This window comes from Schistocerca cancellata, chromosome 5, assembly GCF_023864275.1.
Source record: "Schistocerca cancellata isolate TAMUIC-IGC-003103 chromosome 5, iqSchCanc2.1, whole genome shotgun sequence".
Lineage (NCBI taxonomy): Eukaryota > Metazoa > Arthropoda > Insecta > Orthoptera > Acrididae > Schistocerca > Schistocerca cancellata.
This window is the reverse complement of record NC_064630.1, coordinates 346,104,793-346,248,971: the sequence shown is the minus strand read 5'-3', so window position 1 is coordinate 346,248,971 and position 144,179 is coordinate 346,104,793. Positions and strand designations below refer to the sequence as shown.

Genomic DNA, 144,179 nt, shown 5'->3' with positions numbered 1-144,179 from the left:
TGTAACAGCATGCGTTCTCAGAAATGATAAGTTCACAAAGGTACATGTATCACATTGGAACAACCGAAATAAAATGTTCAAACGTACCTACGTTCTGCATTTTAATTTAAAAAACCTACCTGTAACCAGCTGTTCGTCTAAAATTGTGAGCCATATGTTTGTGTCTATTACAGCGCTATCTATCAGAAAGCGAAAAAAGTGGTCCAACAAAAACATTTCTTTACGTACTACACGTATATGTAATAAAAAATGGGAGTTCCTATTTAAAGAAACGCAGTTGATATCCGTGTGACCTATGGCAGCGCCATCTAGCGGGCCAACCATAGCCCGCTTCAAGGTAGACAAGTTTCGATCTTTGTAGTGCTTTCGTTTGACGTTTATTTCGCGAGACACGCAAGTCGCCTAATGTAGCGTCCGAGTTAGGCCGAAGATCACCGAAGTGTTTCGTCTGTCTTTTTGTTTAGCAGTTGTTTATTATTCTGCTGGTTACTAATACCTGTGAAACTTTCTTCGCTCGTGGACTGGATGTTGTGTTATCCTTACCATCATTTCATCTTCATCACCGACACGCCAAGTTTCCAATGTGCCGGGAAAACACTTTACAGTCAGTGTGTATCACCGATCCTGAGTACATCTGTGAACAAATTCAAAAACTGTGGTCTGCTCTTTGAATACTGGAGTGATGCTTTATGAGAATTACCAAGAAACTTAGAAACTTAGGCAAAGAAACAAATGTGCCAAGGAACAGTGTGGAGTGGAAGAAATAATACGACTGCAGTGAAAATGAAATTTAAATTCGGGGGACATGTAGACAGAATAAATCAGTTTTTTGTTGGATTGCAAGAGAAGAGGATCTCATGGAAGATGGGTAGATGAACTACTAAAATGTGCAAGAACAGCTTGGATGCGTATAGTTGAAATTCAGATGTAATGAAAAGTCTAGAGGACGCTTTTATTCAGTTGTAATTATCAAGGGACTGATAAACAACGTCAGTGCATTTTAAAGAAATCTTGTTGCACATCGTTTTGCGGTTACCTTATTTGTTATAATCACTCTGGCCTCTTTTCCTCAATCGTCTTATCTTTTCTTGGCCACTTGTTGTCCCTCCTTGTATGTTACTTTCTTCTGCATTCACTGATGTGTGTGGAGGCGTCTCCCTCTCTCTCTCTCTCTCTCTCTCTCTCTCTCTCTCTCTCTCTGTGTGTGTGTGTGTGTGTGTGTGTGTGTGTGTGTTTGTGTTTGTGGGAGACAGAGAGAGAGAGAGAGAGAGAAAGAGCAGGGGGGGGGGCAGCGGCGGGGAAGGCAGGGAGAAAGGAATGGAGAATGGGAGAGTAATGTAGGATTGGAATTAGCCATTGAACAAGCTTGCAAGTGTCTCTCGTCAAATGTGCACATATAGTTATCCAAACGGACTGGTCTAGTGCTATCGTTGTACGTTTCGTATTTGACAACACCATACTCCTGACAACGCATGCAGAATGTTCATTACATCCATGGCATTTGAAATCAGCTGTATGCTGTAGGTATAACAAATGTATTTTTGATGCGATGACTTTCCTTCGGGTGAAAAAACTACTCTACCCAGCTCTCTCGTGAAACAAATGATTACACCATCTTCCTCCAACTATATAATGCAGGTACTTTTCTCCCCGTTTTGCTTTATGGAGGGAGAAGCTCCGACTACAAAAGACGATCGTTTGCTCTCGCCCATGTGGCTGCCACCAATAGCTTCTAGTTCGACAGTTACAGCAGGTAGGTAGGACCAAGCGGATCTGCTTTTGTGTGCTCTGTCAGACGAAAAGGGTGCTCCGAGCCAGCAGGCCTGAGAGTGCAGCTTGTCAGTCTTTCTTTTGTGACCCATAATCTTAGAGAATAACAACAACCCTATTGTCACTGACGGCTCTTCCGAGAAGGACGTCTCTTTCTTTTAGTTCGAAAACTCGGAGTGACTGAAATAGAGGCCTGTCAGCTTACGACAAGTCGGAGGTCAGCCACAGAGATGAGGGCTGTGTGTGGACGCGTAGTGTTTCACAGAGCAGTTGATTCGCTTCTAACGGATCTAGTGCAGTCAGACACGGAGATGCGTAGGAGCAGACTCGCAGAAGGAAACTGTTCCACATTCTTGGCGATTCTCATTGCCTCTATCTAGTGACTGCCACTATTCACCAATTCATTGGCTGTTCTCACTATATTCACCTATTTCACCAGTAATCCGCATGTTTTGCCGGCCGGAGTGGCCGTGCGGTTCTAGGCGCTACAGTCTGGAACCGGGCGACCGCTACGGTCGCAGGTTCGAATCCTGCCTCGGGCATGGACGTGTGTGATGTCCTTAGGTTAGTTAGGTTTAATTAGTTCTAAGTTCTAGGCGACTGATGACCTCAGAAGTTAAGTCGCATAGTGCTCAGAGCCATTTTGAATCCGCATGTTTAAAACTGATATTTATGGGAATACTGAACCAGTACGACAGATTTTCCCCCTCTTCCCCACACTCTTCACTGTCATAGAGGCAACCTGTCACTACAGATATGAAGGGCTATACTTAGCCACACTCTGTGATCCGCTTTCACAATTAACAGTCTTAGGTAGGCAGCCGCGAACATTAGAATTTTGCAGGAGACTATTACGCAGTTACAGCCGCAGGATTGGGACTTGCATGACTTATTTTTGTCTCCTCAAATCCGCACTCTCAGCCCTTACATCTCTTGAGTATTCGAAATGTTATTTATGCCATTCTGTCCTGCCTCACACCATAATTTGAAAAATAATTTCGACCAAGATTACTAACCGGTGTGGTAACATCTCTTTCAATCCACTATAAATTTGATTACACAAGTCTGCGAAAATATTTTTATTACTTTTGTTTGATAATTTTTTTCAGCATTAATTCATGTCTAATCTCAGTTTCTTTAGTTATATCACACACAATTTTGTCAGATGTGACTTCGTAACAAACTACAAAATTAGGAGAACAAATATAATTCGAATCAAGAGTGCTGTAACTAATTTTTCTACATGAACAAATATTTTATTTAAGTATAGACATGACATTACTTCTGTACAACACAGGAATTGTGAGTTCACCTTGTTATTTCCGTTTTCTGTCCTCCTTAAAACATTTTCTACTCCTTTTTTCTGTGAATGACCTGTACCATGTTTTGGTGAAGACACCAGCTGTAGTCTCCCATCACATCAATAGTCCACTGGCCACGTATTGTGTTTCCATCACTTTGATCTCTTGACTGAAGTGCGCACCGTCTTCCTAACTGAGATCAAATAAATTTTCAGCTATAAATTCAAGCTACGCCAAAATATAAGTTCTTAGATTAATAAATCAGTTTAACTTAATGGATTTTTCCAGCAGGTTGGCTACAGTAAAATCAGGATGTGGTTCCTTTTTGTTACTAAACAGTTTCGTGACAACCTCGTTGAATCATAAACAAATAGTTTTTGTTCAGAGTTGTAATCAAACGTTTCTCCATAATTTCCTTCAGTTTAGTTTCTATTAGATGTGGCAACTTGTGGCAGAGATACCTGAAGCATTCTCCATCATTGGATGAAACTTGTAACGATAGCAGCAGGTTTGGTACGTTGTGTGCCGTCATGTCTATGGCGAAGCCGATAAAAACGGGAAATGTACAGCCATTCACTGTTTCCCTGTCAGCCGGGAAGTTGCACCCACCTGCTAATCTTCGGTCTCTGGACCATGGGAGATCACCTGTTATATGAGTTTCATCGCCAAAATTGATGATGTGAATTACAGACAACAGAGGAGAAGCTGCAGATCAGCAACAGCCAGTAATTGCCAATACGTCTGAATAATATATTTATATAACCAGTTATGCTGCTATGAATATTATTTTTATTTGAACTCGCTATACAGCCATTATCACGTTATCTGTGACTGATATTTTTACAGATTTTAATACTTTTGTCGTATTGTATGTAAGTTACTTATAACTAATATGATTGTACATTCGTTTTCAAGGCATGATTTCAAAGCAATATAGTTCTTTCAGTTGCTGTCTATTTGTTACTGATTATATTTTGCATTAATATAGCAATAATGATCAGTTTTGTAGCGTGTTCTGACATTTCCTTTAGTAGTGCTCAGAAATAAATCTTAATCTGTGGTTGACATTTAGTGACAGCAGCTGGAACGGATTTTGTTATTTCTGTTGCTGTTTCTTTATTGATTCTATTCTTGTGTTGTTAATGTAGCAGCAATCAGGTGTGTGTTAAGTTATGACATTGCATTAAAAATGGTCGGAAATAAACTTAATTTGCAGTTGAAATTTCGTGAAAGCAATTATGTCAGATGATCAGCGATATTGTATCCTATCAGCGATAATATTGAGTTACACTGAATGGATATCTGTAATGTTCTGTTATTTAAGTTTTGTGTGTGGCTATATTATGGTTTATCCTGGATCTTGATGGATAATTTCAATAAAGTTTTCCATAAAGCGTTTATATCTTAGGTTAGTTTGTTGGTTGAGAATTAGATATGGTTATTTTCTTGTGTGTAAATATATCTTAATTTCTTCCAATACATTCATTACCAGTCCGCTGGTGTTATGTGTAAAATATCTACAGCATTTTCCAACCGGTCTGTCAACTACAAACTAAGATTTATATCTGACCAGTACTAAAAAAAAAGTCAGGATATACTAAAATACTGACTATTATTGCGACATTAACATAAAATACAATCAGCAAGAAAAAGACAGCAACGTAAACAACGATACTATATGGAACTCAAGACTTGAAAACGTATGTAAAATCATATTCTTCGTAAGTAACGTATAGATAATACAAGAGATGTACCAAAAATAACAAAATGTTTTACTACAGCCGAAATAGGTCTATACCTCAAATAAAAGTAATACTCATAGCAGCGTAAGTGGTTATATAACTATATTACTTACTTGAAGGACATCTATTACGCAGTAGACACAGACGAGTACAATTGTTAACGTTCAATAATGTTCTTGTCTGGGGAGTTTGGTGGCCAGCGGAAGTGGTTAAACCCAGAAGACTGATCCTGGAGTCACTCTGCAGCAGTTCTGGACGTGTGGGGTGTCGCTTTGTTCTGCTGCAACTGCCCAAGTCCGTCGGAATGCACAATTGACATGAATGGATGCAGGTGATCACACAGGATGCTTACGTTTGTGGCACTTGTCACGGTCGTATCTAATGGTTCAGGGGCCCCGTATCACTCCAACTGCACACGCCCCAAACCATAACAGAGCCTGCACCAGCTTGAACAATCCCCTGATGACATGAAGGGTCCATGGATTCATGAGGTTGTCTCCATACCCGTACACATCCATCCGCTCGATAAAATTTGAAACGAGACTCGTCCGACCAGGCAACATGTTCCCAGCCATCAACAGTCCAATGCCGCTGTTGACGGGCTCCGGAGGGGCGTAAGGCTTTGTGTCGTGCAGTCATCAATGTTACACGAGAGGTCCTTCGGCTCCGAAAGCCCACATCGACGATGTTTCGTGGAATGGTTCGCACGCTGACACTTGTTGATGGCCCAGCATTGAAATCTGCAGCACTTTGCGGAAGGGTTGCGCTACTGTCAAGTTGAACGATTCTCTTCAGTAGTCGTTGGTCCCGTTCTTGCAGGATCTTTTTCCGGCCGCAGCGATGTCGGAGATTCGATGTTTCAACGAATTCCAGATATTCACGGTACACTAGTGAAATAATCGTAGGGGAAAATCCCCACTTCATCGCTACATCGTGCGCCGATTATAGCACCACGTTCAAACTCCCTTAAATGTTGCTAACCCGCCATTGTAATGACAGTGACCGATCTAACAACTGCGCTAGACAATTATTGTCATATATAGTAGTTGCCGACCGCAGTGCCGTATTCTGTATGTTTACATATCTCTGTATTTGTACAGGCATTGCCTATATTGTTTCTCTGGCGCTTCAGTGTAAAAATGGTTCAAATGGCTCTGAGCACTATGGGACTCAACTGCTGTGGTCATAAGTCCCCTAGAACTGAAAACTACTTAAACCTAACTAACCTAAGGACAGCACACAACACCCAGCCAGCTTCAGTGTAGATAATACATCAGGACACAATGGAAACTAAACAAGAATACATCCAGACCCCAGAGGAAGCGAGAATTGCTGAACCAAAATGAATCAAGACGAGGGAAAATGTCAGCCTCTAGTTCTGAAATACATCAAACAAACTTTTGCATCATCCCGGTTTCCAGAACTGAAGATAGACGTTGACTATGGATATTGTATCACAGAGACAGTCCCTTTGACTGTTCAGAGGCCGACCAGAGTGGCCGAGCGGTTCTAGGTGCTTCAGTCTGGAACCGCGCGACCGCTGCGGTCGCAGGTTGGAATCCTGCGTCGGGCATGGATGTGTGTGATGTTCTTGGGTTAGTTAGGTTTACGCAATTCTAAGTTCTAGGGGACTGATGACCTCAGAAGTTAAGTCCCATAGTGTTTAGAGTCATTTTTTTTACTGTTCAGAGATGTCACTAAACCCGCCCAAAGATGTAAACAACACTGTATGAGCAGCGCCTATTAGATGGAATGGGTCCGACTGCCAGTCAGTTCCAGTCATTCCACCAGGAAGGAGGTACATGGCTCGTGTTGTCTGTAGCTCAACCATGCCTAGACGGTTCGATCATGCACGCTTTGTTACTTTGTGCCAGGAAGGGCTCTGAACAAGGGAAGTGTCCAGGCGTCTCGGATTGAACCAAAGCGATGTTGTTCGGACATGGAGGAGACACAGAGAGACAGTAACTGCGATGACATGCCTCGCTCAGGTCGCCCAAGAGCTACTACTGCTGTGGATGACCGCTTCCTACGGATTATGGCTCGGAGGAACCCTGACAGCAACGCCACCAAGTTGAATAATGCCTTTCGTGCAGCTGCAGGACGTCGTGTTACGATTCAAACTGTGGGCAATAGGCTGCATGATGCGCAACTTTACTCCCGACGTCCATGGCGAGGTGCATCTTTGCATCCACGACTTCATGCAGCGCGGTACAGATGCGCCCAGCAACATGCCAAATACACCGCTCAGGATTGGCATCACGTTCTCTTCACCGACGAGTGTTGCATCTGCCTACAAACAGACAATCGTCGGAGACGTGCTTGGAGGCAACCCTGCCAGGCTGAACGCCTTAGGCACACTGCCCAGCGAGTGCAGCAAGGTGAAGGTTCCCTGCTGTTTTGGGGTGGCATTATGTGGGGCCGACGTACGCCGCTGGTGGTCATGGAAGGCACCGTAACGGCTGTACGATACGTGAATGCCATCCTCCGACCGATAGTGCAACCATATCGGCAGCATATTGGCGAGGCATTCGTTTTCATTGACGACAATTCGATCTCTCATCGTGCACAACTTGTGAATGATTTCCTTCAGTCGGCCGGGGTGGCCGTGCGGTTCTAGGCGCTACAGTCTGGAACCGCGCGACCGCTACGGTCGCAGGTTCGAATCCTGCATCGGGCATGGATGTGTGTGATGCCCTTGGGTTAGTTAAGTTTAAGTAGTTCTAAGTTCTAGGGGACTGATGACCTCAGAGGTAAAGTCCCATAGTGCTCAGAGGCATTTCAACCATTTGAGCAATTTCCTTCAGGATAACAACATCGCTCGACTAGAGTGGCCAGCATGTTCTCCAGACATGAACTCTGTCGAACATGCCTGAGATAGATTGAAAAGGGCTCTTTATGGACAACGTGATCCACCAACTACTCTGAGGGATCCATCAATCGCCATTGAAGAGTGGTACAATCTGAACCAACAGAGCCTTGATGAACTTGAGGATAGTATGCCATGACGAATACAGGCATGCGTCAATGCAAGGGGACGTGCTACTGGGTATTAGAGATACCGGTGTGTACAGCTATCTGGACCACCACCTCTGAGGGTCTCGCGGTATGGTGTTACAACATGCAATCTGTGGTTCTCATGAGCAATAAAAAGGGCGAAAATGATGTTTATGGTCGGCCGGAGTGGCCGAGCGGTTCTAGGCGCTGCAGTCAGGAACCGCACGACCACTACGGTCGCAGGTTCGAATCCTGCCTCGGGCATGGATGTGTGTGATGTCCTTAGGTTAGTTAGGTTTAATTAGTTCTAAGTTCTAAGGGACTGATGATCTTAGAAGTTAAGTCCCATAGTGCTTAGAGCCATTTGAACCATTTTTGATGTGTATGTTTATCTCTATTCCAATTTTCTGTACAGATTTCGGAACTTTTTTGATGTGTGTACAATCACGAAGCTAGGGGCAGTAAAACAAAGCTTACAGCATCACTACCGGTGGTGTCACCACGCCGAATGCTTGAGTGTCAAGCGGCGTGATAGTATGGTAGCAACCAATGTAGCTGCTGCGAGCATAGAAACAGGAAACCTGCTAACTAGATTGCACTGCCTTCTCGCAAGGCTGCTCCCAAAGGCAGTGGAAGACAACAATAGTGTATCAAAATGTCGATAAATTCGGCACTACTACAATCCGCGATGTGACCATGTCCAGGATCTGCAACCGAACTGGGCCCGGAGAGTGTCTGTCCATGCTTCTGTAGACTTGGCCGCCACACCGTAGTGTGCGTCCACGGACAGCGAAAAGGTTTCCGTAGCCAGCAAACCTGAAAGACCTGTCACGGGGCAAATTATCCAGACGAGTAAGGAATTAGTGTCCCTCCATGACGGCATAGCTGTAGCTTGAATTCGAACGTAACGGCCCCCAACTTTATGGATTTTCGCTGTCTTGCGTACTTTCTACATTAATAAAATGTTGAATGTGAAAATTGTTTCGCCCCCGGCAACTGATGGCCTTCCATGCTGGCAAGCTATCGGTGCTGCCTGGTGGCCGAAAAAGAATTTATTTTATCTTATTACATAAAATGATTGGTTTAGCCTAATGATTTTATAATTAATTAGCAATCAGTTCTACGGTTACTGTCAATGAACTAGGAATTCTGTAAGCAGCTCGAATCTGTGATTGAAATTACGACACTAATTCTAGTCGGCTCTCTTTCTTTGTGCCGGGGCCTAGACTGGTTGGCGATGTGGCTTTCCAACATGAGTTGTATGCCTTGGAAATGTCTCCGTGTTACAGGCTTTCATTAGATCTAACTTAAACTGTGAGGTGATAATAGCATTTTTTTCTTTAGATCCACGATTTTGTAGAGTTAACTGTAGTTCTCTTTCAAAGATTTCTTAGCAGGCCAGTTTATTCTGAACCGCTGTTGATCCCTTGCCCTACTGTTAGATTCATATAAGAAACACAATAAAATGAATCACAAAAAAGTTTTTTTCGATATCTAGTACTTTGGTGGCCTGTCTTTTTGTTGAGCATATTACGATTTGTGTATTCATTTATTATTTTCATCATTGAAGTCGGATGAAAGTTTGACACCGGTCACTGTAACTGCCACAATTGGCCATCAGAACTGGGAAAGCAAATTAAAAAAAAAAAGCACTTTAGGTTGTCAGCACTGTGCAAATTCTGTATACATGCGTTTTATCCAGTTGGGCAGAGCAGTATTTGGAATTCAACCTAAAGTTGCTTCAGTTGGTATGGAAAGATATTGTTGTTGTTATTGCCTTGTTATTCCATTTGGGTAGCGTTCACAAAGTAAAGTAGCTGTATAACCCTTTTTTTCTCTAGTTCTGATGGTAGCCTATGGTGACCACCAAAGAAATACTATATAACATTTACGTCTTTGCGCAATAAAAGTATTAAATGTGTTAACGAAAGTGGCAGTGACTGTCTCCCGACAAGATGGCATCTTTTACAAAAATATTAGGATTTAACAAAAAAAAAGAGCCAAAAGAACACACCGAGGTGACACAAGTCATGGGTGAGCGATAGGCATATGAAGTCCAAATGGCGGCGTATCGCGTGCACAAAGTATAAAAGGGCAGCGTATTGGCGGATTTTCATTTGTATTCAGACGATTCATTTGAATAAGTTTCCGCCGTATTATGACTGCACGACGGGGATTAACACATTTTGAATGCGGAATGGTAGTTGGAGCTAGACGCAGGGGCCATACCATTTCGGAAATCATTAGGGAATTTAATATGCCGAGATCCACAATGTTAAGAGTGAGCCAAGAATAAAACATTTCAGTCATTACCTCACCATGGACAACGCAGTGGCCGACGGCCTCCACTTAACGACCGAGAGCAGCAGCATGTGCGTTGCCAGTGCTAACAGGTAAGCAACACCGCGTGAAATCACAGTGGAATTCAATGTGAGACGTACGACGAACGTACCCGTAACGATAGTGCGGCGAAATTTGACGTTAATGGGCTACGGCAGCAGACAACCAACGCGGGTGCCTTTGCTAACAGCTCGACATCGCCTGCAGCTCTTCTCCTGATCTCGTGACTATATTGGTTGGACTCTAGACGACTGTAAAACCGTGGTCTCGTCAGATGAGTCCCGATTCAGTTCGTAAAAGCTGATGTTAGGGTTTGAGTATGGCGCAGACCCCACGAAGTCTTGGACCCAAGTTGTCAGGAAGCTACTGTGCAAGCTGTTGGTGGTACCATCATGGCGTGGGCCGTGTTTGCTTGGATCATTGACTGGAAATTGTTACGTTCGGCTGCTTGGAGACCGTTTGCAGCCATTCATGGACTTTATGTTCCAAACAAACGATGGAATTGTTATGGATGGCCGGCCGGAGTCGCCGTGCGTTTCTAGGCGCTACAGTCTGGAGCCGAGCGACCGCTTCGGTCGCAGGTTCGAATCCTGCCTCGGGCATGGATGTGTGTGATGTCCTTGAGTTAGTTAGGTTTAATTAATTCTAAGTTCTAGGCGACTGATGACCACAGCAGTTAAGTCGCATAGTGCTCCGAGCCATTTGTTATGGATGACAAGGCGCTATGTCACTGGGCCACAATTATTCCTTCGAAGAACGAACTGGACAATTCCAGCAAATGATTTCGCCACCCAGACCGCCCAATATGAATCACGTCGATCATTTATGGAACATAATCGAGATGCAAGTTCGTGCACCAAATCCTACACCGGCAACAGTTTCACTATTATGGACGGCTACAAAGGCAGGAGGGCTCAGTATTTCTCCAGTGACTTCCAAGGACTTGTTGAGTCCATGACAAGGTCAGTTGCTTCACTTCGCCGTGCAGTAGGATGTTTGCCACAACATTAGGAGATATCCCATGACTTTAATCACGGGATAACTCTTTCTTTTTCCCTCTAGTCCCGCTGATAACCTTTGATGATCTACAACAAAACACTGTACAACTTTCATGTGTTTCCACAATAAAAGTGTAAAATGTACTGACAAAACAGCCTGTCAGTATCTCCAGGGAAGACGTCATATTTTACGAAAATATTAGGATTTAACAAACAAACAAAAATAAACACAATACACTACCCTCTTTTAATTGCCAGCTGCCAGGGATGTTTTCGGAAACGCAGAATACACGCTGAATGAAAGGTAAGGTCTCAATAATGCAATGTAAGCAGGTGCAGGAAAAGAGGTCCCACTTGATAGTTAGAGCGAAAGTGGAACTGTCGCTTGTAGACCTATACATTCCAAGATTATCTGCAGACCTCAATTGTTCAACCGACAACAGGTGTGAGCTTATGGAACCTTACATATATATCCACTTATACATCTGGAACATCCTTGTGACATCACAAAGGACAGAGATAAAATTTAACGGGAAAGGCAACTGCTTTTCTCGCTGCTGATGGATTAGAATAAATCGTTTAGCTAACAACATTGTCCCGCCAGAAACTTTCCTGAATTCTGTTTCTTATATACCTAAGATACAGATAAGGTTCTCAAAGAACCTTGGAGGACTGAATGAAGTAACACATTTTGAGAAATTGTCTTCCTTATCAGCAGCTTAATTTCTGAATAACACCTCTTCGTATTAACCTGTTGATGAAGAGCAGTCTTCGTGAGAAGCTGTAAGTTAGCTTGGGCGTACTCAGTAAATAGCAAAGGATCCCACTGCTTTGTCTGGAGACTCAAGCCGTAACGCAGGATCAAACAGCTAAGTTTATCTGCAAGTCAAACGGCCCTCTTATACATTACAAGACGATGAATTGAAGCTAAACGTGTTTTGTTTCCTTGTTCTAAATGATGATGTATGGGAAGAAATGTCACTTCTCCAAGAAATCGTACCAGGCTTAGCCGGTTTAACGCTGCGGGGGGCGTGTAGCTCTGATGATCTGTAAGAGTCCTATTAAGCAATTCACTGAAACACACACAGTGATCTGTGTATTCTTAACCTGTTCTAGCCAAGATGGAACAAGAAGATCACCACTGCTCCGGGTTTTACAATCGCTCGAATTACTAAAAAATGGAAATGATGGTTGCCTGCCGATGCAGACGCTGACTTATACAGACAAGAAATTTATTATTTCCGCACCTAATGACGTCTATGCCGACGTGACGTTAGACCAGATCTTCCTTTCTTCCTTCAGAAATTGGTTACAATTATTGCAACTCACTTTAGAAAGTAAAATGTGTCTTAACATAAAGCTATATAGATCCGCTGGATGGAACAACTTTCGTGTCACTCTCCATAGAACCGTAATCAGAAAGTAAAACGTCGCCACGTTCACATCGGGAAAGCCTAAGAAAGCCTGACGTGGAGCTCAGTGGTGGCGGCTGGAAACCTGACACTGCGGCATTCGACAGGCCACTGGCGAACCATAAGGGTTTAATCATTAAAAGATGCATACGAACTCTGCAGATACGAACTGTTTTCTTCCTATTGCTTTGATGCTGCCCCCACGAATTCCTCTCCTGTGCCAATCTTTTCATTCCATTCAACGCCTACAATTATTTGTTGGATGTATTCCAGTCTCTGTGTTCCCCTAGAGATTTTCTCATCTACAGCTCCCCAAAGCACCATGGCGGTTATTCTTTGACGTCTTAAGACATATCTTATAATTCTATCCCTTCTCTCGTCACTATTTTTCACACATTTCTCTCCTCACCGAACCTGCAGGAACTTTTCATTTGTAATCAGTCAACCTAATTTTCAACATTCTTCTATAGCTCCATATCTTTAATGCCTCGATTTTTTTCCGGAAAACCATACAATGCTGTGCTCCTGACGTACACTTTCAAAGTAACTGGACACCTATTAGTGGACACAAGTATTAATGTATCCATCATTCGCCTTTAGGGGCGGCTCAAACTCTGCTGGGGACACATTCAGTAAGGTGCCTAAATGTCTGTGGAGGGCCAAAATCAGAGAAGGTATAGCTGGAGCGACTTTAGGCTCGTTCTGCGCACCTGCTATGACGTCATCCTCCGACGTGAGTGAGCGTTCAGAAGTTTTCTCAGCGCTATGCGGTGAATATCTTAGCCACTACGAGTGTTGAACGTGGTAGTGACAGTTATTCGGTGAAATTTTATTCAGTTTTTTTTTTTTTTTTTTTTTTTTTTTTTTTTTGCGGTTTGTCATGACTGATAGCGTTGGTAACCGAGAAATTTTCTATAAACAAATGAGAGACTTAATTTTCAGGCTACACTCTTTGTTCAAACTTGAAGCCGAAAACTGTGGACCTGTCACAGATGTTCCCAGAACTCAGGAACTCATAAGAGAAGCAAGTAGCTTCAGCCGGAAACTGCTCAGCGGATTGCCAGTGAAGGTAATTTATCTATTTAGAGAAGTGGAAGCCCAGTTTTTAGATCCCAAAGGGAAACGTCACAGTTGTGAGAGGCCTGTAACGAATTTAAACGATTTTGAGAAAGATGTTCTAAGGCGAGTTGTGGTAAATATATATAAGACAGGCGAATTTCCTACTATATATATATAATATTGGAAAACATTGGGTTTAAACACGTAAATGCAAATGACGGACAAAAGTTGCTAACGGAACGTTGTGATATCTCTGCTTCAAGGGTATTGTTTTCAAGAAGTATACTTGAAATAAGGAAATCTGGCGATCAGAATACTTTGTACTTGGACGAAATACGGACAAAGCATAATCATTCGAGGAAAGCATGTTGGAAACTGAGAGATGGTTTGGGTGGTTTTAAGGTATCAATTGGTAAAGGGGGGGGGGGGGGGCGGGGACGAATAATTGTGCTTCACGCTGATTCTGCTTCCGGATTCATTCCAGAAATCAAATAAGTGTTCCGGTCAAAAAAGAGTAATTCAGTTGATAATCTTCTGAAGTGAACTCAGAGGCACTTTTATTACATTTTAGGAAAGAGTTTCTTCCTTACTTGCCTGCAAACTCAGCGACTTCTTTGGGCAATGCGAGTTATCACACGGTTGTTGTTGACAAGGCTCCCACAACAAGTCCAAAAAAAAAGAAACAATGTCATGCTTTGGCTTCTAAGCAATCAGATACCGCACAATGTCAGTCAAACTCGAGCTGAATTGTTAAACCTCGTAGGGCTTCGTAAGTCTCGTGTAAAATAGTATGAAATCGATTATACTGCACAGAAACATGGACATACAGGTTTGCGTTTACCACCATATCATTGCCAGCACGATCCGATAGAACTCATATGGGCACAAGTGAAAAGGTGTGTCGCAGAACGAAACACAACATTGGAAATTGCTGACACAATGAGGCTTTTTCACGAAGCAGTTAACAACGTAACTCCTTCCGCGTAGGCTGAATGTGTTCGGCACGCAGAACGGCTACAGGAGGAGGAGATGGAGAGGGAATTTTTAACTGATAATCTGCTTGATCCCATCGTCATCACTCTAAGATCAGATAAGTCAGACGCTGACACGGTCTGCAGTTATGTGGGTGACGACGGTCGCAGTGAGTGAAAACAACCAAAGGTGAGCCACACACACTATGTTCATGTTCTCTTTTCTTTTCATATAACTTCCCTTCCGAAGCTGCAGTTTTACCAATAACATTGAGATGGTTCAAATGGCTCTGAGCACTATGGGACTTAACATCTATGGTCATCAGTCCCCTAGAACTTAGAACTACTTAAACCTAACTAACCTAAGGACACCACACAACACCCAGCCATCACGAGGCAGAGAAAATCCCTGTCCCCGCCGGGAATCGAAACCGGGAACCCGGGCGTGGGAAGCGAGAACGCTACCGCACGACCACGAGATGCGGGCAACATTGAGATGTATTCTGTCTTTTGCTACTATAATAAATGTCTTGTTTATACCAGACGTGTTTTGCATTATTTTGAAGCATCTTCAGTGGACAGTATTTTGGCGTATACACTGCTATCTGATTATCTCTCGTAGTTTCGTGCATCGCTGCTATCTTAAGATCATATTCACCGTTTATCTCGAATGTTCTACATTTTAGGAAATAATTGCTGTTTGTATAAGAAATACTCAAATAAGTCCGTTTTTTGGCACGTTGCACTTCACAGACACTCAATAGATTTTAGCCTTCATGTTTTTAGGAGTCCAGAACTTACTTTCTATACTTTGTCAACTTTGTTTTAACCGAGGTGCATTGCAAAGAAAGGGATTTCGTCTAGTATAAATAAAACGTTTATCACAGACGTAAAAGATGGAAAATTTTCCAATATTATATATAAATATTTGTGCTATTAAAATTCAGAATGTTATATACCATGTAATTTGTGGTAGACTGCGTCCATGTTGGAAGTAGGTAAGCACTCTACATGGCAGCCATTTTTCCGTGTGTTTTAAGCAAATAATTATCTGTAAACTCTAATACTGGCATTGGACAGAAGCATCCGTACTTCTGTATAAACAGATGCTCGGGACAATGCATCGGAACTTGTGTCTGACGACGTTGCATATCTTATTCCTTTCGATCCTGCTACCTCACAGTGGTAGTCATGTGGTAGTGGGAGCTTTACTTTCTGTCAAATCGCAACAAATTGAATAAAAGTTCACCGGATAACTTTCTCCGCTGCCCACACACAAGCTTACGAACTGTGTGGCGTCTACATCTCTGTGCGCGTACCGCAGCTGTTCGTTGCAGCAGACAGCGCTGAAAATCCCGTCTGCCTCTACACTGCGCGGACCTGCGCGGCTCGCCATAGTTCATGGATTCAACTATACTAGTATTGTTGGACGCTGCGCTCTGGAGCGCAGGCGACATTCTGATTCAGCCCAAAGGCGTTGCAAAGACCAAGCCAGACCATTCTCAGGAACGCTGTTCTCCACAAACCGTTGAGCCACGGATGCTGTTTTATGACAGGATGCATTGTTACGCTGATAAAAACACTCCTCGCCTCCGCAATGTTCCTAGTCTGCACACAGCACACAATGCTGTTTAATGTGTTCCTATCCTTCCGCATTTAGCGTTTTCGCAAGCTCAACTAGGGGACCACAGCCTAAACACGAAAAGTGCCGTAACAAGACCTCGTCAGTACTTCATTGTTCGCACTGCACATGATAACAGGCAGTCAGCAACCCAAACCCTTCCTTCAGTTTGTCACTGGATATAGTGCGAGTATTTACTCCAAATAACTCGTTTCGAGTCACCCACTACTCAGTGCGCCGGTCTTTGCATTTTTCTCAAGCGCCGCTTACCATTGACTACAGAAGTGCGTGGCTTATGAGGGGACGATCGACCATTGAACCACTCGGTGTTTTTACTCCCTGCCCACAGATATTGTGCTAGACTGCTGACAGCAGCCGGCCGAAGTGGCCGCGCGGTTCTGGCGCTGCAGTCTGGAACCGCGAGACCGCTATGGTCGCAGGTTCGAATCCTGCCTCGGGCATGGATGTGTGTGATGTCCTTAGGTTAGTTAGGTTCAACTAGTTCTAAGTTCTAGGGGACTAATGACCTCAGCAGTTGACTCCCATAGTGCTCAGAGCCATTTGAACCATTTTTGCTGACAGCACTTCGCAAATCGCGAGTGATTCCTCCCGCTGAAATCACGCGAATTTTTTAAACAGCCCTCGGAGATCCCTTGCCTGTCAGTAAATGAGGTCTGCGTGGCCAAAGTTTAGCAGCGCTTATCCTTTTGCGTTTCCACTTCAGACCACATCATCGACAGTCAGGATGGGCAGCTTCAGACAGATAGAAATGCCCCTGCTGGACAGCACTAACCCACGTTCGAAATAACTGACCTCTCCTGACCGACCCATCACGTATTTCCCTCCTTGTAATACACTGGCGGGTACACCTCTCGCGATATCTGGTGCGCAGTTACGCATTAGTTAAAGGTGTCCGGATACTTTTGATCAGATAGTGTACATTCTCGGTAGTTTCTTCCTCAGATTAATGGCGGTGTTTGATGCTAGCAGATTCATTTTGACCAGAAATGCCATCTTTGCCATGTTATCAGCTTTTTATGGCATTCTTTCTTTGTCCGTCTTGTCTGATGTTGTTTCCAAGTTAGCGTAATTTTTTCGTTTCGTCTACTTCGTGTGTGTGTGAAATCTTATTGGACTTAACCGCTAAGGTCATCAGTCCCTAAGCTTACATACTACTTAACCTAAATTATCCTAAGGACAGACACACACAGCCATGCCCAGGGAGGACTCGAACCTCCGCCGGGACCAGCCGCACAGCCCATGACTGCAGCGTCTGAGACCGCTTGGCTAATCCCGCGCGGCTCGTCTACTTCGTGCTCGCCAGTTTTGACTCTCGCTAACTGCATTTCTGATTTCCCACATTACCGTTAAAAAACACCACTGAGTGAGCCACATTATCACTGACCCAGTTTCAGAGGAGTAGCTCTCAGACTTAACAAACATTCTGGTGGTCCGACAGTTTCGCTTACTGTCGTACATCGTTAAGTGCGATGTCATGTAAACAAACGATTTATCAAATGGCTCTGAGCACTATGGGACTTAACATCTGAGGTCATCAGTCCCCTAGAACTTAGAACTACTTAAACCTAACTAACCTAAGGACATCAATGGTTCAAATGGCTCTGAGCACTATGGGACTCAACTGCTATGGTCATAAGTCCCCTAGAACTTAGAACTACTTAAACCTAACTAACCTAACGACATCACACACATCCATGCCCGAGGCAGGATTCGAACCTGCGACCGTAGCGTTCGCGCGGTTCCAGACTAAAAACGATTTATCAGGCGAGCTTTGTTAACCATCTGAAGCAAAATAATGGTTGAAATGGCTCTAAGCACTATGGTACTTAACATCTGTGGTCATCAGTCCCCTAGACTTAGAACTACTTAAACCTAACTAACCTAAGGACATCACACACGTCCATGGCCGAGACAGGATTCGAACCTGCGACCGTAGAAGCAGCGCGGTTCCAGACTGAAGCGCCTAGAACCGCTCGGTCACAGCGGCCGGCGTAAAATAATGCTCGCCGGCAATATTGTGGAGTAATTTCGTAATAATTCACAGCAGACCACAGCGGAATAGAACATGTGAATAAAGCTAATACACCACTTCGAAAAATTTGGGAATTTCTGGTAAGTTCTAGGGAACCAAACTGCTGAGGTCATCGGTCCCTAGGCTTACACATTACTTTATGTAACCTTAACTTACACTAAGGACAACACACACCCATGCCCAAGGGAGGACTCGAACCTCCGACGGGGGGAGCCGCGCGAAACGTGGCAAGGCCACTAAGACCGCGCGGTTACCCCGCGTGGCTACCACTTCGACTACAACTAAAGTATTCTTCAACGAAAATTTTGCCGCATTTTGGACTGCTAGCAATTTTTGCTTTGTGTGATAACTAGTGGGCTGCCACGGTTTCTCCACGAGTAGCATTAAATATCCACTGCTAGATGACCTGTCTGGCGTAGTGGTAAATTTGTTTACTGGTCGCTGCGTACAGTTACGATTTCAATTCAGATAACGTTAAGTAACTGGGTATCATCACATTCAAATAACTGAAATGATTTAAGCAGTGTACACCAGGAAAATTCTCAGAAGGCACGAATGGCACCTGTTCCACATTTAACTGGCGTATGGAGGGACATCTCGTTATATGACGGGACCTGCGAGTCACTGCACCGCCCCTGCATGGCGCGGTTAGCACGGCCGGAGGGATGATCGGCGACAGCTACTGCCATTTGTCATATGGCCGACTCCAGCGCCAGTCCGGGGCGAGCTACATTCTCTGCGTCACCTTTTACTGCATTTATTCTCGTGGTCGTGCGGTAGCGTTCTCGCTTCCCACGCCCGGGTTCCCGGGTTCGATTCCCGGCGGGGTCAGGGATTTTCTCTGCCTCGTGATGGCTGGGTGTTGTGTGCTGTCCTTAGGTTAGTTAGCTTTAAGTAGTTCTAAGTTCTAGGGGACTGATGACCATAGATGTTAAGTCCCATAGTGCTCAGAGCCAGTCATTACTGCATTTACCTTCACACGATTTAGACATTAACTCTGTAGCAAAAATCCTGTTCTTATCAGCTTAATATCTGAGATGACCAGCACCACAGGTCGTTTAGGAAGGCGGTTATACCTCACGCTTGCCTCCATGTAGTTGTAGTTGGCGCTGCAGGCCAGAAACCTTCCTCATAAATTATTCTATTTGTGAAAACTACATCAAAATCCCTACACTAGTTCGCAAGAGTAGGCTTCAGATACAGACAGAAAAACGCATCAGGGCATATTAATTTATGCTATACTCTTACACATATTCCTGAATCACACTGAAAACCAAATGTTGAATGAAGCTGTAGAGCCAAAACAATGCAAGGTTAGATCCTGGTACCGTTATAAGGAAGACATCATTTGTTTGGTAGATGAAACAAACATAAAAATAGTGTACTCTAAACCAAAACTGAACACTGAGACAGCAACAGACATGAAACTTAATTTCCTGGATATCATCATATTAAGGACACCCACAGTCAAAAGTGCAAACATTCACAACCAAAGTTTCAGATACATGCACAGACTTAATAGAACAGCTCTCGACAAATTGAGCTCTAAACGAGGACTAAATACGATACGCTAGATGCCCAGAGAGAATCGGTACAACAAACAAACAATAAATCAACTAAATAACAAAATAAAAAATCAAGCATCCATGGATAAATTACTAGCGACAATAAAGGACCATGACCACCAATACATGACAAACACAGAGGCCAGGAACATCCTACAAACAACACAGCACGGTACATACTAACACACAGCAACAATAACGTTCAGAGGGTTATAGAACATTGTTAAGAAACAAAAACTACAAATGTCACTCCGCACAAACAATACAGTTCAGAAAATTCTAAATACTAAGAACATCTCCATACACAAATTTTCCAAAAAACTGGAATGCATCAGTTAATCTGCAGTTCAAGGAAATCTGTCTACATTGGCCAAACAAGCAGAAATTTTAAAACTGGATATCCTTAGCACCTCAGACCCCTAAAAAGTAACAGTACACACTCCACTTTTGTAGATATTCCACATAATGAAACGACCCAAACAACATCGGGACTGATCTCAGCCGGTCGGGGTGGCCGAGCGATTCTAGGCGCTACAGCTTGGAACCGCGCGACCGCTACGGTCGCAGGTTGGAATCCTGCCTCGGGCATGGATGTGTGTGATGTCCTTACGTTAGTTAGGTTTAATTCGTTCTAAGTTCTAGGGGACTGATGACCTCAGATGTTAAGTCCCATAGTGCTCAGAGCCATTTGAACCATTTGATTTGACTGATCTCAAGACGCTCAGAGAAAATGATAGTCTCTATTAAAATGTCACAGCAGTGGAGAGCTAGCACATACAAAAAAAGTTGTGATACAAAAACAGTTTGCATTTCTCAGTTAATTATAAAAAGACACCCTCCTATATAAAATATGCTATTTAGGCATCCTCGAAAATTGAAAAACATCTGCTTCTCAGTCTCCGCCCCCCCCCCTTTCTTCTAGCTTTCTCTCTCTCTCTCTCTCTCACACACACACACACACATACACACACACACACACACACACACACACACACTCATCTCCCAACAGACACACCACAATAGTGTTCGTCAAAATTACAGAAAAAGTTTGCGCCACACTCGTCAGAAACAAAATGATCAACAAATGATTGGCGACAATAACATCGCGCCTCTATGAGTATGGTGACATTAATGGTTGCTCAAATTCCGTTTTGTCTAAGAAATGTACGAAAACAGCTGAGAGTCAAACATAAAAAGGATGTGGGAAATAATGTATACATTCGCAAAAGGAAAAGGAAACCCACCAGCGATGCACATTTGGACAAAAAACGTAAGTACAATGACATACGCAAGAAAAATAAATAAATTTCCTTACGACTACTTTGTAGACTCAAAAACTATAAAAAAGACATAAGAAGAACCCAGTTTCAAAAGTTATTGTCATTTCAGTTGAGCAATAGAAACAAATTAAATAAATGCACATAGTACAGTTTTTAGACCCAAAACAGAGAAAACCATTAACTTTGGAGGATGTTTCACAGAGATGACTCGTAACCCACAGCAGAAACACATAGGTTCGATATACGTCAGAGTAAATAGAAAAAGAAATTCGTTGTGGTTTTCATGAGGCTGAGTTTTTCTGGCATTTGCTTTAAGTTACATGTGCTGTAAGTAATACCATTTCTAGCCTTGGGGGCACATGGGGCTCAAGCCCATGGCCCCCAGACTGATGGCGGCCCCGAAATTCCGAAACTCAGATTCTTTCTCCTAAGCAGTTGCTTTATTAATGTGAATTCTTGGGATTGAAGAACATTCAGTTATAATTTGTTCAGAGTTTACAAGTATTTTTCACACTTTCAAGAAGTTAACATCAAAATTTTAACGGTCCCAATCACCAAAAAAAAAAAAAAAAAAGTAAAAATAAATAAGAGCCCATGACCCTTAGACCTACTGGAGGACTCGCTAGTTTTTAAAATTTCGTTTCTTCTGTAACCATTAAATTATGTGGGGTATTTTCTTATGTAAATAAGGTTATCCATCAATCCGTACCACTTTTCAGTGACTAGATCGCCATTCTCCCGATGGTTTTTGAGTACTATGAGAACACACATGTTTTTTATAAGCTTGACCGTAGCACCTGGCTTAACGGACATAGTTCGTTCCTGAATCTTTACTCGTTCCTCGAATCACTCGTTAAGCGAAAAAAATTTTTCCTGTGGAATCCACGTAAAATGGGATGATGTGTTACATATCGAAAGTAATATTCAAACAGATTTGTAGTAAGGTCCACTACCTGTACTGTACTTTTTGTTTAGAATAAAGTAACTCCATTTTCGTATACGGTATTCATGATGAGATACTGCAAAGCAATAAGTCGAAGAAAGAAGAAACGATCAACATCGTTGCAGAGACTTTGCAACATCGCTGTTAAGGCCGGTACGCTGCTAACGGAGACAACAATCGTAGGGTGAGGCGCGTTGTTACCAGTCTACCTGAATTCTGCATTGTTGGAGTTCCTATCTTAAAAGTGTTAGATCGTTATCTGAGGCGCTTGTGAAGCGCCGTTTGATTGTACGCGATTCGCTTCGTCTACTTGGCTTTTTATGAGAAAGTGGCTCAAAGTGTGTGTATCCGTTAGTTTTGTAATCTCTTTCAATAATTTCGAAAAGAACATACTTGAGTGGTTCAGAAAAAAGGAAAAAAACCTGCAGTTGGGAAAGGAATTATCAGCCTACCTAATCTAACTTCATTTTCTACAGCTGAAGAAACTAACAGGCAGAATGATTGATCTACATTATGGAAATGGAAATGCCATTTGGCTACGGCCTCCCGTTGGGTAGACCGTTCTCCTGGTGCAAGCCTTTCAAGTTGACGCCACTTCGGCGACTTGCGTGGCGGTGGGGATGAAATGATGATGATGATAAGGATCACACAACGCCCAGTCCCTGTTCGGAGAAAATCTCCGACGCAGCCAGGAAAAGAACCCGGGCCGTTAGGTATGACATTCCGTCCCGCTGGCCACCCAGCTACCAGGGGCGGACATCTGCCTCATTATCTCAAGATATCTCTAAATCTCAAAGCTTAGAAATGGAGCCCATGTTTGACTTACAGGGTTAAATTTGTATTTTGAGTTCATCAGTTCTAGTTATAAATAGAGTCTCTAACGAAAGTAGATAAAACAGAAGAAACTTTCCCCAATGTAGAAGTTGCTACCAAAATATTTCTTTGGCTAATGGTAATCAATTTCAGTGGAAAGCGTTCATTTTCACAACTAAAGATGAAAGGGTACAGTACCGCCCGACAATGAAAATAGGTACTACATTCTTCGTTACTCTTGTCAGGACAACATATTTTTTTTAATAAAACTCAGTTACAATTAATACAACGAAGCCGGATACCAGTGTAGGAAAGAATGACAATTTATGTATTTAATTGATCACATGTGAACTCCCACAAAATAAATCCCCATAACCAATTTGGTGAGATTTGTGAAATGAATGAATGTATGGTCGTCTGCTAACCGCAGATAGTGAATGTGCAATATATGATCATCTTTGAGACGGTCCTTTGGTCACCTTTGGTGGAACGAAAGAGATGAAATTTACCTGAGCTTTGGGCGCCTGAAATGTGGCTGACCAATAAGGTAGCAAGGTGCTCCCCCACCTTGATGGAGGTGCGAGCTGACCTGAAGAATGGCCATGTTTCAGCACTCTGCCACTGGATCTTGTGTTGGTAAGACCTGTCTTAGGTGTGCTCCGTAAAGACAAAAGAGTGGAGACATGGTATGCATGTGAAATACTTAAGAGTACTTTGAATAATAATTTCTTTATATCAGGAACTTTTGTGGGGAGAATTAAATGTCAGGCAGGTAATATTAAAGGGATCGTAGTAATCTTCGGAAGTGACCAACGGTCACAATGAAACCACGTGTTGCAATAAGTTGACATACTATCGAGTGCATAAGTTAAGCTGAATTACTGGCGTGTGTGCTATAAGTTGGAAATATTTAAGAAATGGCGTGTGCAGGACTTGAAATTACAGAGACGAGTACTTCCACATGGTGAGTACTGTGTGAGTCTCAATCTGTGTGTGAGACAAAGGATAAAGAGAAGTACTCGTCCATGGTATCAGTTGAGGACTCGCGTGTGTGACGAAAATGTTCTTAATATTACTTTGCGTGTTATGTTTCCGTGTGACGCTTGATTCAAACTATAATACTCTGAGAGTGAAGCAAGGTGAGTCAGCCGTCTATCCAGCAACGCCACTTGGCTTGCAATGCACAGGAAGACGTGCGTATATCCTCCAGAGTTCATAGTAAGAAAGAAAAGCTATGAAGTGGGGCAGTGTCGTGTGAAACTGGGATGAATTCTAATTGAAGTGGGAAAGCTGAAATGATGTGATTATAACGTTGTGACTATTCCTTGTGTTGTATTCCATGTTGCCAGTGTGGTGTATTTCATGTAATTTAAGTATGTGTGTTTTGCATGGGAGAGTAGCAAGATAGGTTCAGAGGTTGTGGGTTATGCATGTTCCTTTTGTACCGCTCGGTGTGGAGGAAATTTTCGTGATGATGGGTGTGAGAGTCGAAGTGTAAGACATAGCAAAAGATCCACTATCCCATCCAGAAAGTGCACAGTAGTGTTAGATAATTACGAGACCATAAGATAGAGAATCACCTATGTAAGGCCATGCCCACTGGGCGGAGTTTCTCATGTGTAATTGTTTTGGAAAAATGTAATGGTGTGTTTAGGTTATAGAATTCAAAAAATGGCTCTGAGTACTATGGGACTTAACATCTATGGTCATCAGTCCCCTAGAACTTAGAACTACTTAAACCTAACTAACCTAAGGACATCACACACATCCATCCCCGAGGCAGGATTCGAACCTGCGACCGGGTTATAGAATTTATCGGAATAAAAAAGATAGTGAAAAGAAAAAGGTTGGTGGCTCTTTCCTTCGAATAGTATGTTGTCATGATATCCATAATTTATAATGTGTGCGCCATTTATATTCAGTGCGATGGCCACGTGTTGTTCAAAGCCGTTGGGTAAGAAAGAAAATGTGGTATTGCCAGTGCGTAGTGAACAGTCAGAGTTGTGTAAATTACTAACAGTCAGATGTGCGTTATCCGTTGCGATTCAAACAGGAGAATAATTTGTAACTTGATTGTGAGTACTAGAGCTCATTTTACTTGATAAATAAGAATGAATCCACTCGCTTGGCAGACCACTCATCATGCAGGCCTGACTGCTTGATGTCACAGTATGAGCAAGGCATGTGGGTGCCTCTCAAAGAGAATAAAAAAGTAAATACTAATGATTATGTTACAGAAATTACACCGAACGAGGTAGCGCAGTGGTTAGCACACTGGACTCGCATTCGGGAGGACTACGGTTCAATCTGGCGTCCGGCCACCCTGATTTAAGTTTTCCGTGATATCCCTAAATCGCTCCAGGCAAATGCCAGGATGGTTCCTTTGAAAGGGCACGGCCGACTTCCTTCCCTGTCCTTCCCTAATCCGACGAGACCGATGACCTCGCTGTTTAGTCTCTTCCCCCAAACAACCCAACCCAACAGAAATTACCTTTAATTTGTCAGAGATGTATACAGAAAGTGGCATCATTCCACATTTGGACTTTGAGGATGTAATAGGAGATTTTGCACTCCGGAAATGCGGAGAGAAAGTATTAACATCAACGTAAGTCCGATTTGCAAAACAGTAATTACTTTATTATGATTCGCGTAATGCGAATCTGCTGATACAATCTAGACTTCTTTTTTGTTGCAGGGCTCTGTTCTCTTTGTCCAAAACAAAAAAAAAACTTCTAATGTGTGTGAAATCTTATGGGACTTAACTGTTAAGGTCATCAGTCCCTAAGGTTACACACTACTTAACCTAAATTAACCCAAGGTCAAACACACGCACCCATGCCCGAGGGAGGACTCGAACCTCCACCGGGATCAGCCGCACAGTCCATGACTGCAGCGCCCGAGACCGCTCGGCTAATCCCGCGCGGCGTGCTCTTTGTGTCTGTCATGTTCATGGCAAGTGACATCATTCAAAATTTGGACGTTGAGGACACAACTGATGAATTTGCACTTCGGTTATGTCTAGAGAAACCATTAATTTGAATCAGTAAAATCTTCCGGGCTAAGTTGCCGTGGTCGATCTGTAGAACTTCTTCTTCCTGACGTTTCGTTCTCAACTACGGAGAACATCTTCCGAGGTGAGTCGACGACTGGCTGTTAGGAGCTGGGGCACGCCGCTTATATAGAGATCGTAGGGGGCGCCACCACACGTCACGTGGCGTCGATGTGTAGCTGCCGTGAAAGCCTACATGGAATGATTCATTAATTTGAATGTAAGTCAAGTCTGTGGAAACATTCTCATGCTTGCATTCAATTCAGTTTTTTTTTAAAAAAGGAGGGGCCCCAAACCTTGTGTGGATAAAGGCGGCCCTGGCTGTAAGTGAACTAGTAAGTGCGCTTCCTTCCTGTTGATGGGTGTCAGTGGGGTGCGGCTCGTTTGGCTGACCAGCCGGTGGCGGCTGTCGGCGCGGGTTAGGCCACGGGCCAGACACGGCGAGCTACTTAGAGGAGCGCCCCCGCCTTTGGTTCCAGCAGGCAGCTGTCGCCGTGACGGCGCGGCCATTGTCCGCCACACGCCTCCGCGCCTCGTCGGGAACAAAGAGCGGGGCACGCCACTGCGCACCGTTAAAACAATCGCCTGACACCGCGACGTGTCAAACAGAGCTCTGTGTTGTGAAACCCGGGACAACGGCGCCGCGCGGCCAGCAAAGCGCTGGCAGGCGGCGGCCGTCGAGGAGCAGGGAGGCGCGAGGAAACGAGAGACACCTGCATTCAGCCGCAGGTCTCCACCGAAGTCACCGTGAGAGCCCACATTACCTCAGCGTGACACCTACAGCGTAGGACGAACTAATGTGAACGCCCTGGTGTAGCAGCACATTTCTGGAGCTTTTTTTCTGATTTCTGCGCCCTCGCACGGGCACTGAAAGCGAACGTGGACGTTAAGCTAGTCTTCTTCTGTCACGTCGCAACAGGATTGAAAGGCAGATAAGTCGTATCACATTTCTCCTCCGTACAAGGGAACATAGTTAACGAGATGCAAAATCGCTTTTTACTACACAAGCGCGCTTATGAGAAGGCCATATTGGCTTAAGTTGCCTGCAATTGAATCCTGTATTTTATAGCTTTTGGATTATAATTTGTATGCATTGAGGATATCTCTAAAACGCATCATTTTCTGTACGATTTTCTATCATAAAATGACAGGAAACATTATACTGTCCTTTTTTTAAAGATGTTTAGTGTATTTCGTGTTATATCTTGCGTGCTGTTATGGTATGTTGATTCAGAGAATTCTTCAGTGTGCTAATGAAGAGTTATCAAAACCGCATAGTTTTTGTACTACTTACTGTAATTAAATGTCAGTTAATTACATATCAGTGGTTAAAACCTTCAAAACGGAATAATATCAGAGACATCTGTCAGATGTACTATAGTAGTTGGAAGTGCAGACTGTGAACTGGAAGTTTGTTGGTTCACATCCTGTCAACATTTTTTTGTTTGCTTTCATGTTTTATAGGGTTCTGGGGCTTTCTTATCAACTGCGTAGCAGTATGACCTAGATTCTATCATATTCGATCTTATGTATAAATAAGAGGTCTCCAGTGATATGTGTCATTTTCTGTATGCCTGGCAATTTTTGTGCAGTGGCCTTCTAAAGCCCCATAGACAGTTATTAATAAAATTTAATATTGGTTTTTCCTGAAGATATGCACTGAACAGCCAAAGAAAATGGTACACCTGACTAATATCGTGCAGGGCCCGCCGCGAGCACGGAGAAGTACCGCAGCACTACGTGGCATGGGCTCGACTAACGTCTGAAGTAGTGCTGGAGGGAGTTGACACCATGAATCCTACAGGGTTATCCATAAATCCGTAAGAGTACGAGGGGGGTAGAGTTCTCTTCTGAACAGCACGTTGCAAGATATGCTCAATATAGTTCATGTCTGGTGAGTCTGGTGGACCGCGGAAGTGTTCAAACTCAGAAGCGCGTTCCTGGAGCCACTTTGTAGCTATTCTAAACGTCTTTGGTGCCGCATGGTCCTGCTGGAATTGCCGAAGTCTGTCGGAATGCAAAATGAACACGAATGGATGCAGCTGATCAGACAGGATGCATATGTACGTGTCATCTAACAGAGTCGTATCTAGACGTATCAGGGGTCCCATATCACTCCAACTGCACACACCCCGCACCATTACAGAGCCTCCCTCAGCTTGAACAGTCCCCTGCTGACAAGCAGGGTGCATGGATTCATGAGGTTTTCTCCATACCCGTACACGTCCATTCGCTCGATACAGTTTGAAACAAGACTCGTCCAACCAGGCAAGATGTTTCCAGTCATCAACAGTCCAATGTCGTTGTTGTGGTGGTGGTGGTTAGTGTTTAACGTCCCGTCGACAACGAGGTCATTAGAGACGGAATGTCGTTGTTGACGGGCCCAGACGAGGCGTAAAGCTTTGTGTGGTGCATTCATGAAGAGTACACGAGTGGCTCTTCGGTTGCGAATGGCCATATCGATGATGTTTCGTCGATTGATTCGCACGCCGACACTTGTTGCTGGCCCAGCATTGAAAACTTCAGCAATTTACCGAAAGGTTGAGTGATTCTCTTCAGTCATCGTTGGTCACATTCTTGCAGGTTTTTTTCCGGCCGGTGCGATGTCGGAGATTTGATGTTTTACCGAATTTATGATATTCACGGTACATTCGTGAAATGGTCGTACAGCAAAAATCCCACTTAAATCCTGATAACCAGCCATTGTAGCAGCAGTAACCGATCTGTCAACTGTGCCACACGCTTGTTGTCGTATACAGGCGTTGCCGAACGCAGCGCCGTATTCTGCCTGTTTACATATCTCTGTATTTGGATACGCATGCCTATGCCAGCTTCTTTGGCACCTCAGTGCGCAGCACCATCATCTGCCCAGTAGTACTGTATGGTTCAGAAATCTGGACGATTACCAAGAAAGAAAGAGAAAAATTGAATGTTTTCGAAAGAAAACTGATGAGAAGAATCTGGGGACCTGTGTTGGATTATGGTATATGGAGAGTCCAAATGAACACTGAAATTTATCAGCTAATGAAGCAGGCCACTTTCGACCAGAAATTAAAAAATAGGAGACTGCAATGGGCTGGGCATATGGCTAGAACGGAAACCAACAGAATTCCTGAAAAGGCGTTTGAAGGCACTCTCCAAGACTAATGGGCTGGCCTCGCACAAGGTGAAAAGATGAGATAGAGAAGGACGTCGCGGCATTAGGAATCCCTGCAGGGTGCAGAGGGACAGCGAGACATAAAAGAGGATGGAAGCAGATAGTTGATGCAGTACGTGGTCTACAGGGCCTATGATGGCTGAAAAGAAGAAGAAGACTGATCTCTGCGGTATATCCTTGTAAAATTAAGTATTGATCCACTACCACGAAAAAGGGGTTCGAATATTCAAATGTATGCGAATAAAAGGCAAGTAAAGTAAGGAGCCAATTCTTAACAGAACTATATAATTTATGCATTTCATGTCTATTTATATTGTATAGGAGGCATCATAGTCCTCATGGACTCATGGAAAAACTGAACGCAACGCGTACACAGCAGTGAAACATTTACAAGACAAGTATCAACAGGAAATAAAGGAACTAACAATAAAAAAGACATGAATATACATTTATATTAGGAATGTGAAATCACAGAAACATATACACAGATTTCACGCTCGTTTAGTTAGCGTGGTAGAGACACAACAAGACGAAAAAGAAAAAAAAAATGCTCTGGGGAAAAGGCTTGAAACACTGCACCAACAGCGAGCTAAACAAGAAATACATAGAAAATCTCATAGTAGAAGCTGAAGACATTCTCACACCCGAAGAACGATAAAAAACTGCGTAACAGTCATAGGACTGTCAAGAGAATTAGTAAAAAAGAAATAAAGGGTACAGTAAAACGAATCCTGCTTCGGGCATGGATGTGTGTGATGTCCTTAGGGTGGTTAGGTTTAAGTAGTTCTAAGTTCTAGGGGACTGAAGACCATAGCTGTTAAGTCCCATATTGCTCAGAGCCATTTGAACCATTTTTTTGAACCATTTTTTGCTTGTGTCGGTGTCGTCAACGTTAGCAGTCGCAAGGCGTGCTCTCAACAAGAAAAGAATAACACTCACTAGGTAAGGGGAAATATTGTCGACAGTGGTGTGACATAGCAAATCACACCACTTACACATTATTGGTTATCCGGAACATTGGGAGCTGAACGCCTTTTTTCTGGCAGGGAACTGTGCAACAGTGTCCAACCGCTACCGGTAACCTAGGTTTCGCGCGAAATAGTCGCGAGCGGTCGAGTCGCACAAAAAACGGTTCACTAGCCTGATGGGATATGAGTTTAAAAGTTTTCTTCCCATTTGTAGGGCAAAAACCAGTGTTTATTCAGTTTATTCGTGGAGGATTCACGTGGTTACAAACGAAAACAGTGGACAAAACAGCACCATCATTTCTAGTTCGTAGCATCTGTTAGCGTAACATTAAATGAACATTTGTAGAGGCCACAGTGGAGAATTACAGCGCGAAAGACTAATTTGGGTAAATAACACATCAATGGCAAACTTCAGTGTGAAATCAATATCTTTGATATTGATAGAAGCTGAAGAGAACTAAAGTTTTTGTCACCGCCTGGATCTGAATCCAGGAAGTTTTGTATTACGAAGATGATATGGTGATGTAATGGCTAACACGATTATCTTATAAGGGGGAGACCTGTGTTCAAGTCCCATCCAGAGCACAAACTTTAATTCCTTTTTTCCAGTTTATATCATTATTGTACATAATATTAAACTGTTAATACGAACGCGGTTAGGAGGTAAGAAAAGTAAAAATGAAGGCAGAACCATTTATCCAGCTTCTATCGTTTTCGAAGATAATATTTTAACTGTTAATACGTGCACGGTTAGGACACCATAATCGAAGTAAAAATCATATGCACTGTGTACCTTTGACAGCAACAATTTTCCGCTTAAATTTGAGCAGCTCTTATAATCGTAACGTAAAGAGACACGTTTTGCGTTTGAGACAACACGGTCAGATTTTGCAACGAAGGCTATTCTCTCTTTAACCATCTCTCAAGCAAGTCCCACAGTCACAAACTGAACTACAGTATTTCATTGAGGCATAGGCAGAACATATAGAGGGAGAGAGGTTACGAGAATTGCAGCAGCGTATTAAGGACCATGGTGTATGGCTGAACGCTTACCACCTGCTGTGTGACAAACTACACTGATGGAAAAAATATCTCAATACCAAGAGCGAGTTGTGCAAACGAAAGTTGGTCAGCGTGTTCCTGTATCTGAAAGATGATGTCTATTCATATTTCACGAAAGTCGGATAAGAGTGGCACTAGTAGCGCCACTATGAGGGTGCAAATGAAGGGCTTATTTCAATAGTAGTACAAGTCCATTACCTCCACTTTTCTGTCTGTAATGCTTCTGAAATTAATGGTCGAAACAAACAGAAAGAAAGGTTCATCTCTAGCAGGAAGAGATATGCTTGAACATTTCTGGTGCCTCAACTGCAGATTTTTCAGCGCTCATTCAACTTCAGGGCTCTGCATCTGAGAATGAACATAAATCGATTTTTTACCACTATTGAAATAAGCCCTTCAATTAAGGTTTGCTTTATGAAACGTCCCCTTTGTAAAATCAGTGAATTACTGTGCTGATAAACCCCTTACGTTACCTGATTTTCAAACAGCTGACCAAAAGTGAATGTACTCAGATATTTCTCTCTTTACTAATTCTGATCATCACGGAACTGAAACACAATATTTTTAGCGCAACGCAGTCTGACTTTCAATAATCCCTACAAAAGAATGGCCCTGACTAACAGTGACCTACACCTTTCATGAAACACTTACCTCACAAAAATCTTCATTACTGGAACTACTGCAATACAGCGAGCGCCAATACTGCCAGCTAAAAAAAAAGATTCTAACTACTGAAGTCACTAACTACTGATAGGCACAGTTAGCAAATGAAAGATTTTGATAAAGAACAAACAATGTATTTACCTTAATAGTGTTCAAAAGTCGTTATATATATATATATATATATATATATATATATATATATATATATATATATATATATATATATATATCAGTTCGTGACATCCAGTCTTACAAATTTACTGTCTCTAATGTACACACGTCCCGATTATCCGCTCTCAAAACTCCGCCATCTCTCTCCCCACATCCACCACTGCTGGCGGCTCACCTCCAACTGCGCAATGCTACGCGCTGTTAACAGCCAAGTGCCCAACACTACAATAGCAAATTCCAACAATGCAAACCAGCCACAGACTGCACACAGCACAGGCAGTGATTTTCATACAGAGCGCTACGTGGCGTTACCAATATAAAAACCTAAACAGCCTACTTACAGACTCTGCATCTCAGAATGAACATAAATGGACTTGTACCACTACTGAAATAAGCCCTTCAATTAAGGTATGCTTTAAGTACACTCTGTGAAGGTCGTGAGTGTTAGTTACTTTTGAAATTGGAAGTGGTGGGTTGACGTTAGTGAGGACATGTCCTTGAGGCGACTAAGAAGCTATTATCAACGCCTCACTAAGCTTGGACGAAATCGCGTAATATGGCCATGCGAAGCGATATTGCAGAAAGACTTGACAGGAATTTAGCCACTGTACATGATTGCTGGCGGTGGTGCTCACATAAATGTGCGGTCGCAAGAAGACCCGGCTCCGCACGGCCACATAGCACTGCAGAGAGGGAAGACCATCGTGTTTGGCGTATGGCTCTGGCATGACGTATTGCATATTCAGCAACAATCGGAGCAGCATTTTTCACCACAGTGACACAGCAAACTGTTACAAATCGGTTACTTCAAGGATAGCTCCGAGCAAACGCCTTTAAGCGTGCGTTCCGTTGACCCCAAATCACTGCCACTTGTGACTTCAGTGGTGTCAAGCGAGAGCTCATTGGAGGGCTGTGTGGAAGTCTGTTGTATTTTCTGATGGAAGCTAGTTCTCCTCGCTGCAAGTGATCATGTTCGTTAGTTAGCAGGGGAGTAGTCGAGGGACTGCAATCAACCTGTCTGCGTGCTAGACAGAATGGGCCTACACGTGGTGTCATCGTCTGGCTTGCGACTTCGTATGACAGCTGGATCACTCTCGTAGTGTCGTAAGGTATGTACCGGTACCTAAATTTATATATATACATGTTATATAAGTGGAATCCAAGCCCACTTTTATAGTGTTTTCTATCCTCCTATCTAGTTAGATAAATGTCTTCCCGAAATTTCATTACTTTACATTAATTATTTTGTGGTGTTACCGACTTTCTTCCGTAGGTGTATTTACATGTGCGTTGGTGTAATCAATCAAGGTAACGGCTTCGATTAACAATCAGTTCCTAACTTTTCTTTCCGCAACGTATTTCTTTTGTGTACCAAAAATACGAGAATGATTATTTTGGAAGTCCAGTCATCGCGTAGTCACAGATTCGTGTCTCACTGTTTACCAGTTACTTTCATTAGTTTGTTGTAAGTACTGTGTAAAGGACTGAGAACATAACTTTGCTGACAAGAAAGAGCAACACACATTTTTTTAATCTGAACTGTGCTGGCTTCACTCAGTTCGTAGATTATGCTTCGCAATATTTTTGTTTCTGTTCTTCTGGTTTGACAACCTATGTTATGTTTTGTCACTAGTAGAAAATTCGTATATATAAACTTCGACTGAGTGAAGAAAGTCTTTCTGTCAGTTTCAGTTTAAGCCACCCTATGCTTAATTTCAAAATTAGGCTAACGTGTTGCCTGACTCTGTACCTTCTGAAGTCCCATTAGCTCTTTGTAACATCTGCATCCGTATCCATCTCAATCGGTAATGTCGGAAATGTCTGTTTAAAAAATACTCAACGAGTGTTGTCTTTGAGCGTCAGTTTCTTACGCAGCGCGTTTCCATGATCGACGTACGTCACGAGCCCGACAGAAAGACTCGTTTTATATCGCTGCCCGAAACCATAAATGATGAACGTATTGAAAGACTTGACTGAAGGTACATTTCCGTGTCGTGCTTCTGACAGCTCTGTAATTGTGTTCCCTTCCAGGTTTATCCCTTTTTCATTACTTCTTTTTTTTATTATTTGTGCGAAGTGTGATGGACGTTCGAATTACAGCACGAAGTGACACGTTCATTACAAACTCTACAAAATCTGATATAAGAATTTTACCCCAAACAAACGTTTTGATTGGCAGAAACGTAATTATATTGACACAGCAATCTAAAAAATAACGGACTCCCGGTGGGGAACCTTATCTCAGCGTGCCCGTAACTGAAGAGAACACAATGGAAGGGTGACTTTTGTGACTGATAAGCATTGCTGTCAACAGTCTGACCTCCGCTACCCCCGCCCACCCTAAACACTACGCCACCGCCTGTGTTTGTCCATGCCGGCAGGTTAGTCAGACAAGGAACTAATCAAGCGCTGACGGATAATTCGATTAACGTGCAAGCCCTTCGTAAATGTCACCAACTTAATTACAGTCTACGATTTCGATAAGTAAACTTGATGAACACCTGCGATTTAGCAATAAATTCTGGGAAGCTACGTCTTTCCCATCACGAGTCCGTTTAAAACAGATATATATGCGAAGATCTATATGGTGACAACCAAATATATATATATCGTAGCTGATGGATACTCTCACACTGCTTCTACAGCATAGCATTAGCAATGAATAATCTTTGCTGTTAATTATTCTTTGTTTTTCCTATCTAAGCTTGCTGTGGTCATTCTGGAAATATGGATAAAAAATACGTCTCTACGTTTTGGTGTTTTATTTATTACAAACACTATTCGCCTAAAAAAAGTGGCGTACAATTTACTTAGGATGTTTTTGCCTCTTGTTTACATATTTTGGACACCATTGCTTTTTGCTACGTCGTTAGCAGAGGTTAAGATAGGAAAAACTTGGTTCCTCGTTCACTCTTGGCAAGTTTTCAGCTTTTTCGAACCCAACGTTAGCTTCATTTCTGCTTCACCTCTATTGTGAATCTTAACAATTGAGATGGTGCTTTAGTTTCACGTCTTCCGCAGTCAGAGCGTTTATGTTTATTTGTTTTCTGTGTTGGCTGTGAGTGTTTCCAACCTATGAACGCTCTTTTTCGTAGATAGTGAATGAGTGAATGAGTTTGTGTGTGTGTGTGTGAGAGAGAGAGAAAGAGAGAGAGAGAAGACAGAAAGACACACACACACACACACACACACACACACACACACACACAGAGAGAGAGAGAGAGAGAGAGAGAGAGAGAGATGTGAGTAGGAAGAGGAAGGGGAGAGCAGTGATTGTAGGAAAAGCGACTGGGAGGAGATGATACTGGTGAATGAGAACTGAAGGCGCGGGAGTGAAAGGATGATATATGTAGAGGTGAGGTCATATGTCTGTACGTATGTATTTGATATCATACTATGCAGTGTAATAATTTAAAAAGTATATGGCTTGTCAGGTTGGTTTGATCATTCATGAGTTTTTTGTTGCAGCAGGTGTAAGTGTTGAGAAAAAGTTGAATGATTTTTTTCCTGTACTTCAATTCTCTTACATGCAGTTTGTATCGTGTCAAATGTTCGAATTTGACCTATATGCTTCTATCACATTCTTACATTTAGTTACTGTGCACATGATTTCTGACATAGATATCATCTTATGTTACTCTTGGAAGGTATTTTTGAATTGAATTTTTGATTCGGTGAGCTATTTTTATGCCTTATCTTCTGAAAATATTAATGTTTGCCAATGGTATTTCAGGTATGTCTCGTCAAGTAAATCTGGCCACTGTACGCGTTGTCTTGTGCTGGAAGTTGTGTGTTAAAGCACGCTCATCTTTAGAAGACAGCTACCTAGACACTTAGGTAGAGAAGGAAAAGACTATTTATGTCAAACATCTCGGCGACAACGGTCGTATTTGAGACAGATAACAAGCATCGAGTGAATGAGGTTGGGAAGAAATTCGACGATAAATATATGAAAAGAATAATTTCACCATCTACCTCCAGCAAAGGAAGGAAACCATGGAAACCATGGTTTGAGGTCTGCTGTTTCCTAATGCTCGCCCATACGCTTAACCATAGTGCCACTTTGTTCGATAGATCCGAAATAACATAGCAAATTTACAAAAAGAGTTGTTTTTACTTGAAACGTTCTCTGGAATGTCTACCTTATTGTAGTGTCCATCCCAAATTCGCCAAAGCTTTGTTAGCGAGTTACAAGGCAATTTGTGAAAAAGTGTCTCCGAAAATAGTTCACAACGGGAAAAAAAATTTAGACATCGCGACCATTGTGGCAGCATGTTCTTTCAACGACGATCTAACAGACATTACGGAATTTACGAACGTGCTCCAACTTGAGATCTGACCAGTCTATTTCAACTTCTACACAAAAGCGGATGAAAAGCTTATCCAGCGAGCAGAGCAGTGGATGTCAGAAGCTGCCAAAGAGACCCGCAGGACAACCATGCCCACAAAGAGAGGTATGTTTAACTTAATTATTTTGTAATTTTGTAACACAATACTTTAAATGCGTTTTTATCAGAACTGTATGTTTCAAATCTAGCGGGAAACGTGATTTGAGAACGGCACACACGATTGTAATTGGAATTTTAAGGCGGCATTTAAAACTGAAATTTCTATCAGCATATGTAGCCCTTCTGCGGTATTTTCTTTCCAGTGATTTTTCACAAATAGCATAATCAGCCAGTGATGGGTCTTATCGCCTTTCTCTGCACAGTACTTAGATGTATTTACTTTTTGGTCAAATGCAAGTACCTGCACCAAACATCGCTCCTTCGCAGGTATTTCTTCATTCCGATACAGTTCCCTGAGGTTGCAAGGTTCCCATAGACAACAGCGTCGCCTGTAAAATGCGCCTTGAAGATGCCAACGTCATTTTACTTGGTCCTTTTCACAATTACATTGTAAACAGTAACGTCCCTATACCGCTAGCACCCCCGAAACCTAACTCTATATCTGTCGATTTCGTTCAATGGGAACAACGTTGAATTGTATCTGCTTGAACGGGGACCAGTGAATTTCTTCACATGCTTCGACAATATACGTAAATAAAAATAGTAATATATGGAAATAAGCACCACTGTGAATAAATGTAAGCGAATTATGATCCAGATTTTTAAGAGATATACTCTCTGTACAAAAGTATATCCCCCTCTTTGGAAGACATATAACATTATCTCTGTTTACTACATCTAAAAAAATCTTTGCAACTGTTTGTTTACGTAATTTTGTTATTCTTTATATATACAGCGAACAGAAATTTATGTGCGACTCTTAATATGTGTGAGATTCTGCACAGATGGACTATAATGAAACTATAAGTTCTCCCAAATTTCGCCACTCACTATGTACAAAAATTATATAGTCAACTTACAATTTCGCTGTTTTATATATTGCAGCAAAGTCGACGCAACAACCCAGAACCTCCCACACGAAAAACATTACGATAAAATGTAATAGTACACAGAGAAAAACGCACTTCATAATTGGAATCAAGCCTGGAACGTATGGTGTAAAGTAAAAATTAAATGAAAATCGTGACTGGCAGCAGAAAAGTTATTTATAAACAAATCCATCATTTTCACAGACACGAGCTTTCACAAATCATTTGTAATCGATCAAATACCAAAATTGTTTACATCAACAAAGAGCGGATAGTTACTAATGCATGAATTAAAACACCTTATGAATTATATACAAATATTTTCTGTGTTATGATGCGACGGCGAACTGCGTTTTGCCGGAGAATGTAATATAAGGATATGGAGAAAAACTTTGACAAAATCTCCATTTACTGCAATGGATATCATTTTTCTTTAAATGTGGATAAATGCAAGATAGTTCTCTTAACATGGAGAAAGAGAGCAACAGAAATTCATAACAGGACAGTTCGCTAATATCTGAAGCATGCCATATCGTTTGGTGGAGAGCTCTGCGTAACTGGTCGCGTTAAAATGTATTGTCTTACAAAATCTCAAGCCAATCGTAAACAAACTTAGTCGATTTACGACTGCATTCGCTTCACCATTTCTTGGAGGTTGCAGTTACTCACGTCTACCATGCTGGGTATCAGGTAATGATCACATTTATCATGAGCCATTGCACATTCACTGCTGCATAAAGACTGCTGTACACTTTTCCGTGCATTGTGATATCCGTATCTGAATACAGTAATAGAAGGTCGACTCAGATGTAAACTATTCTAGTGCAGCGACAATGAATACCGTCTTTGGGATCTGCCAGTGGACTGCTGAACTGTCATATACTTTTTGAAGTTTCTGGCTCTTGTTACCACTATATTATCTCATTGAATAATGTCACTATTTCCTCTATTTAAGGACAATTGATCACCGAAAACATAAACGTAGCGGAACATTAGAAATTCAGTTACGAATGTTATGCATGAATTAACAGAAATTTCTGACCGGTGCACTTTTACGAGTGAATATAAAAAAATACTCCCATTCTACCAAAGTGTCCCACAACAGTGGAGGTTTCATCTTCTTTTCCTGCCTTTCACAATTTAGGCCTATCGACTTGATCTTGCCTCAATTCAATGGCCATTTGTGCATCTTTTTAACATTATTGTTTTCCATTACTGTTGCTTTTTGGTCTCGGAATTTTGTGGTACATCCTACAAACCATTTCATACACTCACTCTTTAAATTAGCCCGAATAGTTAAACTTTGAAAAGCATTATTAATAAAACAGTACAATTATCTTATTCTCTGAAAGATTTATAAAGCAAATACATTCCTAATCAATACAGGAGCATGTTTACTTCACTTTTATTGAAATCAAAAGAGATTATATTACGCGCTCATCCTGTGACTGTGTTTCTGCGCTACATAAATTAAGCACAAGCTGCAAATAGTGAAGCAGTGGATATTAGAAGAAAGTGCTCAATATCAGTCCCCCCACTTTGTTTTTGATTTTTCTAAAATAGAACATTTACTTTATAATGTTACGCATCATTTTCATTTCGAGTTAGAAAATAATGACTTATGAAAAAATAATTTGCAAAAACCTTACATTTAGCGAGTTTGAAAAACAGTCGCCAAAATTGGACCCCTTCTAAAAGTAAGCAGAATAACACCAAACAAAACTGATAAGAAGGACTAAAAGAAAACATATTCCAGCTTTAAAGTAGGCACAACATAACATCTCCCAGAAGGTTATAGAATATTTCCTTAGCTGAACCTAAGAGCTTTGCTGTAGAACATTCATGTAGACTCTATTTCTGGCAGTTTGTATTTGTAACGTTTCATAAAAAGACTAACCCTCTTTTCTACAGCAATTTCGTGTCTGAAAGAGTGTTCAATGTCATTTCACTCTACCAGCCGTACGGCCATTTTTCACAAGTCATTACGAGTAAGCCTCAAGAAAGACGCTTCCAGAGCAAGAGCTAGTTTTCTCTTCTCGAAGATCTTTACCCAAAATTATAGGCCTGCCCATTTTGTTTTTGCTGCTTCCTTTGCGTACCGTACTTCATTTTAGTCAACGTCATAGGTGTTTTGGAACATGAACTATGTACTGGCCTTCTTCCAATCCATCATCTTTTTCTGAACTGCATCAACAGCTGTAGTCATTTTAGGAGGCTTCCACTTTCTCTGGTTAGCCTTCCCCATTATCTTATTACAAACTGCAATGAAGTTCCAGGAGAATAAGAATATCAAGTAATACAATCAGACTTTAAACATAAAAATAAGTGGTCCGGTTTCAATAACTGAAGGAGGTCTAGTTCACGCAATAGCAATCTAAATTTTGCTAACCAAATTTTTAAATTAACGTATAAATGAAACCGTTTGATTATAAACATTAACCTTAAATCTTGCTATTCAAAAACTGCCTTGCCGTAGCGGTAACATCAGTTCCCGTTGGATCACCGAAGTGAAGCGCCGTCGGGGTGGGGTAGCATTTGGATGGGTAATCATCCGGGTCTGCTGAACGCTGTTGCCAATCGGGGTGCATTCAGCCCTTTAAGGCCCATTGAAGAGCTACGTGACTGAGAAGTAGCGGCCCCTGTCACTAGGACTGACAATCGGCTGGAGAGCGATGTGCTGACCACATGCATCGGCTGAGGATGACACGACCCTATTCGGACGGAGATAAATTATTTCGATGCCTGCTTCTTCAAGTACTGTCTGCCAGGTATTTAGCTGTTCTTCCAGTTTGTGCTTATTTTCTTCCCAAATCAACACATTATCAGCATATGATTGGTTTCATGTCATCTCCTGTCAACCCTTGGCGAACTTTTCGTATGATGTTGCCTATGACTATACTAAAAAGCGCTGGTGAGAGCACATTTCCTTGCTGAACACCACTGTCCATTATAAACCGTTCCAACTTTTTGCTCAGTTGGATCTGTACATACCGTCATATATCTCTTCCCTTCTAACAGTGTCATTGGCCTTTTTACATCTATGAATGCAGCTATGATTCTTTTCCAAATTCGCAATTTTCTTGTACAATGTGTCTGGCTGTAAGTATGGCATCTATAGTAGATGTTACAGGTCGAACAAGCCCAACCTCTCCTTCACGTCTTGCGAAATGGGCAGTAGTTTGAAGCAGGGGATTGCCTGCAGGGGTGAAGTACAGTGGGCAGACTGGTAAGGTAGCTGTGGAAACCCTACAGGAACTTTGAACAGCGACAGCCAACGGCGCTCTGTTGAAGCTAAAATAGGCCCAGCAAGCGAGTAATGCGTAACCTATTCACTTTCAACAATCATCGCAATGATTATGTATAAATAAGGTCATATTCAGGTAGGGTAGGGTAGCAATGCCGCTCCTAGATCTGAATCTGTGATCGGAATTTACAAGTAAAACAGTTTTCATATTGTGAGCGAGGAATTCAGTTAAATACAGTTTCAGTATTCAACCAACACTAAACAGATAACTTCCATTATTAATGGGTAATGGTTGACGTATCTTATTAACTGTCGTAAGAAAACCGTTTGCTGTTTTGGATACTGACGATATTTATTTTACCACATTAACAGTAACGAGTACATGTATTTGGTAAAGAGACTGCGGAATGATCCTTGATTAAACATCATGTATGCTATAAATTCCCATTATAGTTTTTTTACTTGCTGTAATTTTGTGAAACTAGGGCTTTGAGGGAACGTTGAGCCATAGTATATAATAATATCTTCCTTCACTTTGTTTCTTTACTTGACATTCGTCTTTTCACTGGCACCTTGTTCTTTTATATAATCTGGTCTGCAGGTCCAATGGCGATACTACATGCGGTTCCGCAGGTAGAAAGCAGGAGATAATAAACACGATGGGGATCACCGTAAACTGCCGAAATTGACCCAAACTGCGGGACACAGTGCTTTACCTTTTACAGTTCTCTGTCTCAATTGCCAGTCATAAAACCATTTGAAGGCATTACAGTTGTCACCGAAGAACATTGCAGTTGGCATTTAACAAAGGCGATAGTCTACAATACAGATGAGGCAACGTGTAAAGAGTAAGAGCCGTGTAGTGGAATTAGATCAGTACTTCTCCCACACTTTACTGGATATTCTGCGACATATATTGTATGGTGGTCATGTTATATTGATTTTTCTATGTTATCGATGAACACATCAGAGAGAGAGCAAGTTGTGTTACTATTAAACGACCTTTGGTTTTGTCATGGCACAGTCTTTGCCTCTCAGCATTCTTAGCTGAAGTGCGGCAGGTAATGAACGTATTCTGTAGTGCTGTGTTGGCTTGTTACTGTATCTGTTATATGAAGAAAGATTTATTGTAAAGGAGAGCAAGGATGAATAAGATGTATTTGAATATTTATGTAGAAATAGAAATGTAGCTTAGCCGCTGCCTGTTCGCTATTGAGCTTTCGACAAGTAGGCAACTACGTTGCAAAGAGGCGAGGTAAGTGGAAATTTTGATTAAGGCCAGATAATTGCTTTACTTCCATTGCGCATTTAATATAAAGACACGTTGCATCGAGGTCAGTTACAGTTCAGTTCAAATTAGGTTCTGTTTAGTCAAAGGTTAGCATACGAATGTAAGTTGGATGACAGTTTCTGAGTACATAGGTTCAGTAATACGTAGATCTTACAGAGTGGGTGGTAAAGTTGGGCTAAATTTCATATAGAAGCAAATATGGTGGGGAAGACGCAATATGCGTATAGTTCTATGAAGTATCTGAATAAAATTTGAACCTGAGGTTTACATGTTTATAAAAGTCAGTGCATTCTATGTTAAGCGTAGAATACCTCAAAGAAAAAAATATATAGCCTGTTACATTTGGTTATGTGACAGAAGTTACAGAATACTTTTCTTTCACACATTGCACAATGAAATTTCTTAATCAGTTTATTTCCACTGCTAGACTGAAATAGAGAACCTATTTATCGTATCGTCTCCCGAATAGAACTGTAAAGTCTAGGAAAAAAAAACACTTCTTGATTTAACTGCAACGCAAGGTCCTCAACACGCCGAAAGCTTGCTGTTACGTATGGGTATCAGAAACTTTTTTATGTAGTAGCAACATATATGTGCCATATCTAAAATTACATCGGGTATTTTTTTCGTTTTCCTTTTTAGATGTAAAGATGCGTTTGAAATCGGTGAAATCGCGAAATCTTACTGTCCGGCGAAGGAAAATAAAATTGCTGATGGAGTACTCTCATATACAGATTATTGTTTTTGTGGTCTACTGAATGACCAAGTAGCGAAATTTGCTGAGTATACATTGCGGTGGCAAAAGTCATGGGAAACCTCCTAATATCGTATCGGGCCACCTTTTGCCTGGCGGTGGCAAGGACTCAACAAGTTATTAGAAGTCCCCTGTAGATATACTGATCAATGGTAGCATAATTGTGAAAGCGTTGCCGGTGCAGGATTTTGTGCACGAACTGACCTATCGATTATGTTCCATAAATGTTCGATGGGATTCTTGTAGGGCGATAATCATTCACTGGAATTGTCTAGAGTGCTTTTCAAATCAGTCCACGAACGGCTGGAAGTGGTCTCCAAGTAGCCGAACATAACCATTTCCATTCAATGATCAGTTTATTCGGAAGAGAGGCCCCCGTCCGTTCCACACAAACACAGCCCAAACCATTACGGAGCCACCACCAGCTTGCACAGTGCCTTGTTGGCAACTTGTTTTCATGGCTTCGTGGAATATGCGTGACACTCGAACGGTATCAACAGCTCTTACCAACTGAAATCGAGATTCCTCTGACCCGATCATGGTTTTGCAGTTCTCTAGGGTCCAAAGCGATATGGTCACGACTCCAGGAGGCGTGGTCGTACAGTCAGCAAAGGCACTCTCATCGGTCGTCTGGTACGCCAAATTTCGCCGCACTGTCCTAAGAGATACTGAAACGTCCCCTTAGAACAATTATACAAGACTGTGCTTAAACTGACACACAATATTTTTTTAGCGCAACGCAATCTGACTTTCAAAAATCCCTACAAAAGAATGGCCCTGACTAACATTTACCTATACGTTTCACGAATCACTTACCCAACAAAAATCTTGGTTACTCGAACTACTGCAATACAGCGAGCGCCACTACTGCCAGCTAAATAAAAGATTCAAAGTACTGAAGGCACTAACTACTGATAGGCATAGTTAGCAAATGAAAGATTTTGATAGAGAACAAACAATGTATTTACCTCAATAGTGTTCAAAGTCATAATAGTGTTCAAAAGTCATAATATATATAGCAGTTTATGACATCCAGTCTTACAAATTTCAAAACTCCGCCATTTCTCTCCCCACATCCATCACTGCTGGCGGCTCACCTCCAACTGCCCAACGCTATGCGCTGTTAACATCCAGCTGTCCAACACTACAATGGCAGACAACAATGCAAGCTCGCCACAGACGGCACACAGCACAGCCAGTGATTTTCATATAGAGCGCTATGTGGCGTTACCAACAAAAAAACCTATACAGTTTACTTACATAGCCCCCATGCTCCCCACAAAATATTTTACAATTTTTTTTTTTTGAAAAAAGAACAATAGTGTTCAAAAGTCATAATGTATATAGCAGTTCATGACATCCAGTCTTACAAATTTCAAAACTCCGCCATCTCTCTCCCCACATCCACCACTGCTGGCGGCTCACCTCCAACTGCCCAACGCTATGCGCTGTTAACATCCAGCTGCCCAACACTACAATGGCAGACAACAATGCAAACTAGCCACAGACTGCACACAGCACAGCCAGTGATTTTTATACAGAGCGCTATGTTGCGTTACCAATAAAAAAACCTATACAGTCTACTTACAATACGTTAGTCCTAAATCCCTCATTGATTTCTGCGTTTATTTCACGCAGTATTGCTTGTTTGTTAGCACTTACAACTCTAAGGAAACGCCGCTGCTTTCTGTCGTTAAGGGAAGGCCTTCGGCCGCTGCGTTGTTCGGGGTGAAAGGTAATACATGAAATTTGGTATTCTCAGCACACTCTTGACACTGTAGGTCTCGGAATATTGAATTCCATAACCATTTTCGAAGTGGAATGTTCCTTGCGCCTAGCTCAAACTACCATTCCGCGCTTAAAATCTCTCAATTCCCGTCGGGCGGCCATAACCACGTCGGAAATCTTTTCACACTAATAACCAGAGTGCAAATGACAGCTTCGCCAATGCATTACCATTTTATGCCTTTTTCACGCTATAGTATAGCTATCTGTGCATATCGCTGTTCCATGACCTTCTCACCTCAGTGTAATTTACGACATAGGAGCATTACATTGTAGTTTGCAGATGAGTTAGTGGATTAATGTAACTGTTTAATCAACTTTCGAGACGGACTTGATTGATCCAAGAAATCTTAATCAACGCTTATCAGAAAGGCTGGACGAGAATTTGGAGCACGCTGCTATGCTCATGGTTCTCATGTTTGAAGCAGTAGACTGCTTCAGTTTGGGTCGGTGTAGCCGCTGAATTAACAGAAAGTGTAGCTGGCAAAATTGCAGCCAATGGAGAATGAACTGGCACATTGTAACTGCACTTCTTGTGTTACGTATTATATTGCTGCCATTTTTGAGATGTGTTTATTCGAGTACATTTCAGCAGTCCTCCCATTAGCATCTAGTCAAGGACTTCAAATCAGTGGCTACTGATCGTAATGCAGTTCTACAACATCAATAAAATACGGGAACCTCTCAATCACGTTCGTGAAAAAAAAGAAAAAAACTACCTGGCCGTCTTTACATGCATAGCTGTCTGCTAAGCGACACCCACATCGCGGCACTAGACGCCATTCAACAGTATTTTGGCACTGACTCCCTCAAAGTCACTCACTACTGTGTCTTCAGTTGGCGTTAAACAATCGATGTCTGAGAGCACAATAAATTTTCGCATACAGGCCACAGCTATACATTTTTGGATGCGTTGTATTTCAGATTTTAGAGTAAGGATCACGTTTTAACCTCAGCATCATGTAGGGGTGTATTCTAGCAGTCTTCAACTCACTCAGCGCCGTTTGTTGGCTTGTGGTACACTCCAAAATTTCGCCTGTTAAGCCCTTGGACAATTGGTTCAATAAATGAAGCAGCGGTTCCATCTTACCAGATTACCTGTTCCAGTTTTTCTCTTTCATTCTTGAGAAACTGACAGACTTCCTAGGCTCAAACATCAAGTTTTTAGGTGCGTAGAGGTGTTGTGAATGGATACGAAACTATTGCTTTGCGAGTGAAGTTTGTTGCTGCCCTACAGTCATGTGATAGCTTGTAGAGTCTGAATGGGAAATTCAGCCTCCATATCAGAGAGTGTTTCCTTCGTCGTACACCCGACGCTTAACAAGCCCCTCCGACAGACAGATCACCTTCAACAGTGTGACTTGCTCTCACTGCAGGGAAGTTTGGAGCTTGACTTATGACTTTGACGCATAGTCTGTTTATCTGAAACTTTATACCAGCACCTTTCCTCCCCTGGCCGGCTACATATTGGTTATGAAAATTTCATCCACCAATGGGATTCCACCGGGCTTAGGCATTTAAGTACAAAGCTGGGTTTGTTCCACTACAGTACTATCAATTTCATTTTCTCCGAATGAATGACATTTTTGCTGATGTTTTCCTGACTTCTGGAAAACAGTATAAACCGTGGATGTAGTATTTCCGCCCTGTCGCGTTATTCCAGCATTAGATGACTGACGCATTTTAAATGGCCAGTGAGGTAGCAAATCGGAGTCCATCTGACATATAAGTGACGGTAGGAACTCGACACCTACAACAGAGATCCTATACAACTTAAGTTGAAAATTCATTAAGTTTCCCCCAAAACAGAAGGAAGCAAAGCTGAAATTTTACTCTCCAGTCATGACTATGTCATTGGAAACGGAGCACTAAATTGGAATGGCCAAGAATGGAGGAAGGAAATGCGCCTGGACATTTTGAAGGATTCATCCCTGGAAAATCTAAATTAGGATAGCTGAAGGAGAATATTAATGTCTCTTTTGACTAACATAAATTTATATTAGTAATTACTGAGCCAGGTCAATAATGTGTCGAGAGTTCTACGATATGAGCAGCAATTAATGAACATCCAACAAGTCTCTAACTGGATGTGTGTATGAGGTACATATCATTACGTGTACAGCCATTCAGAATTATCTCCTGTGTCCTACTAATACATATTCCACGGCAGTGGCCACTAAGACATTTCTACTGCTGACAACACTATGTTACCCGTGTAACGGTCTGTGCACAACCAACTGCAAACACTTTACGGGCTTAAGTTTTCGGAAAACTGTCAGACCCAAAAGTTCAGAGTAAGTTGCATTTTCGATTATGACGTTTCAACAACGGTATTACATCAGCGTTTATAGTAAAAAGTCTTTGCAAAGCATTTAAAACTTCTGTTATCAGTGAATTAGTGCTTATCGGATTTCCGTGTATTCTGTCGTCGTGCGAGCGTTCTGGCTATCTCTTCACTGTTTCTAGTACAACTGTAGATTTTCAAAAAGAATGGAGACACTTAACACGTCAGAAGGCACAAGGGTTTACGAAATCGTGGTGACAGATGAGAAGTACCTGTCTAAGTTTTTCGATATCAGTGGTTGATTTAATGATACACTATGTGATCAAAAGTATCCGGGCACCTGGCTGAAAATATCTCACAAGTTCGTGCCGCCCTCCATCGGTAATGCTCGAATTCAATATGGTGTTGGCCCACCCTTAGCCTTGATGACAGCTTCCACTCTCGCAGGCATACGTTCAGTCAGTTACTGGAAAGTTTCTTGGGGAATGGCAACCCATTCTTCACGGAGTGCTGCGCTGAGGAGAGATATCGATGTCGGTCGGTGAGGCCTGGCACGAAGTCTGCGTTCCAAAACATCGAAAGGTGTACTGTAGGATTCAGGCCAGGACTCTGGGCAGGCCAGTCCATTACAGGGATATTATTGTCGTGTATCCACTCCACCACAGGCCGTGCATTATGAACAGGTGCTCGATCGTGTTAAGAGATGCAGTCGCCATCCCCGAGTTGCTCTTCAACAGTGGGTAGCAAGAAGGTGCTTAAAACATCAAAGTAGACCTGTGCTGCGACAGTGCCACGCAAAACATCAACGGTTGCAAGCCCCCTCTATGAAAAATACGACCATACCATAACACCACCGTTTCCGAATTAATTTTACTGTTGGCACTACACACGCAGGCAGATGACGTTCACTGGGTATTCGCCATACCAACAACCTGCCAGCGGATCGCCACATTGTGTACCGTGATTCGTCACTTTACACAACGTTTTTGCACTGTTCTATCGTCCAATGTTTAGGCTCCTTACACCAAGCGAGGCGTCGTTTGGCATTTACCGGCTAGATGTGCGGCTTATGAGCAGCCGTTCGACCATGAAACCCAAGTTTTCTCACCTCCCGCCTAACTGCCATAGAACTTGCAGTGTATCCTGATGCAGTTTGGAATTCCTGTGTGATGGTTTGGATAGATGTCTGCCTATTACACATTACGACTCTCGTCAACTGTCGGCGGTCTCTGTCAGCCAACAGACGAGGTCGGCCTGTACGCTTTTCTACTGTACGTGTCCCTTCACGTTTCTGCTTCACTATCACATCGGAAACAGTGGACCTAGGGATGTTTTTCGGCGTGAAAATCTCGCGTACAGACGTATGACACAAGTGACACCCAATCACCTGACCACGTTCGAAGTCCGTGAGTTCCGTGGAGCGCCCCATTCTGCTCTCTCACGGTGTCTAATGACTACTGAGGCCGCTGATATGGAATATTTGACAGCAGGTGGCAGCACAATGCACCGAATATGAAAAACGTATGTTTTTGGGGGTGTCCGGATACTTTTGATCACATAGTGTATATCCAAGATCCCAAGACTGGTGTGTAGAAATCTGACAAATTTATTAAGTATGAAGATAATGAAAAGAAATAAGACGTTGTTTTCTCTTACTGGTTTAAAGGTACAATTTGCAGGTACAAAATTAGTTAAACATACTGTAAAACAAAACTACAGAAAACAATTTTTATCGGTGCTTAATACCTACAGTCTCATTAGTTGTTTTGCTGCAGCTTTTCCTCTCGACTGTCCTGTGAAAGTATTTTTATCTCTACATAATAACTAAAAACTATAACCACTTGACTTTCCTTACTGTATTCAAAACTTGGCCTCCTTTTACAGATGTCCACTACCAAATTAACTGTTCATATGAAAGAATATATTTCTCCTCTGTGCTCATTCTCTCGGTATGTGTCTTTGTATCTGTTGTGTAGCGTATCTTGCATTGAACCTCAATTTTAAGATTATGCCTCTGAGCTCATGTGTAGATGGAGTATAACTGAATCGGTTCTCATGATTTAAATCTTCAGTGCTTTCTTCTAATTGGATGGCATGAACTCGACAATGTTTGTTTCAACAATGTCATGTGGACTTTTTTATTCCATCCAAATAATTTTTAATGACCTGTAAGTCAAAGAGACATTAATTTCGCCTTGCTTCCTTCCTTTCATTACATGCTGCTATTCTTCTTGCTACTAAATACGATTGCCTGTTACCTAATTTCCTTGATCCTAAGCTCCTTAGATTAGTTGTTCCTCTGTCTCATTTAATATATCTTCTAAATTTTCAAAATTACCGCTAGAGCTGAATCTCAGTTTCATACCTAAGCTTCGAGTATCAGTTCCTTCTATTTGCGTTTATAAGAAGAAATATGGGGTTCCAAACCAGTGGTTTTAGCGCCTGAAACGTCAGAAGATGTTGTACATGTAGACTATATTGCAGCAATGTCTTCCACATGATCACTTCACCTGTTCCCAGAGTACAGAAATGTGACAGTTATTAAAATATTCCACACCAGTAACAGGATGAATTTCTTGTAGTCATCCATCGTTTCGTCCCCATATGTGGAGGAAACCTTGAAGTGAGGTTGTAGCTTCTGAGTCCTGATTCACACACTCTGTAGCAACAGCGACTGCAGTAAAATTTAGTTTCCATTTACTTTCTTAGCAGAGTGCCAGGGTGTGAAGCTGACCATAGAAGTGACAAACCTCCTTTGAGAGGATAGCCGCGTACCGGGACAAAATATAGCGATTACTCTAAAATGTTCATTCCCTCTCGACACAATAACCCGGATATTTTAATAGGGTGCTATAATAAAAATTCCTATCACATCATCCAAAACATTCCATGTCACTGTTTTTTCTTCCAATATACTATATTACCCGAAAGCATCGACTCAGTGCAGCACGTGGATGTCTCTTGCACGATAGTCTCGCCCGTTTACCCTCTGCCTCACAGAGCGAGGTGGCGAAGTTCTTAATCTGATTTACTATCGGGTGCACCGAGATTCAAAGATTCTCATCGCAATAAGCATCTGAGTTTTACGTGGGTATCCTAAATTACTTAAGACAAATACCGGAATAGTTCCTCGAAAAAGATACGGCTCTTTATTCTTGTTTTATACAATCTTGTGCTTCGCCTCTGATGACCTTTTCGTAGACGAATTATTGAAACTAGCGTTCTATGTTGTTCTCATAATAAACATGTATGTGAACTCAAAGATTTCGTAGTTCCATATTGGATGCAGAACCTCACATGTAAAGAACAGTTACTGGTAAGACGCACTGGAAACTCACATAAGAGAGTAAATTATGTATACTGCTGCCAATTAAAATTGCTGTACCATAGATGTCGCAAGTAACGATCGTCAAATCGGCATGATATGTACTACGTGGTTGGATATGCAGACGATTAGCGTGTCAGCGCAACCACAAAAAGTCTTTCAGAAACAGAATCAGAGTGTCGTTTGTTTGTGAGAAGACTGTGTTATGCATCGCGTAAGAAGGAGAAACGTCTACCATCGCATGTCGGAATTAGAAAGCGGCAGGGGCGTGGCTTATTGTCCCACGACAATGCTAGTCACGTTGGTCGTAATCCCACGACTGCCATGCAAATACGAAACGTAGAGGGCCATACTTAGCAGCATGTAGGTCGTTAACGGCCTCATGAGACTAGGCCCGAGAGAAAGGAAACGTTATTCGCTTGGCAGTACGGGATCTTACAGTCACGCCTCGTAGTTTGAGTGAGGAAATATGTTTGTTTACAGTGAGACACGGGCAGTGCGATGACGTGTAGGGCACCATGGACTGTCAGCACGGCGGCCATTGTTGAGGCTCCCTTGATGCGGCGCAGTGGTCGCACAGCAACACACGGTACATAGAAGGAGCACCACGCGCCTCTTCAGACTAGTCCCTGTTCTATGTACGGCATCATGCCGGCCGGAGTGGCCGAGCGGTTAAAGGCGCTACAGTCTGGAACCGCACGACCGCTACGGTCGCAGGTTCGAATCCTGCCTCGGGCATGGATGTGTGTGATGTCCTTAGGTTAGTTAGGTTTAAGTAGTTCTAAGTTCTAGGGGACTTATGACCACAGCAGTTGAGTCCCATAGTGCTCAGAGCCATTTGAACCATTTGAACGGCATCATGATGGGCATCTCCTTGTAGAAAGACACCGAGTAGAACGAATGCCGAATACCCAACAAACGATAGCCAATGGGTTCGGTCGAACGTCGGGCGCTTTCGGCCTCTCATTCTCACCAAATCTCTCAGTTGGCCTGAGGAATTCGGCTATGTGGTATCGCAGTTGGCTCTTATAGGGAGCTCCCATTTTGTTCTTGTTCTAAAGTGGTGTTTTAATTACGATTACACCGGCCGATATTATGAGAGAAGAAGAAGATTTAACAGTTGTCGCATGTGCAGCATTTATTTTGCTGTAGGAAGCTGATTGTCAGAAAAACAAAAAGAAAAGACGACGCTGGTGGACGACTTCCCTTTCAAGTGGTAGCGAGCAGTGTGGTGGGACAACGTTAATGTCTGTCCCTTAAGGTGAACTGGAATATGGGCTATTTCATTTTTTCCGAATGAAAGCTACAGATTTTTTTTGAACTGTGTAAACCCTAAAATTTCTCCTCCTTGAGGAGAGCTGTACCTGCAGCATAAAGATTAATCATCACTCAAATATCAAAACAGCTCATCTGCGAGATTGAACCTGAAGTTTTTTCAGCAATAATTCAAAATCTATAGTAATATGTTAAGGTAAGTAAACAAATTTATTCTAGTGTTTAGTAGCAGTCATTCATGAAACGGAACACAACAAATGCAACAATTGTATACATGTATAAAAATTGTATTCATTTATAAAAAATGACCATCATCGTGGGTACATTTATTTTCGTAGTATCTGATTACTGCGGTGAGAATATTTGGACAAACAGTGCCAGTCGCGAGAAACCTGTGAATTCAGGGGGAGTTGGTGCAACCTGATGAATCGATTGGAGAGATGCTGTGTCGATAGCAGCCAAATAAGCATTTCAGTGTAATTCAGCATCACTGGTCTGAGAAGCAGTGAATAATGGCGGAGTCTGGGAACTGGATTTGTGTGGCAGTGAAAGAGATGGCCAACCGACATGTTGCTTATAAGAATTATAAAACCCGTTTTGGGACTGTGAATGCGGTGTACCGAAAACCAGCTCGTATAAACCTATATAGGCTTTGAAAAGGATTTGTACGATCAAATACTTTACAACACTTTTTGTTCGTTAATTGTATTTTGTGTACTTGGCTGCAATATGTTCCCCAGAAATAGAGCTTTCGTCTCGTGAAGGCTGTTTTTCGTTGGGTTCCATCATTCAGTAATAACTCTTGTCTGCCCTGGATTGGTTTATGTTTGTCTGTGTTCTCGCCAGCGGCCGAGGTGACCGAGCGGTTCTAGGCGCTGCAGTCTGGAACCGTGCAACCGCTACGGTCGCAGGTTCGAATCCTGCCTATGGCATGGATGTGTGTCATGTCCTTAGGTTAGTTAGGTTTAAGTAGTTCTAAGTTCTAGGGGACTGATGACCTCAGAAGTTAAGTCCCATAGAGCTCAGAGCCATTTGAACCATTTTGTGTTCTCGCCATCTAGCTATAGATTAAGCATTCGTTTTCAAGCAGAGTTGCAATTTTCCTCTTTATTAATATGTATTTTCTCAGTGTTCCGGCACGAAAACTCATGAATGGGAATGAAAAATATTTAAAAATAGGATAAGGTTGCTTGGATAAGGTTGCTCCTTTTCTGCTTTAAATTTGCTAATGTGAATGAGTGATTTTTTTATGAGGTATTTTATATTTGGAGCACCATATGGTTTCAATTTGTTCCTTGTTTTCTGACAGAGGCCTTCCAATGCAGAAGAATGGGCACTGGTAGCAAGAAAATACAATTTTTCCAACCGCAACGGGGCCTTTTATGGAAGGCACAGCTGAATACAGGCACCGACAAACAGAGGAAATGAATATTACAACTATAAAGTAAATTTCAATATGGTTTCCTTGTGTTCATATTTTTATAGTTATTCGTAGGCGTAGGCGTAGGAAGAGTACTGATATACAGAAAAAAATAATTCCATATAACAAATGTTACCATGAATTGGAGTAAACAAAGACCTCCCTTTAATGAAGCATATTTTGATATGATTCTTTAGGTGTTGCAGATACAGATTACTGTTTTTTGTTTGCCGACGTTGGTTGTCAAGGAAGAATTTCTAATGCAGGTATGTTAAAACATTCACAACTAGGGAAATCATTATAAAATAATAAGTTCAACTTGCCTCGTGAAAAGGTGCTACCAAAGAGGCAAAAGAAGATTCCATAAATTTTCGTGGATGACGATGTTTTCTTTTTCTTCTACTCGATAACTCAATGAAAGGCTATCCCATAATTAGAAAAAATGTTCCAAGAAACGAATTTTTAGTTACTGATTGGACAGAGCACGTTGGATTATTGATAACGTTTTAGGAATTATGTTTGCTTTTTTCAGAGCTCTTCACAAACAAATGTTACGACTTCAGACAAAGCAACGACAGTGGTTCTGGCATGTGTATAACTGTAAACTTATTAAGAAAAAGCAAAGCATCATCCACTATTTACATGACACCTGGTAGTTCTGGTGAAGAAGATGCAGGAGAAGTAATCCCAGGAACCTGGAGAACAATAATCCAATACATCGAGTTACATTCTTTTCTTTCCATAAAAAAAAAACAGAATAAGCTAAAAATGTTCACCAAAGTGAAAAGGAATCAGCTAGGAACTATTTTTATTCAGAGGAAGAGTAGAGTGGCTTAATATATAAGCTTGAAAATCTAAGTGAAAAGTATACAACATAACTATATATTTAAAATCATCATTCAAAATTAAACGCATACTGAATCTGAACATGTTTGGTAATATATTTGGTTCTTACTACAGTAATTAAAAGTAATGTAATTTTACACTTTCAGTGCTTCCTATTGATTTAAAAAATGCTGTTTTTATTTAATAACACCATCATTACAGTAATAACTCCTGAAACAGAATATTCAAAAGTAAAATAAAACGTTTTCACTTACCTTTGTATTTAATACATTTTTTTACTGCTAAAAGCAAACCATGTCAATTTGTTGAGTTTATCAGCATCGAATCTCAGTTTTGTTCGTTAGTCTTTGTTATTCACAGCGAAAAGATGTCAATAATAATCCAATTTTCTTTTTCGTATCCTGCACTTTACTTCGCAACATTTCAGTTATTTCTCTCCAAGCGTCTAATCTTATCAGATTGTTTTTATATTCGCAGTTCGTAGGGTCCCATAAACTTTCCCGTCCATGGTAGATCTCTGTCAGCCTTAACGCTGTTTCCGTGTTCTGCATTCTCCAGTATTTCTAAACACAATGTATACACAGGCGTTCAGCAGGCACAGCAAATCGCAGCTGAGCCAACGAACATTCTTACCTGATGTATAAACTAGGGGAGGGGTCTCACGGCCAACCCAGCGCCAACGCTTTTATGTTACTGCGAAAAGTTCAAAACGCAGCCAAAACCAACCACTTTGTTAGCTCCAATTTGCCACCCGTACATACTGAGCACGTCACTGCCAACGAGGCAGTTGGCCTCCATTGGCCTCGTCTGCACCCGCCTTATCACGTCAGAAATGTAACGGCTGCTCTCGTAAGTGAATCTCAGATGTTCGTGTTGTGTACACAGCGGCATTCCGTAACTTCATGACAGGTAGTAGATCGCTCTCTGTGCGCTGTATGCTAGGCCTTCCTGACGTTGAGTTCAACGAAATGCAACGGCTCTTGTCCTGACCTATTTGGATACAGAGGATATGTCATGATTTTTGATGTCATGACGGAAAGAAGGTAGTAGGATAAAATACAGGGAGCGAAAGGCTATTTATAACTTGCACAGAAACCAGACGGTAATTAAAAGAGTCGAGGGGCATGAAACGGAAGCAGTGGTTGGGAAGGGAGTGAGATAGGGTTGTATTCCATCCCCGATGTTATTCATTCTGTACACTGAACAAACAGTAAAGGAAAACAAAGAAAAATTTTGAGTAAGGTTTAAAACTTAGGAAAAAAGATAAAAACATTTAGGCTTTTGGGTGACATCGTAATTCTATTACTGACAGCAACGGACTTGGAAGAACAACTGAACGGAAAGGACATTGTCTTGAAAGGATAATGTAAGATGAACATCAATAAAAGCAAATCAAGAATAATTGAATGTAGTCGAATTAAATTAGGTGATGCTGAGGTAATTAGATTAGGACACAGAATACTTAAAGTAATAGATGAGTTTTGTTACTTGGGCCGCAAAATAAGTGATAATGGCCGAAGGAAAGAGGATATAAAAAGTAGACTGACAACGCTAAGAAAAGCATTTCTGAAGAAGAGATATTTGTTAACATCGAATGCCGATTTTAGTGTTAGAAATACTTTTCTGAAGGTATTTTTCCTTAGTGTATCTATGTATGGAAGTGAAACAGGGAGGATAAACAGTTTAGACAGAAAGACAATAGCAGCTTTGAAAATGTGGTGCTACAGACGAATTTTGAAGACTAGATGGATATATCACTTAACTAATGAGATGGTACTGAATAGAATCGGGGAGACAAGAAATTTGTGCCGCAACTTGACCAATAGAAGGCATCGGGTGATAGGACACATTTTGAGACATCAATTGAACAGCCGTTTAATATTTTAGGAAAGTGTGTGTAGGGGAGACCAAGAGATGAATAAAGTAAGCAGATTCAGAAGGATGTAGGTTGCTGTATTTACTAGGACATGATGTGACTCGCACAGTGTAGAATAGCATCTAGAGCTGCATCAAACCAGTCTTCGGACTGAATGTCACAACAACAACAACGGAAGGATAGCGATTTAATAGTGTAACAGAAGAAGGCAGTCGAGATCGCAATCATTATTTTATTTATTATTTCCGGTTACCGGTTTCGGTCTAAGTGAATCTCTCCATATCAGAAGCTCTTTGATTACGTGTGGAGCAGGTTCACGGAGCTACTGTCAGTACCTAACAGGTACCAGTCACCAACTGCCGGGACTTACTCTTATTTTCTACTTATTATACTGTAAATATAAATGTTGTGTGACTAGGGCCTCTCAAAAATGGCTCTGAGCACTATGGGACTTAACATCTGTGGTCATCAGTCCCCTAGTACTTAGAACTACTTAAACCTAACTAACCTAAGGACATCACACACATACATGCCCGAGGCAGGATTCGAACCTGCGAACGTAGCAGTCGCGCGGTTCCGGACTGAGCGCCTGGAACCGCTAGACCAGGCCTCTCCTCGGGTAGACCGTTCGCCGGGTGCAAGTCTTTCGATTTGACGCCACTTCGGCTACTTGCGCGTCGATGGGGATGAAATGATGATGATTAGGATAACACAACACCCAGTCCCTGACAGGAGAAAATCTCCGACCCATCCCGGAATCGAACCCGGGCTCTTAGGATTGACGTTCTGTCGCGCTGACCACTTAGCTACCAGGGGCGGACTTTTTATAATGTATACGCACGATAAGTGAAATTTATTTGCTATCTTTCCTACTCTTGCTATTTTAAAGGCCAGCAATGTAATACACGGCTACAGTGCATTGTGTACGATGTGAAATGCGCCTCAGCCATGCTCATAAATGACAAGTTAAAAAGGAAAAATTTCTTGACGAAGTGTGACAAAACGTCTCCGTTGCGTTCTTTTGAGCGCTCTCAAAACGTCCAGATTACGACTCGTCAAATCCGAGACGACGCTTTTCCGCTTTGCTACCAGTCACCCGGACGACGTGTGCAGTAACTGGCGCCCACAGAAAATTTTATATTTATGCCTATCTCCCCCCCCCCCTTCCTCCTACGCTCTCCCAAGATCTCTCAATTTTTGCTTTGCTTTTCTTAACGCCCTCCGCTTCTTAGTCTATTTATTCGTTTATTGGGATCAGTATGGTCGTAGACTAAAGTAAAATTTAGACATTTCATTAATCATTTTTTAGTGATACACTTTAAATCATGGAAGAACACACCGTCCAAAGTCGCAGTGCTTACAGCAGTATCGCGATTAGGTACCCTTGTATAATTGCTGATCAATGCAAGGCCGTAACAATCAAAAGAATGTACTCAAAATACACCTTTTATAATCTCGTAGCATTGGCACACTTAGAAGAACGAGAGTGACTGCATCTATTAGGAGAAAAACAAACTTATTAATGAAGTCCGTCTAATATACATTTTTAGCGTTTTTGTTGTGCCGACGCACTTTTCGCAGTCACAGCTTCACCATCACTGCTTCACTTGTAATGTAAGAACTTTGATTCAGACGTCAATGGCGTGTTGACACCACAATGAAAGAACTTGCACCACATCAGAAGCCTTGATAACGAGCACGTGACGTCGAAATACGCCTGTAAATTGTGAAGCATTCTGTTAGAATCGTCTTTCAATTTAAATATCGCTGTGGAAGTTGTAAGCCACTAGCATGGTGCAGAGAGTCTCTGTGCGGTGTTGTCGTCTGCTAGGTAAGTCAAATCTTTGGATGCACAATAAAAGCATTTCTGGATGGTGTGCTTTGAGCGTGGTGACCTGCTGATCAATCGGTAACTGAGTGGTTGACGTCGGAAATATTTTGGCCGTGCGGATGTGTACACAAAGGTACTCTCTTCTTCTTTCCCTGGGCTTGAATGTACGCTGGTTCTTTGCGTGAACGCCACTTGCATCTAACATGGTCCTGTTAGTTAACTTCAAATGCTTCTGTCTCGTGTTTTGACGAGATAGCCTGCTCTATGTTGCAACGTTCAGGAATCTGTAGTGAGAGCGTTGCTCGCTAGCCTGCTTTGGCGTAATATTCTGTTACACGATTTTTCTGTTCTGCAGATGTGTTACTTTGTGACCAAGGATAGATCTGTTGCTGAGATACAGGCTTTGTTCATTGTGCAAGTAACATTATATTTAATTAAGTCATCGGTCGATAAGGTCACGGTTCACGTTATTCTTCCACTCATTTAATAATAACACGGGGATTGGAGAATATATGGGGTTACTTAGGGGAACTTTCGATAATAAGTGTTGTATTCGTAAGTAGTTCGCTGAAACACTTGTATAGCTTTGTTGGTAAATTCTCACCCTTAGTTATTGAATAATAAAAGGAGCTGATTTCCTGATTCTCCTTAATTACCGAATGGCTATTATTAAACTTTCCCTGTTTAACACTTTATAACACGGAAACTAATTACGTTACGAGTACCAAATTTGGCAGTATTAATGTCAAGAATATGGGGTGCATGATTTCCATGCGTAACAGCACCATCGTCCAGTTCCGGCTATGATCACCATGTGCCGTGATCAATCATCCTGTGCATAGACTCACACACCTAACCAGCCGCAGTGCACTTGTTGACGTGTCAACTTGAGCTTGGACAAAACGAGCAGGGTGTTATTGGTGAGGCTCTATTACCAAAAGCCCGCCGGAGTGGCCGTGCGGTTTTAGGCGCTACAGTCTGGAGCCGAGCGACCGCTACGGTCGCAGGTTCGAATCCTGTGACGTCCTTAGGTTAGTTAGGTTTAATTAGTTCTAAGTTCTAGGCGACTGATGACCTCAGAAGTTAAGTCGCATAGTGCTCAGAGCCATTTTAGAGCCATCTATTACCAAAAAAACAGTAATGCTGCAACTGCACTTCGAGAATAGCACCGGCTGAAAGGATTGCAGAGAGATCCTTTTCTTCCATCTTCTGTGCGGAGCATGATGGAGAAGTTCGAATCCACTGGAGAACCGTGCTTCCCTCCGGAATGAGGCCGAAGACTGGGTGCACCGCAGGTGGTTGATGAAATCGCTGTTGCTATGGCAGAAAACGCTGCGCGAAATTCGCAAATAGTTAGGCAGTGCGAGTGCTGTGTCACGACAGTTGAAATTCCATGGTCCCCTGTACGGAAGGTGCTTCGAACCATTTTCAAATGGTATTTGTACAAGATCCATATCGTACAGCAGCTTGCACCAGAGGACGCACTACAAAGTGTTGACTTCGGTCTCGATTTTTTTCACAAGGATTGAAGTTGACGATGGCTGGCCCTGGACCATCCTATGGACAGACGAAGCTCATTCTTCTCTGAGGGGTAACGCGAACACACAGGCTAAATTCAAACATGTGTGGCGAACGTGTCACCGTATGGTGTGGTTTCACAGCTACATTCATCATTGGGCCATTCTTTTTTGAACAGGTTTTCGCTCAAGGACCAAAGACATGCAGTGTGATTGGCCAGAGTTACTGTGATATTTTACGCCAGCATGCCATACCCGCCCTGCAGGAGAAAGACGCATTGAACTCAACAATTTTCTCGCAAGAGGGGGTCCCACCGCACATCGCTCGTGAAATTCACGTGCTTCTCCCAGACACAATTCGAAATGACCGAATTATCATCCTATCGTTTCCAAATGCTTGACTGGCACAATCACCAGCTCTAATCCCTGTGATTTCTGATTGTGGGGCTACCTGAAGAACAGGGTTTACTAGGAAAACATTTTCACACCTGCCGATCTGAGGCGCTGCACATGAAGAGAGGTAGCCAGCATATCTATGGACATGCTTTGTTCTGCTGTGCAGAATACAATCCCGCGCTTTCAGACTATTCTAGACACTGATGGGCTCCGTGTTGAGCCCCTCTTGTATGTAATAGTATGATGTACCGTAGCAGCACATTAAGAGCGTTATAAATTGAGCTGATTCTGCATTATTTCTCTTCCTCGTGTTCTTGGCATTAGTGCTACCAAATGTGGTTTTCAAATGGTAATTAGTTTACGTGTTATAACTTGTTAAGTAGTGAAAGATTAATTATAACCACCCGGTATTTCAGCCCCATGCCATAAAATTTTACGATTTTCATGTTGACCTCGCGTGTGTTCACTTATCCGTTGTCTACGTTCGTAGCTGAAGCGGGCAATTCACAGAATACATTCTGCCGTCAGCGGAATTGCTATCGCAGTTAACTGCCATTGTCTGGTATAATTTCTCTTTCTTTGGCTGCATATTACAACCAGCATAAGGTAGGTTTGAACTGCAGAGAACTCTGAGACACGTGCTCTCTATAAGAGAAAAAGCACTTACATCTTCGGACTGTGTTAGAATTATTGAAAGTGTTGGTAATAATTTTGTATTACTTAGACACGTGTTAAAGATGCCTTTATATTTTCCGTTGGACTATGAAAGTTTTGCCTGCTGTCGAGTATTGCATTAATAATAAACAGTCAGAAGGCGTTGTTGTTCCTTCGTGCGTCAAAATGTTGTATAAAAAGTGTAATATTTTCAGGGCATAAATACTGAGGTCATACAGTTATGTGCACAGGTTAAATTCAAACATGTAGTGAGTGGCTTTGAATTGGCACAGCAAAAGCTCTGTAAAAAGACAGCGGACTGCTTTAGTTACTAAGTTTTCCATTTATTTCACTGTCTCAGTTTTGCCCAGAATTGTCACTACAGCTAACAAGAAAGAAACAAACTTCTCCGTACCAGGCAAAGATAAAAATAGGTCTTATGGTATTATTCCTTGACACAGTCAATCCCTGCTTACGATTTTCTTTCACCCAGCCCCACTCCCTTTCCATTTCATAAGACTTCATTCGTTTCCCACATTCTTCTTCTACTACATCTTCTCTCTCATAGTTCGCTCTCCCTCTTCTCATTTTCATTTGCTCTTCTTTATATTCCTCGCCCATCACAAAACTGCGCCCGCAGTAGAATCGGCGTTCAGAGGAGCGCCCCAGAAGTCATACCAGAAGCTTTCGATAAGCATTTGACGAAGGCGACTGCGGTAATCATCGAAAGCTTGAGGTTTTACTTAGAACTGAGGCGGCAGGAAGTCTGGAAACGTGTTCACAAAAGTGATGTCGCGAAAGTATTTGCTCGTAATCATACCCTAGTTACGCCCCCTGCTGTGAGGTGACGAGAATAGCACCTGGGAGTTCCGTAAGGAGTACAGCTCATTTTCCGCAAGGCGGGCTCAAAACTCCACCGCGAGTGGATGGTTACCAGTCTCCCGGTGCCCGGCGGTCGGCCTCCGTCGCTTTATAAATCCATAATCACAGGCTGTCAGCGGCCCACGCCGTGAGGAGGCGACGCTGTCGCTCGCTCGGGGATTAAATTTTCTTTTCAGCGGCGCATAATGCATGGCCACTTCTCACGTAGCCGTCAGAGCGGCGCGCCACCCCCTGCTTGTCAGCGGGTAGCGGGTCCGCCTTGCCGCAGCGGCCCGTCACTGCCTCAGCGCCTGCGGAGGATCGGCGGGCTCAATAAGCCCCCTACAAAAGGACTGCCACGCTCACACAGCTGGCGGCAACAGCTCCGTGACACTCGCGTGTAAATGGAGCTAATCGAAAACCGTCTCTGTCGGCACCTGACGAGGGTCGAGGATAATCCGGAACCCACAAAGCGAGATGTTGTCGCGCACTTCATTGAAAGCGGAAATCCCCAATACCTCTCCCACAAGGTGCTAACGGCAGCTGTTTGGTCTTTCAAGCAGTTCCTTAATACTTTCTGTCATTGCCGAAGAGTTCCTTCCCTTTCGAAAGGACCGTTTGCTAAATAAACTGGCTGGCTTTGTGTGTGTGTGTGTGTGTGTGTATCTTTGGGAACGATGAATTCTACATTTAAGACTGTGTTTTCAGCCTTCAAGCTGAATAGTTGATCCAAAGGGAAATGTGGTCTACTCAGATACTACGGTGTTAGCTTCCACACAGTAGTTACGTGGGATCAGGTTGTCCGCTCTGTAGTGGTGCGGCAGTTAAGGCACTGAAGGAAATTTAGGATTTTCCGAGAGCAGAGTGTCTGGCGATGTCAAACTATTTGCTGTACAGATTGGCCCCTTTAGTGCTTGTTCCTTTCAGGAACGCCCTTAGTTGGGTTATGTGCTTGTTAGAATTGGGTCGAATACCTCCGACGACTTCACTGTAATGATGAGCACGTAAGAAGACTGGTGGTGACGCGATGGGTAGTGACAGAGGACAGTAAACCATCTGGCACCCCTGTCATGTGTTTCTACAGCGTACACTCCGGGCTGCGAATAAAACATTTACAGCGTAAATTTTCGTGTTGATGTAGGTATGGTGGAGGTAGTAGTGTTCATTATAGGTAGCATAATGCAACCACCATATAATATTACTTGGTAAAAGCTTCCTAAAGCTAAGCTCGCTCAAATGTTTCTTTATTTCGCGTAAGTCCAACTCAAAATGAACAAATTTTATATCATAAATTTCTGGAGACCTGAAGATGACAACAAAAATCTGTCGTAACCGGTTCTTTGTAAATAAAGAAATATGTATGTGGCGTCGGCCTTAGAAAGTTTTTAGCAAGTAAAACATCGCTCCTTCTAAATTTTCAGCATGAGAAAATACGAACGAAGTATTATGTTAAAAAGCGGTAGCTGTAGTCTTCCGAGCAAACATTTAGTTTAGAGAGAGTTAGAAATATAGGCAGTGGCCCAGTATGGCGCTCATCCCAGCATTGCCAGGGACCAGATAGCCAACGGTTGGAGCGTGTGGCGTGGAACGAAGACAGAGAGCACACTGGCGACACCGCTAAGTATTCTGCACCTCTGCCTGCGCACAAAGTTTAGACACTCGCCTTTTTACCAGCACACCATCACTGTGATTGGTCAGTACTGGGAGTCGCCTGCGGTAGACTGTGATGGATGGCATGTATCAAGCACGCTAGGAAATACGTACATTCTGTTCAGCATGGATTAAAGACTAATGCCTGCAGACTCCGACATATACGTGAAAGAACCTGCGATTGATTTAAGGAAGATAATATGATTGTAAATGCATGTGTGTGTACAGGAATGGAGGTTTTCGATACGAAGAGTTAAGCATTGGGGGATGAGAGCCCGAATCTTAAATTTTAGTTTAGGATCATGTGACGTAGCTTACTCCAGAGTGCAATGATAGTTTTTATCAATGTTAAACATCGTGACTGCATATGTAACATTCATTCAGGTGTGATCTACAACGAGATATGTTGTGGCATCAAGCTACTCCGTTGTCTCTTTTGTTGTATGCTCAGTTTCAAAATCTTTCTTCTGCTTTATTCTCATACTGTTACTTATGAGGGGCGTTAAAAAAGAAACGAGCCGGAGGCATAATTACAGAAACCAGTACCTGCATGTCAGAAGTATTGACCCTCGCTGTGGAGACACTTGTATCTCTGTGACACACGGTGGTGAAAGGCTGTATCATAAAATTCCCTGGGCTGTGATGTTAACCAGTCCCGCACGTACAACTGGACGTAGTCGTCCGAGGTGGATCGTTTGCCCTCATGGCCTCTTTAAGGGGACCAAAAATGGCATCCTTGTTGCTGTTGTGTCGTCTTCATCATCGTCATTCATCCCCATTATGGTCGGACGAAGGCAATGGCAAACCACCTCCACTAGGACCTTGTCTAGACAGCGGTCCGGGTCTCCCGCATCGTCTCCTACGCTCCTCGGGGTGTGGGACCTCATCATCATCATCATCACTTATCACGTAATAGGAAGCATTTAGTACAGTTCCATATACAAAATTTGCCTGTTGTATTCATTTGCTCAGAATCGTTAAATATCCGAAAGCGAGATGCAACTCACTGGCTGAAGAAAATATGTCTATCGTATAAAGTGACATTAAAGAAAATCTATTAGCAAAAACTATGAAATGTCCCCTTAGAAAAATTATAAATGACTGTGCTTAAACTGACACACAATATTTTTTTAGCGCAACGCAATCTGACTTTCAATAATCCCTACAAAAGAATGGCCCTGACTAACCTTAACCTATACCTTTCACAAATCACTTACCTCACAAAAATCTTCGTTACTCGAACTACTGCAATACAGCGAGCGCCACTACTACCAGCTAAATAAAAGATTCAAACTACTGAAGGCACTAACTACTGATAGGCATAGTTAGCAAATGAAAGATTTTGATAGAGAACAAACAATGTATTTATATCAGTTCATGACATCCATTCGTACAAATGCACTGTTTCTGATGGACACACCTCCAGATTATCCATTCTCAAAAATCCGCCATCTCACTTCCCCACATCCACCACTGCTGGCGGCCCGCCTCCAACTGCGCAACGCTACGCGCTGTTAACATCCAGCTGCCGAACACTACAATAGCGAACAACAATGCAAACCAGCCACAGACTGCACACAGCACAGCCAGTGATTTTCATACAGAGCGCTACGTAACGTTGCCAATAAGAAAACATAAACAGCCTACTTACAAAACATAACCAGAATAGTAAAACTCTGAACTATGAAACGCCAAAACAACAAGAAATATACTTCAAAAATGTAGTTTATTTTACAAAGTTTAACAAAATATGTTCAAGAAGAAGCTGATACGACGCTATCGAGTCCAAACAGTAGCAGCCATTTGCCAGGGATAATTTGAAAAAAAAAAAAAAATAACGTGTGGGAACTATTTATGTAAACATATTTTCTTGTATTAGGACTGACATTAGGATATTCATTTGTGAAAAGCATTGAATCTACTGTTCTGTTCTTTGCAGTAAGTTGTCTTCCTCTTTCGAAATTAAGCGGACGCAAAGTATTCCTGCACTCGTAAGAAAAGGAATGAATTTGTCAGCAGAAACATATTCAAACTGGATTTGAACATCTGCATTTTGTCGTTAACCTTACGGAAATCAATTGTAAATATGTGTTGCAAAATATTGCCGAATTTATTTAAGTAGTCCTTTGGGGCCTATCCTTAATACACGGAAGAGCCAAAGAAACTGGTGCACCTGCCTAATATCTTGTAGGGCACCCGTGGGCACGCAGAACTGTCGCTGCATGACGTGCCATGGACTCGACTAATGTGCGAAATAGTGCTGGAGAGAACTGACACCGATAATCCTGTAGCGCTGTCCATAAATCAATAAGACTACGAGAGGGTGGAGATCTCTTCTGAACAACGTGTTGCAAGGCATCCTAGATACGCTCAATAATGTTCATGTCTGGGGCGTTTGGTGGCCAGCGGAAATATTTAAACTCAGAATAGCCACTCCGTACCAGTTCTGGACGTATGTGATGCTGCACTGTTTTGCTGGAATTGCCCGGGATATGCACAATGGATATGAATGGATGCTGGTGATCAGACAGGATGCTTACATACATGTCACCTGTCAGAGTCGTATCTAGAAGTATCAGGGGCCCTATATCACTTCAGCTGCACACTCCCCACACTACTACTGAGCCTCCACCAGCTTCAATAGTCCCCTGCTGTCTGTCATACAGAATCCATGTGTTCATGTGATTGTCTCCATACCCATGAACATCCATCCGGCTCCGAAAACCCATATCGAAATGCTCCGTTGAATGGTTCGCACGTTGACACTTGTTGATGGCCCAGCTTTGAAATCTGCAGCAATTTGCGGAAGGGCAGCTCTTCTGCACGTAGAACAATTCTCTTCAGGTTCGAATCCTGCCTCGGGCATGGATGTGTGTGATGTCCTTAGGTTAGTTAGGTTTAAGTAGTTCTAAGTTCTAGGGTACTGATGACCACAGATGTTAAGTCCCATAGCGCTCAGAGCCATTTGAACTATTTTGAATTCTCTTCAGTCATCGTTGGTCCCGTTGTCGCAGAATCTTTTTCCGGCCGTAGCGATGTCGGAGATTTGATGTTTTATCGGATTCCTGATATTCACGGTTCACTTGTGAAATGGTCGTACGGGAAAATTCCCACTTTATCGCTACCTCGGAGATGCAGTATCCTAATCGCTCGTGCGCCGACTATAACACCAAGTTCAAACTCATTTAAATCTTGAAAACCTGCCATTGTAGCAGCAGTAATCAATCCAACAACTGCGCCAGGCACTTATTGTCTTATATACACGTTGCCGACCGCAGCGCCGTATTCTACCCGTTTACATATCTCTGTATTTGAAAACGCATGCCTATACCAGTTTCGTAGGCATTTCAGTGTATAAGGATTGTTCTTCTGTCTTACTTTAAACAAATAAATACTATCGTTCCTTTCAAGTGAGTAAGATAGACTGCTACGCCAAATATGTAAGTACGGGGCTAGATTATCTAGGTGAACTAACATAAGGCTACAGGTGACTCGCTTTTCCCCTAGAAATATCACTTACGTTTAAGTGAATTATCCCAATATATATTCCACGTGTCATCAAAGAATAACTGCATTCAAGAAATAAGAAAAAACCGTGTGTGTCACGGGAGATAATACTGCATATTATTCTAGATGTAAATGTGTCAATAATGAGCAACTGAGAGAAGTTGTAATTAATGCCTTTCATCACACCAGGGAACTTCAAAGGGTAAATTACACTGGTCGTTTTATGCTAAGACGATTGCGCAACACGATTGGCGCATTGCCAGAAGAGAGTACACGTAGACACGGTTCTGCCGCTGTTCGGATAATAGATGCATCACAGTGTTGGAGTGCAATAACGCGTCAGCTGAAAATGCTCTGCAAAGTTGAAGTATGTAGAACAGTACTACTCTTGTGGTCAGAACGTCTAAATTGCACACAGATTCAACGTGAAATTCTGGTGGTATAAGGACCAAATGCAGTGTCACGCCGGACGTAGTGAAATGGTGCCAACAGTTTGACCAGGGTCGCACAGGGGTGAGTGATGAAGACAGGGAAGGAAGTCCGTCGACATCGACCGCAGACTACAATGCCCAGGCGACCGGTGAACTGATTCGCAGCAATAGCAGGATTTCCGACAATGAGAACGCTCTATTACCGATATTTTCTCTATCTTTAGGCAACGTAATGCATTTCTAACGTTCGAACACATGTGTAATGAAGATTGTAAGTATCATGTAGATTAATCCATTTTCTTTTTGTTCAAGTGTAAATGAAGCTTATTACTTTCTGTAAATATGTTAAAATGTTATGTAACACATATATGTAAACAAAACACCTTGGTGCGGTAGGAGAAACAATGTCTGCGAAAAATTTTGCTAACGAGGAAGTGGCAATTGAAAGGAGGTAGCCGGTGATGGGACTAAGTAAAGACTGACGGGGTGAAGTGGTTTTACGTCGGTGGTGAAAATCTTAATTTTGCTGAAAGAGAGAGAGAGTTTTCGTTGTGGTAAAAATCAGATGATTGTATTTGGGGAAAGAATTGCAGTAGCGCGCCGGAGGAAGCAATTTGAAATGAGCGGAACACAGAAGCTTTCAGAAAACTGTCATAGCAGCACTGCAGTAGTAAAAGGTGAAGTTTCGAGAATAAATACGACTCGATACTTTCAACGAAGAGGAAGAGTCGCAGAGGGGAAGAACTGCATGAAACTAAGACCCAAGAGACTAGATTTCGGTACTGTACGATCAGACGGAGGATCGAGGTAGAAGATTACCAAGACACCAGAGGTGTCTCCAAAGAACCCGAGTATACGAGGGCTATTCGGAAAGTAAAGTCCGATCGGTCACGAAATAGAAACCACAGCGAAAATCCGATGTCACTTTACGCAGAGGATTTAGGCAGTGTCTCTAGTGTGCCCATCAGTTGCATCACGTCACTATTTTCAGTTCTGAGCGCATAGCGAGCACTTAGGGCTCCTAGATAAATAGTGTTTCCCGCCAAGTATGAGGGCAGCGTGAGAGATTTCGCCTGGTTTTATGCAGTTCTCTTAACACAGTTGTCCATGTTTGATCACCAACCATGTAGCCCCTAACTCCCTCTGCGTTTCATTTCTGCTCACATGAACCGTTGGCTACGGAATCGACATTGTGGCACAGGCAGGGAGCTGCAAACCAGCGTAGAGAAGTGGCTGAAAGCATAGGCGGCTGCCTCCTATGACGAGGGTATTGGAAAGTTAGTACAGCGTTACGACAAATGTCTAAGTTGGAGCGGTGACTATGTGGAGGAATGGCTGGAAGGTGTAGCTAACTGTTGCAAATAAAAAATTTTTGGTTTTCACAGTGGTTTTCATTTCGCGGCCAATCGGACCTTACTTTCCTAATAGCCCTTGTAGATTGCACCAACAGAGACTAGATAAAAATAGTTAAAGGTATTACTTAGTCCCAAAGGGGAGTAAAATTCTGAACGTCAGCAGTGAAATGGCCGTTATTACGAAAAGTGACTGTCACCGATTACATAGTGAACAGTTTTGCTATACTTATTCGCGCGAGGATCAAAGTGTACATTAATTTCGAAGGTAAAATATCAATAAAGTGACAACTCGTTATACCAGTGCACCTTTGTTCTCGTCATAAAGCTGTGTTTCTCAGGCTCAGCTTATTCCAGTCTCACATTCTTTTTGAAAATAGTTCTGAAGTTTGAGAGTGATTATTTTGTAACATGGCGGCACATCCGTATTTTTTATTTTAAATTAATCGATTCATTGACAAGGTAGCATACAGCCATTTTGACATATCCGGGTTGATCAAGAACATCTGCCACACGACGACTTCAGCTATTATCAGTTTCAGCAACATTATTGCAGGTGAGCTAAGAAAACATTGTAGTAACTCATCTCTGGCGCCGAACATGGTTTTGCAGCTCTGTACCAATTGTATCTCGTAGTAAACTTTCACGTGAAAATTAACTAAAGTTAGATAAATGTAACGGACGGTGAAGTTTAAGACCAGTCATCCAAAAGAATAATAGTAGGATAAAGCACTCCGTCTTCAGGCCAGAAGTATCCTATCGGGACCATCCAACCGCTGTGTCATCCTCAGGTGGGGATGCGGATAGGAGGGGCGTGTGGTCAGCACACCGCTCTCCCGGTCGTTATGATGGGTTTCTTTGACCAGAGCCGCTACTATTCGGTCGAGTAATTCCTCAACTGGCATCACGAGGCTGAGTGCACCCCGAAAAATGGCAACAGCGCATGGCGGCCTGGATGGTCACCCAAGTCCTTAACTTCGGTGATTTCACGGGAACCGGTGTATCCACTGCGGCAAGGCTGTTGGTAATAGTAGGATAGGTATACCGTAATCTATTTCCATTCAGTAATTTATTTCCATTCCATTTTCTCACCGTTAAAATTTCTTGTAACAGAACAAAATTGACTTTGACAGAGTAAATGCTTGACTGTAATGAACCAAACCGGACAACCCGTTTAGTTTTTCTGCATTAGATAATATCTTAATTAATATGGCGTGTGGGGAGCATGATTGTCGGTAAGCCATTGTATTAGCTCTTATTTCTCGAATTTTCTCGTCGTAATCATTTCTTAACATATATGTAAGAGGAAGTAATATGTTGTCAGTATGTTCCCGGAAAGTACTTTCACGAAATTTCAATAGTAAATCCTTTCTCCGTGATGCACAACGCTTATATGTTAGCGTCTGCCATTTGAGTTCCTTTAGCATCCCTATAATGCTCTCGCGTCCACTAAATGATCCCGTGGCGAAACGCGCCGCTCTTAGTTCAATCTTCTTTCTCTCCACTATCACTCCCATCTGGTAAGGCTTCGAGAAACATGAACAATACTCAGGAATCGGTCGAACAAGTGCCTTTTAAGTCATGTCTTTCGTGGATGAGTTACTTTCTAGAGGAACAGTTTATCTGTGAAGCTAGTTATATTTACATATGAATGACATTTCATATTTGTATCTGTTCTCATGAAATTCTGAATGTGTGCTTGTGTGTATCTAACGTGTACTGTAATAAACAAAAGCAGGAACGAGACTAGGAGCGGATAGTCTCAACTCAAGCATCAATATAGCATTGTATTACTTTGGAGAAACTGTGGAAACCTGAAAATGTGCCGATTTTAGAGATAGTTTCCGACAACGAGTGTGCGAAAACAGTACTGCAGGTTGCTTAGGCAAACATTTAGTAAGAGCACATCACATTTTAATCGTTTTGCTTGTTGTAGATAGTGACAGGGAGAGCTAAACGTCATGTTAACGGGATTCAGTGCTCTTCAGTATCATTTAGATGAGTATCTACTGCATTATTTGGCCTTGTTTTATTTACACAAGCTGCGACATCGCCGCGAAAAAACAGTGACCCGTATATATAATAACTTTAATTTACGTCTATGGTCACAAACTTTTTGTTAACAGGTTACCGGTTTCGGTCTTTAATGACTATCATCAGATCTGTTTCATAAAACTACTGACAACATGACTCGTACATGTGATGTTATTTATATGTATTTGACGATGCTGGTGCTGATTCCGCATTTAACATTTGACGATGCCACTATGGCTGCAGTACATTAGGAATTTTTTTTTATGAAACAGATCTGATGATGGTCATCAAAGACCGAAACGGGTAATCTGTTAACAAAATGTTTGGGTCCATAGACGTAAATTAAAGGAAACTTGTTTTATTTAGGCAGACAGTAGATATGTATCAATAATTTTAAATAATACTACTCACCAACACATTTTTATATAACCGTTTTAGCTCTCACAGCGATTCTCGAATGGCCTAGGAGCGGATTTTTGCTGTCGAAAAATTGAACTATATGTAGAACTTTCCGACTGTGGTTTACAAAGACTACGTATCTGTGTCGCTTTGAAGTGTACTGACTGATTCAATTAAAGTCACTTAGTCTGTCATGATAAAGTGTAATTTACTTTCTGAAGTTCTGTCACAGAACCATTTCAAGTCCAGGGCCCAGTAGCATGATATCTTCTGCAGTACTTGTAATATGCTTAAAGTTCCATTTTCAAAACGCTGTAGAAAGAGAACCACTGCTCTGAAAGACGTCAAATTTGAACAGCACATTACTGACGCACGGCAAAAAAAATTAAAGAAATTTTGACCAATAGATGCCCTTGTAAGTGTCAGAATGTGCACCCCTAACAAATCCACAAATCCGCAGCACACATCTGTTCCTTAGTTTTCCTCCGAGACGCCTAAAGTGGCATTCATGAAGGATCTCACGATGCTGGTAAAAGTCGATGACCGCACCAGTTCCGGACGCTGAGAGGTAAGAAAAAAGGCATTGGACCGAGGTCTGCTAACGGTCTGGAGTAAATGATTACAAGATTCGAAAAGACAGGGTCTTTTGAAGTGCAGTGTGGCAGAGGGAGGAAAGCGTTAATCTGACATCTATCGGAGATGGGCCACAGCACTGCAGGAAGAGTCGAGCGGTGGTGTGCAAACATGCAGTGCGCGGAGAGTTACCCGAACGCTAGACGTGCCTACGAGCACGGCGCATAAAATCCTACGAAATCTTCTGCACTGCTGTCCATACAAAATCACCCAAGTTCAGCAGTTACTTCCTGCTGACCTGGCAGCAAGACAAACGTTTGTTCTAGAATTTCCTCCTCGCACTGAAATGGACAGTGAATGGCCATGGAACACTCTTTGGACAAGCGAAGCTGATTTCCTTCTCCAAGGACGCGTCAATAAGCAGAACTGCAGAATATGGGCAACGGAAAACCCGCATTCTCATTAATCGGTACCAATTCAGTCTGCAGATGCTGCAAAGGTGGCTGTGTGGTGTGGGTTGAGGGCATTGTTTATCGTAGGACCGTATTCTTTCGAGGTGATGTGGCCTGCGAGTACTGTTACCTGTACCGTCACTGGTGCACGCTATACGAATCTTCGTACACTAACGCCATTCCAACACTTCAACAGCGTGGATGTGAGGGTAGGATCATTTTTATGCAAGATGATGCGTCTCCGTATATTGTACAGCCAGTGAAGCGTCTGTTACAGAGGCATTTCAGAAATACTAAAGTTAACAGCCGTAATTTCCGTACAGCCTGACCGCCCAGATCACCTGATCTTAATTCCTGACTTCTGGCTGTGAGGTTATTGGAGGACGTTGTCTTTAGTGCTCCAGTTACGAACGTAGCTAAATTGAAGGCACGCATTGCGCAGCCCATTCTGAACGCCATCCCCGAGACACTCCGATCTGTTGTGGAACATGCTGTTTCTCGATTTCAACTTGTCGCAGAAAACTGTAGACAGCATATTGAAAATGTCTTGCGTTAGTCTCACGAGAGTTAGAAACCGATTTAATCTTGCTTTACCCAGCAGGTTTAAAAATTGTCATTTTGCTTTTTATGCCGTTTATGGCCCCATCACCAACAAAAACCGATTTTATTTTGCTTAAAACGCAGTTTTTGGCCTCTCTAAATTAAAAATTTGATTTTTCTCAGCCACATATTGGAAAGAATTTTCGTTAATTCTTTTATTTTTAAATTTCTTGTTCCACAACGTTTTCCCCACAATCAATAATACGCTGTTCACATTCGATATCGTTCTGAGTAGTGATTCTCCTTGTACAGCATTTCGAAACTGGATCTTTAATTAATGACACCCTGTTCTTCATGAAATGCATGTTTGACCATCAGCTGATTTTTCATTTAGAACCCAAATACCGACCGGTTTATGTCACAGTCCATCTTCACACTTAGGGTGAAATCAGTTTGAGCCACAACATCACACTGTCATTACTTAAAAAATGAGTATGTTTGCCTCGTGTTGTCGTTGTTGTGGTCTTCAGTCCAGAGATTGGTTAGGTGCAGCTCTCCATGCTACTCTATCCGGTGCAAGCTTCTTCATCTCCCAGTACCTACTGCAACCTACATCCCTCTGAATCTGCTTAGTGTATTCGTCTATTTGTCTCTCTCTACGTTTTTACCCTCTGTGCTACCTTTCAGTTCTAAATTGGTTATCCCTTGATGCATCAGAACATGTCCCACCAGCCGATCCCTTCTTCTAGTCAAATGGTTCAAATGGCTCTGAGCACCATGGGACTTAACATCTGTGGTCATCAGTCTCCTAGAACTTAGAACTACTTAAACCTAACCAACCTAAGGACATCACACACATCCATGCCCGAGGCAGGATTCGAACCTGCGACCGTAGCAGTCGCACGATTCCGGACTGAGCGCCTAGAACCGCGAGACCACCGCGGCCGGCTCTTCTAGTCAAGTTGTGCCACAAATTTCTCTTCTCCCCAATTCTATTCAATAACTCATCATTAGTTATGTCATCTACCCATCTGATCTACAGCATTCTTCAGCAGCACCGCATTTCGGAAGCTTCTACTCTCTTCTTGTCTAAACTATTTATCGTGCACGTTTCACTTCCACACTTCGCTACACTCCATTCAAATACTTTCACAAACGATTTCCTGAGACTTAAATCTATACTCGATGTTAACAAATTTCTCTTCTTCAGAAACGCTTTCTTTGCCATTGCCAGTCTACATTGTATATCCTCTCTACTTCGACCATTACAGTTATTTTGCTCCCCAAATATCAAAACTCATATACTACTTTAATTGTCTCATTTCCTAATCTAATTGCTTCAGCATCGCCCGGTTTAATTCACCTAGATTCCTTTATCCTCGTTTTGCTTTTGTTGATGTTCATCTTATATCCTCCTTTCAAGACCCTGTCCATTCCGTTGATTTGCTCTTTCAAGGTCCGTTGCTGTCTGCAGAATTACAATGTCATCGGCGAACCTCAAAGTTTTTATTTCTTCTCCATGGATTTTAATTCCTACTCCGAATTTTTCTTTTGTTTCCTTTACTTTTTGCTCAGTATACAGATTGAATAACATCGGGGATAGGTTACAACCCTGCCTTACTCCCTTCCCAACCACTGCTTCCCTTTATATGTCTCGACTCTTATAACTGCCATCTGGTTACTGTACAAATAGTAAATAGCCTTTCGCTCCCTGTATTTTACCCCTGCCACCTTCAGAATCTGAAAGAGAGTATTCCAGCTAACATTGTCAAAAGCTTTCTCTAATTTTACAAATGCTAGAAACGTAGGTTTGCCTTTCCTTAATCTATCTTCTAAGATAAGTCGTAGGGTCAGTATTGCCTCACGTGTTCCAACATTTCTACGGAATCCAAACTGATCTTCCCCGAGGTCGGCTTCTACTAGTTTTTCTAATCGTCTGTAAAGAATTCGCGTTAGTATTCTGCAGCCGTGACTTATTAAACTGATAGTTCGGTGATTTTCACATCTGGCAACAACTGCTTTCTTTGGGATAGGATTTATTATATTCTTCTTGAAGTTTGAGGATATTTCGCCATACATCTTGCCCACCAGATGGTAGAGCTCTGTCAGGGCTGGTTCCCCCAAGGCTCTCAGTAGTTCTAATGAAATGTTGTCTATTCCCGGGGCCTTGTTTCGACTTAGGTCGAATTCATTGTATGCTCTGCATACGAGACGTGGCCATTATATAACTAATGACAGATGTGATGTTGTGGCTTAAATTGTTTTCACCCTAATCCGTGAAGATGATTTGTGACTGAAACCGGTCGATATATGGGTTTTAAATAAAAAAGCAACTGATGATCAAACATACATTTTATACATTACTTGACGGCTGTTAATAGTCACCTGGTCACCTGCAGCAATGTTTAATATCCTGTCCTTTAATTATATTACAATTGAATTCACTTTATCACTTGTGAATCTAGTGTTGCTTCCCTGCAGTTGAGTTTACGACATTAATCGCTATCAATTATACTTATATCATCCTCAGACGAAACAACTTTTCATTTACGTGGTACGGTTAATGACAACACATGCCATAAAAATAAGCGACTATCTTGTGGAATACTGGGGAACGCTCCACGTCACAGTACCTCATTCGATCGATAGTCCGTTTCCTTTTCCGTGACATTGTAAAGCAACCTTCTGTTGCTGGCTGTCAAGATAAAACTAAAGGAAATAGTAGGAGACGGAACATTGTGCGGACTGACGGAAAAACTGGTTACGGCACACAGTATTTCTTACGTCTGAATCAGCCTTCTCAATGCTGACCCAGGCGTCGAAGGTGAAGCTGAAAAAGACGTTGCAGGAGCCGTCGGGCGGCACCTGCGCCCGCAGGTGTGGCGCTGGTGACTAGCACGCCGTAACGCTGAGTAATGGTGGCAGCCGCTTCACAGTTCCTCCACGTGAATTCTTCGATAATGGTATAATCGCGGCCAGATTAGCACCCGCGCCACCGTATATCACTCGGGAAACACCGCTCGCTTTATTTAGGATGTGTCTGCCGACACCCCTCGACATTCCGGTCTAATCGCGACGACGGCGTCGTAGAAACTGTCCGCGACTAACTCGTTAAGTGGCCCAAAAAATTTATGTTCCCCCTCCCTCTGCAGTACTTCTGGCTACCGGCTCGATCACTCGGTCGTACGAATGAAAGGAGATTGTCGGCGCCGCGTTAATGCAAATGGTATTCCGAGCATCACTCCGGCGTCGTTGGTCGAGGCGTGTTCTGCTATTCACTGCAACACGCAACCCTAACTTTCTGCCTACTGTGTAAATCCGTGCCGGTTGAGTGGATTCAAATATTCGCTTTCACGCGTGCAAAGTAGCAAACGCGACTGAAATTTTAAGAGGCATTTGCAACTGACGCCCCTCCCTCTCTGGACAGCAGCCTCTAACGTAAGGCCAGTGAAACGTATTCGTACGACGTTAATTATGTGGCATATCCAGTACTAAATAACATATTTTTCTGTATCTTCATTTACTTGCCACTGAACTTTGGTCGACGCCGGTAGGGAAGACAACGTAGCTTGGAATGACATATTTCTGCAAGAGAACGATTTAAGAAAGTATTTGTATGGAGTGTAGCCATGTATGGAAGAGAAACATGGACGATAAATAGTTTGGACAAGAAGAGAATAGAGGCTTTCGAAATGTGGTGCTACAGAAGAATGCTGAAGATTAGATGCGTAGATCACACAACTAATGAGGAGGTATTGAATAGAATTGCGGAGAAAAGGAGTTTGTGGCACAACTTGACTAGAAGAAGGGATCGGTTGGTAGGACATATTCTGAGGCATCAAGGGATAATCAACTTAGTATTGGAGGGCAGCGTGGAGAGTAAAAATCGTAGAGGGAGACCAAGAGATGAATACACTAAGCAGATTCAGAAGGATGTAGCTTGCAGTAGGTACTGCGAGATGAAGAAGCTTGCACAGGATATAGTAGCATGGAGAGCTGCATCTAACCAGTCTCAGGACTGAAGACCACAACAACAACAACAATGATTTAAGCTCCAAATTATCCTTAATCCCTGTTTCCGTGCCGAATCTCTTAACACATTCTGGTCACTAGTATAAACTTTACTTCTAGAAAAAACTCGTTAAACACATTTTTCCTTTATTTACTAATTTCAAAGTCGAATCCTCATTTCAAGCCTTCCAGTACTAACAAAATAATAATAAATAGCGAGTCCCAGGTGGCTCAGTGATGTAAAGTTCTGACAAGACAATGAAACTGAAGCAGCAGTCTGCGTTAATAATTGAATGGCAGGCAACGGCCAATCAAACATTATAGCTGTCATGAGATAACGTAACATTCCATATGGGTATCAGATACAGATTAATGAGGCACGTCCTTTTTCAGCTACCTATCCACAGTAAAAATGAAATGAAATGATCACGTGGCATTGATGGCCAGGAAGCTACTTTCAGGGAAGTTCGGCCACCGGGTTTCGAATCTATTTCACGTGACGCCACATTGAGCAACATATGTATCGGTGATGATAGTGATGATGAGGAGAACACAACATCCAGTCCACGAGAGGAGAAAATCGCCAACCTGGCAGAGAATCGAACACGGGCCGGCTGCATGGTAGGCAAATACGTTACGGTTCAGCTAAGCAGGCGGACGGAACCACACTTAAAATACTTTTTAAAAATGTTTAGCTAGATGCGAATAGCACTCACGCACAGAGGTTTCTGTACAAACTTAATTATGTACTCGTATATAGACAGTTACCCATTCCAGGAATCGAGGATCTCGAAGATTTTTGTCTGTTATCGACACTGATATCGGCAAGACATGAGTCTCAGCGGTTCCAAGACTTTTGCGAATATTTTAATTTCAAGTTTGAAGTCGGATAACAAATCACAAAATAAATATAATTACGGACTAATAATTTTTTAATTATTTTCTTTACCTGTACAGAGAAACCTCTTCCCCCTGTCAAATTTCATGGTTCTATGTCAAGGTGAAATACCATATAGGTTTAATGAGTGAGCTTGAAGAATATAAAAAAATGTGACAAAAATGGCCAATCTTTTGATTGTATTGACTTGCAAGCTAATGTTTGTTATACCGCCAAGGGAACAGACATCAATATGTGACGTAAATTAAAACTCAATACGTCTTCTCGTTCCTGAGAAAAAGTGTCTCAACAGACAAAGGGACAGACAGGCAGCCTGATAACAAATGACAAAACTTTTTTGTGTGATATGATTAGAAGTACCCTGTAAGTTTTGAGGATTGAGTTTGCGAGAGTCAAGATATGTGAAAGAAATGGCCATATCTGTTGATTCCGTTGACTTAAGTGCTTTACTTTTTTATAACGCCAAGGAGCTTTAGACTATAAAATGTGACATACATTTCTAGGTGATACATCTATCGGTTCACAACAGAAATGGGTCTTGAACAGTCGGATAGACAGACAGACAGACGGACAACGAAGTTATCCTATGAGAGTTTGAAAGGTCTCTGTTGGATTCCTTTCATGTTAATTTCTGAAATATGTTGCCATCTACGGCATAAATTCCTCTTCTAAATTTACTGTGGCGTTTCTGACTATCTGGGAGGAGACTGAGTAGTGGAACGTGTTACCTTTACACATAAACAAGAACGATCTGTCACACTACTACACTTTAAAAAACAGTTTATATGTAATGCATGTCACACAGTCTCATGCGGAACCTACATCCGCTTTCTTTTATATACTGTATATGATAAGATACTGTCATCCCCCTTCCCTTCTGTGTGAGAGGATGAATGAGCAAATGTATTTCTAGTTGCATGCTTGAGGGTAGCAGACAAGCCTGTCTGCTAGAGAACAGTAGGACCAACGTCGGAACAGGTAGCTACGCTTTCTAAAAGCAAAGAGGTTTCTATCCTTAGTATGGTCCTGTCGGTCCCTTGTCATGTTGGTATAGGAAGCTGCCCCTCTGGCCACTTCCGTTTGTATTTGTGAGCCACTCTTAGGAAGGGACCAGGGCAGTCTGCCCGCGGCGAGCGTCTGAAGTGGTAAGATCTCCGGCAAAGCGCGTGTCTGCTAAGTCCGTAGGACAATGGATTTCTTAAGTTCAGCCTAACTGAAAATTTAATCACCTTTATTTCAGGTTTAGCTCTAAAATATCTAATGTTATCTTAAATTGCAGCGCAGTGTAATTCGAGTGTGAAGTTCAGAATATATTCCGGTAGTTGCTTTGTCACTACTTTGTGAGTAAAGTGGAACCACGTGTTGATCAGTAACTCTAACTAAGATCATCAATCTTAAATACGAATGTGCGTGAGATTATAACGTCTCGTCTTGACAATATTTTTCAATATAGCAACTTTTCTTTATGTTCAACCCACGTGGGGTGTCCTTTGTGAGACCAGTACCACGTGCTTATACAGTTGTTTGACCCATCAGTTTAATAGTAAGACGATAGTAACCAGTTCGAGGTTTTTCTTTTGTAAATTGCTTTTCGATCTAATTTATTTTAACTATCAAAATTATTCTGGAGTTACACTCTTTGTGTAAACCAAGTTGACCACGTGAAGCAGGTGGTGTAATCATCAAAGTAGCCCTCAGCTATTCTTTTCGGGAAGATTTCACAGAGAGTTAGTATGAATTTAGTATACCAGTGTGTGGTAATTACATGATGGACAGGATTGTGCTACGAACGTAACTTCTTTGGGTGAAAATTGAACCGGTTGGTTGTGGTTAATTTCCTCTTGCATATGTTTCAACGTTCTTCGTGTGTTATTTTATGAATGCAGTGTTGTATGCAGTCTCCCAATCTTGGCTGCATATTTGATGTGTTCTGTAAGATTACAAACTCACATTTTCACAATCCTAAATAAGGCACCAGTTTAGTTATGAATCAAGTTTAATATGCTGAAATTTCAATGATCAATGTTAAAATAAATTTCCAAATATAAATGATTTATTTCTTTTTATTTAAATTCTCTTATATATATATATATATATATATATATATATATATATATATATATATCACCGGTTGTCGTATGACGATTAAAAGATTATAAATAATGTTAGTCTGGTTGGGAATTTGGTAAGCTAGACTGGATATCTGGTGAAACAGTTGCTCAGTAATGCAAGGTTAACTTCCCCAGACAGCTCACAGCTTTTAACCCGCTTTTGTTGTCTATCAGCACCGCTTACACCACAAATTAAAGCAACAACATTACAGGTTTCGTTTTTGCCGTTTGAGGTACAGGACCATAAGAATGGGGAAGATCAGTTTGTCCTACGTGTAGTCGATTTTTAATATTTTTTGTGAGGAACAAGGACGGCATTTGCGTAACCGAGTTAGGGAATGCGACTGCGAACTAAACTCTTTATGTTGTCAGAACTTTATATCTCTAACTGTGGCTCACCATTTATGTACGGATTTCTTTTCTACAGGAAGGCTTGACAAGGACAAGTAGCGGTCAAATAACTAAAAAAGTGATGAAGCTGCGGAAGAATTATTTGGAGAGATAATGTTTATACTGTCAAGAGACAGGCTGCGCACTCGACATTCAGTCCTTATAACAATAAGCGACTGCTGCTACGGGAACGGCATCCGGCCTTCTAAATTAAAATGCTTGCGAGAGCACGGATGAACGATTTCCCATTAATAGGGTATCCTGCCCCAGCGGTACAAACGGTGACGAAAATCTGGCGAGGGTAGGAAAGTTAGTTGCTGATTACCAGACTGCGATTAAGCCCCACCCTCTCCACGCTGTTTTGTACTCGACATTGTTGACGGTAATCCGCCAGTCGGATCTGAAAGCTACTTTAGATCACTCTTTTATTTGTGTTCGAAAGAGGGTTAGGTGCTAAAGTAGACTTTCTTCCTCTCCCTTCTCTTCGTTTCAATAATCATCTGTATAAACGCAAAAATCAAGACAAAAACCTCACCAACTTTCACCACTTCCGCCGAACGACATAGATGCTGACTTCCCAAACCACATTGAGACGGTAATGGGACGCTGCCTTATTATTTAACTATGTCTCCCGAATACCTCTGAAAACGTGTCACAGTTTTTGTCGAACTGCCGATATATCCAGATGGAGATGATGAGTGGCACAGGTACGAATTTGACAAGTCGGGAGGGTCCAGACGTCACCAACAATACACCGTCACTCAGCGCACAAGAGAGCGGAAAGCATACGTTACTGTACATTCGATAACAGTAGATCTTTGTGGAAGTAGGGGCAGGATTGGATTCATAACGTGAGAGGTAGGCACTGTAACACATAAAAACAAGAAAAAATATTGGGGACTAACGTCTCATCGACGTCGCTGTCATTACAGTTATAGCACAGTGTAGGATAGGAATGGATGTGGAGGAGAAGCAGCTCAGTCCTTTTTCAAGAAACTATATCAGCACTCGCTTCAAGTTTTTAAGAGAAACTACGGAAAATCGTAATGTGAGGGATCTAACGGTAGTTTGAGGCGCGTTCCTATCGCGTGGTGCCCAGTGCATTAAACACCACGCAACCTCGATCGGTGATAAGTGAACGTACAAATAAATGACTGTTTGCTTTGAAGCGCTATGAACGATAGCCTCCTTGACTTTACTTACCTTTAATAATAATTTTCTGCTGATATCACCACCGTCTTGATCGCTGTTTTAAGTTTACTTAAACTTCACGAATCTAGGCGTTTCAGTATCAAAGCGTCATCCAAATCTGTCAGATAAAACTTGGCAAATGAGAAGCTGTTATCTCATAGAGAAAAGAAGCTACGTAAATATGCTTAAAAGCGAACATACCATATTACGAGGGCATCTATACAAAGTACTGTGTAGTTCTCAAACTTTTCTGCCCAAGAGGCAATACTGACATTGTGGGATGGTACCTCGGGCCGCATAGGTACCATCTTAGTGGTGACCTACATAAATAAGTCATCAGTCCCCAGTAGACTAGCTACAGAAAGGGCATGATAGTTTGGTTGTCGACCCCCCAGGACTGAACATCAAAAGTTCGCGCAATTCGAAACACTCCTTGTTGACTGTTCTCTGTTCAGATCTCTGCCACCCTCAGAGGCCCCAAAGTTGCGACACTGCGATTACCTGCGGAAATGTTGTTGTTTCGTCTGTGTAAGAGGATAATTGATAAATTGGTAAGAGCAACTGTACTTACAATGTAAGACACGGTCACGAATACTTACTAAATGATATGAATATCATTTTTCTTCCACTCACTGCGTTAAGTTATGACAGCTTCAATTAATTTGAGGTTCCTTGCTACAGATAAGTACCGCAATTGGATATCACAGTCTTTGTAATGCGCATTCACTATTTACTTCTACGTCAAAGTTTATACAACAGCAGCTGATTAGTACGAGTCACGAACTCCAATGTGTGTCAGTATTTAGGGGTTGGGTTGTTGTGGGGGAGAAGAGGTCATCGGTCTCATCGGATTAGGGAAGGATGGGGAAGGAAGTCGGCCGTGCCCTTTCAAAGGAACCATCCCGGCATTTTCCTGGAGCGATTTAGGGAAATCACGGAAAACCTAAATCAGGATGGCCGGACGCGGGGTTGAACCGTCGTCCTCCCGAATGGTGTCAGTAGTGAAAGACGAACAATAACGCATTCCCTCCCTCACATCCTGCAACACAGCAGTGGCCGCGCTACTCGCCCCTCTACCGCTGAGATAAGCCACCAGCTTTACTTAGCTCGTGGCTGAATTCAGTGACGTCACTTAAACTTAGACACATCTTAACATACTACTCTCTCTGGAGAAATTTTTGCTTGTTAATGAGCAGGAAAACTACACTCTTTAAGAAGCTCTCAACTTTAGCTGACCTTTTTGGATGCGGCTGTTAGTCGACAGATACATCCATACATATTACAAAAATCTATCTACGTATGTGTGTGTATGTTCCACATCTCCTCCTAAACCAATGGACCGATTTCAACCAAACTTGGCTCACATGTCCCTTACTGTCGGGCGACAATTACTCTGGGGGTATGAACCACCTACCTATCAACGGTCCATAGGTGGGAGTGAGATTTTATCCTTCCACTATTTGTGAATGAGAGCACTTAGCCTCTTCCAATAAATTTGACATATAATTTCAGACCTTTTTTCTCTCTGACAAGCGCTACAAAGCGACGAAAGGAAAAATGTTTATCATTTACCACCTTTCCGTTGTTCATGTAGTGCAAGTACCGCATGAGGCACGCTATAATTCATTACACAGGGTGATAAAGACACAGAAAACGGGAATGTTTCCACAATCCAATAACACTAGAAGTGATAAAGGAAAGAAATTGCATTCACAATAATCGAAACCTTACAAGTTCGCCATTTACGAAACATTGATGGCATTTATCGTTTTTTTAAAAATTTAGGTCCTTTAGTTGCCGTCCTCCTGTACGATTACATTCCTGAAATCTGCTGTTGTGATTTCTCATTGACCGCTACAACATCTCAGCTGGGATACTGTGAATTGCAGCCCGAATTCTCTGCTTTAACTCATCCAGGTTCTTGGTCGTGTCGTGTAGACTTTGCTCTTGAGGTAGTCCCACAACAAAAAGTCACAAACGGATAAATCGGGCGATTTAGGAGGCTAGGGAATGTTACTGTATCGTGAAATCACACGGTTGCCAAACAATTCTCGCACATGGGCCATTGATTGCCGTGCAGTGTGTGATGTTGTTCCGTCCTGTTGAAACCAGGCTTCTTGAACGTTTGGAAAGTTGTTCAATGCAGATGTAACGAAACTTTGTAACATCTCTGCCTAACGATCGGCATTGACAGTTATAGTGTTTCCTTGTTCATTTGCGAAAAACATACGGTCCGATAATCCCATGTGATGAAATACCACACCACACTGTCACTTTACTAGCGTGTAAAGGCGCTCGCGAACGTCATTAGAATTTGTGTTTGCTCAGTATCGGTGTTCAGTGACTCAGGCTGCCTTAAGAAAAAGAAAATGTGGCCGTCAACAGGTAGTGTTAATGCAGACATGCTTTCGAGAACAGCATCTAAGTATTTAGTTGGCAGACATACAGTCATTTTCTATAAAATTAATAAAATCTGTCACCAAAATAAAATGTACTGTTGACATTGACACAGTGGACCCACTAAACATATAACGCAATAATCAAAAAACAAGCATAATTTCTCTGAAGAGTTCACCTAACGGCAGGCACCGCCGCCTATAATTTCGACGCTCTGTGATGACCCTGGATGACATTTCCGGACATGGGTTCCTATTCTTAATGTGTTCGTCAAGACACCCTTATAACCCCTCGAAGTTTGTCGGAACATTTCTGGAACACCCTGTATACTGTATAATCAGTGGATGTATTTTATAGTCGAATCTAGACAAATGTATTTGTAAACTAGTGAAAGTAGCGTACTTGTGGTTTCAATATAAAATATTTGTTTAAATAAATAACTGGAACTCTTTTTCTCACAATAATTTTAATTAACGAAACAAGTTTTGTCTCTTCTTGATGGTGTGACTGTGTTATGGACCATTCTTCGACCTCTCCATGATTAACCTTGATTAATCAATGTAATAGTCTCTCGCCCAGCGCAGAGTCCCAAGTGACCGAAAAAGCGCGTACATGACTGCTGTAAATAAGAAGGGCTAAAGAACTGACTCAATAAATTACAGACCAATATCCTTAACTAAAGGTGGCAGGGGTAAAATACAGCGAGCGAAAGGCTATTTACAATTTGTACAGAAACCAGATGGCAGTTATAAGAGTCGAGGGACATGAAAAGGAAACAGTGGTTTGGAAGGGAGTAAGACAGGGTTGTAGCCTCTCCCCGATGTTATTCAATCTGTATATTGAGCAAGCAGTAAAGGAAACAAAAGAAAAATTCGGAGTACGAATTAAAATCCATGGAGAAGAAATAAAAACTCTGAGGTTCGCCGATGACATTGTAATTCTGTCAGAGACAGCAAAGGACTTGGAAGAGCAGTTAAACGGAATGGATGGTGTCTTGAAGGGAGGATATAAGATGAACATTAACAAAAACAAAACGAGGATAATGGAATGTAGTCGAATTAAGTCGGGTGATGTTGAGGGTATTAGATTAGGAAATGAGACACTTAAAGTAGTAAAGGAGTTCTGCTATTTGGGGAGCAAAATAACTGATGATGGTCGAAGTAGAGAGGATATAAAATGTAGACTGGCAATGGCAAGGAAGCTTTTCTGAAGAAGAGAAATTTGTTAACATCGAGTATAGATTTAAGTGTCAGGAAGTCATTTCTGAAAGTATTTGTATGGAGTGCAGCCATGTATGGAAGTGAAACATGGACGGTAAATAGTTTGGACAAGAAGAGAATAGAAGCTTTCGAAATGTGGTGCTACAGAAGAATGCTGAAGATTAGATGGGTAGATCACATAACTAATGAGGAGGTATTGAATAGGATTGGGGAGAAGAGAAGTTTGTGGCACAACTTGACCAGAAGAAGGGATCGGTTGGTAGGACATGTTCTGAGACATCAAGGGATCACCAGTTTAGTATTGGAGGGCAGCGTGGAGGGTAAAAATCGTAGAGGGAGACCAAGGGATGAATACACTAAGCAGATTCAGAAGGATGTAGGTTGCAGTAGGTACTGGGAGATGAAGAAGCTTGTACAGGATAGAGTAGCATGGAGAGCTGCATCAAACCAGTCTCAGGACTGAAGACCACAACAACTACAACATCCTTAACTTCGAATATAATAAATGTCCTTGAGACCGCGAGCCTTATGCCCACGGATCAGCACGGTTTGAGAAGGCATCGCTCGTGCCGAAGTCATACTGCCGTTCTCTCAGATGATATACTGTGAACTATGGATGAAGGGCAACAGGCAGATTCCATACTTATAGATTCCCTAAAAGTATTTGACACGGTGCCGTACTGCATAGGCCTACTGTTACCGAAGGTGCAAGTACTTGGAATAGGTTCCCAGATATGTGAGTGGCTAGAAGACTTGTTAAGTGATGGAGCCCTGTATGTCGTCCTCGAGGGCGAGTGTTAATCAAGGACGAGGTTATCGCCAGGAATGCTCCAGGGAAGTGTGACAGGTCCGCTGTTGTTTTCTATAAACATAAATGATCTGGCGACAGGGTGGACAGCAATCTGCGGTTGTTTGCTGATGCTGTGGTGAACGCGAAGGTGTCGTCTTTGAGTGACTGTAGGAGGATACAACATGACTTAGACAAAATTTCTAATTGGTGTGATGAATAGCAGATTGCTATAAATGTAGAAAAATGTAAGTTAATGCAGATGAGTAGGAAAAACAATCCGCTAATGTTCGGAAACAGCTTAATGGTTTCCTGCTAGATACAGTTGCGTCGTTTAAATATCTATGCGAAATGGTGCAAAGCGATATGAAGTGGAACGAGCATGAGAGGATTGTGGTAGGGAAGGCGAATGATCAACTTCGGCTTATTGGGAGAATTTTAGGAAAGTGTGGGTCATCTGTAAAGGAGGCAGCATATAGGACGCTGGTGCGACCTGTTCCTGAGAACTGCTCCAGTGTTTGGGATCTGCCCCAAATCGGAGTAAAGGAAGATATCGAACCAATTCAGAGGCAGGCTGCTATATTTATTACCAGTAGGTTCGAACAACACACAAGTGTTACGAAGGTACTTCGGCAACTCAAATGGGAATCCCTGGGGGAAAGCCGACTTTCTTTTCGAGGAGCACTACTGAGAAAATTTATAGAACCAGCATTTGAAGCTGACTGTAGATCGATTCTACTGTCAACAACATACACTTCACGTAAGAACTACGAAGATACGAGAAATTAGTGCTCTTATGGAGTCAGAAAGACAGTCGTTTTTCCCTCACTCTGTCTGCGAGTGGAACAGGAAAGGAAATTACTACACGCGGTACAGGGTACCTCCCGCCACTCATCGTGTGGTTGCTCGCGGAGTATGTGTGTAGATGTAGACGTAGAACAAGCGAAAACTTGATTGTCAACGATTAGTGGGATCGGTTACGACGCTTTCCCTGCTACGTGGAATGCAATGCGTTTCTTTATGGTTCCATTTGTCGGCAGAAAGAGTCTACTACCAGCAGATGCCATGAATAATCCTTCAGAATTTTAGACTATCGCAAAGAGCAAATAGCTTTCTACATTCAGACTGACGTTAACGAACACTCGGCTGTAGTTGTTGATGCACCTTGTTGGAGCGCTTTTTTATTTCCAGCGAAGAAAAGCGGAGAAGCATGTGACATGCCGTCCAATGTGACCTCGACTTTATCGTGTCCGTCTGTCAAAGTACTTTAATGCTGCCGTCGGGGCGCCGAGTGGCTCTAACTTAGCTGTTACATACTATTTTACAGTAATTGGTCCTAAATTACAACCCAGGCAGTGACAGCGATTACCACAGTGACAACAAAAGGCTCCGTCCAACGCAGTTATCGTCCAACGTAGCAAACAAGGGTGTTAACGTTCTGCAGTCTGCATACAAGGCTGTCAGTCTGGCCGACGAAACTGTCGCCATCGAACGACTATATTTTTACCTATGGTTCCTGTGACAATTTATTGTTTACTGAAAAGTTTTGCGGCACAGTTGTGACATTTCTCGGTTAAATTCGCGAAACACTTCTCTGCGAACATTGACGTATTCTGTGCGAGGTGCTTTTTTTCGTGGGCTGCAAAATATACCCATATCGTTAAAAGTATGGCTTTCCTCTACACAAAAAATGCAGGTGGAAATCTTAACAATGAAATCAGTCTATAGTCAGCAGTCGTTACTCTGCCACCGTACATCAGAAGTCGCAGCTTCATCACCAGGGCTTTCTGTTGCTCTTGCCTTCATGGCGATGTTAACACAGCAGAAACCCATATCTGTGAATTTTGTTAATATCCATTGCACAGGGCATCACGTTGAAGCAAAATCCAAATGTTCAACATAGATATACCGTAAATGTTGCATGCACTCCCCAGCCTACAGTGTGCTCCATTGATCGTGACCGGGCCAAATATCTCACGAAATAAGCGTCGAACGAAAAAACTGAAAAGAAAGAAACTTGTCTAGCCTGAAGCGGGAAACCAGATGGCGCAATGGTTGACCCGCTAGATGGCGCTGCCATAGGTTAAACGGATATCAACTGCACTTTTTATATAGGAATCCCCATTTTTTATTACGTATTCGTGTAGCACGTAAAGAAATATTAATATTTTAGTTGGACCAATTTTTTCGCTTTGTGATAGATGGCGCTGTAACAGTCAGAAACATGTGGCTCACAATTTTAGACGAACAGTTGGTAACAAGTTGGTTTTTTAAATTAAAATACAGAACGTAAGTACGTTTGAACATTTTATTTCGGTTGTTCCAGTGTGATACATGTACCTTTGTGAACTTATTTCTGAGAACGCATGCAGATACGGCTTGATTACCCGTAAATGCCACATTAATGCAATAAATGCAAAAATGATGTCCGTCAACCTCAATGCATTTGGCAATACGTGCGACATTCCTCTCAACAGCAAGTAGTTCGCCTTCCGTAATGTTCACACATGCATTGACAATGCGCTGACGAATGTTGTCAGGCGTTGTCGGTGGATCACGATAGCAAATATCCTTCAACTTTCCCCACACAAAGAAATCCGGGGACGTCAGATCCGGTGAACGTGGGGGCCATGGTATGGTGCTTCGACGACCAATTCACCTGCCATGAAATATGCTATTCCGTACCGCTTCAACCGCACACGAGCTTTGTGCCGGACATCCATCATGTTGGAAGTACATCGCCATTCTGTCATGCAGTGGAACATCTTGTAGTAACATCGGTAGAACATGACGTAGGAAATCAGCATACATTGCACCATTTAGATTGCCATCGATAAAATGGGGGCCAATTATCCTCCTCCCATAATGCTGCACCATACATAAAACCGCCAAGGTCGCTGATGTTCCACTTGTAGTAGTCATCGTGGACTTTCCGTTGCCCAATACTGCATACTACCTTGCCGCGTCTCAGGAGGCGTCTTGTCGGGCCTAGGGAGGGGATTCTCTAACCTAAAAAACCCCCATGTGCACTCCACACGTACTCCGCTACCCTTGTAGCCGCTTCCGGCGTGTAGTGCACGCCTGACCTATTCAGGGGGACCCTACATTTCCCCACCCGATAGCGGAGGTCGAGAAATTTCCGCTATCGGATGGAGAAATGTAGGGTCCCCCTGAATACGTCAGGCGTGCACTACACGCCGGAAGCGGCTACAAGGGTAGCGGAGTACGTGTGGAGTGCACATGGGGGTTTTTTAGGTTAGAGAATCCCCTCCATAGGCCCGACAAGACGCCTCCTGAGACGCGGCAAGGTAGGAGTAGGCAAAATGCAACAGGGAATAACAATATTAATGTGCTAATAGTAAACTGCAGGAGCGTCTATAGAAAGGTCCCAGAACTGCTCTCATTAATAAACTGTCACGACGCCCATATAGTACTAGGGATAGAAAGTTGGCTGAAACCAGACGTAAACAGTAATGAAATCCTAAACTCAGATTGGAATGTATACCGCAGAGACAGGCTGGACAGTGAAGGGGGAGGCGTGTTTATTGCGATAAGAAGTGCAATAGTATCGAAGGAAATTGACGGAGATCCGAAATGTGAAATGATTTGGGTGAAGGTCACGGTTAAAGCAGGCTCAGACATGGTAATTGGATGTCTCTATAGGCCCCCTGGCTCAGCAGCTGTTGTGGCAGAGCACCTGAAGGATAATTTGGAAAATATTTCGAGTAGATTCCCCCACCATGTTATAGTTCTGGGTGGAGATTTTAATTTGCCGGATATAGACTGGGAGACTCAAACGTTCATAACGGGTGGCAGGGACAAAGAATCCTGTGAAATTTTTTTAAGTGCTTTATCTGAAAACTACCTTGAGCAGTTAAACAGAGAACCGACTCGTGGGGATAACATATTAGACCTTCTGGTGACAAACAGACCCGAACTATTTGAAAACGTTAACGCAGAACAGGGAATCAGCGATCATAAAGCGGTTACGGCATCGATGATTTCAGCCGTAAATAGGAATATTAAAAAGGGTAGGAAGATTTTTCTGTTTAGAAAAAGTGACAAAAAGCAGATTTCAGAGTACCTGTTGGCTCAACACAAAAGTTTTGTCTCAAGTACAGATAGTGTTGAGGATCAGTGGACGAAGTTCAAAACCGTCGTACATTATGCGTTAGATGAGTATGTGCCAAGCAAGATCGTAAGAGATGGAAAAGAGCCACCGTGGTACAACAACCGAGTTAGAAAACTGCTGCGGAAGCAAAGGGAACTTCACAGCAAACACAAACATAGCCAAAGCCTTGCAGACAAACAAAAATTACGCGAAGCGAAATGTAGTGTGAGGAGGGCTATGTGAGAGGCGTTCAATGAATTCGAAAGTAAAGTTCTATGTACTGACTTGGCAGAAAATCCTAAGAAATTTTGGTCTTATGTCAAAGCGGTAGGTGGATCAAAACAAAATGTCCAGACACTCTGTGACCAAAATTGTACTGAAACAGAGGATGACAGACTAAAGGCCGAAATACTAAATGTCTTTTTCCAAATTTGTTTCACAGAGGAAGATTGCACTGTAGTTCCTTCACTAGATTGTCGCACAGATGACAAAATGGTAGATATCGAAATAGACGACAGAGGGATAGAGGAACAATTACAATCGCTCAAAAGAGGAAAGGCCTCTGGACCTGATGGGATACCAGTTCAATTTTACACAGAGTACGCGAATGAACTTGCCCTCCTTCTTGCAGCGGTGTACCGTAGGTCTCTAGAAGAGCGTAGCGTTCCAAAGGATTGGAAAAAGGCACAGGTCATCCCCGTTTTCAAGAAGGGACGTCGAACAGATGTGCAGAACTATAGATCTATATCTCTAACGTCGATCAGTCGCAGAATTTTGGAACACGTATTGTGTTCGAGTATAATGACTTTTCTGGAGACTAGAAATCTACTCTGTAGGAATCAGCATGGGTTTCGAAAAAGACGGTCATGTGAAACCCAGCTCGCGCTATTCGTCCATGAGACTCAGAGGGCCATAGACACGGGTTCCCAGGTAGATGCCATGTTTCTTGACTTCCGCAAGGCGTTCGATACAGTTTCCCACAGTCGTTTAATGAACAAAGTAAGAGCATTTGGACTATCAGACCAATTGTGTGATTGGATTGAGGAGTTCCTAGATAACAGGACGCAGCATGTCATTCTCAATGGAGAGAAGTCTTCCGAAGTAAGAGTGATTTCAGGTGTGCCGCAGGGGAGTGCCATAGGACCGTTGCTATTCACAATATTCATAAATGACCTGGTGGATGACATCGGAAGTTCACTGAGGCTTTTTGCAGATGATGCTGTGGTGTATCGAGAGGTTGTAACAACGGAAAATTATACTGAAATGCAGGAGGATCTGCAGCGAATTGATGCATGGTGCAGGGAATGGCAATTGAATCTCAATGTAGACAAGTGTAATGTGCTGCGAATACACAGAAAGATAGATCCGTTATCATTTAGCTACAAAATAGCAGGTCAGCAACTGGAAGCAGTTAATACCATAAATTATCTGGGAGTACGCATTAGGAGTGATTTAAAATGGAATGATCATATAATGTTGATCGTCGGTAAAGCAGATGCCAGACTGAGATTCATTGGATGAATCCTAAGGAAATGCAATCCGAAAACAAAGGAAGTAGGTTACAGTACGCTTGTTCGCCCACTGCTTGAATACTGCTCAGCAGTGTGGGATCCGTACCAGACAGGGTTGATAGAAGATATAGAGAAGATCCAACGGAGAGCAGCGCGCTTCGTTACAGGATCATTTAGTAATCGCGAAAGCGTTACGGAGATGATAGATAAACTCCAGTGGAAGACTCTGCAGGGGAGACGCTCAGTAGCTCGGTACGGGCTTTTGTCAAAGTTTCGAGAACATACCTTCACCGAAGAGTCAAGCAGTATATTTCTCCCTCCTACGTATATCTCGCGAAGAGACCATGAGGATAAAATCAGAGAGATTAGAGCCCACACAGAGGCATACCGACAATCCTTCTTTCCACGAACAATACGAGACTGGAATAGAAGGGAGAACCGATAGAGGTACTCAAGGTATCCTCCGCCACACACCGTCAGGTGGCTTGCGGAGTATGGATGTAGATGTAGATGTAGATATTATGCCGGCTTACGTTACCGCTGTTGGTGAATGACGCTTCATCGCTAAATAGAACGCGTGCAAAAAATCTGTCATCGGCCCGAAATTTCTCTTGTGCCCATTGGCAGAACTGTACACGACGTTCAGCGTCCTCGCCATGCAATTCCTGGTGCATAGAAATATGGTACGGGTGCAATCGATGTTGATGTAGCATTCTCAACACCGACGTTTTTGAGATTCCCGATTCTGCTACTGATGTGCGGATTAGCCGCGACAGCAGTTAAAACACCTACTTGGGCATCATCATTTGTTGCAGGTCGTGCCTGACGTTTCACATGTGGCTGAACACTTCCTGTTTCCTTAAATAACGTAACTATCCGGCGAACGGTCCGGACACTTGGATGATGTCGTCCAGGATACCGAGCAGCATACATAGCAGACACCCGCTGGGCATTTTGATCACAATAGCCATACATCAACACTATATCGACGTTTTCCGCAATTGGTAAACGGTTCATTTTAACACGGGTAATGTATCACGAAGCAAATACCGTCCGCACTGGCGGAATGTTACGTGATACCACATACTTACACGTATGTGACTGTTACAGAGCCATCTGTCACAAAGCGAAAAAAGTGGTCCAACTAAAACATTCACATTTCTTTACGTACTACACGAATATGTAATAAAAAAGGGGGGTTCCTATTTTAAAAAACGCAATTGATATCCGTTTGACCTATGGCAGACCTCAGTCACAAATAGAAATAAAATGCATATTTGAACCATCAGCTGTTTTTATTTTAAACCCAAATTCTATCGGCTTCGGTCTTGGACCATCTTCAAGGATGACGAGTTTCAAATGATTTAAGCCACCATTTTGCATTAGTTATTACATCTACATCCATAATCCGCAAGCCATCTGACGATGTGTGGCGGAGGGTACCTTGAGTACCTCTATCGGTTCTCCCTTCTATTCCAGTCTCATGTTGTTCGTGGAATGAAAGATTGTCGATATGCCTCTGTGTGCGCTCTAATCTCTCTGATTTTATCCTTATGGTCTCTTCGCTAGATATACGTAGGAGAGTGCAATATACTGCTTGACTCCTCGGTGAAGGTATGTTCTCGAAACATCAACAAAAGCCCGTACCGAGCTACGGAGCGTCTCTCTTGCTCAGTCTTCCGCTGGAGTTTGTCTGTCATCTGCGCAACGCTTTCGTCATTACTTAATGATCATGTAACGGAGCGCGCTCCTCTCCGATGGATCTTCTCTATATCTTCTATCAATCCTATCTGGTACAGATCCCACACCGGTGAGCAGTATTCAAGCAGTGGGTGAACAAGTATACTGTAACCTACGTCCTTTGTTTTCGGACTGCATTTCCTTAGGATACTTCCAATGAATCTCAGTGTGGCATCTGGTCTACCGACGATTAATTTTATTTGGTCATTTCATTTTAAATCAATCCTAATGGCTACTCCCAGATGCTGTTATTGTTATAGTCTTCAGTCCTGAGACTGGTTTGATGCAGCTGTCCATGCTACTCTATCCTGTGCAAGCTTCTTCATCTACCAGTACCTACTGCAACCTACATCCTTCTGAATCTGCTTAGTGTATTCATCCCTTGGTCTCCCTCTACGATTTTTACCCTCCACGCTGCCCTCCAATACTAAACTGGTGATCCCTTGATGCCTCAGAACATGTCCTACCAACCGATCCGTTCTTCTAGTCAAGTTGTGCAAAAAACTTCTCCCCAATCCTATTCAATACCTCCTCATTAGTTATGTGATCTACCCATCTAATCTTCAGCATTCTTCTGTAACACCACATTTCGAAAGCTTCTATTCTCTTCTTGTCCAAACTATTTATCGTCCATGTTTCACTTCCATACATGGCTGCACTCCATACAAATACTTTCAGAAACGACTTCCTGACACTTAAATCTATACTCGAATTAACTGCTTCCAGTTGCTGACCTGCTATATTGTAGCTAAATGATAAAGGATCTTCCTTTCTATGTATTCGCAGCACATTACATTTGTCTTCATTGAGATTCAATTGCCATTCCCTGCCCCATGCGTCAATTCGTTGCAGATCCTCCTGCATTTCAGTACAATTTTCCATTGTTACAGTCTCTCGATATACTACAGTATCATCCGCAGAAAGCCTCAGTGAACTTCCGATGTCATCCACAAGGTCATATATGTATATATATTACTTGGAACAGTTGATGGCTCAAATATGCGTTTTATACATTACTTAACGGCTGTTGGCTGCCATCTTCCAAAAACGTTTACAAATAGAAATATCTGCAGTCATACCGATTACACTCTCTACAATATATTATGAAATGACATTTTTGTTTGTAAGCTGCCAATACATTTATTGTTCAGAAAGTGTAGTCGACAGTATTTGATCATCTGGCAGACTTTATTGTTACACGGGCATGAACTGGTAATAATTCATTTTTCAGACATTTCTTGTTAAAATGTATGTTCTCGACCAGTTCCGGAAATTTTAATTTAAGCCAATGGTATTCCAGAACTAAACATGTAAACCACGTTTATTACCATAACAATATTAAAGTCTACATGGTGACGGCATAACTTTAAATGACACTGTGTCTGCCTCCGTAGGACAGTGGTCAGTATCAACTCCCGGCACTGCTATGAATTTTTATTTGGTCAGAGGATTGATACTGGGTCCATTAATCCCAGAGATGTCAGGTGAGGAACTACTAGAATGTCAAGTAGCAGCTCCAAGGTCTCGCAAGCCGACAGCAGATGGGAAAACGGCGCGCAAAGCCTACGGCCTTTCATGCCGTATCCAAAGGCCACCGTAGGGCAGAGGATGATACAGCGGCTGGTCGGCGTCGTGCAGTCATCTGCACCTGATCGCGGACTGTATACGTGTTACCTGAGCAAAGGCACGTGGGCACTCCTATGTAGTGTGGTGTTAACCAGTGGATAAGGTGAGCGATGGACTCGGTAGTACAGAAAGAAACACGGAATACTGTGTTGTGACTACTTCAACAATAACAGCAAAATGGGTCCGTCACAAGAGCTTGTAACACCACAGCTCTTATGCTGTATGGATTTATTTTGCTTTTGATTTATTTAATGTCACATTGTTGATCTTCTGTAAATGTGTTTAAATCGATAGCATAAAATTGTGTACTCTTTTCTTTGTCAAACCTTTGATGTCGTGATTTGATTCTATGCAAAGTAGTGTATCTGTAATTTAAAGTTCTTTGTCCCATTTGGAGGGAACAGAACGTATTGTATGTAATTGTAATTTTGTGTGAATAATTTTTTGTAGAAGTGTCAATATGTGAAAATGTTCTGTTTTATTTAATGTATTTGTTTGCTGTTATGAAAACTGCTGATCCTCACTTAGGGCTCTCAGCTAGTTTGTATGTAAATGGTGTAGTGGTTCCCCTCTGGAACGGAACTGTGTAGCGCGCGCAAATTGTGGTTGGCCTAGGTGGAAAAGGTGGAACTGATAGTCAGTTGGAGACGAGCCACGAGTCGGAGACGAGCTACCAAACTGTGCACTGCTATGTAAAGTGTGCTTATTGTGCTGGTTCCGGGAGAGGCTTTTACTGCTTCTTTCCGAGGCCTCGGATGGGTGGATAAATAGCTGGAACTAGTCTGGAATTTGTATTTATCATCGCCACCAAGAAATGACAGAGTCCAGCAATTCTACCTGCAATTCCACCTAACAACATGCAGTTGCCACCACATTGCGCAATCATTGTATCGGAATACTGCATTGATGTACAGTGAAGGATCAGCCTAATGGATGTGTTAGTGTGCTGAAATATAAGGTAATTCATATCTGAAAAATCTCAAATTATGTGCCTACCTTGATTTTACTCCTCATCATAATACCTCTCAGGGTCCTCTCCGTTTGAAGTAAAGTGATTACCGAGTGTCCTTACTGAAAGTACATTTATGATCAGAGTTTTGCCAATTAATGCCTCTTTGAACATAGTAAAGAGAAAGTTAAAGTTAATGATGCTTGTTGAAATAATTTTCCTAGTAAAACTGCTTACTAAAGTGCTGTTACCAACTTCAAACTTTAGACTGAGGCTTATAAAGTAAATGATCACGTTGTTGTCTGTGGTAAATTCTAAAAGGTGAGTCAGTTTCTAGCAATTTTGTCAACTTTGTGTTTCGCTGTAGTAAAAAGTAGAAAACTGCATAGTAGGAAATTATATGGTCATGATCACTAAGTGTTTATCTCTCTTGTGTGCATATTAACAGTATAAAGACCATTCAGTTTGTGTAAACCCTGAAAGTGATAGTGTTTTTCTGTACATGTTATAATTTTGCAAATAGTTTTGTTGTGTTGCTCCAGTAGTTAGCTTCAATCTTAAAACATATGTGTGTCAGAGTTCATTGCACTCGCGTGTTGCTAAGTCTAGGTTGTGTTTGTTGTGTTGTCCATTATAGTTACTTATACCTACTTTCATAAACGAGAATGTTAATCTTTCTCTTGCCTAATTAGGCTGGCGACCGTTTCCCTTATTCTAGGAATAGTATAGCTAGGCAAAATTTTGTTTGTCACTATTCCAATATTTACGTAATTCTTACTTTCATTTCCGATAAGCCATTTCCGTTAGGAACAACACGGTCAACTTAACAAAATTCCTCTCAGAGGGTAACACTGCTCTGTTGCTTTGTGCCATAGTTGCTTTTACAAAATTGTTTTATGTTACAACCTGCTTCTAGCATTGAGGTTATGGTACAGTGGTAGCAGGTAGGAGTGTTATAAGCTCATTATCTACGAATGTGAACTAGTCTTTAAGATCTCATGCACCGAACGGACAGGGACCGCCGAGCATTGCGGAAGCTGGCTGTAAAAATATCGCATGAAAGCAGCCAATGGAAACACTTGAGACTTCCAAAATGCTACCAGCAAATAAGCTAGGACAATGACCGTGTGCGGGGAGTTAAAAAGAAAGTGATACGGTGGTGCAGCGCCTCATCATATGCCACACGTTTCTGTAGTCTGTGCTAATACCAGTTCGATGTGGAATAAAGAGCAACACCTCTGGACAGTGGATTACTGGAAACGGTTGGTTTGGAGTGACGAATCGCGATTTACCCTGCTGCAGTCCAGTGAAAGAGTTTGGGGTTTTTCCAATGCTAGGAGAGCGTTAGCTTCCATCATGCGCAGTGTCAGCAATGAAGTACGGAGTTGGTGATGTTACAGTATGGGGTTTTATTGCGCAGTAGTAACAGCTAAATATGTAATGATATGAAAAAATTCTACAGCACCGCGTACTGCGTGCAGTGAAGAAACAGTTGGGAATCGATGGCTGTTAGCATCCGCGCAACAGTGCACTCTTCCATAAGGCAGCAACTGAGAGGCATTTGTTTTTGGACAGTAACATTACTGAAATGGACTAGCCAGCCCTGAGTACCGACCTGAACGAAATGAAGCGTCTCTGCGATGCGTTAACTTGATCCATTGCTGTCGGTAATGTTTCTGAGACTGTATTACTTTAGTAAATTAAAAAAATTTAAAAAAATAGCCTTAAATCGTTACTGAAGGGAGTTTTTTGTATTTTACGAAAGAAGTATAATCACGGAAGTAGCAACGGAAAAATTTAAGTTATATTTACCAAGCCAAGCTCTAGGAAACTTTGGGGTGAATTACAGCGTCGACTTCACTCCAGACCCAAGCTACCTTTTCTGGTTTGCCGGCCGGTGTGGCCGAGCGGTTCTAGGAGCTTCAGTCCGGAACCGCGCTGCTGCTACGGTCGCACGTTCGAATCATGCCTCGGGCATGGATGTGTATGATGTCCTTAGGTTAGTTAGGTTTAAGTAGTTCTAAGTCTAGGGGACTGATGACCTCAGATGTTAAGTCCCATACTGCTTAGAGCCATTTGAACCATTTTTGAACTTTTCTTGTTTCCGCTCTTGAAGGAGGATGAACTGCCATTCTCCCACAGATATTTGGATTCCTCATAGAACGCTCCCCCAGCAAAGTTCAAGCCACCGTTAAGTATGAAGGGTCGATACACCGGACATTAATGTCCACTAACTGGTGTCCGTGTACTGTTGATAATAATGTCTTGCCAACAGACTGATTATTAATGCTCGGCTTCAGACGTAATTAGACGCTCATAGTTTTTTCAGGGGCAAGTTCGTGGCGAGCTCATCGATCTGGAGCTCAGTAATGACTTCCTTCGAAGCCATAGTCTCATTTTCCTCCAAGTATTTGCTGTCAAAAATGTCTCTGAGCACTACGGAACTTGATTTCTGAGGACATCAGTCCCCTAGAACTTAGAACTACTTAAACCTAACTAACCTAAGGACGTCACACACATCCATGCCCAAGGCAGGATTCGAACCTGCGACCGTAGTGGTTGCGCGGTTCCAGACTGCAGCGCCTAGAACCGCTTGGCCAGTATTTGCTGTCGTTTTGCGGCTGAGAAGGGGCCATTCCAATGCATTAAATGAGGTAAATTTCGTTGATGTTACCAAATATCGAACCAGGGTCCTCCGTCTGCAAGTGGCACACGCTACTGCTCACTCGCAGGGGAAGACAGATGCCGAAGATGAATTTTAGGAAGACTTAGCAATGATAAATGCCGAAAAAGGGAGGAAATATTTTCTGCCTACCACCGATTTATTGTGAGGATGAACATGTTACAGTAATGGTGCCGATGACGCCTGGGACGAACAGAAAAATTGCGTAGGAGTGAATATTTATACATCAGCGTTCGACAGGAAGAGAGTGCTGAAAAGCGGGCAATCAATCTGGGGATTTATTTTACAGTGCCAGCGCCGGCGGGCAGGATGACAGGTGGCGGCTCGGTGGGAGCAGCGCGAGGTGCCTCGCTGCCTGCCAAGTGAATCCCGGCGCAGCGGCGGCGACGGCGACAGCGGCCATAAATCACGGCGGCAGTTAGCGCGGAGGCGAGCCGCCCCGAGTCTTGCAAGTGCGGCCGTCATAACTGATGAAGATTGGTGGCGCTAGTTGATATTGATGTGGCGGCCCGGCGTCGCCGTGTGAAGGGAAGCCCGTGACAGTTCCCGGGAGTCCGCCACCGCCGCCGCCGCCGCCGCCGCCTCCGCCGCTGCTGCCGCCGCCTCCTGCGCGCCGCTCGCCCGCGCTGCCCTGCTCTGGCCGCCCCATTTGTTTCAATCTGGCAGCGGCGGCTGCCGCCATTCATTACCCGCCGGCCGTGCGTGCCGTGTCGCCTCGTGTCGACCCCGTGTCGCCCCTCTGCCGCCCCGCCGCCCCCGGGACCGCCGACGCCCACCTCCGTGGCCGCCCCTGTCGCCGCAGCCTCTGCCACTACCAGCGCGCTGTCAACCACTGGCGCTGCTGCCAGCGCAGTTCTCGACGGTGTAACTTCCAAACTTGATTTGTTCCACGACGTACAGTGCCAGGGTGATCATTAGCTTCATGCAAGCCTAGCACTGGCAGATTTTGGACCACTACACTGATGAGCCAAAACATTACGACCACCTGCTTAATAGCTTATTTTGGAACAAAATACATCTATGACTCTGCGTGTCTGGGATCCGCTAGTTTGTTGGTAGATATGTGGCATTAGATGTCTACACACAGGTCATGTAATTCATGCGAATAACGGGTCACTGATTCGGTACATGGTGATAGCGCCCGATAGCGACCCAGATGGGTTCCATAGGACTTACATCAGGCAAATCTGGTAGCCTAGACATCAACGTTAGTTCACTATAAGGCTCCTCAAACCACTGTAGCACGATTCTGGCTCTGGAACACGGACAGTTTATGATGTCGCCGTCGGTGAAGAAATCAAGCATGAAGGGATGTGGGTGGTTCTCAACTGTCAGCGTGTCTTCGATTACTGCCACAAGACCCATCTAAGTGCAGGGGAATCTCTCCCTCAACATAATACCTCTCCCACCACCCTGCGTCCCTGGCGCGCCGTGCATTTCGAGCCACCGTTCACGGTGATGACGGCGTTTGTGGAAACGACCATCGACGTAGTGGAACCAAATGTGATTCGCCTGAAGAGGCAACACGTTTCCATCGATCGACGGTCGAATCCAGATGTTCCCGTGCCCCACTGCAGTCGTCGTTAAGGATGCTGGGGTCAGCATGTGAACACGTAGGGATGGTCTGCTGCAGATCAGCGCTATGAAGGGTGTGCTCCGAAGCACTTGCACGTTCACCACCATTGTGCTCTTTCGGCAGAGATGCCACAGATCATCACGTATCCTTCTTTACAGAGCAGATAAGCCTTCGAGCCTTATGTTCTGTGAAGAGTCGTGGACGTCCAACCATTTAGCGCCTAGTGGTAATTTCACTGTACTTTTATCTCTTTCCGTAGGTGCTCACGAAAGTAGCACGTGAAGATTTGACCACCTTCGCCGTTTTCGAGATACTCCTTCTCAGGCTCGGCGTAATAATGATATGCCCTTTGTCAAACTGTCTTATCTCATTGTTTCTCGATTTTCAGCCCATACCTTCTCTAGGGTTATCCCCCATCCGTGTCTGTTTACATATTTTTGCTACTCCGTCACTTGCCTGCAAGACCATCAGGTGACATCCAAAGTTACGGTGGGCAGTGGTCATAATACTTTGGGTTATCAGTACATACCGGCAGCCTTCAGATCCCGTTTGGAGGATTATTGTTAAAATTTGTAAGACCGTACTGTACATCCACAAAAACGATGTACATGAAAGGTAATAGTGAAAACTGACACAAGAGAAAGCACGGCAATGGAACTAAAAATATTGCAGTAACCGCCGATGCCGGCCGGTGTGGCCGACCGGTTCTAGGCGCTATAGTCTGGAACCGCGCAACCGCTACGGTCGCAGGTTCGAATCCTGCCTCGGGCATGGATGTGTGTGATGTCCTTAGCTTAATCAGGTTTAAGTAGTTCTAAGTTCTAGAGGACTGATGACCTTAGAAGTTAAGTCCCATATTGATCAGAGCCATTTGAACCATTTTTAACCACCGTTCAGCAAACGAGGAATCTGCGAGATAATTGCGAATGTCTGGTTATGAGCTGATACTGACTTCTTCCTTTGGCGTTTGTCCTGACTGGTGGCAGGGCATGCTGAGTGGATTCGCTGTCTATATTTTGTTCTATTGAGGTCCATGTCTGGATGAAGATCCAGCCTTCAGATCATTGTGCATGGTGTAGGCCCATTGGTTCGTCTTTCCCATGACTTCCACTGTGTATTCTGTCTTTGGGGTTGTATCATCGTCTGTGTGCAGCACATGTCCAAACCATCGCAGACGGCACTCTCTCATTTTCTTGTGGATCAGTGCGACCCCGAAACGTTTCCTGGTAGTATCTTTCGAAACATGATCCCGTCGAGTGATGCCATCTGTCCATCTAACCACCTCAGTCTCCCAAACGTCGTTTTGCTTCTTTTGTAGCTGGCTAACACTCCGTGCCACAGAAGGAAACAAACAACACCAACGATCGCAAGCAACGTATGTTCACGTTCGCCACTTCATCCAGGTTGCCTGCGTCCTTGCGTTGACCTCGTCTGTAAGATGGCCATCTAGAGATTTTGGAACTGAGATATTTATATTTTTCTGCTCTTGGTAGATCTTCTCCCTTAGCGTTAATGGTCCCAACTTCTCATGGATGTGGTGACATGTACTCAGTTTTCTTCTTGTTTAGCTGTAGGTCACATTGAGTTAGTGGGTCATTCTACTCCTCCATTTCATGCTGGAAAAAAATGTTTCAAATGGCTCTGAGCACTATGGGACTTAACTACTGTGGTCATCAGTCCCCTAGAACTTAGAACTACTTAAACCTAACTAACCTAAGGACATCACACACATCCATCCCCGAGGCAGGATTCGAACTTGCGACCGTAGCAGTCGCGCGGTTCCGGACTGCGCGCCTAGAACCGCTAGACCACCGCGGCCGGCTTTCATGCTGGAGATCAAGCTTGTGCTCCGTAGCCAAGACGACGTCATCAGTACAGAGAAGCGTCCATGGTAGTGGCAGCGGTAGTCTGGTGTTGTGACAGTATCAACCACAAGAATAAACAGCATTGGTGATACTGCCAAACCTTGGTGGATTCGTGCTGTGATGTGAAAGTCATTTGACGCTCCTGCAGCTGCTTGGAAACAGCTCCTCGATTCTACGTACAGAAGCCGTACCCATTTAACAAGGTACTCCGAATGCCATGGGCTCGAAGTGCTAACCAGATTAGATCATGTGGTAGCCGATCAAAAGCCTTTCCGAGATCTAGAAAACCGAGGTACAGTGGCTTGTTCCGTCCGCTGTACTTTTCAATCGGAGGCGCGCCTCATGGACTGCGTCAGTTGCGCCACAATTTTTCATAAGTCCGGCTTGGTTATTTGTGTTATTAAGCTATTCTGACGAATCCTTTTGGCGAGAATGCGTTTAAGGATATTCATTGCATGGCTCAGTCATCAGTCATTAGAAACCTCATCAGGGCTTTCTTTCCTTTCGCAGAATGAAAAAGTGATGCTCCGCTGCCAATCTGTTGCTATCCTTCCTTCTCCAATATTCTGCTTAAAAAGATCCCTTCGCCAACCTACCATATTCCAGTGTAGAGAACACCATAACTCTGCTGGAAGGTCATAGGAGCCAGTGACTTTCGCTGTCTTCGTCTCCTTCAGAGTAGGCTTGACTTCAGCAATGTCAATTTTTTTGATTGATTCTTCAACAACTAACATGGATGGTATTGGTGGACAGGGAAACTCCTCGGTCGAAATTCTTTCAAAACAGCTACGCCAGCGTTCCCTCGCTTTCTTCCGGTCAACCAGCAACTCACTCGTCTCGTCACTGATTCCGTAAAAGTGTTGGATGTTTTGATTTGACTATTCGATGAATGTAACGTTCTCCTTCGGGCGTGTCTAGTTTTATGTAAAGATCAGAATGCTTGTCCGCTTTTGTTACTGCGATGACCTTCATCACCTCTCTACGGCCTTGGTTCTAGGCACTGCAACGGGGTTGTGTTTTTGTCTGTAACATACTCGTGATACAATTTTTTCTTCTTGAGTACGGCAGCTTCAACATCGTCATTCCAAAGCCACGTGTCTCTGCTGATCCTTCGTCGTCCTGGTTTTGTTGTTCCGAGAATAGAGCGTGCGGCTTCATGAACAGATATCTTCAATATTTGTGGTACTGTAGTCTCTGCCATTATGTAAGCCTCCTTTTCCCTGAAGCCCCACGATTTTATTCTTTATGGTCCGCAGGCCGATGTGGCCGAGCGGTTCTAGGCGCTTCAGTCTGGAATCGATCAACCGCTACGGTCGCAGGTTCGAATCCTGCCTCGGGCATGGACGTGTGTGATGTCCTTAGGTTAGTTATAATTAAGTAGTTCTAAGTTCTAGGAGACTGATAACCTCAGATCTTAAGTCCCATAGTGCCATTTGAACCATTTGAACCATCTTGATGGTCCGAGCTGATATTGACTTCGATACAAAGTATTGACCTTGTTCGTAGAGATATATTTTGAAAGTAATTTTTTCTTGTAAGACCCATGTCGTATCCCAGTGGATTAACGGTTGTACTCACCTCCTCCGTCCAGTAGACCAACGCTGATAATTTTGCCTCGCAGTTACCATCAGGGCGCTGGGAGGCAGGAGGTTCATACGTCCCGGTTGGTGACATTGAAGGGGGGGGGGGGTTGTCTTAAATTAGATTCTATATTCAGGTATAGCATGTGTGCTCAAGCCGCTTCTACCGCAGATGGTGTAACAATAGTGTCCTCTCATCTAATCTGGCCACTGTTTACAGAGGACAACACCGATTCATGAGATCACAACTTGGTACTGCACCAGTTCATTTTTACGTTACCCTACTAGGAGGGCTATAGGACTAGTTAAGTATCTTGTGTTGGAAGTCAAGTCGCTTTAAACAAACATTGCATTTACTCTAAAGTTGAGTGAAAGTTATCTAGCTTTGAGAATATAATATTTTTACTCATAAAGGGAACAACGGGTAATCAAAGGTTGGCAATGAAATAAAATTGATTCAACCCTGAATTAGGTAAGCAAAGAAAGTGAGACTCACATTGTCGAATGGACCCTATGGAAGGACGACTGCATGGAGACTACAGTACAGCGACGTCCTCATCTGTGCAGCACTCTGATGCAGCAAGAATTAAGAATCCAAATGCACATCCAAAGCACATGGGAAGTGAACTGCTCAGATTACGGAACATGCTACCATGGACTGCGTAAACTTACCTCCTCTCCAAGTCACCAAAGTGTGGTAAAACAGCCTCAGATGGCCATTACCTTCTGTCTCTCTCAATATCTGACAACATCCCTTGAAACCCAGTCCATGACTTCCTGAAAAGTTCCTTCCTCCTGCCAAGCTTTCTAAGCCTAAAATACCTCGGGTGGAGTAGTTGATTCTACACTATTAGGAATGTCATAACCAAGAAATGTCCCAAAGTTTTCTAAAACTGAGGTGAAAGACAGCAAACTTGCCTCTCGCAGCTACGATACACATTTCTTCTTCACGACGTTGGAAATGGACTGAAACAATGCTGTTGTGTTTGGTTGATCCATTTATGAAACGTCCCCTTAGAACAATTTATACAGGACTGTGCTTAACCTGACACACAATATTTTTAGCGCAACGCAATCTGACTATCAAAGATCCCTGCAAAAGAATGGCCCTGACTAACATTAACCTATACGTTTCACAAATCACTTACCTCACAAAAATCTTCGTTACTGGAACTACTGCAATACAGCGAGCGCCACTACTGCCAGCTAAATAAAAGATTCAAACTACGGAAGTCACTAACTACTGATAGACATAGTTAGCAAATGAAAGATTTTAATAGAGAACAAACAATGTATTTACCTTAATAATCATAATAAATATAGCAGTTCATGCCATCCAATCTTACAAATTTCAAATCTGCGCCATTTCTCTCCCCACATCCACCACTGCTGGCGGTTCACCTCCAACTGCGTAACGCTACGCGCTGTTCACATCCAGCTGCCCAACACTATAATGGCAGACAACAATGCAAACTAGCCACAGACTGCACACAGCACAGCCAGTGATTTTCGTACAGAGCGCTACGTAACGTTGCCAATAAGAAAACATAAACAGCTTACTTACATAGCCTACTTACATAGCCCCCATGCTCCCCACAAAAATTTTACAAATTGTTTTGGGCACTGGCCAATACAGATTTGAAAAATTTTTTCATAATTACAGTAAGAAAGATATAACATGCACACACTTATTGATACAATGTTGGTCACAAGCTAAAATTTTCTCACAGTCCATAAAGACAGTCCTGATCATTCATCACAGTAAAACTGCCGTTTCTTTTCTCAAAGTCTGAGCAGTAAAAGACAATGCACACAGAAGTAGTGGATTTACATGCAGTCTTAAAGAAGTAGTGTTGTCCTTCCAACGGAAAGACAGTGCTGACTCTTGACATGCTGACAGGTAATGGGCCACAACAGAGCAAACCCACAGCAGAGTCATTCGACGTGTTGAAGAAGATTGGTAGGTAGGTCATCACAGAGCAGACCACTGTAGTCGTGGTAGAGAGTACGGTATTGGTGGGCCACCAGAGGTGCAGACCCACTGCAGTCCTTGTAGAAATAATGGTACTGGTAAGTCAGCAAAGGTGTAGACCCACTGTAGTCCTTGTAGAGTTAATGGAATTGGTGGGTCACCAGAGGTGCAGACCCACTGCAGTCCTTGTAGCTTAATAGTGTTGAAAAACCATAATATACATGTTCATGACATCCAGTCTTACAAATTTCCAAACTCCGCCATCTCTCTCCCCACATCCACCACTGCTGGCGGCTCACCTCCAACTGCTCAACGCTACGCGCTGTTAACATCCAGCTGCCCAACACTATAATGGCAGACAACAATGCAAACTAGCCACAGACTGCACACAGCACAGCCAGTGATTTTCATACAGAGCGCTACGTAACGTTGCCAATAAGAAAGCATAAACAGCCTACTTACATAGCCTACTTACACATTGGTCCATGAAATCTCATTGGGTAAATCAAATTTTGGGAGATGCTACTCCCAAACTAGCCTACTGGTGGCAAGCTGCTGAACTTTAAGAAGTGGGCACAGAGAAGCCAGACTGTAGCACTTAATTTATCTGCAAGAGGATGGCCCGGCAGATGCAAAGTCTTCAGCCGATCCCGGCACCAACTGACAAAACACAGTGGTGGTGGCGTGGGCTTTGCAGGCTAAAGCCAAGGTTAGATCATCCACAAGAAGATGTGCTTGATGCAATAAAATTTACGGACTGGCTCTTTGCCGCCACAAAAGAACACTCCTGCTCTTCCTGAAACCTCAGCAGAATGTGAAGCTTTCTCCTCCAGCACACAGTCCAAGAGACCGCTAACGTACTGGAGAAATACTAACTGCGAAATGAATTGATGTCACATAGTGATACGCGACAGTAGTATTACATAGCCTCATGATCCCGCTCAAAACCTAACGACAAATCCAAGTCGCAATTTAAATTTATTACATGTGCTTAGCATTCCAGAGAACTTACCAGTCATTGAAATCATAAAACATTCTCCCAAAGTAATTCTCTATGATGAAAAGTGTGGTGAAAACATGGTGGTGCCCACTGATTCTTAATTACTAAACACGATGTGAGGATGTACATGGTATTTTAAGACTGCGAGTAGCTTGTAAAAAGAGATTATAGGTACTAATACAAATTTGTATTCCTTAAAAAATGATTACAAAGATTTTTTTCTAATTTAGCCTGGATACAGGGCAGGCTCGTTTGATTGCCTTAGTAAAATAACATCCCATGTTTCATCAACTAGAGCATATGTGTAAGGCACAAAAAGGATTTAAGAGAAACTGATATATTAACTACTTTTGTTTTTTTTTATGAAAACTTAGGAGTAGGAATCTTTCTTCCATAAAAATAATAAATACGTAAGTCAGGCTCATTTGATTGACGTACTAAAATAAAATCCCATGTTTCACCAACCAGAAGGTGTGCAGAAGATAAAAAAAGGATTTATGAGAAACTGATGAATCAACTGTTGTTTGTTTTTCTTAATGAAAAATGAATAGTAGGAATCTGTTCTCCATGAAAGGATGATTACAGGAAACTGGCATATCGACTAACATGAGTTGCTTTACTTTGTGCCCATTGACAATGGGAAATTTCCTTCTCCCAGAAAATGGCTCCGTTACATACACTTGTCGGCCACAGAATGCTTCCTCATAGTGGCGACCGCCTCAGGGGAGATGAGTTCATTGCAACATTATCAGGCCACTTAGGCAAGACAACTAGCCCAGAGAAAACATGACATTTAGATGGACACACCTCTTAACAGACACGGAGAATTACTCAGTGCTCGCCCAGCAAAACTGGCCCCGCCCGACTTTGAAAAATCTCAGCAATACAGTAGGCCATTCTAAGCAACTGTGGCAGGCCGAATAACCCTAAATAACTTCTGGAGTCTGTAGTGTCCGTACGGAAACAAAGAACAGCTGTATTTACTCCTCATGTCGCATTCAAAATGTAGCCACAACTAACTACGTCCAAAGACAAGAACATAAAAAACGGAGCTTTTTATCCAAATACATATTATATCTCTTCACTTAAGCTATAATTACTCAGGACATGGACTAGACATTCGAAAGAATAATATGAGACATCCCGCAAAGGGAACAGTCTTAGAGGAACGGTCACTATGTTGTTACCTCACGTAAACGCTTCTGCAAGAGTAATGTATTCTCGTTGACGATGACAGTACTACATTGTAGAACACATATAAAACTGATTCTATGCTCACAGAGTGTAATATTTTCGCGCCAAACAGTTTTGCGACGGTCAGACTTGGTTGTGAGCCCTTGACTTACACTATGTGATCAAAAGCATCCGGATATCTGGATGAAAATTAATTACAAGTTTGTGGCGTCATCCCTCTGTTATGCTGGAATTCAATATGGTGTTGTCCCACCCTTAGCCCTGATGACAGCTTCCACCCACGCAGGCATAGTTCAGTCAGATGCTGGAAGGTTTCTTGGGGAATGGCAGCCCATTCCTCACGGTGTGCTGCACTGAGGAGAGGTGTCGATGTCGGTCGGAGAGGCCTTGCACGAAGTCGGCGTTAGAAAGCATACCAAAAGTGTTCTATAGGATTCAGGTCAGGACTCTGTGCAGGCGAGTCCATTACAGGGATATTATTGTCGTGTAACCACTCCGCCACAGCCCGTGCATTATGAACAAGCTCGATCATGTTGAAAAATGCAATCGCCATCCTTGAATTGCTCTTCAGCAGTGGGAAGCAAGAAGGTGCTCAACACATCAATGTAGGCCTGTGCTGTGATAGTGCCAAGCAAAACAATAAGGGGTGCAAGCCCCCTCTATGAAAAACAAGACCACACCACAACACCACCGCCTCCGAATTAATTTTACTGTTGGCACTACAAACGCTGGCAGATGACGTTTACCGGGTATTCGCCATACCCACACCGTGCCATCGGATCGCCACATTGTGCACCCTGGTTTGTCATTCCACACAACGTTTTTCCACTGTTTAATCGACCAATGTTTACGCTCCTTACACCAAGCATGGCGTCGTTTGTCTTTTACCGTGTTTTCTCTACCTCGCGCCTAACTGTCATAGTACTTGTAGTGGATCCTGACGCAGTTTGGAATTCCTGTGTGATGATCTAGATAGTTGTCTGTCTATTACACATTACGATCCTCTTCAACTGTCGGCGATCTCCGTCAGTCGATAGACGAGGTCGGCCTGTACGCTTTTGTGCTGTACGTGTCTCTTCACGTTTCCACTTCACTATCACATGGGAAAGAGTGGACCTAGGGATGTGTAGGAGTGTGGAAATCTCGCTTACAGACGTATGACACATTCTCCTCTGTCACAATGTCGAATGACTACTGAGGTCGCTGATGTGGAGGACCTGGCGGTAGGTGGCAGCAAAATGCACCAAATATGAATAACGTACGTTTTTGGTGTGTCCGGATACTTTTGATGACATAGTGTATTTCGGTATGTCCGTCTATCTCCGACGCTGTACGCAAACAGCTAGTCGTTGTTTGCCACAAGAAAGCTACACACGTCTGCTCAAGAAGTGGTAACCACAAGAAGAGAGGTCAATAACCAAGAAAGACGAACAAAGTAAGTTTAATGCTGATCACAAATAATACTAAATTATACTTAGATTGGCCAGCCGCGGTGGTCTCGCGGTTCTAGGCGCGCAGTCCGGAACCGTGCGACTGCTACGGTCGCAGGTTCGAATCCTGCCTCGGGCATGGATGTGTGTGATGTCCTTATGTTAGTTAGGTTTAAGTAGTTCTAAGTTCGAGGGGACTGATGATCACAGCTGTTAAGTCCCATAGTGCTCAGAGCCATTTTTTATACTTAGATTGAAGACATAGCCTTGCCTGCGCTCATTTTCTGCTCGTTACATAGTTAAGCTCGTTAATTACGATCTCTGGCAGGGTTCCTTAGTTCAGTGATTTCTACCCCCATGTGGTTTTGTTCCTCCGATGGTCTTCGCACATCACTTCCTGGTTGGATCCTTTGCCTCTGATTATGCATATTCCTGTTCTGTTCTGTCGGGCAGCTCTCATTATTGTCTTGCCTATCGTATGTCCACTGCTTCTTCCGCGAGTTTTCACACTGATTCCTGTTGAAAGCAGAGCCCATTTCCTTACCTTCTAATACGTAATTATCTAGATCGGTTAAGACCATCTTAGGGTGTGTATGCAGAAATGAGACCAAAAATTTCATGTTTACATTTTGTCTGCATTCAGTAGTAAAACTTATTGACAACTGTTTTCAGAAGTTTCATTTTCAAAATCATGTAGGAAGTTAATGGTTCAAATGGCTCTCAGCACTATGGGACTTAACAGCTGAGGTCATCAGTCCCCTAGAACTTAGAACTACTTCAACCTAACTAACTTAAGGACATCACACACATCCATGCCCGAGGCAGGATTCGAACCTGCGACCGTAGCGGTCGCGCGGTACCAGACTGAAGCGCCTAGAACCTCTCGGCCACACCGGCCGGTGTATAGGAAGTTAAATTCTTCATTTGTGTGATGAAAAAAATATGTAAGTTGTTTGATGTTTTCCAACCACGTCCCTTTTCGCAACTGTCTGTGCAATGACTATTCCTACAGCGACAATAAATTCATTACTCGGTTGTAAGTAGGCTGTTTATGTTTTCTTATTGGCAATGTTACGTAGCACTCTGTATGAAAATCACTGGCTGTCCTGTGTGCAGTCTGTGGCTAGTTTGCATTGTTGTCCGCCATTGTAGTGTTGGGCAGCTGGATGTGAACAGCGCGTAGCGTTGCGCAGTTGGAGGTGAATCGCCAGCAGTGGTGGATGTGGGGAGAGAAATGGCGGAGTTTTGAAATTTGTAAGACTGGATGTCACGAACTGCTATATATATTATGACTTTTGAACACTATTACGGTAAATACATTGTTTGTTCTCTATCAAAATGTTTCATTTGTTAACAATGCCTATCAGTAGTTAGTGCCTTTAGCAGTTTGAATCTTTTATTTACCTGGCAGTAGTGGCACTCGCTGTATTGCAGTAGTTCGAGTAACGAAGATTTTTGTGAGGTAAGTGATTTGTGAAACGTATAGGTTAATGTTAGTCAGGGCCATTCTTTTGTAGGGATTTTTGAAAGTCAGATTGCGTTGCGTCAAAAATATTGTGTGTCAGTTTAAGAACAGTCATGTATAATTTTTCTAAGGGGTCGTTTCATATGGCGACCCTGCCAGGGTCTGCAGCAGACAAAAGGAGAAAACAACGCGGTAAAGCAAATGCAAAGAAATTATATATTGGTCAGAAAGTTCTCATTAAAGCTCATTCATTGTCACATAAGAAGAAACGCTTGTGTCATAAATTCTTTCTAGTTTACAATGGACCTTACAGAATCCAACGTACACCTCATGATAATTGCGTTGAAGCTGAAACTAGGAAGAGTAAAGGTTTACACCACATTTCACATGTAAAACCGTTTATTGAAAGATAATCTGGTTTTTAACTTTGTCTTTGCCATAAAACTTTTCACTTCACATTTCTAGTACGCTTTGTCAGACTTAGAAACTGTTATCTGCAACAATGTTTGAAGTTAAATATCCAATCAAGAACCAAGAGAACTTATTTAAACAGATATTATGAATGCATTGTTAAATTGAACAGACGTCACAGTGTTATTGTGTGTGCACGTTCTTGCTTGTTAGTTGCACGATTATGTAACGACTATAAGGCTTACATACTTAGTACATATACTGGTACTGCTAATGAGATTTTAATGCAACATTTTGGTTTGCTTGAAAATACATTCTGGATTTAAAGTCCTTTCTGTGAGATACCAGATGAGACAGTGGTTAGTTTATGTGACAGCTACACGATTTTAACACGACTCTACTAATGAGTGACACAATTCATATTACTGCTTTTGCACTGTATCTGTTTTATATCTGCGCTGTTTTTCTGTATTATTCTGGAAAGTAAAACATGTTTTAATAGTAACTTTTGTGGTATAGCTACAATGAGACTGCCTTTTCTGTAGCACAACAATACGTTACAGCACAGTACTTTCATCATCACGGCAGTAAGCGTAATAACTAAGATATCTATACACAAAGCATTTCACTTTTGTTTATCATGAGGTAAGTACATTGGCTCCTGCAGAACTTAGCTTTCGGAGGACGATAACTACGACACTTCCACAGAGATTATCTTACAACAAGACGCACAGTTTAGCGCTACAGCACACGTATTTGAGTGACTAATTTTGTACTTAAATCATTAACTTTTAAAGATATTTGAAGTACAACAATACATAGGTTTTCCGTGATACATTTCATTCCATTACTGTAATCTGTAACACCTGAGGGTATAATTACATTAATCCTCAGGGGGGTACACGCTTACTTTGTGTACTATGTGTTTGGCAAGCACAAGGAGCCCTAGCTAATATGGTATTTACTTATACAACTTTACACATCGGTACCATATTTCTCTAACACACAAATTACACAGCTATCTGATCATTTAACTGAGAGAGAAACATTTTTTTACTACATCAGTGACACATGTTTACGCAATTACACCGTTGGATAACTTCACACTTATGAAATTGTATTTTGTCTGTAGTTTGTGAACTGTTCATATTTTTTTCGGAACCATTGTGATACTATGAGAGCTTTGAATGATGTATTTGGTAAGGGAGCATGATTTTAAAGTACGTTTGAGGTAGATGACACTATTGAAATGAGCAGAATATTTTTTTTTAGGTTTTGACATTATTGCAGAAAGCTACGACGTTTTTGAGATTTGACTGAGGTGTTATGATGTTATTTTTACGACGACGATGTGTATTAAGCTGTTGAGGTATGTTTATGATCAATAATCTGATGTTATATGAGGAATCTGATTATGCTATGTAGTTATTATGATGAAATATTGTAGATGTGTCGACGAATATGTATATGTATAATAAGGTAAGGAATAATGAGTAGTGGTTAGGGACTCTGATTTGTGGAAAAGGAAGTTGGAAACCAAGAATCGTACTTTAAGAATTATGAAATGTGTGTACATGCGTGAATGTATTACAATGCTGTCGAAAATTTTTTGGACACTGTTATATTTATAGGATTTTATTTTCTACACATTTGTAACGCAAATTCTCAACCTGTGAAAATATTTTTACATCAGACTGTCACTGTAGCGGAAACTGCTGTCGTAAATATTTCAGTAAGAAAGGTAAGTGATCTTGACGTAATGCGTTTTTGGCGCTCAGCTGAGAGATAGTCTTCTGAAAAAAGAAAGCCATTAGGTGAAAAAAAAGAGGCCATTATTCTCGCTATTGACATTTCTTTGTAGAAAGCATCGCAAATACGACACGCTCAAACTTGAAAACATATGATTATACAGTGGAGCTCTTAATTTATGATATTAACTAAAATGCCTAATGAAACGATGAGAAATATTTCACGGCTATTGTCTTGCTAGTTGAGAGAAATGCCATATGGCTTGCTTTATGTACTTATTTACTCATTTTGTTTAATATCTAGTTTCTAGCTGCACTGCAGCATTGGTTAAAATAAAATTTAATAGGTTTACTAATATAGATATTTTATGCCTACAGATCCAGTCAATAATAAATTTATGATCTACTTCCAAGAAAATGAGGGCACATAAATAGACATTTCCCTTCACAGGAATTGCATAAATAATTTTTTTACGATTTGGTAACTTATCTGCTAGCGTAAGTTCTCGTGATGCATCACCCTAGTATTAAGATGTGACATAGGTATTAGACATGGCCATCTTAAGTGTAATTTTTTTTTGCTTGAGCTTTGTCATGTTTAGATATAAGTTATTACATTTTCTGCTGCTGTTTGCCAGGCATAGTGCTACTAAATTTCCCTTTGTATAACTCTGTTAAGTTAGTTTTACTACTGATTTATTTTTCTTGTTGCTGTACATTGGCTCATATTAGTTGTAATGTTGCATTGCTTGGTAATTTAGATTTACTGCAGCTTGCTTTGACAATTTCCATTTTTTAAAATTGCTGTTGGTATTAATTGTTTTATGGTGCTGCATTGCCTCATCCCATAGTTTAGCATCTGAGCTCAGTAGTTTTTAGTTATCTTAAGAGGGGGTAGACTATAAAAGAGAATGAGTTGTCATGAATTGGAAGAAATGCATTGAGAAGTTATACGAAAAAAGTACAGAAAGCAGGTATAGATAGGACTTTTTGGGAATAATGATGAACGAAGGGAGATCTCCAAGAAAAAAAAGGTTTTATTTGCAAAATACTGCAGTACCAAATGTTACACTGAAAACAAACCCTGTCCTTTCCCCCTGTGGTATTCTGCTATGTGTTTGTGTACTCTTGTATATTTGTGTTTTTCCTGTCTTTATGTGTTTAGCTGATGTTGTTATGTTGTAGAATTTTTCTAATACTATGTTATTTACTTTGTAAAGATGTTTAGACATTATTAATTCTGTTCTGTTTTAATGCTCATATGTGAAGTTGATGTTTCGAAAGTTATTCTGATCTTTTATGTATATACTTATCTCATAATTCCTGTAATATTGATGTATATGCTAATTTCTATTCTTTTGTAAAGCGTGTGTTACTACAAATTTTATCTGTACTGTTATGTTCTTTAATGATGTATTTTGTACCTTTGTAATTGTATTCTTATGTTATAAAATTGTAATTGACACCAGTTCATCACATTAAGTAACTTGTAAGTTACATTTCACTGTATGTGAGAAGTAGGGACTGTTAGTGTTTTCCCGTGTGTTGATAATTCAGCAAGGGACTGGATAACAGCATTGCTGGTTCTACGGACAATTCCAAAAACTTTGTGAGTGCACAAGTGGTGGTTTATGGACTTGCTATATTGTCCGCAAGACTCTTCGATGGTGATTCTGCACCTGCACAGTCGCAGCAGATGGCTGCTGGCCATCTCTACAAGGACTACAGTGGGTCTCGATCTTTGATGGCTGACCAATACCATTATTTCTACAAGGACTGCAGTGGGTCTGCAGCTCTGGTGGCTCACCAATACCGTAATCTCTACCAGGACTGCAGTGGGTCTGCTCTGTGATGGACTACCTACCAATATTCTTCATAACTTCGACTGACTCTGCTGTGGGTTTGCTCTGTTGTGGCCCATTACCTGTGTGCATGTCAAGAGTCAGCACTGTCTTTCTGTTGGAAGGACAACACTACTTCTTCAAGATGGCATGGAAATCCACTACTTCCATGTGCATTCTCTTTTACTACTCAGACTTTGAGAAAAGAAACGGCAGTTTTACTGTGATGAATGATCAGGACTGTCTTTATGGACTGTGAGAAAATTTTAGCTTGTGACCAACATTGTATCAATAAGTGTGTGCATTTGATTTCTTTGTTATTGTAATTTTGAAAAAAATTTATCAAATCATTATTGGCTACTGCCCAAAACAATTTGTAAAATTATTTTTGTGGGGAGCGTGGGGGCTATGTAAGTCGGCTGTTTATGTTTTCTTATTGGAAACGTTACGTAGCGCTCTGTATGAAAATCACTGGCTGTGCTGTGTGCAGTCTGTGGCTAGTTTGCATTGTTGCCTGCCATTGTAGTGTTGGGCAGCTGGATGTGAACAGCGCGTAGCGTTACGCAGTTGGAGGTGAACCGCCAGCAGTGGTGGATGTGGGGAGAGAAATGGCGCAGATTTGAAATTTGTAAGATTGGATGGCATGAACTGCTATATTTATTATGATTATTAAGGTAAATACATTGTTTGTTCTCTATTAAAATCTTTCATTTGCTAACTATGTCTATCAGTAGTTAGTGACTTCCGTAGTTTGAATCTTTTATTTAGCTGGCAGTAGTGGCGCTCGCTGTGTTGCAGTAGTTCGAGTAACGAAGATTTTTGTGAGGTAAGTGATTTGTGAAACGTATAGGTTAATGTTAGTCAGGGCCATTCTTTTGTAGGGATTTTTGAAAGTCAGATTGCGTTGCGCCAAATATATTGTGTGTCAGTTTAAGCACAGTCATGCATAATTTTTCTAAGGGGACGTTTCACAGTGTCTAATTAACGCTACTATATCCACATTTAGGTTACCGGCAAATCCTGACCTACTGAGGAAATGTTTTCATGGCAAAACGCAATCCTAATAAGTCTCTGAACGTGCATTGCCCCTAAGACAATATTTTCGTCATCTACAGCTGTAAAACTTCCAATATAAGACGCTGTACTTGTTTTCAATGATGGAAACATAAGGAAAGTGGAAGTGCTACAGCTTCTGACCTCCATGGCTGTTGCATTCACTGTAACTATTCTTGAGGAAACTGACTGTGGTCGTGTGTATAAAGCTGAAATGTCTGTTCCGGGCCTATCACTGGGAACAAGACAAAAGAATAGAAGTTACAAGACAAGTCTTGAGAACAAAGATCATCCTGAGCACACTACTGGAGCATTCTGAAAATGTATAAGTGCAGAAAATATAAGTTTAATCTTGAAATTCGTTTTCCCAGAATACACATTTTGTGACAGTTATGTAGCCTTTTCTCAGGTAATCTGTGAAATAATACCTCGACATTTGGGCCATACATTACTCACAATGCAATAAAAAATATACATTGAGCTAAATTTTCAGTTGTTTTGTTTAGGCATAAATATCTAGTTAAAAGTACTGCAATTCCTGTATAGGTTCCTACGAATATGATGGATGAAGCTATAAAATATTTTATCAAAGATATTCAACATTGCTTGTATACAACTGTTTATATAGACATAGACATAACACAGTCCAGTTTTCGCAGTGATTGGTTCAATAGGTTACGTCGACCTTGAAATGAAATGAAATGTCGTGTGACGAGGGCCTCCCGTCGGGTAGACTGTTCGCCTGGTGCAAGTCTTTCGATTTGACGCCACTTCGGCGACTTGCGTGTCGATGGGGATGAAACGATGATGATTCGGACAACACAACACCCAGTCCCTGAGCGGAGAGAATCTCCGACCCAGCCGGGAATCGAACCCGGGCCCTTTGGATTGACAGTCTGCCGCGCTGACCACTCAGCTACCGGGGGCGGACACGTCGACCTTAATAACTACGGACGTATTAATATGTATAATCTTATGTTCATTTCTAAATTCGAATAAAAGTTTTGAAAATTGAACTTAAAATTGCTTTTACCAATACTAACCACCACATAAAATATATCCTTTTCACCTTAATATCTTAGACACGCCGTTTTATTGTATGAGGTTACGTGTTCCATGTAAGATCTCCATTAAACGCCTCTAAATCACTCTTCTTAGGGCAAATCAACAACTTTTGTGCTCAGTTAAATTGTCCTGATGAAAAGTTGCATCTCAAGGATTTTATGGGTGGTTGAGAAGCTGATTCCCCTTCAATGTCTCGTCAAAATACTGAGAATATGATTGAAAGCGTGTTGCGGCAATTGGTCGGGATTTTATTCTACTTAATCTCATCCTGATTTCTTCTGTGACCGACCAACATGTTTTCCTAATTTCAGCTTCGATTTCCACGAAAGTGGTAGACTGTCTTCCGATAGGTAACATTTTCGTTATAATCTCTCCACTCGTGCTACTTGTCATAGATTATAACATATACAGGGTGAGTCACCTAACATTACCGCTGGATATATTTCGTAAACCACATCAAATACTGACGAATCGATTCCACAGACCGAAAGTGAGGAGAGGGGCTAGTGTAATTGGTTAATACAAACCATAAAAAAGTGCACGGAAAAATGTTTTTTAACACAAACCTACGTTTTTTAAAATGGAACCCCGTTAGTTTTGTTAGCGCATCTGAACATATAAGCAAATACGTAATCAGTGCCGTTTGTTGCATTGTAAAATGTTAATTACATCCGGAGATATTGTAACCTAAAGTTGACGCTTGAGGACCACTCCTCCGCTGTTCGATCGTGTGTATCGGAGAGCACCGAATTACATAGGGATCCAAAGGGAACGGTGATGGACCTTAGGTACAGAAGAGACTGGAACAGCACGTTACGTCCACATGCTAATACCTTTTTATTGGTCTTTTTCATTGACGCACATGTACATTACCATGAGGGGTGAGGTACACGTTCGACGATCGTTTCATAGGACGTGGAGGATGCATAAATGGGCCAGCCCGTTCTCCTGATCTTACACCTCTGGACTTCTTTCTGTGGGGTACGTTATAGGAGAATGTGTACCGTGATGTGCCTACAACCCCAGAGGATATGAAACAACGTATTGTGGCAGCCTGCGGCGACATTACACTAGATTTACTGCGGCGTGTACGACATTCATTACGCCAGAGATTGCAATTGTGTGCAGCAAATTATAGCCACCACATTGAACATCTATTGGCCTGACTTGTCGGGACACACTCTATTCCACTCCGTAATTGAAAACGGAAACCACGTGTGTACGTGTACCTCACCCCTCATGGTAATGTACATGTGCGTCAGTGAATAAGACCAATAAAAAGCTGTTAGCATGTGGACGTAATGTGTTGTTCCAGTCTCTTCTGTACCTAAGGTCCATCACCGTTCCCTTTGGATCCCTACGTAATTCGGTGCTCTCCGATACACACGATCGAACAGCGGAGGAGTGGTACCCAAGCGTCAATTTTAGGTTACAATATCTCCGCATGGAATCAACATTTTACAATGCAACAAACGGCACTGATTACGTATTTGTTTATATGTTCAGATGTGCTAACAAAACTAACGGGGTTCCATTTAAAAAAACGTAGGATTGTGTTAAAAAACATACTTCCGTGCATTTTTTTGTGGTTTGTATTAACCAATTACACTAGCCCCTCTCCTCACGTTCGGTCTGTGTAATCGATTCGTCGGTATTTGGTCTGGTTTACGAAATACATCCAGCGGAAACGTTAGGTGACTCACCCTGTATATGAAGATGGTAAGAGACCATCTTCATATGTATGTAGTTAATGCTCAACGGCCATTTGACCATCTTCTTCTGTGCGGATGCTCAAACAGTGCCTGAACTCTTACTGGAATCGGCGGTAAATCTGCGAGTAATGAGTATGATGGTCAGGGGCACTATGAATATAGTACGGGACCATAAGTTGCGAATATGGGTCTCACGGGAGGCGTGCCAGAGATCAGTCCCTGCAGTCACACTATCCTCTATGTCCTTGATGGCTCAGATGGATAGAGCGTCTGCAAGTAAGCAGGAGATCCCGGGTTCGAGTCCCGGTCGGGGACACATTTCCAACTGTCCCCGTTGACTTATATCAATGCCTGTATGCAGGTAAGGGTATTTATTTCATTGTAATTTCATGGATTATAACTGTCTCAGGATTGGCCGATAGTTAGAAAGGCTGACACTGAATTTGCCTAGCCTGGTTTTGATCTGCAAGTCTCCGTCTGCGGAATAGGCGAATACTTTTTTCAGTGAGAAAAAAATGCTTATTATCAAAGTTCTGTCCGTTGTCAAACACGGACATCGATGACTGACACGATTCTCTCACTGTCCTATATTGCTGACGAAGCGCCACAACAGATTTAGTGCTATCATCAGCCTCTTTGTGCAGCGCCATCTGGTTCCTAATCAGTTTCTGCCTGTTTCGGCTTTTCCTCTGCCTGCTGATGCCTTGTTTCTGTCCTCTTCTGCCTTTTTGGCTCTTTCTACTGCATTTCTGTCTCTTTCTTATGGCCTTTCTAGAATTTATTTCCCAGTGGAGACTATCACCCGTTTTTTCTAAATTCGTACTGCTCTGCCAGTTGACAAGTCTGTCTCGCAAATTTCGCTTCTTTCGATTTATTCAGCTGTCGCTTCTGTGTCCCGAGTTTCGAGCTATGCAGTTGTTGCGGACGCCTCTCCCACAGACAGTTCCGATGCGGAGTGGTCTGATTCCATAGAATGATATTGCCCTCAACCGTTTCTTGCCTCTCTCCGCCACACCGGACTGTGCCTATCAATGTAAGCGAGAGCTCAAATCAAAATACTGCTACACAGAATTCAGTACGAACAAATGGACCAACATCCAACAAAGACTACACATAATGCAATGAATCATCACACGAACTGTACCAAAAGAATTATCACTTCCCTAATAGATTCTCTATACAAATCCCAAAAATATAGATATACACACCACTCATTTGCAGCAAATACACAAGCAAGGAGCGAGTATGTTTTGCAGCTGCAGGCTAATACTCCTCCACGCACGAGATGGAATTCGACGCTCTATACGTCTATTTATACCCTAAGAGGTACTTCATTGTGCCGTTGTGACTGGTCGTATCTACAAGAAACCAATTTACGGGACTGGTCCAGGGTCAGCGCTAAGGGGGGTCTTCTGAAATTAGATTCTATTCATGTTATAGAGCATGTGCACTCAAGCTGCGTCTACTGCACTTAGTGTAACAACAATGTCCTTTCGTCTAAGTGACCACTGTATGTAAAGAGCAACACCGACACAGCAAAGAATGGCTTGATGGTATACCAAGTTATCTTTAAACTACCTGACCAAGAAAGCTGTAGGACAAGTTAAGGTCTTAAAATGAAAATCAGTTCCTCTTTTAATAAAACTTTTATCTATTCTAAAGTTGAAAAAGGCGGATCAGGCGTTAGTTGCCTTTAATTTCATTATTTCACTCTTAAAGAAATCAAATATTTCTACATCTTCATCTACATGGATACTCAGCAAATGACACTTAAGTGCCAGGCAGAGAGTTCATAGAAGCATCTTCGCAATAATTCTCTATTACCCCAATTTCGAACCACGCGCGGTAAAAACGGAATACCTATATCTTTCCGTGCGAGCTCTGATTCCCCTTATTTTATTATGATGATCATTTCTCCTTAGGTAGGTCGGTGTCAACAAAATATTTTCGCATTCGGAGGAGAAAGTTGGTGATTTAAATTTCGTGAGAAGGTTCCGCCGCAACGAAAAACGCCTTTTTTTTTTAACGACCTCCACTCCAAATTCTGTATTATGTCCATGACCTTCTCTCCCATATTTTGCAATAATAGAAAACATGCTGATCTTCTTTGAACTTTCTTGATGTTAATCCTATCTGGTAAGGATCCGAGACCGCAAAACAGGACGGACAAGCGAAGTGTAGGCTGTCTATTTAGGAGATCTGTTATATTCTCTAAGTGTTCTGCCAATAAAACGCAAGCTTCGGTTTGCCTTCCCCACAACATTTTCTGTGTGTTCTTTCCAGTTTAAGTTATTCTCAATTGTAATTCCTAGGTATATGTTGAATTTATGGTCTTTGGACTTGACTAATTTACGTGTAACAGGAGTGTAACGGATGCGTTTTAGCACTCATGTGGATGACCTCGTAGTTTTAATTATTTAGGGTCAGCTTCCAATTGTTGCACCATACAAATATCTTTTCTAAATCGTTTTGCAATTTTTGGTGATCTTCAGATGACTTTATTAATCAATAAACGACAGCGTAATCTGCAAACAACTTAAGACGGCTGCTCAGACTGTCTCCCAAATCGTTTATATAGATAAGGAACAGCAAGGGGCCTATGACACTACCTCAGGGAACGCCAGAAATCACTTCTGTTCTACTCGTTGACCTCCCCTGAATTACTACCAAATGTAACTTCTCTGACAGCAAATCACGAATCCAGTCACATAACTCAGACGATATTCCATAAGCACAAAATTTCACTACAGGATAATCAAAGATTAGCAGTGAAATAAAATTAATAGGGCCTCGAATTAGATAAGCAAATAAAATAAGACTAATAGCGAGAGAGAAACCCTATGGAGGAAAGTCTGCATGGAAGCTACAGTGCCGACTTATCCTAATCTGTGCAACTCGCTGATGCAATAATTAAAAACCCCACTTAAAATTGGATTTAAGTCAGTAGCTTAGGTTACACATCCAAAACATACGAGAGGCAGAGAACTGGAGAACGGTAGTTATCCATAACTTCCGTCCCTGTATACAAAATGGGCTGATGCCTGTACATGCTCCATAATCAACCTAAATCCATGGGATAGAATTTTTCCCCGGCAGTAACTCAGCCGACCGATATCACATTACTGTCGACTAACAGTCACTATAGCCGTAATAAAATGCTCAGCCCATACTCGCTGTATAAATTTCGGGTATGCCAAGAGTAAATCCAACTGATAGCCTCTTGATGCTGACTGAGTTGAGAGACTTCGAGAATTGAATGAAAATGATATGTGTTAAAGTTCTACATTACAGATATTTATACACAGCCTGACAAAATCAGCTTACATCATCCACATCTTGAGTTGCCTATCCTAAAGCAAGTGAAATATTTTCCAGACAAATTTTATTTGCACACGCTTTACTATATTTTCAATAATTCTATGACTTCATTGTTAACTTGTACAGCTTTTCTCATCTGCGTACTTATCATATGTTGATATTTTAAATATTATTATGGTCGATGTTGAAGCCTACTTTAACGGGCTCCATTGAGTTCTTCCATTAGTTTCTGTAGAACATCTGTGTCGGAGGTAAACAGCCCAATGTCATCAGCAAAATAAAAGCGATTCCTTCTCCTTTTTTATTCCAATTAGCGAATCTGGAAAAGTGTCTAGGGCTGCTGGCAATAGTTTCCATGATCTGAAATTGCATCTACTTACTTATGTTTCTATTCTGACTCATCGACTTTTCTGATAAAGTCTAAAGGAACCTGCAACCTTAATGTATACTCAGCATACCATTAAGAGCACAGGTTGAAACTGTTTCTTTTTTTCTAAGAGGCTGCCAGCGCAAGTGATTTTTTTCTAATTGTGTCAAAAGTCTTCTCCAGGCGGAGTGATAATTCATACCTAATTTATTTGTTTTATAATTTGGTTCACAAACAGAAAATGTTTCACGGGGCTGTATTCGCTTCTAAACTCCGCTTATTACTTTTCTTTTGTCAGCCGTAATAATTTCTGTTCAATACTTTCGTCTCAGTATTTTCTCCATAGCTTGAAAGACTTTATCGACCTTATCTTGCAGACCTTGAACAGTTATTATTGTAAATTTAAATATACTTTATTCATCCCTTCGACAACATAAAACTTTATGAAATAAGAAAGTACAAAAAATAATATTCTACAGCAGATTCATGTAAGTGTTTGATCACTGAATTACAGACATACATGCGGAAGTTCTGCGTATTATCGAAAACGATTTACAAAATCATAAAACCCGAACCAAGTAATGACACTGTATTGAGGAGGTAGGTAATTACCTGGTTAGGGTGAAGACGCGCGATGACTTTTATTGGACCTCTTCTTTTACTTGGAAAAGCGAGGAGAAACACGTATTATGAAGGATAATTGCACGTGACGAATCGGAAATCGGCTGTCTCGGTACATAAAACGCACGTTTTCGTAAAGTGATGGTTATAAAAGTTTATGACGGCGACGACACTTTCAGACAATAACAGTGAAAAATGAAAAATCTCCCACTCTTGACAACCGAAACATTTTGACGTTAAGGGAATGCCACAGAAAGAAATATTAAAGGAAATGTCAGAAACACAGTTTTGTAGTTCTTAGTGAAAGTCATCCCTTACAGTAACATTTTGGAAAAGGGTTCGATTGGTGGAACATAAAGACACAAAGCGACAAATCAGATCTAAGGAGAGAGGAGAGACACAGTTCGAGATTCGTTTGGTAACACAATCAGCTACACTCCTGACGTTACCATCACTACTCACTGCTGAGACGCCGCCGTATTCTCTTAATATGATCACTCAGACAGCTAATAAACTAGTCTGCTACGTTCCGAAATCATGCTTTCCAGCTGAGTAAAGTACCCAGAGAAGTCATCACGAGATGTTTTACTAAATGGGAAGTTTAGTCAAGTTTGTTTCGATTTACATGTACTTTCGGTTTTTAAACGTTTATCGTCGTCATCAGATAGCTGACATCAACAACTGCAGAAAGGAGTCGTCCAGATTCTTTCACACATTGGTCTACCCAGCTTCCACCAGGAAATCGTGTAGGTCTACTATTTTTCTGAATCCAGCGTAGAAATCCCATGATCCGTCTTTTGTAATCCACTGGATATCAACACAAATTGTTCTTTACGCCCACCGCTCTGCGCGGTTGTCGGAGTAAAGTTAAGATTGCTGCAGAACACGTTCACAAACGGTGCAAGCCATGAGACGACGCCGGCCGGAGTGGCCGAGCGTTTCTAGGCGCTACAGTCTGGAACTGCGCGACCGCTACGGTCGCAGGTTCGAATCCTGCCTCGGGCATGGATGTGTGTGATGTCCTTAGGTTAGTTAGGTTTAAGTAGTTCTAAGTTCTAGGGGACTTATGACCTCAGCAGTTGAGTCCCATAGTGCTCAGAGCCATTTTTGAACCATGAGACGACGATGAGTGTCTTCACGTAGGAAAATGCCAGCCGATATACAGGGTGATTCAAAAAGAATACCACAACTTTAGGAATTTAAAACTCTGCAACGACAAAAGGCAGAGCTAAGCACTATCTGTCGGCGAATTAAGGGAGCTATAAAGTTTCATTTAGATGTACATTTGTTCGCTTGAGGTGCTGTTGACTAGGCGTCAGCGTCAGTTGATGCTAAGATGGCGACCGCTCAACAGAAAGCTTTTTGTGTTATTGAGTACGGCAGAAGTGAATCGACGAGAATCCGCGGGAAACAACTCAGTATGAACGTGACTCGCCTAAGGTGAACGTTTTCTGTGCCATTTCAGCCAATAAAGTTTTTGGTCCCTTTTTCTTCGAAGGTGCTACTGTAACTGGACTACAGTATCTGGAGATGTTAGAGAATTGGCTGTTCCCTCAGCTCGAACAAGAAGCACAACAATTCATATTTCAGCAGGATGGAGCGCCACCACATTGGCACTTATCTGTCCGTAACTACCTGAACGTCAACTGCCCGAGGCGATGGATCGGCCGCCAGGCAGCCCGTGACAGAGCACTTCATAACTGGCCTCCAAGAAGCCCTGATCTTACCCCCTGCAATTTTTTCTTATGGAAGTATGTTAAGGATATGGTGTTTCGGCCACCTCTCCCAGCCACCATTGATGATTTGAAACGAGAAATAACAGCAGCTATCCAAACTGTTACGCCTGATATGCTACAGAGAGTGTGGAACGAGTTGGAGTATCGGGTTGATATTGCTCGAGTGTCTGGAGGGGGCCATATTGAACATCTCTGAACTTGTTTATGAGTGAAAAAAAACTTTTTTAAATACTCTTTGTAATGATGTATAACAGAAGGTTATATTATGTTTCTTTCATTAAATACACATTTTTAAAGTTGTGGTATTCTTTTTGAATCACCCTGTATTTCAGAACGAATACCAAGTCCGTTGTAAGCAGCAAACAAATACACTCCTGGAAATGGAAAAAAGAACACATTGACACCGGTGTGTCAGACCCACCATACTTGCTCCGGACACTGCGAGAGGGCTGTACAAGCAATGATCACACGCACGGCACAGCGGACACACCAGGAACCGCGGTGTTGGCCGTCGAATGGCGCTAGCTGCGCAGCATTTGTGCACCGCCGCCGTCAGTGTCAGCCAGTTTGCCGTGGCATACGGAGCTCCATCGCAGTCTTTAACACTGGTAGCATGCCGCGACAGCGTGGACGTGAACCGTATGTGCAGTTGACGGACTTTGAGCGAGGGCGTATAGTGGGCATGCGGGAGGCCGGGGGGACGTACCGCAGAATTGCTCAACACGTGGGGCGTGAGGTCTCCACAGTACATCGATGTTGTCGCCAGTGGTCGGCGGAAGGTGCACGTGCCCGTCGACCTGGGACCGCACCGCAGCGACGCACGGATGCACGCCAAGACCGTAGGAACCTACGCAGTGCCGTAGCGGACCGCACCGCCATTTCCCAGCAAATTAGGGACACTGTTGCTCCTGGGGTATCGGCGAGGACCATTCGCAACCGTCTCCATGAAGCTGGGCTACGGTCCCGCACACCGTTAGGCCGTCTTCCGCTCACGCCCCAACATCGTGCAGCCCGCCTCCAGTGGTGTCGCGACAGGCGTGAATGGAGGGACGAATGGAGACGTGTCGTCTTCAGCGATGAGAGTCGCTTCTGCCTTGGTGCCAATGATGGTCGTATGCGTGTTTGGCGCCGTGCAGGTGAGCGCCACAATCAGGACTGCATACGACCGAGGCACACAGGGCCAACACCCGGCATCATGGTGTGGGGAGCGATCTCCTACACTGGCCGTACACCACTGGTGATCGTCGAGGGGACACTGAATAGTGCACGGTACATCCAAACCGTCATCCAACCCATCGTTCTACCATTCCTAGACCGGCAAGGGAACTTGCTGTTCCAACAGGACAATGCACGTCCGCATGTATCCCGTGCCACCCAACGTGCTCTAGAAGGTGTAAGTCAACTACCCTGGCCAGCAAGATCTCCGGATCTGTCCCCCATTGAGCATGTTTGGGACTGGATGAAGCGTCGTCTCACGCGGTCTGCACGTCCAGCACGAACGCTGGTCCAACTGAGGCGCCAGGTGGAAATGGCATGGCAAGCCGTTCCACAGGACTACATCCAGCATCTCTACGGTCGTCTCCATGGGAGAATAGCAGCCTGCATTGCTGCGAAAGGTGGATATACACTGTACTAGTGCCGACATTGTGCATGCTCTGTTGCCTGTGTCTATGTGCCTGTGGTTCTGTCAGTGTGATCATGTGATGTATCTGACCCCAGGAATGTGTCAATAAAGTTTCCCCTTCCTGGGACAATGATTTCACGGTGTTCTTATTTCAATTTCCAGGAGTGTAGTTCCAGTTGTAACCAAATCGAAGCCCAAGTCCAAAGCGAAGTAGTCAAAATAATACTACAACGGCAAGTAAAAGTGGGCGCTTCGCCTAAGTGTGCTACCTGCTTTCTTGCAGCGGTGCGCTCTATATTACAGTGGCCGAGTATCAAAGGGTTTTCCTATCTGAGTTGTGCTTTCTGGCCGCCTCTACCGTGGCGCTGTGCTGTGTCTGTGCTTCGCTGCCTATCGAGACGAATAATCGATTCCATCTCCATATCGCTGCCCGCTGGTGGAATAACCTCTTCGCTACTTGTCTCGGATACAGTACTATGCACCACCGATTCGCCTAGCTGCAGGTTCCGTTCTCCTGCGTTTAATTGAATTATTGCAGCCATTGTGATGTCTTCTAATCTGTACTGTTTCTGATTTTTTTTCCGTGTCGCTTAGCATATTTCCCGGCATGAAAGCCTTCCATTATTGGCTGAACAAGTCCATTAAATGATACGTGCTGGTCTAGTGATATAACAATTCGTGCTGGCAATTGCAATAGAAAAACATGAAAGTTGTTCGCAATTCATACATAAGTTTTCTGAGACTGAAAGTTGATAGTCATGGGGTTATGACCGAATAGCTAAGGAGTCTCACTCAGGTTGAACCATCTCAGAATTCAGCAGTAATATTCTACCACAACTGCTGTAACTCTGTGCTCTCACGACAGAAAGGTAGGTATATGTGGTGCCAAAAATATGGCTGAAGTAATTTGATATGAAGGTCGATTCCAATCTTTGTCGTAGGCATTGCATACAACTGATATTCGAAAGAGCGGGGAAAGAAACGCATGCCACGACCCCATGAAGGCGAAACTTCCAATTATCTATTAGCCAGGAGATAGCATGGCAGAACCCTCTAAGCTCCCGGGCCATGCACTTGGACGTAGGAACTATCCGTCCCTGGAGAACGGAAAGCAATAGCGCGGAAAATCTGTATTTAAGATGTGAGTCGATGGGAACATAGCTATGGTATGAAGAACTTCCCTCTGCCCATAAGCACATGGCAGCCAAATATGGAAAAGTCCGTAGTCGTGCTTCTGTGGGATTTTGTTTGACGGATGCTCAAAGTGACATCAAGAAATTTTAATGCAAGCCCTGAATTTGTAACGATACGTTCCTTTCGCTGGAGACCGTACGACGGACGATCCAAAGAGAGTAAGAAGTAACTCAACGAACAAGTCCAGGGAATCACATAAGCCTGAATGGTCACCCCTTCATCCACTGCCATATACTGTATTTGATTCGGTATGGCGGAACATGCCGTCAGAAAACCGCTTTCCCATCCACTGTGAACTTTCCAGACTTGGGAGCTTCCACATTCAAGCACCTTCTAAATTGGCCAGACCATCTAGCAAGGAAAAATTCATCAGTACCGAAACTGAACTGAAGAACCCGGATATTTCTCATGAGAGGAGTTACACGTGTTGACCGCTCAGCTTCAAAAGCGTACGAACCTTTTTTTTTCACTTCTCATTCTCTGCTTCAAGTAACAGAGCGATATGTTTGAGATCCGGTCCATGAAAGAGTCGCGGCACTACCCAGCAAACTGGGGCAGGACGAATTATTTTGTTTTTTATTACTTTTCATTCCGTTCCCCTAAATGTATAATGGGCTGTTTGTGAAATGACCCACTGAAGAGTCAGGGATTTTCCAGCCAAATACAAGCCAGCTGGTAGTTGGGTGAGGATTTTCAGTACAGGTTTCACCTTACAACAAAGGAAAATACCTAGAAACCTTGGTCAGAACTGGCTGTTGGGAACAATTTTGCCTTAATTCTGGGACAATATCTCCCAGACAAAAAATATGAAAATTAGTGTGAATGTGTAACTTTTTATGTGTACATTGGGTACAGTCAATGACTTTGAAAGACTAAAAGTGCTGAGAGCTTGGTTCCTTTTATTTTAGAGCTATGACGTTTTATAAAGCGGATTGGCAAGGATTGCAAACAGCTAGCCTCGGTATCTATATGTAGTGGGTAATTAAAAGAGACAGTTCTTTCTTTCTGTTGGCTAAAATCTTGTGATCTGTTCATGTTGCCACTGTGTGAGGAGAGACACGCTGCACGGAGAGTGACCGCAGGGCCAACTTAATGGGCCGAATTTCTGGGAAGGTGCCCGGCTGCAGCTACAATGGCAGGAATCGTACAGGGGCCAGTCACCACTTTCGCGTCACAGGGGTGACTTGGGAGAGGCCCGTGACGGTGTGGAGTTGTCCAGTGACGCTGTGGAGTTGGCCAGTGACTTGCAGTGTCCTGCCGTTAACGCACTGTGGTGTATTGCTCCCAACGCTAGCCTCAGAGCTTGATTTTTTTCAGGCTTTATTGTATAATGAGCCGACGCCCTGGAAATTGTTCCCTGTTGAGAGAGAAACTTTTTCGGAATCTGCAGGTGTATGTGAGCCGACTTTCAGAGGACTTTTTTTAAGACAATCGCATCTGTTAGGATTCTAAAACGTTTCTCCTCAGAGTCTGAAACTGTCCCGCGTTGCTGGGTGCCCAACAGTGTATCGCCAGTGCAGCCAGCGTATTTTTTGAGATGTTTGGGTTCCTGTGTCAAGGCACAGTTGAAAATATGAGTCATGGTAGGGAATCAGATGGTGAGGTCAGAAGACTTACTGGAGACGTCAGTAATTATTGGCGGCAAGCCACTCTATTGGAGGAGTGATTTTTGCCCGTCTCATGAGGGAAAACTGAGATGATATTTCATTACGTCAGTGGCATTGTGATTTCCTGTCTCGTACAGCTGGTAGTGACAGAGCTTACGTGCATTGCGAAGCTATCCATGGAGAGTATTTTGCGGCTGCTGCATGTTCGAATTTTTCAGGGTTATTTACGACATCTGCTATATGTTCTTTCGACGAGGAAAAGCAGTTGTTCAGTTGACGCATGTAACAGTCTTACGGTGTAATGTTTCACAATCACTGTCACTTAAGATACAATCAGTAAGATAAGAGCTAACGTTGATACTTGAAAAGAAAGGCGTTGTGTAAAGAATTCCTCCCCTTCCTGTCAACTTTCCAAAGCGAACATCAGTAATTATGTGTATGTGATTTATAGGTACATCAGCACTTTATTGTTGTGACTGAACGTCATACTTCATGTATGTTGCTTTGCAATAAATCCTCTAATTAACCTGTATAACGGAGTGGACAGGGAGTACAACTTCCTTGGTTGTTTAAGGTTGATGTCGGGGAACAGAAAAGGATCTTTTGAGAGGAATGGTGGTCTTTCGAGGTAGCAACATCTTGCTACTCTTTCAGGAAGTTTATCTAACAGCAGACATTATACAAATTGTCTGATCAATAGATTCCGCAACACATGTATACATTAGTTACACCTGATCCCAACAATTTTTGCCAAAATCCCTCTCACCGTGATTCACATTAAATTCCCACCATCACGAAACAAACATCACAAGGCTTCTTGTTCTAATCAACACTAAACGCATTAGCTGGGGAGCCTAGTTCACAGACAAGCACAGTCATTACTACACGTTCTGCCGTCTACTGAATCAATGTCCACTTGACCTAAATACTAAACCAGTGGTACTTGGCCTTGCCATTATATCATGGGTCCTTTGGCTTAGTTCACAGGAAACAAATGCTATTCAGCAACTTTTTTCTAGTAGCAAGTGAAACCCTCTACACTGCTATTTGACACAAAGACAGATTGTCTCTGTTCTACACTATGCAATGAAACATGTATCAGACACTTCAAAGATTGCTGCTTATCTGTCAGTTGTAGCTGCGCCGCTTGGGTTAATACTGTCTTCTTGTGTGTAAAGTACCACTGTGCAGTTACCAGTTGCCGTCGTTAAAGCTGCTGGTTCGTTCGTTAACACTGTCTTTCCCTGTTATTGCAACACACTTAAGACTGGCTGTGACTGTACTTTTATACACATATTAGCGGCTATTTTCCACTTGGATGTGATTGAACACGACTCTCTTCATTACCTTTCTGGGCTGCTGGAATATTTCGTCCCCATATTACTTTCTTAATTTCCACCTACTAGCTGTGCTGGCGTACGCCTTCGCCAGCTCACCGGTCGGCACTAGGAAATATTGTATAGCAGGCGCTGAACTAGGAACGATATGGACATGGACAAGATTCAAGAATCAGTACATGTCATTTCATAGCTGTTAACCACAGAACTTCAGACTGGACATCACTGAAGTTAAGTACTCAATTGGTTATTGTAATAAAGCGTATTTTAACCACGTTTGGATTTTGTGTTGTAGTGAGTGGAAACCGGCGACCCACCTATCATATAACCCTCTCTTCATCCAGCCAGGAACCACAAAACTTTACGAGATGGCACAGCCACAGCACTAGCCAAGATTTGTAGCTAGAATCTTCCCCGTTCCCTCAGCTTCTCACTTCCTTGGCGTTTCGAGACGTCATAATCATGTGCATGATGCTGTCCAACCTGGCGCCAGCTGTGTCGACACACGTTATCTTTCACGAATATTCCTGTTCTTCTTCGTGTCGCCTGGCAGCACACACAGACGTATTTGTCTAGAACATTCGTCCAAGCTGTTCCACTTATATTCTGACATTTAACTAAAATATTATCCGTCATGACAGCACAGAAGTCAAATAACACTGTGAAAGAGCTTAGTTCTGTTGGAGCCTTCTGTTGGGGCCTTGAGTGAAGTTCCGTTGCAGCTTCGGAATACTTAAAATTCTTTACGAGTCACTACTGCTTCGAGACGGTAGCCTTTCCAGTATGTGCTACTGCTGCCATGTGGACACTGTACTGGTGATGGAATCGCGGTTCTTCACCGCTGATGAACCGAGATTAACTGCTGCTCAATGTGTGCGTGAGGATTGTAGGCTGCACCGGTCTCTCCAGATGTCCTGCTTCCGCTATCTGTAAATTTGCACCGACTAAAATTTGCAACCAGGAAAGATGCGGAAAGGTTCACAAAACCTCCTGTACAAACACTGCAACATGCCTCGCATGTAGAAGAGCCGAAAGCTCATATGTGGTGTTTTAATGTACGATAATTACAGATAAAGAAGACTGGAGATGTTGGAACAAGAACTGTATAATGTCAAAATTTTTACAATCGAAAGTGATCTAGCACTGAGGGGGGAAAATCGTAACACAAAGAAGGAGTCGTACGACATAAACGAAAGTTGGTAGACATTTTTCTACATCTGACAGATAATGTCTATTCAAAATCGCGCCAGTCGTATACGAGTGGATGTAGTACCGCCGCTATGAGGATGCATATCAGGATTTCTTTAAATGCACGCTGTAACGGTCTTGAGAGTTAGTTACCTTTCAGACTGGACGAGGTGAGTTGATGTTAGTCGAGAATGCCCATAAGGTGACAAAGACGCCATTATCAACACCTCACTGAGATTGAACGAGGTCTTGTAATAGGGCTACGAGTAGCTGGGTGTTCGTTCTGTGATACTGCAGAAAGACTGGCAGCAACGTAGCCAGTCTATATGAATGCTGGCAGCGGTGGTCAGGAGGATGTACAGTCGCAAGAAGACTGAGCTCCGGATGGCGACGTAGCGCTACCGAGAGGGAAGACCATTGTGTTCGGTGTATGGCTCTGGTGCATGATACTGCATCTGCAGCAGCAATTTGAGCAGCAGTTGGCACCACAGTGACACAACCAACTGTCACCATTCGATTATTTCAATGACAGCTACAAGCCAGGCGTCCTGGAGCGTTCGCTCCACTGACCTCAAACCACTGCCATTTGCGACTTCAGTGCGGTCGAGAGAGAGCTCACTGGGGGACAGCGTTCTGCCTCAGTGCTAGTGACGATCATGTGTTGTTTACAAAGAGGCCAGTTGTGGACCTGCAACCAACCGTTCGGCGTGCAAGACACATCTGATCTGAAGTTGTGGCCTGGGGCGCGATTTCGTATGACAGCAGGGGCACTTTAGTGGTTATTCTACAAATCCTGAGTGCAGATTTGTTTGCGAGTCAGGTCATTCGACCTGCTGTGCCTCCATTCATGAATAGCATTCCATAGGGTGTTTTTAAACTGGATAACACTCACCCACATACCGCTGTTGTAACCCAACATGATCTACAAAATGTCGGCATGTTGTCTTGGACTACTCGACCACCAGATCTGTCGAGCATATATATTACATCTTCGACTGATAACTCCAGAGTCATCCACTAAAAGCATTGTCCTCTATGCATTGGACGACCAACAGCAAGAGCCATAGAACTCCATCCCACAAACTCAAAACTACCACCTGCACAACACAATACATGCGCGATTGCAGGTCTGCACTTAACATTATGGGTTACACCGATTGTCAACGTACCAGCATTTCAAATTTTTGTTGGCCTATCTCGTTCTCACATTAACCTGTGACTTGCTACCTTATTCACTTGAATAAGTTACTTAGACAAATGTATTTCCCAGATTTCATTACTGCACATTAATTATCTTTTGGTGGCGTGATTTTTTTCCGTCAGTGTAATTTAATGTGTTTCTGTCTGACATAATCAAATTTTCATTCGTTAATGGCTTGCCAGAAACTACAATGGACACCATAAAAACCATATTACAGACATCAGAAAAGGGCACGTCTTCTACGTGACAAAGAAAATTTTAAGTACAGGTGAAATAAAATATGGTCCTTAACCGTGAGGCTCTTTGGTTGCCGCCATGATAACTTTTATAACTTTTTGACGATGTACAAATTTCGAATCTTCCTTATGACATTGTTTGTAATTGTACTAATGCTATACATTTAATTTCAAAACAAGTGTCATGCGATACACCGATTCACATCATTTAACTCACAAAAGCACGATATTTGGTTAATCTCTTTTTTCTTTTTTTTTACTGACTAAACTACAAATTTTTCGAGGTTCACGTTTTGTTACTTCTTCACTTATAAGGGCCTTAACATTCGCCCACATAAATATGAACTTCCAGCACCATGTTGATGTAGGGGTAATTACAGTTTCTAACAAAAATCAAAACATAATTTTTTGAGGAAAGATGTAAGACTTGAATGATGTGAAAATGCATCCATATTATTAGTTGAGATTATTAACTTAGACAGTAGACCGAGAAGACAAAGCATTGGTTTCACCAGTATAGTTTTGTACATATGATGCAGTATGATACAGGTTGTAGCTTGAATTAATATCACATTAGCTCCTCACATGAGATTTTGTACATCATAACAAGTAGACGAATATGTCACCTGACATACTTCGGCGATAATGAGCAGATTTGCCTATGAAAATGTACAGTATGTAATGAACAGGGATGACACTCAATTCGACGGTATTAACACACTGAACTCAAATCGTGCATGCCAATGAGCAAATGGTGAAAAAAGCTGTTGGAAGAAACGTTTTAGTTTGGGGGCAGACGCGAGCAGCACCATCATGTCCTGAGTAAAACAGAACGGTTCTAAAAGGAGTTGGTGACCCGCAGCGATAGGGACAATGAACGCGCCAGGCAATACATCGAAGGGAGCAGGTAGCGGCGCAGCGCTACTTCCAATGGAGAAATTATTTAGAAAACTATTTTGGGGAATTTCCAAATGGATATAAACAGACCAGTGACGCAGTTGATCACGTGAAATGCCTGCGATGCACTCGTGATGTACGCATGTAACTTTTAGGCTTCAGGAGTGGGCACAAAATGTCCGATTGGCTCAAATAAACTCAGAAGGAGAAAAAAGGGCGATGTTGCGACGCAGTTTAAAGTTGAACCCTTTGCGATTGACAGGGGTAGTTACCACAAGATGAAGGGAACGCTCCCATTAGCCTGAAAAAGCCGTGAAGTGAAGCACGAAATGACACCAGTGGGGGGCAGTTTGCAACAAGAGACACAAGACCGAAAACTTCGAGGACTCTCCTCTAAACCAGCGTCATGTGTAGAACAGGGCGTATCATGCTCTATATGACGCCAAAGAGGACTTTTGTGTGAACACTGCCTTCACATTGGCTGACATTCAGCTAGAAATTAGCTGAAGAGTTGTTGAGCTCCGATAGTGGAGAAACGAAACAGCCACATGGTTAATTGTTCTTGTGAGAACTGAGAGGATATTGAAGTATACACGCTGCCCCATCTATGCACCTGTAATCGCCATATATTCCAGACTAGGGATGAGGGCGTGTTTTATCACCTAAGGAGAAACATAGAACAGTTTTAGCTGATAAAATCAGCAAGGATTTTAATTCGCTTTTTATAGGATTATCAGAGGGCGAGAGCAGCCATGCAGCCAACAGCACTGACACAGGTGTGAATTTGTTGGTTCACCAGCTTGCGTCCACTGTGAACCCGAGCAACCTTAAGTAATCTTTTGCTCGTCTTGTCACAAAAACTAAACATCCTCCGTAGACTTTATTGTCATCCTAAATAGCTGAAAGCATAGGTAAGTTATGTAAGAATTTTTCGAAAGAATATCAGGTAGTGATAGTGGGTGGAGCAGGGAACAGTCTCGATAGGGACGGGGAATAAGATGTCAGTGGTGACTTGGTTAAGATAGCTACTCAAACTGGTGGCACTAATGTGCATTTCGTGCAACTGTTTCAGCGTCATGATCGGCCTCACCTTAATGCGGCTGTTAGGCGCGTTAATGTGGGGCTGGGGAGGGCACTGATGGCGGAGAGCATGGATCACATCTCAGTGGTGCCAGTTGGGTCTATCAGTAGATGGGGTTTCACTAGGCATGGCCTGCACCTCAATAGGTGTGGGAAGGGGAGGCTGGCTAAGCTTATTGGTGACAGTGTAGTGGGTGATGGTGGTATCACTCATGGAAAAATTCCTGTAGTAGTTGGTGTTAGAGCTGCACCTTTTTTAGACTGAAGTCAGCTGATAGGTATACCTGCTTAAAGGAAGTGCCTCTAACTAAGGGCTCACCTCCAGAGGATGTGATGTTTCCAAGTAGAGAAGGAATTAGCATATTTCATTAAAATATAAGAGGTATTAGAGATAAAGTTAGTGAACTGCTAACAGATGTTAACTCTGAAATTATTGGTATATCAGAGCACCACTTAAATAATTTGATAATTCAGAGGCTTCCTTTACCAGGCTAAGATTAGCTGGCTGTTTCTCAAGGAGTTCTTTGCGGGGTGGTGGAGTGGCTCTGTACGTAAAAAAACAGTATTTCATTTGAGTCCATAGACGTATCACGACACTGCACTGAACAGATATTTGAAAGTTGTGCAGCATTACTTGAATTTAGTGAAATTAAACTTCTAATTGCTGTTGTTTATAGGTCCCCTAACTCCGACTTCAGAGCATTTTTGCTAAAGCTAGAGAAGGTTCTTGATTCACTTTGTAAGAAGAAACCAGAAAGTAGTTATATATGGTGACTTCAATATTAATTTTGTACATGATTGTGCAAGAAAAAGGATGTTGGTAGATCTCCTAAATTCATATGATCTGATGCAAACTGTTTTTTCCAACTAGGGTGCAGGGGAACAGAAGCACAGTCATAGACAATATTTTTATTCATTCTTAACTACTAGATAGGCATTCTGTTAGTAAAAGGGTGAATGGCCTTTCAGACCATGATGCACAAATTATAACACTAAAAGGTTTTTGTACTCAAAACAATGTCGTATTGAATTAGAAACTACGTAGGAAAGTTAATCCAACAGCAATAGAGAGTTTTTCAAAACTTGTCAAGGAACAAGAGTGGCAAGATGTTTATAGTGCCGATAATATAGATGATAAATACAATGCTTTCCATAACACATTTCTCAAGCTCTTTGAGAGTTGCTTTCCATTAGAACATTCTAAACGGGGTACTAGCAGTAATGGACAGCCCGGTTGGCTGACTAGTGGGATAAGGATATCATGTAGAACAAAGTGGGAATTATATCAAAATGTTAGAAGTAGTCACAATCAAGCAACAGTAGCCCATTACAAACAGTATTGTAAGGTGCTTAAAAATGTTATTAGCAAGGCAAAAAGTATGTGGTATGCAAATAAAAAAGCTAATTCACTGGATAAAATTAAAGCCATATGGTCAGTTGTGAAGGAAGTGTCTGGTCAGCAGCACAAGGTTGATGATATAAAGTCAGTTCGCAGTAATAATATTTCTGTTACTGATAAATCAGATATATGTACAGTATTTAACAACCATTTTCTGAGCATTGCTGGTGAATTAAATAAAAATTTAGTTTCAACAGGAAATCATATAAACTTCTTAGCAAATGCCTTTCCGAGATTGACGTCTGAAATACTCCTCTGTGATACAGACAAGAGGGAGATTGAGTCAATAATTAAATCACTGAAGACTAAGGACTCTCATGGTTATGATGGAGTGTCTAGTAGAATATGAAAGTATATTAAAGTACTGTGCTGCACATGTTAGCCCTGTATTTAGCCATATTTGTAATTTTTCCTTTAGGAATGGTCAGTTTCCTGAGCGATTAAAGTACTCAGTAGTAAAGCCGCTTCATAAAAAGGGAGAAAGGGATAATGCAGACAATTTTAGACCTATTTCTATGGCATCAGTGTTTGCAAAAGTTATCGAAAAGGCTGTGTATGTAAGGTTAATTGATCATTTTATATCACACGATTTGCTATCAAATGTACAGTTCGGCTTTAGAAGTCGTTTGACAACTGAAAATGCTATATTCTCTTTTCTCTGTGAGATACTGGGTGGGCTAATCAAAAAGTTTCCAAACGCTTGGCGTATTTTTTGATTTAACAAAGGCATTTGACTGTGTTGATATCACAATATTGCTCAAGAAGTTGGACCATTACGGAATAAGGGGAGTAGCTCACAATTGGTTCACCTCTTACTTTAGCAACAGGCAGCAAAAGGTAATTATTCACAATGTTGATAACGGCTGTGATGTGGGATCTGAGTGGGGTACTGTCAAGTGGGGGGCGCCCCAGGGATCAGTGTTGGGGCCGTTCCTGTTCCTTATTTATATAAATGATATGCCCTCTAGTATTATAGGTAACTCTAAAATATTTCTGTTTGCTGATGACACTAGCTTGGTAGTAAAGGATGTTGTGTGCAACATTGACTCGGTTTCAAGTAGTGCAGTACATGACCTCAGTTCATGGCTTGTAGAAAGTAAACTAATGTTAAATCACAGTAAGTCTCAGTTTTTACAGTTTCTAACACACAATTCACCAAAACCTGACGTTTTAATCTCACAGAACCGGCATGTGATTAGTGAAACTGAATAGTTCAAATTCCTAGGAGTTCAGATAGATAGTAAGCTGTCGTGGAAAGCCCACGTTCAGGACCTTGTTCAAAGACTTAATATTGCCATTTTCACTATTCGAACGGTATCGAAAGTGAGTGATACTTCGACACGTAAATTAGTCTACTTTGCTTATTTTCATTCACTTATGTCGTATGGTATTATGTTTTGAGGTAATTCTTCCCATTCTAGGAGGATATTTTTGGCTCAGAAACGGGCGGTTCGGGCAATAAGTGGTGTGAGTTCACGAACCTCTTGTCGACCTCTGTTCACGAGTCTGGGTATTTTGACATTGGCCTCTCAATATGTATATTCCTTATTGTCGTTTCTTGTTACCAATATTAGTTTATTTCCAACAATAAGCAGCTTTCACTAGGTTAATACTCGGCAGAAATCAAACCTCCATTTGGATCGGACTTCCTTAACTCTTGTGCAAAAAAGTGTGCAGTGTACTGCTGCATTCATTTTCAATAAGCTGCCACTCGAATTCAAAAATCTTAGCAGTAATCCATGCGCTTTCAAATCGAAACTGAAGTTTCCTCATGGGTCACTCCTTCTATTCTGTCGAGGAGTTCCTTGAAAAATTAAGCTGATTCTCATTGTATTGCTGATAGCGTTTGCTTAAACTTATGGACTGATTTTCCTTCAGGTTCATGAACATTTATTTTTATCTATTATTACTTTTATGTTGTAGGTTCATGTACTGACACGTTCCATGACCTTGGAGATTTGCTCCTCAATTTGGTCCTACGGAACTTGACATGGAAGTAAATAAATAAATAAAAAATAATAAGTACCGAACTTAGAATCGGAATCAGCTGATTTGTCGTAATATTGGCCCACTTCACGGTGTATAAGAAAGGAACATCGTGTAGAGAACCTTCTACATAAATTCGATATTGTTGTGTTCAGTGTTATTTCTGCTAAACAGGATGTAATGCGTTATCTTGACAACTGCCTGACATTGCCATGTCACAATCTATGTAAATTTATGTACTTCTTTCACATTAATTCTGAAACTAAACAAACTGTGTACAGCTAAACATCGATGTGCTCTGTCATAGAATAAGGGTCCACTCCTAACCCCAGTCATTACCCTAGTAGCGCTAACGCATTCACAAGGTGTTTTTGCTGATGTCTGACAAACTGACTCTGGCCACGCAAGCCTACGCAATTAAAATTGAAAATTATCTATATTGAGACTCAAGAGATAGATTGAGAATATGAGTAACAGCAAAAGGAAATGACGTTAACTCAAGGAATTCAATACGTTATTTCTTCAACATTTTTGTTCTACTTTCTCTGACGTGGAGCAGCTGTAAATAGTTGCTGATAGGAAACTTCTCAGCTTATCTACTTGAAGTTGAAATGGTATGAAGCAACAAGCGGCAGTCACATTTAGGCTGATATTGTTGGTGACCCTTCGAAGGGACAGCATATAGAAAAGTGGTGAGAAGAAGAAATGAAAAAAGGGTGTAGAGTGGATCCAGTGATAGCGACAGGTGAGCAGTTAGTTACAGAGGAAAGATTTACTGTTACATCCAGTTCTTCCCAGTTGGAATTATATCACAGAAACGGTATGTTCCACAGTAAATTAGTCCGCCACCCATTATTCCGTCTAGTATACAATTTCTCTTTATTTTCGTTTAAATTTATGGCCACTGGGGGAGAGGAGCAGTGAGAGGCGGGCAGGACGGGAGGCACAGGGTTTCACTCGTCGCCGGAAGCAGGTTTGCCTGTGACTGTACCCTTATTTGGTATAATTATTTTAATGGGACGCCGCCAATCAGAGAGTGGTTGGCGATCCAGCCGCAGCGCGGCGCGCCCGCTCATAAATCACAGGCGGTGGGTGGCCGCAGGCTGCTGGTGCTGGCACGAAACAAGGGCGGCTGCCGACACAGGCGCGGGTCTCAAGGCGCCACCTGCTCGCTTCTCGGGGTGCCTTCCATCCAGCGACCTACACCAACCAGCCTAAACAATACAACGAGGCGACGCGTCATGGGATAGTGATAGGCAGGTATACAGATGGCGGTAGCATCCCGTATACAAGGTATAAAAGAGCAGTGCATTGGCGGAGCTGTCATTTGTATTCAGGTGATTTATGTGAAAAGATTTCCGACGTGGTTATGGCCGCACGTCGAAAATTAACAGAGGATGAAAGCGGAATGATAGTTGGACGCATGGGACATTCCATTTGGGAGGCCTTAGGGAATTCAGTAATCCGCGATCCACAGTGTCTAGGGTGTGGCGAGAACACCAAACATCAGGCATTGCTTTTCACCACGGGCAACGCAGAGTCCAGTGGCCTTCATTTAACGACCGAGACAAGCTGCGTGTACATAGAGTTGTCAGTGCTAACACAGAAGCATTACTACGTGGAACAGCCGTACAAATCAATGTGGGACTTGCGACGAACGTATCCGTTAAACAGTGCAGCGAAATTTGGCGCTAATGGGCTATGGGAGCAGACCACCGACGTGAGCGCCGTTGCTAATAGCACGACATCCACTGCAGGGCTTCTCCTGGGCTCCTGACCATGTTGGTTCGACCCTAGGCGACTGGAAAACTGAACTGGCCGGATAAATCCTGATTTTAGTTGGTAAGACTTGATGGTAGGGTTCGAGTGCGGCGCAGGCCCCATGAAGCCATTGTCCCAGATTGCCAACAGGGCACTGTGCAAGCTGGTGGTGGCTCCATAACAGTGTGGGCTGTGTTCACGTGGTATGCACTGAATTCTCTGGTCCAAATGAATCGATCATTGACGAGCAGTTGTTATGTCCTGCTACTTGGAGACCATTTGGAAGTATTCGTCGTTTCCAAGTTCCCAAACAAAGATAGAAATTTTATGGATGGACAATCCGAACGCCCGATATGAAACCTATGGAACTGTTTTGTGATATAATCGAAAGGTCGGTATGTGCATGATATCCTCCACCGCCAACACTTTCGCAATTACGTACGGCTGTAGAGGCAGCATGGCTCAATATTCCAACGATATGTTGAGTCCATCCGACGTAGAGGTCGGGTAAAAGGAGTTCCTACGCGATTTCGGAGGTATTCCATGACTTTTGTGACCTCAGTGTGTATACCATCAGACTTCAATGCACAGGGCAAAAATTTCTAACACATTACAAGGCCGGTGTTTTGTGGTCGCAAAGGTGGCACCCGATAGCGTCACAAATCTGTTCCGTCGGATTGAGACAGGCGACTTTGGTGGCAGAATCACCTTGAATTCACTATCACGCTCGTGAAACCACTGCAGCACCATTTTGGCTTTATGAAACCACCATTTACGCTTTGTGTTCTGCAGTTGGCGGGTGCTACCGATTTTTATTTGCTTTTCGTAGATGAGAAAGGTCTCCCTTTCTACAAGCGTCAGCTGGAAGATGACCTGCTGCAACGTGTAATTAATAACTGTCATTGAAATGTCATAACCATCTGGTTAATCTACCTTGATTTTTTTCTGAACGTATTGGATTTCCAGTCGATAATTAATCAGTATAACCAGTACTTTCCTTAGTGGCAGTAGGTTGATGGAGTAGCTGAAGTACCGCTAGGAACAAATCAGTTATACATAAATACACTACTAACCATTAAAATTGCTACACCAAGAAGATGACGTGCTACAGACGCGAAATTTAATCGACAGGAAGAAGATGCCGTGATATGCAAATGATTAGCTTTTCAGGGCGTTCACACAAGGCTGGCGCCGGTGGCGACACCTACAACGTGCTGACATGAGGAAAGTTTCCAACCGATTTCTTATACACAAACAGCAGTCGACAGGCGTTGCCTGGTGAAATGTTATTATGATGCCTCGTGTAAGAAGGAGAAATGCGTACCATCACGGTTCCGACTTTGATAAAGGTCGGATTGTAGCCTATCGCGATTGCGGTTTATCGTATCGCGACAATGCTGCTGGCGTTGGTCGAGATCCAATGACTCTTAGCAGAATATGGAATCGATGGTTTCAGGAGGGTAATACGGAACGCGGTGCTGGATCCCAAAGGCCTCGTATCACTAGCAGTCGAGATGACAGGCATCTTATCCGCATGGCTGTAACGGATCATGCAGCCACAAGACAACAACCATCTGCACGAACAGTTCGACGACCTTTACAGCAGCATGGACTATCAGCTCGGAGACCATGGCTGCGGTTACCCTTGACGCTGCATCACAGACAGGAGCGCCTGCGACGGTGTACTCAACGACGAACCTGGGTGCACGAATGGCAAAACGTCATTTTTTCGGATGAATCCAGGTTCCCAGCGTGATGGTGTGGGGTGCCATTGGTTACACGTCTCTGTCACCTCTTGTTCGCATTGACGGCCCTTTGAACAGTGGACGTTACATTTCAGATGTGTTACGACCCGTGGCTCTACCCTTCATTCGATCCCTGCGAAACCCAATATTTGAGCACGATAATACGCGACCGCATGTTGCAAGTCCTTTACGGGCCTTTCTGGATACAGAAAATGTTCGACTGTTGCCCTTGCCAGCACATTCTCCAGATCTCTCACCAACTGAAAACGTCTGGTCAATGGTGCCCGAGCAACTGGCTCGTCACAATACTCCAGTCATTACTCTTCATGAACTGTGGTATAGTGTTGAAGCTCCATGGGCAGCTGTACCTGTACATGCCATCCAAGCTCTATTTGACTCAATACCCAGGCGTATCAGGCCGTTATTACGGCCAGTGGTGGTTGTTCTGGGTACTGATTTCTCAGGATCTATGCACCCAAATTGCGTGAAAATTTAATCACATTTCAGTTCTAGTATAATATATTTGTCCAATGAATACCCGTTTATCATCTGCATTTCTTCTTGGTGTAGGAATTTTAATGGCCAGTAGTGTATACATTTACAGGGTGAAGCGAAATTCGCGCACTCGGGCTTCGTAGCGCGACTCCTCACATGCCAGCGATAAAAAAATGCCTCTCACAAAATTTCGTCTGGCAAGTACATCCGGCAGAAAAAAGACGTTCAAGAGTGGCAATCTGGCAACACTGTAACAACACATAGGGTAACTACCTCTGACTCAGACGACATCCAATGGCTAGTGCACGTTCCAAGTCAATGGGCTCTCCCGAGCGACCGATATTGCTGTTACTGCTTCTCTATTGACAAGACGATACTCCCCGCCACCTTTCATACTAGTGTGTCCGCCTGTCCTGATATTTAGTGGTCAACTGCTCATTACGTTGGGGTATTCGGATGGTTTTGATCAGAGAGTGTATATTGTTCACTCGACTGTGCAGGATCTTGTAACGGCATCACGTGAATTGAGTAAAAAACGCGCTGGGTTGCATCAAGAGAGGTTTCTGCATGGACTGTGCAATGATGTCTGGAGTACCACAGGCTGTCAGCACGGCAATCATTGTAGCGGCTTACTTTGATGCGACAGCACAGAGAGACGCGTCAACAATGGTGTGCCTAACGACAACAATGAAGAGAGTGTCGTAACGTCGTATTTACTGACTAGTACCAGTTCTACCTACAGCAGAAAAATGGACGTATCTGTGTATGAATGCTATGAGGAGCACATATAATGTTAGATTGTATTGGTCGTCATAACGATCCAGTACCTTGCGCGGCGGCTTGGGATACCAATGGGTTAGAACATGATCACATCTTGTGCACATACCCGGAAATTTGTGCACTAGCTGTTACATTTTTGACGTGTGATGGCAAGTGTCTGTTAATGTACGGGATGCCATTGACTTACAATGCCATCGCCTCAGTCGCAAATTTGTGCACTAGGTGCTGCATTTCTGATGTGTGAAGCCTGATGTCTGTGAAGGTAGGGAATAAAATTAATATGATCACCTCTAAAGGGCGTAGCCGGGTATTTGCGCACTGTGTGTTACATTTTTGATGTGAGGAGGCCAGTATGTGTAAAGGTATGTGATGCTATTGGATTACAACACCATCGCCTCTTGCGCACATAGCTGGAAATTTGTGCACTACCTGTTAGATTTGTTACGAGAGAAGGCGACTGCAATTGAAGATAAGGGATACTAATGGGTTACAACACGATCACCTCTTGTGCAAAGAGCCGGAAATTTGTGCACTAGGTTTTACATTTCTGACATGTGAAGGCTGGTGTCCACAAAGCTACGAGATGCTGTGGGGTTACAGTATGATCACCTCTTAAGCACATATTTGTGCGACATTTCTGTCCTGTAAAGGCCGATGTCTGTGAAGGTATTGGATGCCATTCGGTTACAACATAATCGACACTTGTGTACTACGTGTTAAATTTCTGACATGTGAAGACCATTGCCTGTGAAGGTGTGGGATACCACTGGGTTACAACAAGATCACCTCTAGTGCACATAGCTAGAAATTTGTGCACTAGCTTTTACAGTTTTTATGTATGTTTTTATGTCAGTATCTGTGCCCTGTTTTTACGTCTTCATGCTGTTATCTTTCAACAGTATAACGCAAAACCGCATGGGGTCTATTCTATCCACATCATATCCAGAACATTCTTAGATTGCTCACGCATTGAAACTGTATGGTCAAGGATAACAGGCCACCATTCAACAGCCACTGCGACTGATATGTTATGGCATCTTTCATCCAAGCTCCTTTCGACCCGATACCCCGCAGCGTTAGCGCTGTTGTTCTGCCAGAGGTGGTAGCTGTAGTCACTAAATTGCTCACTCTAGATTCCCCTATATGAGCTATAAATCTGATCCTGTATTAATGCTGGAGACCCATCACTACAGAAAATGGCCAGCCCAAAGCTACGCGACGTTCATGTCTCACCTGGGAAGTGACTCCACTGCGTAACCTACGATTAACTCCACCGGCATCAGCAGTGGTGCTGAAATACGCGGAAGTGTATTCCAACAGAGGCCACTCCTCCCAAGCAAAAACCTAGCCCGGCGACCACAGTGTGAGGACGCCTGCGGCGGCAGATGCTGCGGTCAGGCTGAGTGAGGGGCCTGCGACCGACGGCCCAGCCGAGCCCAGCCCAGCCCAGCCTCCCATTGTTTGCGGCGGCGGATTAAGTGAGGTGCGGCGCGTCTGTCGCGGCATCAGATAGCGCGGCGGGCGCGCTGTTGTGAAAGAGCGCGCGCACACAATGCCCGCCGCCGCCACCGCCGCCGCCGGCTTTGTAATTATTTCAATCTGGACAAGCCGCTCTATGCTAATTAGCGAGTCAATTATGTGGCTGCTCGCGTGAGAGGCCGCAGCTCGTCGCGCCCTCCCCTTGTCTGTTCGGCCGTCTGTCTGTCTGTCTGTCACACCCGCCAGGGCTGGCCAAGCGCGCCTCCCAGTGCCAGCTGCGGCCACGTCCAGTGGATATTAGATGCATGTCCTGGACCAGCAGGGCCGAAGCTGCTTGTCGACAGTTTCTGGCCATCGTAGTGGATTATGTAGCTCTCTGCCATTACCTGAATATATCTTTCTTTTTTTTAAATACAGGGTGTTTATGAACCCTTTCGCTGCTACAGGCGTGTTCTTTGCTTTCCGTGCTGAGGCGGTTCCTGTTATGGCTGTACTGCTCGCCAGATGCTAGTACCTTTGCTGAGAGACGGCTTTCTGGCCGATATGAATTATCGTCCAATTTTTCGAGAAGTATTAGGTGAAAAAATCAGATTTTTGTACTTCGTTCAGTGTGGTACCTTCACTCGATAAAAAACAGAATGTCTTTCCGTTGTATGCCATAATTGTGGCAACGGCCTTGCCGCGGTGGATACACCGGTTCCCGTGAGATCACTGAATTTAAGCGCTGTCGGGCGTGGTCGGCACTTGGATGGGTGACCATGCGCTGTTACCATTTTTCGGGGTGCACTCAGCCTCATGATGCCAATTGAGGAGCTACTCGACTGGGAGAGTGGTGTGTTGACCCCACGCCCCTCCTATTCGCATCTTCCACAGAGGATGACACGGCGGTCGGATGGTCCCGGTAGGCCACTCGTGGCCTGTAGACGGAGTGCTTTTTTACATGCCATAATTACTGCATCACATTAAGTAAAACATCACTCGAGAT

General features: G+C 42.6%; 1 protein-coding gene across 1 annotated transcript; it reads left to right on the top strand.

The window, feature by feature from the left end:
• The first annotated feature begins 74,409 nt into the window (after window positions 1-74,409).
• On the top strand, window positions 74,410-138,184 carry LOC126188532 (max-binding protein MNT-like). Its single transcript, XM_049930133.1, has 4 exons — window positions 74,410-74,483; window positions 97,521-97,648; window positions 97,760-98,093; window positions 137,968-138,184. Exons 1-4 carry the CDS (start codon window positions 74,410-74,412, stop codon window positions 138,182-138,184), a joined length of 753 nt encoding a protein of 250 aa, XP_049786090.1.
• The last annotated feature ends 5,995 nt before the right edge of the window (window positions 138,185-144,179 follow it).

What these genes read in the sequence shown, in the direction of transcription:
- LOC126188532 (XM_049930133.1), top strand. Translation starts at nt 74,410, where the DNA reads ATGCTGACCCAGGCGTCGAAGGTGAAGCTGAAAAAGACGTTGCAGGAG. An exon ending in GGCGGCACCTGCGCCCGCAG is followed by an intron (nt 74,484 to 97,520) that starts GTGTGGCGCTGG and finishes TTTATTTTACAG; the next exon opens with TGCCAGCGCCGGCGGGCAGG. An exon ending in TGCCAGCGCAGTTCTCGACG is followed by an intron (nt 98,094 to 137,967) that starts GTGTAACTTCCA and finishes GCCGCCAATCAG; the next exon opens with AGAGTGGTTGGCGATCCAGC.